Consider the following 144179-nt stretch of genomic DNA (forward strand, 5'->3'; position numbering starts at 1 on the left):
CATCACTCAAAGTCCCAAATAAAAAGTTTCACACCAATGTATCAAAAGCTTTCTCTGCATTCAAGACAATGGCCACAGGCAACATGTCTATATGTAGTAGGTGGAGAATCGAGAAGACAATATGGAGATTGAGAGATGTAGATTTCCTGGGGATAATCCATGTCTGACTGAGAGGCACAACCTTGCTTATCCCCTTGTGTATCCCGGATCAATCTGCTGGCTATATTTGTTGCTAAAATTTAATTTTTAGTATTGATAAATGAGAATGGTTTATATGACATCTCAGGTTTTAATAAAGTAACAATGATCGCTTCACGAAATGTATGAAGCAGATAGCTGTTTGTGTTTGATTTCTCATACCTCACCAGTTGTTGAAGTACCCAGTAGCTCACCATATTCTTACAATAAAAGCACCAGAGAGGCTGTCACTCAGGAATCCATGACCCTTTCAGATCTTTAATAACAGATTTAGGCCCTCGTTACAACCCTGGTGGTAAATGCCGCCTACCGCCGTGCTGATGGCCACCAACATACCGTGATCGCGGTGGTATACCGCTACGGGTATTATGACCTACACAGAGAAATCCACCACTATACAGACACCCACACAAGTCTGCCAGCCCAAAGGTCAGTGATAAACTGGCGGTACCAAAACCCACACTGTTAAGCCAACAGAAATATGCCCAGAGCATCATGACCCAGGAATCACCGCGGCGGACATTCAACTGTGGTAAACCGTTGGCGGTACAGAGCGCTGCGCTCAAAATACACACACACTAACAAAACAGCACCACATTGGACAATTCAAACTACACACATGTGACACACATACACACACCACACCCACACACCCAATCCAATATAGAAACACCCACCCACAATGCCCACAACCCCTTACAATGAAAATAAATATTGCCAACTGAGAGAGAGAGACAAGCCAGGACACCCACTGAATCTGAGCCACATAACACCATCACTCATACAGCATCCATGTACCTCACAGCACACACCCCAACACATCACCCCACACACCCTCACACACACCACACACACTACACCCATGGCACCACAAAGACACCCCAGGTTCTCAGATGAGGAGCTAAGGGCCATGGTGGAGGAAATCATCCGGGTAGAGCCACAGCTATTCGGATCACAGGTGCAGTAGACGTCTATTGCTAGGAAGATGGAGCTATGGTGGAGAGTCGTGGACAGGGTCAACACCGTGGGACAGCACCCCAGAACAAGGGATGACATCAGGAAGAGGTGGAATGACCTACGGGGGAAGGTGCGTTCCGTGGTCGCAAGACACCAGGTAGCTGTACAGAGGACTGGCGGTGGACCCCCACCTCCTCCCCCACAACTAACAACATGGGAGAAGCAAGTCTTGGCGATCATGCATCCTGAGGGCCTCGCAGGAGTAGCAGGAGGACTGGACTCTGGTAAGTCAAATCTTTACTACTTTATCCCCCACCCTACATGCATGCCATCACAAGCTCCTGCCCCTACCCTCACCCCATCACTCCACCACCTCCCATATACCCTACTATCACAACCCACCCATCCCAATACCAAGCCCTGCATGCAACACCAATGCATGGACACCCATCACAGACCTGCATGGGCACCCACCACCATGCATGCACAGTAGTGACAATCACTTAGCCAAACCAAGCACAACTCACACAAGCCAAAGCTGCCTTGCTAATACCAACCATAGAGGGAAACATATCCATGCACAAGATGGCACACGCAGACACAATAACAATGCATTTACATCCCTACAGGACCCCCACTCAATGTCACCGGAGAGGAGGTGCCACCAACATCCAGTCCCCCTCCCCAGAAGAGGCCCACAGTGATGACAGCAGCTCTGCACGCCTGGATCATGATGACCAACCTGGCGCAGCAGAGACCTCTGGACAGTCGGTTACCCTGCCATAGTCCCAACCCACCACAGAGCCTCTCCCCTCAGGAAACACCACCACAGCACCCACCCAGCGGGCCCATTCCTCTGTCCCCAGGACACATCAATCAGCAGTATGTCCACCACTACAGGGACCCCAGGCAACCCCACAAACCCAAGACAATCAGAGACCTGGGGTCAGTGGCAGTGGGCACACGGTTCAGGGGACAGAGGCACAGGACAACAGGGAAGCTGGGAGGACTGCTGTGTGACGGGGAGGACAGACCCAGGGAACCCACTCTCCACGAGGCACTTGCAGGGATCCTGGGAGCATACCACCATTCCCAGGAGACCATGGGCCAGATACTGTACAAGTTGCAGGAGACCCAGCGGCTGCAAGAGGGACAGTACCTGGGGATCAGGCAGGACCTCAAAGACATCCACACCACCCTGGTCACCATTGCAGGGGTGCTGGCAGACATGGCAAACACCATGAGGGAGACAGTGGCACAGCAACGGGCCCCGGACACTAGCCACAGCAAAGAACAGCCCTCCACCTCCACCTGCGCTAGTGGACAGGAGGCCCCACCACAGGAACAAAAGGCCACCAGCAACCCACCCCCTGTAGAAGGAGAACCACCCTGCAAAAGGTCCCTGCGATCCAGGCAGAAGCCAGAGAACATTGCCAAGACACCGCCAGGAAATAGGACTCTTCTGATTGTCGCCCTTCTGTCCCACTTTGTCACCCTGTCCACCTTGAACTGCCATTGCTCCCCTTCCTATGCACCCTTGGACAATGCACCTGTGATACAAATAGACCGGTCTCTACCCTGTACCCTTCCTCCATCAGCAACCCAGCCCATTGCAATACCCCCTCCACTTATTAGCGCCTAAATAAACACCCTTGGAACAAATACAGGTATGGAGTCTGTCAATTGATTGAAATATGTATTCGTTTAGAAGCTGGAAACATTCCATTTCTAATCTACTGTAATATTAACATAGGTATAACCTGTAGTAGGCAGCAGTAAACACACCAGGAGCCAGAGTGGGGCACAGAGATCTGAAAATAGAGATGTCAAAGGGTACAGTAAGTGGCCATAGACATAGGGCAATCAGGCTGCCATGTCCAATGTCAAACACAAAACTGTAATGGAAGGTGAAGTTACTGTGTCTTACCTGTGTGTCACTGGAAGTACTGTTTAATGAGTGTACTTCTGTTGTCCACATCTTCTTCCTCCGCCTCCTCTTCATCACTGTCCACAGGCTCCACCCCTGCCACAAGACCATCTCCAGGCTTATCCTCCTGCAGAAAAGGCACCTGGCGTCTCAAGGCCAGGTTGTGCAACATGCAACGATGATCTGGCACACTTTCTTGGGTGAGTAGTACAGGGATCCACCTGTCAGATGGAGGCACCGGAATCTGGCCTTCAGGAGGCCAAAGGTTCTCTCAATTATCCTCCTTGTTCACCCATGTGCCTCATTGTAACGTTCCTCTACCCTTGTACTGGCATTCCGCACTGGGGTCAGTAGCAATGAGAGGTTGGGGTAACCAGAGTCACCTGTAAATATTGAGGGCTACCTGTTAGCCACACACTCACCCTTAGGGCCAAACCCATACCCAAATACCTACGTCAACCAGGTAGGGACCATGGGCTCACCTATTAGCCACACCCGGTGCCTCTGGAGTTGAGACATCACATATGGGATGCTGTGATTCCTCAAGATAAATGCATCAAACACAGAGCCAGGACACTTGGCTTTCACATGGGAGATGTACTGGTCCACCAAACACACCATCTGCACATTCAGAGAGTGAAAGCTTTTTCTATTCCTAAACACATGTTCATTTCTCTGAGGGGGGACAAATGCTATATGTGTTCCATCAATGGCACCAGTGATGTTGGGGATATGTCCCAGGGCATAAAAGTCAGCCTTCACTGTGGTGAAATCCTCCGCCTGGGGGAATACGATGTAGCTATGCATGTGTTTCAGCAGGACAGACAACACTATGGTCAGCATGTTGGAGAAAATTGGCTGAGACATCCCTGATGCCATGGCCACTGTCGCTTGGAAGGAACCACTTGCCAGGAAATGGAGCACTGACAGGACCTGCACTACAGGGGGGATACCTGTGAGCTGGCGGATAGCTGCAATCAAGTCTGGCTCCAATTGGGCACATAGCTCTTCGATTGTGGCCCTATCAAGTCTGTAGGTCAGGATAATGTGCCTGTCCTCCATTGTCGCCAGGTCCACCAGGGGTCCGTACACAAGGGGGGGGATATCTCCATCTCCTATTCATCCTCATCGGTTGAACTCTAGGTTGAAAAACGGTGAGCAGAGGGTCATATTCACACATATGTGAAAATAAAATGCATTTCTTCTTTTACAGAAACAGTATGTGAATTCGAGAGTCAGTTGATGTGCCAATGTCTGCTGTGATGTAGTTAGGTGCCATGGCCTGTGCCCCCCTGAAATGGCGGGTGCCTGACCTGTGAGGAGAGACAAGTGGAAATTAGGTAATTCCACTGGCTTTGTGTGCCGTTGCAGTCGGCGGTCGATGACCACCGGTCAACTTCGCATTAGTTATCACTGGGCCCTACGGGTTCCAGGAGCCAATGGCACTGTACGCTGGCAGTCACGGTATGCACCGCCGCAGACATGACCGCCATTTTCTATCAGTTCACTCACTTGCTACCTGCCCTTCAACAGGAGAGGACCTACACTGCAAGTGCTGCTGTGACTTGTGTCTGGAAGCGACTGCTTTCACTTCGGAGGAGTTGGAGAGACTGGTGGATGGGGTCCTACCCCAGTACTCTTTACTCTATGGTCCTCCAGACAAACAGGTGAGTACACTGTGAGCATGATGCGTGGGCCATGAATGTAGGGATTGCTGTGTGTGTAAGCCTCATGTAGGGGAGGCTGAGGGGTCCTGGGCAGAGTGCTGCATGTCTGGTGGTCAATGTCTGTGCGTAAGGGGATGGGAGGGATATGGTGGGCCATGTGTGTAACAGTCCGGAAGGTATAACTAATCCCTTTTCTGCTGTATTTTTTCTGCAGGTCAGGACCCATCAGAAAAAGGGTATTTGGCGTGCCATCGCCAAGGAGGTGCGGACCCTGGGGGTCTTTGACAGGCGGAGCACCCACTGCCGCAAACGGTGGGAGGACCTGCGCCGCTGGGCAAGGAAGACGGCGGAGGCCCAGCTGGGGCTGGCCTCCCAACAAGGAAGGGGTGCCCGTCGTACCCTGACCCCCCTGATGTTCCGCATCCTGGGGGTGGCCTATCCGGAGTTGGATTGGCGCTTGAAGGCATCACAGCAGCCACCAGGGGGTGAGTACAGATTCAGAATCGTGACTTTGCACACATTAAGGTTTTACCGGGGTGGGTGATGTGGGCTGTGGGTGGCCCTAGGCCAGGGAGAACTGGCAGGGTAGGTCCCTTGTTGGGCAGGCTCTGAAGCACTCCAACCCCAATAGTGTAAGTGGGCATCTACTACTGGGCAGGGTCCTGTTGGTTTCAGGTGTGCAGCTAATGGCGTTAGGCAATGTACCCCATGGGCTGGTGACTAGCATTGTAACTGGTAGTGCATGGCCTAGTGCATAGGGATGATCCCTGTGTGTTGTGTATGCCAACAGTAGTGTTGTTGCTGGCATTGACCAAGTGTTTCCTCTGTCTCCCCCACCCTTTTTGTTTTGTCACCCTGTCCTTGTGTGCATTAGCATCATCTAGCAGAGGCACCAGCGATGGAGGGAGCTGCAGCTCACATGGGCCTGGTGGCTGAATCCACTGACGGTGAGGCCACCAGTGGGACGGAGGGCGAGGGGAGCACCATGATGGAGGCAGGAGGGGACACTACCAACAGCACCTCCACCTCCGATGGAAGCTCTCTAGCGGTGGCAGACACCTCTGTGCCCACCCCAACAGGTACAGCCGCCACCCCCCGTACCAGCACCGCCCTCCCAGCAGCCCCTCAGCGTGTTTCCTGTGCCCACTCACCTGGGAGGGTGGGCATCTCCTTCCCCCCAGGCACCTCAGGCCCTGCCCCAGTCAGCTCTGCTGCCCTCAGTGAGGAGGCTATTGACCTCCTGAAATCTCTCACTGTTGGGCAGTCACCCATACTGAATGCCATTCAGGGTGTCGAAAGGCATTTGCAACAAACAAATGCATACCTGGAGGGCATTCACTCTGGCGTGGCAGCCCAACAGAGAGCATTCCAGGCTCTGGCCTCCGCACTGATGGAAGCCATTGTCCCTGTCTCCAGCCTCCCCCCTCCAACTTCCTCTACCCAGTCCCAATCCCCTCAACCCCAACCTACCCCAAGCACACCTTCAGACCAGCAATCTCCCAAATCAACACATAGAAGTGGCTCCTCAGGCAAACACAAGCACCACACTTCAGCTCACAGGCCAGGCACTCACACAAGCACCATCCTCATGCAGACATACCAACATCCACTGCCACCACTGTGTCCCCCTCCTCCTCGTCCACCTTCCTCCCAGTAGCGTCTCCACTCACACCTGCATGCACTACATCCTCATCCACTACCTCCATCACCAGCACGCCTATCACTACACGCCCCTCACTGGCAGTCACCACCCCCACATCCATGCACACGTCCCCTATGTCCTCTCCCACTGTGTCTGTGACCCCTCCTCCCAAAGTACACAAATGCAAACACACCCACCCAACAGCCATCCACCTCACAACAGCAGCCAGCCCATGCACCTGCACCCAAACACAGAAGACTGACACCTCCTACAAGCACTCCCTCTTCCTCCACTCCCAAACCTTCACCCTCTTCCTGCACCAATGTCCCTAAGAAGCTTTTCCTCGCCACCATTGACCTCTTCCCTACCCCTTCCCCCCCCCGTCCTTCACCTCGGGCCAGAGTGGCCAGAACCCAGCCCAGCACCTCAGCCACCAAGTCCACGTCCGCTGTGGTTTCTGCAGCTGTGAGAGGCTCCAAGGAGGCACCCGTCAGCCCAGCCAGTGTGCCACCAACACCTGCCAAGGCCAAGAAGTTTCCGCCACCTGGCAAGGGCAAGAAGGGGACAGCATCCAGCAAGGAAAAGGGGGCACAACCAGCCAGCAAGGGCAAGTCAAAGACTCCAGCTGGCAAAAGCAAGGAGGCACCACCATCTGCCAAGGGCAGGAAGTGGCACAGAACACCAGCCAGGGCACTTCAGCCGTCCGAGGCTTCAGGTGAAGGCCCAGAGGCTACCACCACAACCGACAGCACCGCCACCTGCACCGTGGCCAGCACCGCCACCTGCACTGCCGCAAGCACCGCCACCTGAACCGCCGCAAGCAGCACCACTGCCAGCAGCAGCAGCCCCAGTATGCAGCCATCTGAGGCTGCAGGTGAAGGCTACCACCACAACCGCCAGCACCGCCACCTGCACCGCGGCCAGCACCTCCGCAAGCACCACCACCTGCACCGCTGCAAGCAGCACCTCTGCCAGCAGCAGCAGCCCCAGTGGGCAGCCGTCCGAGGTTGCAGGTGAAGGCCTGGAGGCTACCACCACTGCCAGCACCACCCCCTGCAGCGCAACTGCGATTCGATGAGCAGCTGTCACCGCCAGAGAGCAGTGTGTAGTGGTGACTACATGGGCTGCAGTGTGTCCTGGCTCCTGCAAAAGCTGTCATTGTGACACCCAAGTGAGAGACTGTGACCTTGCACTCCAAAACATCTGCATCACAGGGCACAAAACCCCCTCCAGAACCAATGGAAGAAGGCATCCACTCACCCCATCCTTTCCAGAATGAAGCACACTGGGCACAAAGCCCCCCTCCAGAAACAGTGTAAGAAGGCATCCGCTCACCCCCTCCTTGCCAGGATGAAGCACAGTTGGCACAAAGCCCCCCCAGAACCAGTGGAAGAAGGCATCCACTCACTCCATCCTTGCCAGAATGAAGCACAGTGTGCACAAAGCCCCCTCCAGAACCAGTGGAAGAAGGCATCCAGTCACCCCATCCTTGCCAGGATGAAGCACAGTGGGCACAAAGCCCCCTCCAGAACGAGTGGAAGAAGGCATCCACTCACCCCCTCCTTGCCAGGATGAAGCACACTGGGCACAAAGCCCCCTCAAGAACCAGTGGAGAGGCCATCCACTATAGAGACTGTGACCTTGCACTCTCCAGGACCAAGCAGTGGGCAAACCACCCACTTGAGAGACTGTGGCCTTGCAATCCCCAGGACCAAGCAGTGGGCATGGAGCCCCCTCCAGGAGCAGTGGCATTGTACCCTCTTCCGGCTGAGGAGCCCCCCCATTCCCCGTCCCCCTGAGGTGCCTGTGTGTTTTCGACCTGATGCCCCTGCAGTGTTCTCTCCGCATTGAAGCAGGAGTCAAGTGTGGGCTTGGCCTATGTGTTTTGGCCCAGTGGGCCACTGACATTTTTGATTGGGCATTGTCCCGCCTTTTGTATATATTGTATATATTGTAAATACTGTTTTTGATTTATGAACACATTTTTAAGTATTTCTAATATTACACTCATTTGACTCCATTCCTTTTGTCCTTGCGTTATTCTTGAGGGTTACAGGGTGTATATGTAATGTTGCATGTGTTTGTGTGTATTGTGTTGGGGGTGAGGGTGGGGGTGGGCGTGTTGCGTGTGTGTCACCCTCTTTTCCTCCTCCCTCCCTTGTGTGTTAGGTGCAGTACTCACTGTGGTCGTCGTCGCCGGTGTTGGTGCTCCTGGTGTATGAGAAGATACACCAGCATGGGATAAAACCTGCAGCTCGGGCTCCATGGCGTCCTGGTTCTTCCTTGAGTTTCGAGAGGTGAGCAGTTTCCCTTCAGAACACTGTTTCCTCCGTGCTTTTGATGTCGTTGGTACTGACCCGGAAAACCTGGAGGATGGGCGGGTTGTCATGCTGTGAGAGGTACATTGTCTTCCGCCTGACTGTTGGCGGTTACCGCCGTGGTGTTTGTTGCTACCAACATGGCGGTCGGAGTGTTAAAGTGGCCGTATGTGTTGGCGGTTTCCGCCGTGGTCATGATTCCATTTTTTTTACCGCTGGCCTGTTGGCAGCGTTACCGCCTCTTTAACATCGACCACCAGGGTTGTAATGAGGGCCTTAATGTCCACCATGGTGGGTGAGATAGACAAGTCTTCAATATCAACATTGCCCAGTTAGACCTCAGTATTGTTGTCTAGGTGTGTCACCCTCTAATTGCCAGTTCTTTCTTTTGAACACAACTCAAGAAATGTGTTCAGGAGCACTCTCAGTGTTATTAACTAAGGGCCATATGTACAAACACATTTTCCCATTGACACAGAATGGGAAAAACCCTTTGCTACATCTGTCCCTAAGTCCCTACCCTCACTCCCTCCCTCCATGGTCATAACTTCCCCCAGTGCACCAGGTGTGCATAGCAGGCCTACCTAGATGCTAGCCCTCTCCATAAATCTTATCTGCAGCATACTTTCCCATTAACTTATTCTCTTGGTCTGCCCGATACTTAAATTCCATGTATGTACAGTAAGTAGCCTCAAGAGTTTTCACACCGACATCTCAGAACTAAATGCAGCTTTTTCACAGTGGGGAAAGGAAGATGGCTGCTGTTTGACATGGCTGTGAGTGAGCTCTCCCCCCATCCTCCACCATCAGCCACTAACAGCTGTCTGCCCATGAACTTTTTGCATGAACTAACTTACGGGTCACTAACCAATGAGGCTGATCTTCTTGCTTATGTCTATTGGGTGCCTCATCTCTCCCTGGAGGATTTGTTTGTAGCAGTTTGCCTGCAAGGCTGTTATGGGACCTATGGAGCCTATGAGCTCCTTCCAAAGGGACTGTGGGGGGTGGTCTGCAAGTGCGGCAGCAGAGCAATCTAGATACTCTGGCTCATAGCAGGAAGCAGAATAATGGAGCCGTCCATTACCCAACTCCTGGCATCCAAGGGTGGAGATGGTATGCTCTCCCAGAACCTCCTGGAGTTGGGTATACTTCCCTCAGAGACTTTGCCTTATGCTAAAAGGCTACTGGAAGCGCTCAGAGGAGATGAGAAGACTTTGCTCACTCAGCTAGCTTGTGGAAAGACTTTTGACCACTATGCAACTTTTCGCAACTGATGTTGATGCTATCGAGCAAAGTAGCTTTGTTTCTTCAATTGACCGCTCTCTCCCTATGGTATATCCTGGTTACCCTGATACTGTTACAAGTACTATGGTAATGGAGACTCTCATTTCTGATAGAGCTGCAGGAGCAGGGCTTAGTACTTTGGTCTTACATACTTCATTGGACATTAATTTTAAAGCTTTGTGTATGGTATATCGAGCTCTTGATGATAGGGGACCTTCTTTTATCAAGTGCATGATCACACCCTACACCCCCCAGAGATCCCTTAGATCCTCATCTGCTGCTCTAATTAACACCTGTGTAATAAGAAGTAAATCCTGATGGTACTGGAAGCAGGTTCTTTTAATAGGAGTATCTTAGCCACAGCCAGGAGAGGGTTCAACAACAGTCAGCTCACCAACAGCTCCCTCGGAATCTCACTCTCCAACAACCTACTCTGATGTCGAACATGCCATCAGTGCCAGAGATGAGGTCCCTCACATTCTATTGTTACATTCTACCACAACCTGCTGTGTTAAAAAACAAGATGGGGAGGTAGGTCCTTCACATTCAAAGCAGCAAATCTATGGAATTCCATCCCCCTGTCACTTCGAATGGACAATTCTGAACTCTCTTTTCGGGGTAAATTGAAGACTCTACTCTATCCAGCATAAATTCTCACTGTGATGCCTTCATCCTCTTTCAGCGCTTGGAGGCCTTCGGGTAGCCATGCGCTTTATAAATCTATTAAACTAAACTAAACTAAACTAGCCAACCTGTGTCCCCTGATCTATCTAATATAATCAATGTCAACACCAGTGAAAAGGAGCCACAGGTTGCTACTCATCGCGGTTTGGAGGGAAGTAATCATACTACTTTAGTTGATAAATCTGCCCAAGTTGTCTCCCTGGAAAGTACATCTTCTGATAAAAGTACTGGTTCCTCTTCCAGACCCACAATCACTCAGCACCAATCTCAGTTGACCCACTGACTCTCTTTGTATGGTTGTACCTTTGCAAACTAACAATGGACTGCCGGCGGAAGCTCAGACAAAGGAGCAATCCATTAAGAGTGGTGGTGGCTCAGGTTTCCCTACAGAAGCCCTCCAGGTTGAAGATTATAGGAGATGGTGAAATGCTCTTTTGTAATTTTGAAGCCAATACTGTCTGGGTTCTTAGAAAGTGCCAAGGAGAGCAGCTAACTAATAATTTCCTGATGGTTAATTTTATTTTGTTTAAACATTTGCATGCTTATGTGAATGCTCGTTGTGTTTATGTACTCATGGTTTTCCACATATATCACTGCTCATGGCACAAACCGCAATTTTCTTCATAAGCTTTCTATCTCTGCTATGGTTGACAGTGGGTGGGGTATGGGCGGAGGGGTTTGCGCACACTAATGGCTGTCATGGTAATCTGACAGGCGAATGCAGCTACTTCCTGACACTGTGGAACACCTTTTAAAATTCTGACATTGTGAAGTCATGAAAGTTGATAATCTTGGATGCAAAGTAGAATAGTTTTGTCTTTTCTTTAGCGAAATGTAGAGCAGTTCCCCTTTGTGTAGTTCAGAAAGTGTGCAAATATTGGCCTGGTGGCATGCCAAGGATAGGTTTTGGTGCAAGGGAGTCTTGCACCCATTTCATGATGAACATGGGGGAGAAGTCTGGCCAGTGCAAGTGAACTGATAAAAGAGATTCAACCAAGTCTTCCATTCTTCTTGTTTTTGTCGACTCAGGCATCCTAACAATTTGAAGAATATTGCTACAAGATCTGTTATCCAAATCCTCATTCTTTGCCTTAATCACCTGCAGGACATCTTCAATCCCTAGTTGCATTTTATTTCTTTTAGTGGCATAACCCCCAATGTCTAACACCAGAAATCCATTAAGAAGCAGTAGTTTAAAACTGATTTCACCTGCTGTTGCCAGGCTCTCGGATCCTCCTTCATACTGTGCTGTCACACTCTTTTCACTATTCTTGTTCCTTTAGGATTGAAAGACATTATGGACTGATTCTACTATTCCCCATGTGGATGGGCTTAGGTGACCCTGTCCCAAAGTGTCTTGCAATTCACATTGCATAGCGTGAGGCCTATATAAACATGATCTGTGTCCTGTATTTCTCAGTGGCTACAGTCAGGCAGAGCAGATGTGCAAAATTGTGAAGTAGTTGGTGACAGTCACTTTGGTGAGAAGTGACACCACTCTAACCCAACACTACTCCAGCTGATTAACAAAGTGTGCACCTACATCAACCCCTAGAAGACACCAGACTACACACCCATAAGGATTCATGGAGTTACGAAATGCCAGCAGTATCAAGTATTTTCATGAATGTGTCAGCATTCTGTGTTTCAGCAAGAATTAGGCCCTCTGGGACTAACAGAGGGCTAAAAAAGGTGAAAAGGTGAAAGACATCCATCCAACTCCTCCATTAGTGCCTAGTGTTCACCAGAGATGAAAGACCACATCACTTCCCATAATGAAAACCACCCCAGCTCGTCAGGTCAGAACCGGGAACAACTTGGCTCATACATCCCTACAGAGCCACCACAAGCAAGATTGTGTGGTGTGTCGAAAGGCTGAATAAACAATATACAAAGTTTGGCGGACAGCACCACAAAGCTTTCACCTCAGTGACTATTTCCTTGTGGAACACACAGTTATACAGTTATGAGGTTTCTCTCAATTCTATCCCTCTGTTATCCTCAAATCTCAGTCGACAAAGCCAAGAGGGCACCAGCAGTACAGAATGAAGTGCTCTGTCTGATCCACTGCTTTCACTCCATTGCAGGGCCGTGGGGCAGCTGGGCAGGATTACTGAACCCCAGAGAGTGTCCGCATCCTTGCAGGTGGTTTCTCATGCTCAACACACCACATTTCCACCTTGCTGTGGTTGATAAGACTATGCTGGTAGCATGACTCTCACGGCCACAAGCCATTAGTCCTCTGCCGAAAACAGCTGCAGGAAGTAACTGTAGAGCACAGAGCCACCAGGTCTCTTTCACAGTCCCACACATTGGGTTGGGTGGGACCAGGGTCCTTCCACCCACCACAGTGTGAGCTTCCAGTGCCACTGCAGCAGCAGAAAAAGGTTTCCATTAGTGCCCTCCACTGCCGATAGTAGGAAACACACCCTGTGTGTAAGGGAAAGGCCAAACAACAGAGAACAATAAAGGGCTGTTGTCCCAGCCTAGAGTGTTTCTTTATAGAGTGGCTATCATGGTCAATGGCTTTCTATCGCACCCACCCCAAATATTTCCCATGACCCCAATACCCAAGTTATCTGAACCACCAATATACACTTGTGCCCCTCAAGAAGAATTAAAAAGCACACTTCCCACACAAAGTCCTAATATAATCAACAAACTCCAAGAAATTAGCTAGACCACAAATATGTATCTGAAATTTAAAACACTTACCCCAACCCCAGATACACACTTGAAATCCCTCAAACTCCCTAAAAAGCATGCTACATATTGAAAGGCCTAAAATAAATCACAACCACTCAAAACTTATCTCCACACAAAAATACACTTGAAAATCTGAAAGATAGCAATAAAGCACACAATGGACCCAAAGCCCTAACAAAACCCACAACCACTAAAAAAAAACAAATCCTAGCTGAACAAAAAAATACACTTCAAACCCCAAAACCAAACTAAAACTACTCTATGCACCTAAATCCCTAATGTAATCCTCAGACCCCAATGATAAACTGAACCTAAATATACTCTTGAACCCTAATAGTAGCCACAACCCCCCAAAATTACCTGAGCTCCAAAAAACCCTGATGCCCCCTCAAAAAACCTAAGAAACACAATGCTCATCAAAAGCTTGCAAATAATCTCCAAATCCCAAATATAAGCTGAATCCTATATAAACATTCAATCCAACAAAAATACCTGAAAAACACACTACCAACCCAGAGCCCTAATAAAGCAGCTGATATAACCTTACACCCAAACACCCCCAAAAATACCTAAAATGCATACTATCCAATCAAAGCCCTACTGTAACCACACTACTCAAAAAGTAACTGAACCCCAAATGTGTACCTTACATTGCAAAAAAAATAACTGATTGAAAAATATACACTTGAACCCTTAATAAAACTAAAGCAACACTGCCCTCCATACTCCCTCTTATAACCCACAGACCCCAACACATTAACTCAGCCTAAAACATACACCTGAAACCACAAAAAACACATGACCCACCCAGAGCCGTAATATAACTCACATCCCACCAAAACCTGTTTGGACCCCAAACACACTCACCTGTCCTAAAAAAATGGCCTGAACACTAAATATGCACCTGAAATGTCAAATCATACCCGAAAACCTTCACACCTAAAGCCCTAATTGTACCTACAATCCAGCAAAATGTGCCTGGATTCAGATTATAAAACAGGGCCCCTGAACATTTAACTACATCCCAATGTACACTTGAACCCACCTCCAAAAAATAAAGCTAACACAATATCCATACCAAGCTATAGATAAACCACATTCCCTGTCATAAAACACTTGGATGCTAAATTGAAAACCTGACCCCACAAACAACCCCTTTGTATTACCTGAACCCCAAAAATGCAACTAAAACTCTTCAAAAACTCATAGAGACATATTACCCGCTGACATTTCTAAATACTCTTTATTACCCAAAAACATACCTGGCCCAAAATGTAACCAGAAACCCTTCAAAAATATCTAAAAACAGACTACATGCTCAAAGTAATATTATATCCCTACAAACGAACACCAAATATCTATTTGATTAACCACAAAAACTGCCTTCATATGAAGTATCCACCAAAGGATTATAATAGCCAACAACACTTTTATATTGTCTCAATCCTAAACAGATAAATGAGACATAAAACTGAAAATGTATACCTGATGCCCAATAGTAACGGAAACCAAAAAGCTATCTGTGCTCCCTAAAACCCATTTCCCAACTAAATCCCTATAATACCCCACAACCACCAAAAATATTCTACAAAAATTTTTGAAAAACACCAAATCTCCCAAAAAAATAACTAAACCACAAATATATACAAAAACCCTCAAATAATTACTTTACCCTGAACACACACTTGAACCACCAAAAAAGAAAAAGCACAAAACCCACTCAAGAAACACCTGAATCTCCGAAATATTCCTGAACTCCCCAAAACAACTTCTAGACTACAGACCTTAAACCGCCTCAGTGTAACCCATAATCCCTAAAAACTGCAGTATTGATGACACACAACCTCCCTTCTAAAGCCCCAAGTACTCAACAACCTCCACAAATTATATGAATATACAACTGAGCCTCCTGAAAATACACCCACAACCTACCCAAAAACTTTAGGTAATCCACAACTCCTCAAACTTACCTCTATCACCAGTTACTCACTTGAACACTCAAAAAAAAAACTAACAACACCATAACAATCAAAACCCTTAATATTATCTACAACCACTCAAAAAACCCGAACACATGTGTATACCTGAACCTCACAAAACAATTACTTGAACCCCAAAAATACACCTGAACTCCCAATAAGTATCTACCAAACACACTACTCACCCAAAGCAGTAATGTAACCCGCAAGCCTAAAATAATTGTATAGCCCCAGTACCTGAACCCAGCTCTGTACAAGAACTGCAAAAATCAACCTGCTCCAGATACCTAAAAATCAGACTGCTCATGAAAACACCCTAATAAAACTCAGAAACCCCCCAAAATTACCTGAACTAAAATAAAATAACTGAACTTCCAAATAATTACAGGAGCCCTATACTTCCAGCCAAATTCCTAGGAAAACACCAAAAACATACTATCCACCCAAGTATTACCTGAATTTAATGAATAATGCTAGACTACCAACAATACTAAACATATACATGTGAACACCTCAAAAAATACCTAACAAAACTACCCACTCAAATCCCTAATATAACCCACAAATCCCCCCAATATTACCTGAACCCCAAAGATAGCTCATCAAATATTTTTGAAATGCACTACCCAGTGTGAGACATGGGATTAAAGTTGCTTGGTTCCCGAAGTGATATTAAGAGAAAAGAGGTCTATGGTTGTTGTTTGCTTCATTAGGTTCTCTTTTTGATAAAACATGGTAGTCCATTCCAATGCATAATAGTTGTTTCAAGCTTTAACACACAAACGTTCACTTGAGAATATGTTTCTTCTTTTATGTAATCCTGTTTCTTTCTGTTCTTTTCCCAGGTATCAAGTTTCTTGGCTGCAGAAGGAGCCTCCCCCCCCACTCTGAGAGAACAAAGGATAAGTATCAGTGTGAGTGAAAAGTAAAGAAACAAAATCCAAAATCCCGGCTCTTGTTGTTTCTTCTCCTGTATACTTGTTTTGTCTAGTCTTCTCCATCATACCTTCTTGCTCTTATTCCTTCTTTTCTCAGTATATGTGTTTTGACTGTGTCCGTAACAGTTTCTGCATTATCTTCTTACGTTTTCTTTCCTAAATTTTACCTTGCCCCTCTTTCTTTTTAGGCTTTCTTACAGGGAGTTTAGTTAGTGGTCTGCTGGATGGGAGTGGTTAAGATTTAGAGCAGTCGCTTTTAGTCACAACTTCTTATGCATAGATTCTCCCCCGAGTGTCGCTCACTGGGTTTTTCCCTATCTTGATCCTTTTTCTGCCCCTCCCTTGTATGTTCCCCTCCTCTGAAGAAACCCTTTTGTGGGAAAAAAAAGAGAAATATCCCTGGAGTCCTTTGCCTTTTGTTTTCTAGCTATTTGCGCTCTATTCTCATCTTCTGGTTCCTGCTTCTGGTTCCTGTATTTTAATATCTCTTCCTTTTCTAATGTTTTCCTTTTGTTTTCTCTTTAAGGTTCTGGAGGCACTGCTGATGATGGACTCCTCCATCAGAGCTCTGAGACCCTAAAAAGTACATGTTTTCTACACCACACAAAGTGCTAACACAACCTACAACCAAACAAATATTACCCAATCGCAAAAATACACACAACTCTCCCTATAACTACCTAAAGAACACATTGCCTATCCACAGCACTATTATAAATCACTACGCCTGAAAAAACACTTGTACTATGAAAATAAACCTTAACCCCCAAAAATTCTTTAAAAACACTGTTGGACTTTTTTGCCTATGCAGGGTCATCCCCAACTTTTTTGCCTCCGTCATCCTAATTTTTCTGACCTGTTGCTGTTGCTTTTTGAACTGATAGCACTTTACCACTGCTAACCAGTGCTAAAGTGCATATGCTCTTTGTGTAAATTGTATTGTTGATTGGTTAATTCATGACTGGCGTATTTGTTTTACTAGTAAGTCACTAGTAAAGTGTGCTAGAGGTGCCCAGGGCCTGTAAATCAAATGCTACTAGTGGGCCTGCAGCAATGGTTGTGCCACCCACATAAGTAGCTCTGTAATCATGTCTCAGACCTGCTACTGCAGTGTCTGTGTGTGCAGTTTTAACTGTAAATTCGACTTGGCAAGTGTACCCACTTGCCAGGCCTAAACCTTCCCTTTTCTTACATGTCAGACACCCCTAAGGTAGGCCCTAGGTAGCCCCAAGGGCAGGGTGCAGTGTATGGTTAAGGTAGGACATATAGTAATGTGTTTTATATGTCCTAACAGTGAAATATTGCTACATTCGTTTTTCACTGTTGCATGGTCTGTCTCTCTCATAGGTTAACATAGGGGCTACCTTTAAATCTGATTAAAGTGTAGATTCCCTTTGGGAGAGGATGGACATGTTGTGTTTGGGGTCTCTGAACTCACAATTTAAAAATACATATTTTAGTAAAGTTGATTTTGAGATTGTGTGTTTGAAAATGCCACTTTTAGAAAGTAGGCATTTTCTTGTCCATACCATTTCTGTGACTCTGCCTGTTTGTGGATTCCCTGTCTGGGTCAGTTTGACAGTTGGGCTGGTTGCACCTCACACTGGACAGTGACACAAAGGGAGCTGGGGTGCAGTCTGCATTTCCTGATGAGCCATCTGTGCTAGGAAGGAGGGGAGGAGTGGCCACTTACACCTGAAAGGGCTGTGCCTGCCCTCACACAATGCAGTCTCCAACCCCCTGGTGAGTGTCTAGGGCTTGGCCTGGGCAAGGCAGGATTTCACATTCAAAAGAGACTTTGCTTTGAAGTAGGCCTACTTCAAAGGAGGAATTGGGTATAAGAAGGGCACCCAAAACCACAGATTTTAGAACACTTCTGGAAACAAGAGGAACCTCTGCCTGGAGAAGAGCTAAAGAGCTGAGGAAGAAGAGCTACCCTGCCTGTGACTGTACTTTGTGGAGCTATCCTGCAGTTGCTGCTTCTGCCAGAGTAAGAGGGCAAAGACTGGACTTTGTGTGCCTTCCATCTTGTGAAGAAATCTCCAAGGGCTTGATTTAGAGCTTGCCTCCTGTTGTTTGAAGTCTCAGGGACAGCAAATGCCTCTCTCTGCCAGCACCTGAAGTCTCTGAAGAGACTCCTACTCTGACCTGTGGTGCCCATTCAGTTCCTGGGACCCTGAAAGGAGAAGCTGGCAGCCCAAGAGTGCGAAATCCCGGCAAAGAACGCCATGCGGGGAAAAGATCAACGTGACTCCAATCTGCGGCTGAAGAAATGACGCGCTGCTGGCTCTGCGGCTGAAAATCGCCGCTGCCCGGAAACACGACCGAAGAATCGACGCACGGAGTTGGAGGAACGACGTGCAGCATCGCTGATGGAGACTCGGAGATTGAAACCTGCGCTGCGTGGTTTTTGAATCATTGTGCGGCTGGATTTCCGGCGCAAGTAACGCTGGGCATGTAAAAACAACACAAGGCCTGCCCTGACCGGAGAGTGCTGACCAGATTGATGCATCGCTCTCCTGCGGAGAGAAGAAACGACGCACCCCGACCCGGCGAAAGGAGAAACGACACAAGGTCCCGGTTGTGAGTGGAATCGACACATCGCAAGCCCTTTGCTCACACGCCCATGCGGGGTTATTTTTGACGCACCCAAGGTACATTTTCACGCTAACAGTGTTAGTGTGTGTTTTAAACTACATAAAGACTCTTTTTGCTTTTTAATTGATAACTTGACTTGTGTATTGTGGATTTTTGTCGTTCTGGTCTTGTTTTGTTTAGATAAATATTTCCTATTTTTCTACACCTAGCACTCTGAAGTTAAGCCTACTGCTCTGCAGGCTACCAAGGAGGTAAGCACAGGTTAGCTGAGGGTGATTCTCTTTTACCCTGACTAGAGTGAGGGTCCTTGCTTGGACAGAGGGTAACCTGCCTGCCAACCAAGGACCCTATTTCTAAGAAACACACTACACCAAAGAGATTTAAAATATTACACACACCACCAAAGTTGCATGAATTCAAATCCATACCTGACCCCTGAAAGTAGCAGGAAGATAAATTTACACCTGAGCCCCCAAACTACTTGATCACTAAATACATTAAGTAATCACCAAGCAGTCCCACAAAGCTAAACAACACTACCACCTCAAAAACATTACATGAAAGGGGTGGCTAAGCCAAACATAGAATAGGGAGCAACCGCTTCAATCTCCTCTCTGATGTGGCACTCTGCAGCACAATAGCACCACACTTGGAATGCCAAACATCATCCAAAGTCTCCAGTACATGGGGTGGTTCCAGCAAAATAGCAGCTCACCTCTCGGGATGAACAAGACCAAAACAGAGCTGCCATGGTCCCATCCTAGGTGAAAACCAGGGACAGCCGCTATCATGGGAGACCTGTGAGGACTGAGGCTTCCGATACTTGCAAGTGCACTATCGATGGCTCCCAACCTCCCATCTCCAAAAGCATGGTCCTGAGGTGGTAACCCTTTCCCACTGCAGGGCGGGTCCAGCTGTGGTAAATAGAAATAGACCGTTGGTATCCTGCAGTGGGGACCAGGAAGAGCACCCTTACTGGAAAGGACATGTCATCACTAGCACTGCCCAGCCCCCTGCACCCAAGTAGCTCTAATGACTCCTCACAACCGCCCACATTAGTGGGACTTTGAATCCAGGGAGGTTGATTCAGACATGGGCAGAGATAGCCGCCAACGAGGAGCCTGCACTTCAGGCTAGCAGTGATTGAGTTCTAAGCTGCTGGGAGGGCCGCACTTGCGCATTAAGAGTCACTGGGAGTAGGGCCCCCTGTGACCCCCTGGAGCAGAGCAGAGCTTGGTTGGGGACCACATGCAGGTGCTGGGGCTCAACTGGATTGGTGAGTCTACAACATGACTCGTGAGGCCAGGGACATACAGTCACCCCTGCAGTGATTCTCAGGAGATATCTGTGAAGAAGCAGACTGAATTGAGTGAGTAGCTAGGGGCTTTGCACATCCATGTTCTCTTCTGGGGTTCCGCACCTTTGTTAGGTCACACAGGAAATCTGGCATCAGTTGAGTACCCGCCACTGGAACCACACAAACAATACTTAACTGACATGGCTGTCTCAAAGCACCCCAAAAGCCACCTCTGTACTTGGACACAATCACTTCCAGGCTGCACATTGCTTATCACAGTTCATGTAAATTTTCCAGTTTACTCAGCCATACCCTTGAAAAAGAGGTCTCAAATTACAATTTAGGATGAAGGACCCACCAGTGACTGGTGGGAGAACATATGGAGAGAGGTGAATTCTGCGTGAGCATTGCTGGGAACTTTGCCACAGCTCTCTGGTGGCGGAAAGCTCACTCTATGGCAAATCGGCAACCACTCATAGACCGAGCTTCAAGGTTATTCTCTCCCAATTAAAAGCATTGTTGAAGGCCAATCACAGAAGGAGAGCTCAGCGACTGCTGTGTGAAACCAATTGGCTCTGGGTCAGGCAGCATTACACAGGAAGATTCTCCTTCTGACAGTAACAGGAACAATGACTCAGCAGTTACCCAAGAATATGTGAAGCGATTTCTGCTACGATTTGAAATAAGCTTGCTCAAAACAGACTTTAAAGCATACCTGCAGGAAGAACGCAGAGAGGCCAGTGACCTGTGGTATAGTGTAGATGACCTTCAATGAACAGCAAATGTGAGGACAGAAGACCAGGAAATGTTATGGAAAAAAGTCCAGGCTCTGGATGACCACAACGTTGAACTACTACTGAAACAAGAAGATTTGGAAAATAGAAGCAGGCCTAACAACATACACATCCGAGGATCGCCCTGAGGAGCAGAAAATGAAGATATTGTGGGCTTCTCTACCTACTACTCCAGAAGAGTAGAGGGGACTCAGAATTTTTTCCTCCCCCCCCCACCCCATCTTAACCAAGCTCACAGAGTCTTCTCTAGTGCAAACTGATCTGAAACTGCCCCAGACATCCTAACGCAAGTTCATTACTTTGGAGAAAAAGATGGGACCCTCCCGTCTAACCAGACCTCTTCCTCGAAGTTCCACCTTCTTTACCTTTTCCACAGAGGATCACACCGCTAATGGATACTAGTAATATTACCCACTTTACCACTGGACATGGTGCTTTGGTTTTGCCATGTTGACCAGGTTGTATCCTTTCATATGTTGCACTCTTTCTTTGCTCTCTTCATTTTATTCAGGTCAGTCTTTTACAAGGTGAGATGAGAAATGACTATGGACTGCTGCAGCCGCAATCCCAACTCCTTCCAGATCTGTGCAGCATGTTCATAAATGGTTGACACCCTCGATGACACCCGCAATGATCCCTCCATTGAACGTACAAGGTCTAAACTCCCCAAATAAACAAGGTCAGTTCTGGAGATACCGTCTTCAGCAAGTGGCAGATATTATCTTCCTCCAAGAAATACATCTGTTGAAAAAAGACCATCACTGTATGTGACATCCAAAATATCACCATCAGTATTGGGCACCTATCCCCAATAAAACAGAAGGTGTCGCAATTCTGTGTAAAACACACATTGACCAGAAGCCCCACTCTACTATCAGAGACCCCGCTGATCACTATCAGAAATTAACAATCCAAAGGGGGAGTGCCCGCCTCACAATGTCAAACCTCTAAGCACCTACCAATGCACACAACACCTTTATTCCATCACTTCCAAAAAACAACTGGAAAATTCACAGGGCATTATTCTTGGGGGTAACTGTAATCTAGCATGGGACCTGAACAAAGAGAAGAACATGAACACATATCAGGAGACATGAATGATGGGAGCTATAACCACCCTACTCAAGGAAGAAATCACTGAAATTGACTTTTGGGCGTGTGGCGCCATTTACACCATAAGTCTAGGGACTACTTTGTTTTCTCGCATGTCCACCCCATTGATTTGTCCTTAGACAACGCCCTGTTCACTTCACTCCCTCACTGTTCCCTACTCTGATGTCAGGCTCATTGTCCAATATATGTACCGCAGATCATTTGCTTGTAGAGGACATCTGGTCAGACAGATTCTATTCCATGCGGGGCCACTGGCATTTGGATCCAACCGACAAGTATTGAGAGACCCAGTGAACAGGTCTACTATTCTGGGCGCCATCACAGAGTATTTCATAATCAATGTCACCCCGAGATTTCCCCTCACACTCTTTGGCGTGTCTTTTAGGCCACCGTTATGGGCACTATCCTTACCATAGAGAGGGATAGGGAAGCACACCTCTTAGAATAACAACTTACCCCTGAGTTTAAGGTGCTTGAGAATACAGACAAGTAAATCTCAACTAAACGCACACAGAGACAGTAAGCCTCTGTGAAAGGAGAACTGAAGGTGCATAGAACAAACTGCATGGATGCTAATTGCTTACCCTTGGGCAGAGGGTTTACGACAAAGAGGGCAAAGTAGGCACTCTACTCACATGCAACCCCAGAGCTCAAAGGAGTACATCATACATTCTCCAAGGTAAAACACAGTCAGGTGCCTGGAGAATGGGGGGAGGGGGTGGGTGAGTGGGCAAAACACAGTTTGATATTTTTTATCAATCTCTCTACAAATTAGATAACTCAGTAGAAAGCCAGGCCTAGCTGAGTAATTGTGGGTGGCCACGTATCTCTCCTCAGCAAAACGACCAACTTAAAGCCTGTTCAGACCCTGCCTGAACTTAGACAAGCACTGAAATCAATGCCTACAGAAAACTCCCCGTAGCCAGATTGCCTTCCCATGGAATTTTAGAAAACACCCTTTACCTCTCTGAAGGCAACGTAACATCACTTTTCAACTTCTTCCCACAGAGTACTAGTCTCATCCCCACAATGTGTGAAGCAGAGATAACCCAGATACCCAGACTGGGTAACAACTCAGCTGGCAAACTCTTATTGCCTGATCACTCTTCTAAATACTTATGGAAAATTATATATGAAAATCTTAGCAATGTGTTTGGTTGCCCTCCTCCCGGGGTTGATAGACCTCGATCAAGTGGGTTTAATCTGTAATCGATAGGTAGCTGACAACATCAGATGTCTCGCCCACTTGGTGGAAAAGGCAGGAAGGCACAATTTTCCGGCTTTTCTGCTCTCTTTAATGGTAAGAAAGCATTTGACAGGGTGAGCTGGATTTTTCAGCTGGGGCCCCTTAAGCTGGATAGAATCATGGCGGCCTACACCTCCCCAACTGCGACTATCCAAGTAAGTTAATAGGCATTGTTTGAATATAATTAAATTGACCAGAGGCACAAGACAGGGATGTCACATCTTCTGTATTCTCTTTACCCTGGTGGTGCAGCCCTTAGCTATAAAGATCAGGTAAACACAAACAATATCAGGTATAGCATTTGGCAGCCACATGCATAAAATCTGTTTATTCACCCATGATATCCTCCTCACCCTAATTAACCAACTGAAGTCCTTACTCTCCTTGGTAAGGGTATTGGACAGGTCTGAACTAGTATGATGCTTCAGAATTAATAAAGGGAAATCATACATACTATATCAAACTCTACCCCTTTGGATGATTTTCCAAGACTTCAAACACTGGTCCCTTTCTAGTGAGTGGTGAATTCAATTTGATACTTGGGATTCAACATCACCAATCAGCTGGAGGGTTGGACTAAGGCCAGTTGGAGAAAATACAGTAGCAATACCCAAGAGCATCTTAGAAGGTGGCACTCTCTTTAATATCTTGGTTGGGGTGTATTTATCTCACACTCAAAAGAGCAACTGGGCAGGAAGGGAATGAAACAAGTGGGTGAAAAAAAACACTTGAAGGCATAACTTGGACATCCGAGGAAATTGGAGTAGGCGCCTCACCAACTAAATAGTGGCATGCTTCATCATCGGTGCCTGTCCACACCTTGGAAGGATGATACCACCAGAGCAGGCTCAACCAATTTGAGTGTTCTTGTACAGAGTATTTATCTGGCTAAAGCAGAGATCCAGGAAAGAAGACTGCTAAAAATATCTTATGGTATGCCAGAAGGGGATTTCTTTCTATTTCAGGGTAACGTGGGTATGAAAAAAATACAAATGTGGGATTTTATTTAGAATTAGCGTCTCGGTTGCCCTGGTTTACCACCTAGTTTTGGCTCTCATCAAGAGCCCGTCCAGGTCTGGGGCCTTTCTCAGGGATGTCTATAAATTCCTGCCTACTTACATATGCACTCCATGCATAGCTGTGAGGCCTAATCGTCTCACCTGAGTTAGAAGAGACTTCTCATTTAGAAATACTTGTAAGAACATAAAATGAAAGAGAATTGGAAAAAATCAATCAAAAGTGATTTACTTTTATTTAATTTTGAAGTTCTCAATCCTGTGTTGTTCATGAGAGGACGCTTGGTCCCCCATCGAAAACCTACATGTGTCCAGGCTTTTTCAAAGAAAGTCTAAGTGCGCCCGTTAGAAACTACGTCCTTCCCTGAAGTATGAGCAGTGGCGGCCTGTCCTTTAGGGCGGAGGGGCCACGCCCCCCCACCTTTTGCCCCTCATGAAGAGTGTCTGTCAGGCTGAACAAAGGTCAGCCTGACAGACACTCTCCATGTTCAGCTCAGGCAGCCAGGAGCAGACTTGCGCGATTTGCGCACACTCCTGGCTGCCTGAGCTGAAATTTGCTGGGCTGAGGAGGTCACAGCTCCTATGGGCGTGACCTCCTTGGCTCAGCAAAGGTGCCTCGAGGCCCTTCCCAGGGCGACGAGGAAAGCGTCACCAATTGACACTCTCCCCTGAAGTGCCCAGGGCGAGTGTCAATCAGTGACACTTCGTCACAGAGTGGGAAGGGGTCAGCAGTCTCACTGACCCCATCCCACTCTGTGACGAGGCTGGGACTGCTGCCTTCCCTCATTGGCTGACCTAGGGTCAGCCAATGAGGGAAGGCAGCAGTCCCAACCCTCCTGGGACCTGGAAGCTGAAGGTAAGTGTGTGTGTGATGTTTTAAATTGAATGTTTGGTGCGCGCGTGCATGTTTGACTGTTATGAGTGTTGTTAATGGATGTGTGTGCGTGCGTGTGTGTGTGAAAGAATGAGTGTGTGCGATCTTTCAAAATGAATGTTTGGTGCGTGCGTGCATGTTTGAATGGTATGAGTGTTGTTAATGGATGTGCGTCGTGCGTGTCTGTGTGTGAAAGAATGAGGGTGTGTGTGTCCCGCCCGCCCCCCTCCCTCCTAAAGCTGCCGGCCGCCACTGAGTACGAGCATCTACTCGTCTAGGTAATTGGGAATTCAATTAAGGTGTACTGAGATTCTAGTTTTTACAGTGGCAACAACAGTCCAGTGAGCACAACCATCAAAAAGTATATTTTTATGCCATACAGTCTAACTCAGCAAACTAGCTCTAAAGTGGCTAGACATGCGTGTGCATGCATAACTCATTCATGAAACATGCTTCCATACACTTGCACACCTTACCCTATTATTGGCCGGTTCTCGAATCATGCATGTCTGGAAGGAGGTGCCAAAGTGTAGTCAAACAATTGGAAAAACATATTAGAATAGTTTAAACAACCATATTTTAGTTATTTCCGTCATTTAAGATGAAACCATGCTCTAATCTGTATAATGGGTTATAATTCTAGCTCAAGGAGAATTATTTCAAACCCATTTGATGTTCACTGATGTTGTCAGTGGAAATCTCTCATGGGGTGGTTGGTTTCAAATGTTTCATTCACACAACTATCTTTTTGTGGGTTTCCCTCGTAGTCTTCCTATATTTATCAAGACGCCAGTAATAATAACACTCTTGGCATTTTTATATCCGATACCCTCATCCAAAGACAAATATTGGGTGCAGCGTGATTCAAGACCAGGGTCTGGCGCTGATAGAGTACATTAGATTGTTGCTACTCACTGTGTCCAGGGCCGGCTTTAGGGTGGTGCGAGTGGTGCAGCCACTACAGGTGCTGACCTGGACAGGGGGGTGCTGACCACAGGGGGGTGCTGTGTTTTATCAATGACTTATGAAACTTGCAATTTACCTGCTGAAAAGCTCCTGCGCGCCCAACCTTCAGGAAACAATTAAAGGTACCGCTTGTGATTAATGTTCCTGGAGAGAGATGGGAGTTATGTCTAGTGGCAGCTTTGACTCACCATAAAGTAGCGTAGAGGGTTAATATGCCTTTTGCAAAGAACAGAACCATATTTTCCTTGGTGGATTAGTAAAGGTAGCCTTAACAAGGGATTAAAAACAAATTAATGTATGTATGTGAAAAGGGGGGCTATGGAGAGATGAGGGGCAGATTTGCCGGGTGGTAGTGAGTAAATCCGATGAGGTGGTCATAGGGTGGAGGCGCCAAAAAAGACTGTTCCACAGGGTGCCACCAGTGCTAAAGCCGGCCCTGACTGTGTCTTTTGGCTAATGTCATCGATATTGGCATATTGAAGATTGAAATTCAAAGCTCCTGCCAAGGGTTAAGCCTATGGCGTGGGCACAGGAAAATGTATTGAGATAAATGCCTCCACTCTCAATTTTGAGTGCAGTGTTGTTCGAGGTCTAGGTATAATGCTGGTGGAGTTCATTCGTTTATCACTAGTTGCAGAGTCTATTGGCTTAATGTTATCGATATTCAGTGTTTAGTACGCTGAAAAATGTAGTTCAAACCCCCCACCAAGGGTTTATTCTGAAAAATGCTGTGGGCTGGGAAAAACGTGTGAAGATAATAGCTTCTACTCTTATAGTGGGATCATGAGCTCATTAGGATGGGAGCGCTGTCAGCAGTTACTTTTGAGGATTTTCCACATGTTTTAAAGCTCCCGCCAAGGGCCAAGTCAGAAATACTAAACTCATGAAAGTATGCTTAAAGGAACATATGAGATTGCCCGGCACTCTGGGGTTATCAGCAAGAGGATCCGTTTAAAACTTAGGGCCAGATTTAAGGGAGAATGATAGTGTGCGTCTCTGTGCCAAAATTGGGAGCGTTGCCCACCTTCATTTTCACAACACAGGGATGCACTGTATTTAATCGAATATGGCGCACCCCTGTGATTCCTCCTGCGACTGCGCTGAATTTGCTGCTGTGCGCCAATGCAGCAACCCTTGCACCATGGTGCAAGGATGGCTGCGTTGAGCGAGAGATTGATTTTGTGCAGGAAGAAACACCTTCCTGCACAAAAACAATCTTAAATGGTGATTTTCTCTTTCTATGTGTGCTACACAATGCAGGACACATAGAAAGAGCAAAAAACGAGGAGAAATTAAACCATTTCTCCCTGTTGCGCCCCCGCTAAAGCCATCCCTGGGGTGGAGTTAGATTTGGGTGCTGCCTCAGGTTTAGGAACACCCATAAATCTGAGGCAGCGTCAAAATGCAGTGGGTGTTGCTGTGGGTGTTGCTGTGGCATGCCCACAGCAACACCCATTGCATGCCCCTTCCACGCAAAGTGCTGCATGTGAAGGGGCCATGTTTACAAGGTGGCATTGACCACTTTGTAAATATGGTGCGGTGCTTAGCCCCACCAGAGCATCACTAAAAGTGATGCTCTGGTGGCGCTAGGGGCTCTTAAATATGCCCCTTAGTTTGTCAAAGATCGGTCACGTCGCTCTCATCTAAAGGCTCTGCTCAGACAAAAGCCGAACAAATCCGGTATGCCTCTAAGCGGTCTAAAAGGCAGTAGGTAGCTAGATAGAGCATGGGCTTGCAATGATGCTTTTCTATCTGCGATCACTGGGCTTTTGAGTAGCCTATTTTCGATTTTGTTGAGTTCCTTCTGGGCATGCTCATGTGGTGACATTACTTGGTTGGTGATCACCGGGCTTCTGGAATGTTAGAAATGTATTCATTCCAAAATGTGCTTACAGCGATATGAAAACACAGGGCTTCTAAAAAAATTATGGGGGTCATTACAACCCTAGAGGTCTTTGACCGCCAGGGCTGTTTTGACGGAAGCACCGGCAACAGACTGGCGGTTCTTCCTGGGGCATTACGACCGCGGCGGAAGAACTGCGGTCGCTCCGCCGGGACCGGTGGTTTCCCGCCACTTTAGTCCCGGTGGTTTAAATCCCCCAGGGCAGCGCTGCTTGCAGCGATGGCCAGGGGATTACGAGTCCCCCTCCCGCCAGCCTTTTCATGGCTGTTTGAACCGCCATGAAAATGCTGGAGGAAAGGGGAGTTGCGCGGCCCCTGGGGGCCCCTGCACTGCCCATGCCACTGGAATGGGCAGTGCAGGGGCCCCCTGCCATGGCCCCATGCAGATTTTCACTGTCTGCATAGCAGACAGTGAAAAGCGCGACGGGTGTAACTTACCCGTCGCACAGCCGCAACACCGCCAGCTCCATTTAGAGCCGGCTCCCGTGTTGCGGCCCAGCGGGGATCTCAAAATAAACCCCGCGGGAGTGCGGCCACATTGGCGGCCTCCCGGCTGTTCAACCTTGGCAGGCGGCCCCTGCCGCCCGCCAAAGTTGTAATGAGGGCCTATGTTCGCTGTGGCCGCCATAAATGTTGTGAAGAGTGCACTTGTTTGAGGAAAAAGTTTAATGTGTTCTTCACATGTCAAAAGAGGCAGAAAAGTTTTAAAAACATTTACACAAAACATGTGTGGGAAATCATATGTATAAGACACCAGTTCCTTTGAAAATGGGCAGGGTCAAATATTAATGAATGCAGTGTATATTGAAGCTGTGAAGGTGGCCCACAAAAAGGTAAAAACAAGGTCCTACTGAGTGGCTATGGCTGATTAATCCGTAGTGTTAATTGGTTCACAAAAGCTGCCAAAACATTAGTATATCAGACTTATTTCATTGCAGCACAGGTGTGAAAATCTCCTGTGTCCTAGTATGTAAAGTTTGTAGAATACTCCCAGTTTTTATCGAAAAGATGGTGTGGGCAGAGGGGACATACCTTAGTTTGGTGGTATCAATTCAGAAACGCCATCTCCCAGTCATTTGGGTCAGGGGAATTTCAACTTTTAGACCAAGATTTGTGGTTGATAGTCTCTAGATCCATCTTTGTTCATGTCTGAAAAGTTGTTGTTCTGTTGTTGATGCAGGTAACTTCTCTATAATAAACCAAGTGAAATTATTCTCAGAGTGACCCATGGACACAAAAGGGTGCATGAGTTTTGTGATTGTCTTTTTGCACCTCAAGGTACTTCTGGGCTCGTTGGTAGGTACTCTGATTTTTCTCATAGTCATGCCCACGCACTTAAGGCCACACGAACAAATCAAGATGTACACATCATAAGTACTGTTGAGAGAGCGTAGCTTATATAATCTATTTTAACATGAAATGTTTATGAATCAATGTGTGATAATGCTGCATAGAAACTATAATGATAGTACTTTTGCTTAGACGTGCACTTGAATTGTGACCACGGGGAGTGGCCACCAATGTATACGTAGACTAATAATAATGACCAAAATGTTTATATTATGTTTAAATAAGTTCATACTAATGATTGCGTTATTAAATCTGTACTGAAATCCTCATAGGCCTTAAGTTAGCATGAGCCGAAGCTTAGCTGCCTGGGCTCTCATATTAAAGGCATTTTTCTATTTTTCAGTATGCTGACTCACAAGGGGTCATGACCCTACGTGTTCTTTTTCTTCAAATTAGAAGACGAATGTAACCATGTTAGATCCGTTCTCACAGTTTTCTCTCATTTGCAGAACAAATGTGAAAAGTAAATTGAAACAGTGTAGATTAATGTTATGTACAAGGTCATTCAAACCGGTGAAGACAATGGAACTGTTGACCAAAAGATGTGCAAAAAATTACAGAAGGATGAAATCATACCGGACATGCCACCTCTGAAGACGTCAATTATGAAGACCAATCAAAGACTTGTAAAATAATATGGGGTGAAGAGTTGGGTTACCTAATGTGTATTCTGATAGGGTAAAGATAGTGGGGTATAACAGATGACCAATAGAATTTTGGGGGAATGTACAATAGAAAAGGGATAAAAACCCATGTCACTGGGTGTCATTTAGAATTAGGTAGGGAATGCTATTGATTTTTATCCAGAAACTCTGTCAATCTGTTTGGTGACTTGATACTTTACTAAAACCATCCTTGCCCTTAGATTGTCCACTTTTTACACTTGACCTCCTTATGAGGGAAGTGCCCTTTTTGCCCCGGAGCTGCATCCTGACTGATGGCGAATTGACTGATGTCCTTAGGACGAAGACTGAACCTGTGGGCTGACCTAAACTTTGGAGGGTAATTATGACAATGAAATTGTGATTTGTCTGTTTGCTTTTCCTTTTTAGGAACCAACTGCTTACTTTTGACAGAGACCTTAGTTAGATGTGTTCCAAATTGGTGTTCCAAATTGTTTTGTATGAAGTCCAACATGCTAATGCTAATCAGTGGTTAGGACAGGTGTTCACCGAAACTGACGCAAATAGACAAACTACCGAAAACTATGCTTTGTTGAACTGACGTGTTATTGACACTCTGCTAATCTTGATCTATCTTCACGCCGTGTTATGTTCTGATGTTTGTGATTTTTGCTTTAATGAAATCTTATCAAAGTTGCCATATCGTGACTATGCTATTATGTTTCTTGGTTTTGAGATTGACATATCTGATATTAGAATTGTAAGCAATAGGGAATAAAACTCATAAAAGTCTACTAAACTGTGTGGTTATTCATGGCTGCAAGGTCATGGTAGCGTTTTGAATTGATTAATGACTTTGACTAAAGTGAAATGCATTGTCATGATAAATATTGATGATATTATTGATGTATTGATTGACATATTGATTAGCTATCTCGTCCTAAGGTGTCTCTCAACTGGGTCAAAAGATTAATTGGCCTAAAAACGAGTCCTCATGTGTAATAAAATATCATAAAGGGACGCGTTATCAGTTCTGGTAGCAGAGCGACGGTTTGGCCCTTTGGGGCCCTAGGACGGAGAATCATTGTTCAAATTGTTTTTCTGAGATAATGCAAATTGGAGGTATGATGTGTTTCTCAATCAATCAATCAATCACAGACATTTATAGAGCGCGCTACTTACCCGTTAGGGTTCCAAGGCGCTGAGGGGGGGGAGGGGTGGAGACTGCTACTGCTCAAAAAGCCAAGTCTTGAGGAGTCTTCTGAAGGCGAGTAGGTCTTGAGTCTGTCGGAGGTAGGTAGGGAGCGTGTTCCAGGTCTTGGCAGCGAGGTAGGAGAAGGATCTGCCGCCGGAGGTGGTCCGTTGGATGCGGGGGACGGGTGCGAGGGCGAGGCTCGCGGATCGCTGTTGGCGGGTCGGCGTGTAGAAATTGAGTCTCTCATTGAGGTAGGTGGGGCCGGCGTTGTGGAGTGCTTTGTGTGCGTGGGTGAGGAGCTTGAAGGTGACCCTTTTGTCGACGGGAAGCCAGTGGAGCTCTTTGAGGTGAGGGGTGATGTGGCTGTGGCGGGGTGCGTTGGTGATGAGTCGTGCTGAGGCGTTTTGGATGCGTTGGAGCCTTTGGAGGTGTTTTGCTGGGATTCCTGCATAGAGTGCGTTGCCGTAGTCCAATCTGCTGCTGACGAGGGCATGGGTCACCGTCTTCCTGGTGTCGGTCGGGATCCACTTGTAGATCCTGCGGAGGGTGCGCAGGGTGTTGTAGCAGGAGGAGGTGATGGTGCTGACTTGTCTGTCCATGGAGAGTGCGGAGTCGAGGATGAATCCCAAGTTGCGGGCGTGGTCGGTGGGCATCGGAGCCGTTCCAAGGGTGGTGGGCCACAACGAGTCGTTCCAGGCGGAGGGGGAGTCCCGAGGATGAGGATTTATGTCTTGTCGGTGTTGAGTGTCAGGCGGCTATTTCTCATCCAGTCGGCGACTGCTTTCATTCCTTCGTGGAGGTTGGCTTTGGCGGTGGCGGGGTCGTTGGTGAGGGAGAGGATGAGCTGGGTGTCGTCGGCGTAGGTGATGATGTTGAGGTTGTGGCGGCGGGCCACTTGTGCGAGGGGGGCCATGTAAATGTTGAACAGCGTTGGGCTCAGGAAGGAGCCCTGGGGGACGCTGCAGATGATGTTGTTGGCTTCTGAGCGGTAGGGTGGGAGGCGGACGGTCTGTGTTCTGCCGGAGAGGAAGGATGAGGTCCAGGCTAGGGCTTTTTCCTGGATGCCGGCTTCTTGGAGGTGTGATAGTAGGGTGCGGTGGCAGACTGTGTCGAAGGCCGCTGAGAGGTCTAGGAGGATGAGGGCGGAGGGCTCGCCGTGGTCGAGTTGGCTTCTGATGTCATCTGTGGCGGCGATGAGGGCGGTCTCGGTGCTGTGGTTAAGTCTAAATCCGGTTTGTGTGGGGTCGAGGATGTTGTTGTCTTCGATGTGGCGTGTCAGTTGAAGGTTGACGATCTTTTCTGCATCTTTTGCTGGGTAGGGGAGGAGGGAGATGGGGTGGAAGTTCTTGAGGTCCTTGGGGTCGGCTATGGGTTTCTTGAGGAGGGCGTTGATGTCTACGTGCTTCCAGCTTTCCGGGAAGGTGCCTGTTTCGAAGGAGGCGTTGATGATCTTGCGGAGTTGGGGCGGGATGATAGAGTAGGCTTTGTTGAAGATGTGGTGGGGGCAGGGGGCAGTCGGTGATCCGGAGTGGATGGAGTTCATGATTTTGCGTGTGGCGTCGTCGTCGACGTTGGACCAGGTGGTGATGGGGTTGGCGATGCTTGGGTTCGAGGTGGTGACGGAGGTGGGTGTGGTCGGGGTGTTGAAGCTGCTGTGGATGTCGGCGATCTTGCTGTGGAAAAAAGCGGCGAGGGAGTCGCAAAGTTCCTGAGAGGGCGGGATGTCGTTGACGTTGGCGCTGGGGGTGGACAGTTCCTTTACGATGCGGAAGAGTTCTTTGCTGTCGTGTGCGTTGTTGTCTAGGCGGTCTTTAAAGGAGGACCTCTTGGTGGTCCTGATGAGGTGGTGGTGTTGGCGGGTGGCGTCTTTTAGGGTTAGGTGGTTGTCCGGTGTGCGTTCCTGGAGCCATTTCATCTCCAGTTTCCTGCAGGCGCGTTTGGAGGCCAGGAGTTCGTCGGTGAACCAGGAGGCTTTCTTGCTGGCAAGCAAATTTCTAAATTCACCATGACTTTCCCGGGATCTTGGAGCCTGCCTAAGTGAGTTGGGAATGTTCTCGGCGTCATAGTATGTGTGGTATAGGGTTTGCGCTTGCTCAGCTTATGCATTTTTGCAGGTGATTTGTGAAGTTTGTGTGTATTTAGGCCAGGTAAATGTTGTTTTAGTAGGAGTGGGCGTACACGCCAGTATGAGAGTAGGGAAGTCGGCGTGCTTCATATGAGTGTGGCGCTTTGTGCTCAAAATTATCCACGTGGTTGGTTGTTTATGTACGGACCCATCGTGGTCTAAGACTCCGGAGTATATTGACAAGTGTAGGAGACACTTGGATTTATGTTGTAATTTGTGCAGTTTAAGTAGGTCAATCGGGCGTGGTTGACAAGTCGAGTTTGAGTCAAATTGTATGCATGAAACCTTCAATGGAGATTTGGCAAGTTCTAAAGTGCACTAGGACGAACCATTGACAAGTCGAGAGTAGAATTTGCGGTCGAATTCTGCTTGCGGGTGCGGGAACCGAGAAGGAGACAGTAGCGGCCGAGGCTTCAAGTGAAATCTCTGTAAAGTTCTGAAGCGAATGTGTTACCCTTCCTGTAGTGAACCGGCAAATTTGTGTTGTTGTTAAAGGTGCTCGCAGTAATTTTGCATTAGTTTGGTGTGAATCCAGTGAGGGGCGGACGAGCCGCAAGACTTTGTCAGCTGCAGTGTGTGAGTGTAACATCAGTGGTGCCGCGCTGAGATAGGTCAGTTATCGAGAGGGGTCGCGCACGGATTGGCTGCCGTCTTGAGAGGCAATAGGCTGAGAAAGGTGGGTGAAGAGTGTCCTGGGAATTAAAGTAACTTTTTGATTAAATAAAACAAAAGAATAGACGCAAAAGATGAATTTTGTCGAAGCTTTTAAGAGTGCTCTGAAAGGAGATGCATACATTATGGCGAGTGAAAGGGAGCCTACACCGCCTGAGGGAACTCAAGCTTACATAGTCATGGAGGAAAAAGGTGTCGCGCCTTGTTTGTGGATGAAACAGTGGCGCAAATTGACAGAAAAAGAGGGATGTTTGGTGTTCCCAGAACACAGGACGTTCAATACGAGAGTTCTAGAGAATATAAGGTGGATATTAAGTGTACAGAACCCACCTCCGAGACCAGCCCAGAATGAGGCTTTAGCGATTTGGGATTTAATGGCTCTTCAACAGAGACAAGAAAAATTCCAAAGAAGAATAAAAAGGGCAGAAAAGACATATGCAGAAGCTAGGTGGGATAATGTTGTGGAGACGGGGAATAGTTGATGGATTAAAATTGTTCCCAGCAATAACACAGGGAGATGAGACACAGGGAGAGAAAGCCACTTGTAAATCAGACAAAAACTCTAGTAAGCCTAAAGAAGCTAAGAGATCTTGGAAAGAAGAAGATTATTCAGACGATGAAGAGTTCCTGAATCAGATATTACATGATCGCCCGCCACCTTACGCGGTAAGCGTCAATGTCCCGAGCACTAGTGCAGGTCTTGGGAACCAGACGCAGGAGAAGGGAGTTACTGATACAGTACAGACTAGTGATACGGGTTTGATACAGAATGGTGTCAGTGTACCCACTGCGCCAGACATGCAGATACAGTTGCAACCTCCACCACAGATACAGAGAATCTACCCAGACGTCCCGGTACTAGAGACTACTACAAACCTGATAGTACCGCCAGACCCAATATATACAAAATCAAGGTTAATGCAGATTGAATCAACTCCGCAATTGCTGCCTCAGCCGCAGCCACAACTGATACCAGGGTATAATCCAGCAGCAGGTCCTCCATTAATACCTGCCCCGGCTTCAAAAAATCTGACCTTTGGAGTTGCTGCTCCACGAGGTTTGAGACCAGGTCAGACACCTGCTGCAATATCATTGGCAATTACTGTTGGTCCACCGGTGCCATTGTATGCACAAGGTAAGCCTGGTGTATGTGATCAGGGAGTAATGACCCAAGATGTAATAAGAGGAGGGTCCATAGGAACCCCTCAGTTAATGGCCCAAGGAGAGCAAGCGGTTGAAAAACCAAGGTCTTTGATAGACCTTAGCCCAGTTGAAACCCCGTTGGAAGCAATGAGACAGGCAGGGCTAGGAGTGTTAACCCCACAGACAATAAGTACGAATGCTTCACAGTCGCCGATGATGCATGCAGGAAACATTTCCTTACAAGGTTTTACGGTACAAGAGTTGAATGAGTGGTTAGAGAAGACCTTTACTACGCAAAAGACTACAGTAACTGCAGTGGAACCGGAAAGGTTGGGGAAAGATGAGTACCTGAACTTTGTGAGACTGGGCGTGGAAGCTGCTGAATTAGTGGATGGAACAATGGGGGTAAACAGATTAGAGTCATACACAGAAGCAGAATTGGGATACCTGTGCCCTAAGATTACTATAGAAGTAGGCAAGGTACATCAGAAATTAGCTAACCTGGCAGACAAATACAATATCGACATTGAGAATACTAAAGATTTGAAAAGAAGTTACAGGTTAGACTTCGATTCAAAAGACTTTGACCACATGAGGTCTGCCAGAATGAAAGCGCATTTAAAAGAAATATTACAAAGTGCGCAAATCTGGGGAGCATTAGAAAAATCGGAAGGCAGATGGGCTAAGAAGAGAGACAAGGAGAAAGGTGACAGCCAAGGAACAAGTAAAGCTAAAACTGCACCAGATTCAGAATCAGTAAAAATGCTACCAATGAGAGAGACAGCTGGTGGGGTTTTAATTCATGTACCGTGGTCCAGAGGAGACATCTTATCTTTTACAAATGATTATCTCAGGTTGAGGGAGAAACCGATCGAGTGGTACCAACAAACAGATAGGTTTGTGAAGCTTGCGAAGTGTCTCTGGGAAGACCTGAATACCTTGTTTGAGATCATTGTTCAGCCCGACATATGGCTTGAGTGCAAGAGAGGGGTAGACTGGCCAACGCAGGAGCCGGCAAGGGATAAAGTGACCGGAGCACCCTCTGAGGAGGTGATGAAGTACTATCACAAAGTCATTGAATTTTTGAAGCAGAAAGTGTAGCCGAAAGTGACTGATTGGCAGAAAATAGACCGGACCTCTCAAGAGGTTAAAGAATCAATACATGCTTACGATGAGAGGTTGTTGAAGGCATTCAAACATTACAGTGGCACTGAGACAATTGAGCCGAAAGACATGAACCATCTCGTGTTCAGATTTGTTGAAGGGTTGAGACCAGAGGTTATCCAGATGATTAAGAATCATTTGATCTGTTGGCAAGCGAAGCCGATTGATGAGGTGTTGCAGTATGCGAAATACTATAGTGATGAGATCGAGCTGAAGCAGAAAAAGTTGAAGGAGAAAGTGATGGTGATGCAGATAAGGGCTGCGCAGGCAGGAATAAAGGGAAATGGAATTCAGCAGATGATACAGCAGCAACCGCAAGGGAATGGTGTGTTTCAGGCACAACCAAGAGGTCGAGGTCGAGGTTTTGTGAATCGCGGTCCAGGTTTGAATACTGTTGTGGTTCAAAATGATGCGCAAGGAATGAAAAATATGTCACCATGTCACGCGTGCGGGGGCGTGGGGCATTGGAAGCGGGAATGCCCAAATGTGGTGCAGGATGGTGTCGTTCAACAAAGCACTAATGTCGGTACATTGCAAAATATGAGAGGTCCAAAATTGAGAAATCCAAATCCAAACTTCCAAAATAATATGGTACAGATGCAGGGGTTACAACCCATGCAGCAAATGCAAATGCCGCGTGTTCAACCAGCGCAAATGCAGCAAGTACAACAGCAGGTTCCCATGGTACCTAGACAGCAAATGCAACTACCAATGCTCCAGTGGGACAGCAGCAGGTGATGCTTCCTCAGCAGGTCACAGGTCAAGTAATGAGCCAAAATAATACAGTACAGCAATTCCCATTTCGTGGTGAAGATGGAATGAATGAGGAATGGTCGGATGATAGTTAAGACAGTGAAGAGTGCAGGCTTGCAGCGTCCCCAGAAGTAGATCAGAGGAGACCCTATGTAGAGGGAAAAGTAATGGGTCACAAGGTCTCATTCCTGGTTGATACGAGAGCTACACGCTCCACAGTTAGAAGTGCAGAGGTTTCGAAATTGCCACTTTCGGGGCGTACCATAAGAGTGGTTGGAGTAGCTAATCAGTACTTGACAAATCCAATTACAGATCCAGTGCAAGTTGAGATTGGCAACTTCCAGAGACTGCATAAGTTTGTAGTCTGTGATTCAAGTCCGGTATCCCTACTGGGAAGAGACTTACTGTGCAAGACGGAATGCTCGATTACCTGTTCCAATAATGGAATTGAGGGACAGACAAACAGTGATGATGAAGGGGATGATGGTCAGTTCTCAGACTCGGAAGCAGAAACCGCGAATGAAGATTACCCTTTGATAACATTATTCCCGATGCTCACAGTGACTGATTTACCAGCCGAGTTGCAGGGAACGGTGACAGAGAAAGTGTGGGACTTGACAGGAAAGGAAGTGGGACTGTTAAAAGGAGTGGAACCAGTTAAAGATTAAGTGAAGCCAAATACAGTGTTTCCCCAGGTGCCGCAGTACCATATGGCCCAAGATGTTCTTATCCAGGTGGCACAAATAAATGCTGACTTTGTAAAACAGGGAGTCCTAAAGGAGGTATTGAGCAGTCCATGTAATTCACCGATAATGGGTCTGAAGAAGCCTTGTGGGAAGGTTTGAATTGTGCAGGACTTGAGTAAAATAAACAGGATTGTGGTGAAGTGTTGCCCCATAGTGCCCAATCCAGCAGTTATGTTTCAGGTCCTGTGTGATGCTGAATGGTTCACCGTTGTAGACCTGTCACAAGCTTTCTTTTCAATACCTCTTCATGAGGAAAGCCAGTTTTTATTCAGTTTCAAATTCCTGGACAAGGTGTACAGTTGGTGCAGAATTCCTCAAGGGTTTTCTGAATCACCGTCCATCTTCAATCAGATATTGAAATAGGACTTAGAATCTTTAGTACTGCCTTTCAATTCGACACTAGTACAGTACATTGACGACTTGCTGATTGCATCCAGGACAAAAGATGACTGTAAATATGACACAATTGCCTTACTGAATCATTTGGGCAAGAATGGACATAAAGTGTCGCCAAAGAAGCTGCAGTACTGTCAGAAAGAGGTGAAGTACTTAGGACACTTGATTGAGAGAGGGTCCAGGAGAATATCGAAAGAAAGGGTGACAGCCATTTTGCAAATTAACCCCCCGACAACAAAGAGAGATGTCGGGATTTTTTTGGGAATGGTGGGCTACTGTCGCCAGTGGATACCCAACTTCTCAATTATCTCAAAACCATTGATAAAGCTAACAGGTAAAGAGATTAAGGATGAACCGTACACTATATCCCTATCCAAAGAAGAGCTTGAGTCATTTATGGAATTGAGAGAGTGCATGTGCAGGGTACCAGCTTTGGGTATGCCTGATTACACGAAACCTTTTCTAATGTTGTGTCATGAACGTGATGCTTGCTCTTTGTCTGTCTTAACACAGGTCCATGGAGGTGCAAACCGCCCTGTAGCATATTTTTCAGCTACCCTGGACCCCGTCGCAGCAGCCTTACTGGGATACGGTTTGCGCGCAGTTGCAGCAGTTGGTCAAAGCCTCACACAGTGTGAAGGTATAGTGATGGGACATCCCTTGACAGTAATGGTTCCCCATTCAGTTGAAATTTTGTTGACTTGAACCAAAACTCAGCACATGACAAATGCCCGACTTACCAGATATGAGACAATTATATTGGGGTCACCTAATGTTTCACTGAAACGATGTACTGTATTAAACCCGGCAACTCTGCTTCCTGTTGAGAATACCGAGATTAATAATGAAGAGGAAGTGGAGCATGATTGTCTTGAGGTAACAGAACTATGTACCAAGCCCCGACCTGATATTCAAGATACACAGTTAAAAGAAAATGACTGCATTATGTTTGTTGATGGATCCTGTTTGAGAGACTCAGTCGGAATGCTGAGAGTCGGTTACGCTGTATGTACCATAGCTGGTATCATTGAAGCTTCCTGGCTCGAGAGAGTGTATTCCGCACAAGTGGCAGAACTAATTGCCCTTACTAAGGCATGCCACGCAGCTGAAAATCTGAGAGTCACTATCTATACTGACAGCAGATACGGATTAGGAATTGTATATGATTTTGGCCAATTGTGGTCACACAGAGGTTTCATGACCTCTTCTGGTTCTCCTGTGAAAAATGGTGAACAAATTAAGGATTTTTTACATGAGATTCAGTTGCCTCTTGAAATTGCCGTGGTGAAATGCAATGCTCACGTTAAGTCGCAAGACTTTGTATCCATGGGAAAGGGCTATGCAGATCAAGTCACAAGATTTTGTGCATTGAACTGTATATCGTTCAAGGACCAGTGGGAATTGTTATCGCAAACTGAGAATGACACATGTTTGAACTTTGCATTAAGGGTGGTTGCTACACTAGACGAGCTAAAGACGCTACAGGGTCGTGCTAGCAAAGAGGAAAAACGCTCCTGGCAGAGAATGCAATGTGTACAAAGAGCAGACGATTTATGGGTCTCAGAGGAGGGGAAACAGGTTTTGCCAAACAGTCTTCTGTCACAATTTGTGAGGCTCTATCATGGACAGGCACATCGTGGGAGAGATGCAATGATCAGGTCATTCAAGATTGATTGGTTTAACCCAAAATTCAGACATGCCGCAGAGGTTACCTGTCACAGGTGCATCATCTTTCAACAGATGAATGCCGGAAAAGGTACTGTGGTAACATTGAGCCACATAGGGAGAGCTGGTGGTCCATTTAGCAAGATGCAAATGGATTTCAATGAGAGGCCTGTTTATGGAGGACTGAAGTACGTGTTGGTGATTGTGTGTGTTTTCAGCCACTGGATTGAAGCTTACCCCACACGTAGAAATGACAGTCTCACAGTTGCAAAGCTGCTGCTTAGGGAACTAATACCCAGGTTCGGGTTTCCGGTATCTATAGAATCAGATAGGGGCAGACACTTCGACAATGAGGTGATTAAGCTCTTGTGTGCTGCATGAGACATTGAACAGAAACTGCATTATAGCTACTGTCCTGAAGCATCAGGACTATTAGAACAAATGAATGGTACCTTAAAATCGAGAATGGTGAAGATGTGCGCAGCTCCCAATATGAAATGGCCAGATGCATTGCCCTTAGTACTGATGTCGATGAGGAACACCCCTGATAAGAAGACAGAACTATCACCCCACGAGATCCTTATGGGTAGAGCTATGAGGCTGCCCGCAGTACCTGCAAATGCTCTTGTGAATATCACGGATGATATGGTGTTGGACTACTGCAAAGGTTTGGCTGATGTGGTTCGCTCTTTTTCTCACCAGGTGGAAGCTAACACATTGCCACCGATCAGTGATCCAGGTCACACCCTGCAAGCCGGTGACTGGGTGGTTGTCAAGAAGCATGTGAGAAAGTCGTGTTTGGAGCCGCGCTAGAAGGGGCCATATCAAGTAATATTGACAACAACCACTGCTGTGAAATGTGCAGGCGTTCCAAATTGGATACATGCCAGTCACACAAAGAAGGTAACGTGTCCAACTGATGAGGAACTTGAAGTTTCTGACTCAACAGTTCCAGAGAGGGAAGTCTCAGGGTCTGAAAATAGCCAAGAGAGAACTGAGACTGCAGGAGAGCCCACTGAGAAAAGCCTTGTCCCTCAAACAGTAAACGAGTTCGAGAGAGGTGACAGTGTGCCTATCTCAGTAGAGGCAGCAGGAGAACTAAATAAAGAAGAGGTTCTCCCAGAAGCAGACGGATACGGGTTAGAGCTTGAACCCGTTACAGATCCAGAAGAAGAAGGTGAAATAGTAGAAAGAGATCAAAGTACACCGGCATCCCCTGAGCCAGTTGCAGATCCATCAAGAGAAAACACCATAGCACAAGAGAAGGGTGCTGTTCAGCGTCCTGAAAGAACAAGCAGGAAAAAGACGCATAAGGGAGATAACTGGCCAGAGAAGCAGGCTGCGAAAGAAAAGGTCGTACAAGGTGAAACAATAACAGAAGAAACCAATACCACAAGAACAGAAGATCTGAGTGAAGGAGAATTTCAAGGCGAACGCCGATTGAAAAGAAAAAGAATCGCAAATAGAAGGTACGCAGGTCCTGAATGGGCATATGCAACCACATCTGAATGGCAACAAGAATTCTTAGCGTTCTGTTTTGATCGAGAAGTACCAGGCCAATACTACGGTACCTGAAATGAATCAGGAAAAGAGACTGTTTTAAAACTGAAATTGAAAAGAAATTGAACGTTGAAAAAGCTAAGAAAGAGACTTATAAATTACCGGATGCGACACTGATAACCTGAATTGACTTTGAAAACCTGATTATGACAAGCTGCTAACCTGATTTGACAAAAGGGTCCTGGAGTGAGTGAAACGCTATAAATATACGCAGAGAGAAAGAGACTTTTTGCATTAAGAATTTTTTTTAATAATAATAACCTTTATTGTCCTCAGTTGATTATTGTTCAACTATCTGATTCTTTACAGACATGGCTTATAATAGAGGTAGTGATAAAAAGGGTAAGGTGTGTGGTTGGTTAAGTCTTATATTAGGTGTTGTGTGTGCAATAATAATTGTAGGTGTGATTGTGGGAATGCCGTGGTTGGATAAGAAAGTGACTAACAATGCTTCAAAACCTGAGACTACAACGCTAACACCGTGGGAAAAGTTTGAGCAGGATGCAAAACACTTGCATGAGGGAACTAACTCAAAGGAGGAACTTTCCACTAATGTTTTCTATCGCTTGCTGAATGAGTATGTTGAGACAATGGATGCGAAAAACTGTTCTGTGTGTACAAAGATTCCTTCATCAGTGCAAGAGGGGGTCACTTACCATAGCTTGCCACTAACTTACGGGATAAGTTGTAGCTTGCTATTAACAAGATTCTATAATCAAGAGCATGTGCAATACTTCTATTCAAATTTGGATGTAGTGTTTTCTTTTGTACCTGTGATTGAGTTTCTGAACAAGCTAGCTAAAGAGCATAGTATAAAACTAGTTAGAGGTTTCTTTGAACCAACGCTTACATTTGGGACAGCTTATGCACACCGCAATAATCTGACTTGCTTATTGACACCTGTAGAGAAAAGCTTTGTAGATCACACTGATGATAGACGCAAGGCATTGAAAGAAAGGTTAGAAAAAGAGTTAGAGAAACGCACATATGCAAATGATTATGCTTACACTGCAATAAAGACGCAAGGGAAATTAGCTATAGATGCATTACATGTAGGAAGGCTTTGTATATATAGGCCAAAATATGAACATAACACTTTATTTGTGGGAACGGGTGAATGCAGGCATGTGTTTTTGTTTCAGAGTAAATGGACATTCATGTTAAATGGACAGGATCCAGCGATCCCTGGGATCTATTATATTTGTGGATTAAGGCTTTTTACCGTCTTCCTAAGGGATGGTATGGGACATGTTATTTGGGAATAGTTTTCCCAAATATTTACCAGATTGATGACTTAAAGCAAATACCTAAAACGTCTGAATTACAACATGCTAGACAAAAACGAGAGACAGCGGCTGTTGTCGTTGGAGAAATATTTGGAGCCATAATTCCTTCAGTAGGGGTTATCTTAAACTCTATAAAGATTCAAAAGTTGTCTATTATTGTGGATAACATGCTGACAAATTTTACAGGGGCTATACTCCTGATGGATACTGAACTTGCTGCGGAAAGAGCTATGACTCTTCAAAATCGGCTTGCTTTAGACATTCTTTTAGCAAAGAGTGGCGGAGTCTGCAAGATGCTCAACGAGCGTCATTGTTGCTCATATATTCCAGATAATAGTAAAAAGATTAGAGGTATGCTTACTAACCTAACTAAAGATAGTGCAGATTTGAAGGATTTGAAAGAACCTTGTGTGGGAGAAATTAGGAAAAGGAATTGCCAGAGTAGGGAGCTGGTTTAGCAACATTTGGAATGGGGTACTTGCAAAGATTTTAGGGGGTTTATTAATTGTTCTGGCCTGTCTATTAGGATTATTGGGAGCATGCAAAATTCATGATAAAATTAAAAGGAATTGGACAAAGAGAAACAAAAGAAATGAGGAAAATGAAAGGGAGAAAATGTTTAATGAAATTTGGGAACGTTCACACAAGGGACAAGATGTTGAAATGGGCATTATGCGTAAAGTGAAAAATTAAAGTGAAAGGTTAAAGTGAAAGATTTATGTGAGGACGAACGTCATCAGAGGAGGGACTGAGAGAGCGTAGCTTATATCATCTATATTAACATGAAATGTTTATGAATCAATGTGTGATAATGCTGCATAGAAACTATAATGATTGTAATTTTGCTTAGACGTGCACTTGAATTGTGACCACGGGGAGTGGCCACCAATGTATACGTAGACTAATAATAATGACCAAAATGTTTATATTATGTTTAAATAAGTTCATACTAATGATTGTGTTATTAAATCTGTACTGAAATCCCCATAGGCCTTAAGTTAGCATGAGCCGAAGCTTAGCTGCCTGGGCTCTCATATTAAATGCATTTTTCTATTTTTCAGTATGTTGACTCACAAGGGGACATGACCCTGCGTGTTCTTTTTCTTCAAATTAGAAGACAAATGTAACCATGTTAGATCCGTTCTCACAGTTTTCTCTCGTTTGCAGAACAAATGTTAAAAGTAATTTGAAACAGTGTAGATTAATGTTATGTACAAGGTCATTCAAACCGGTGAAGACAGTGGAACTGCTGACCAAAAGATGTGCAAAAAATTACAGAAGGATGAAATCATACCGGACCTGCCACCTCTGAAGACGTCAATTATGAAGACCAATCAAAGACTTGTAAAATAACATGGGGTGAAGAGTTGGGTTACCTAATGTGTATTCTGATAGGTTAAAGATAGTGGGGTATAACAGATGACCAATAGAATTTTGGGGGAATGTACAATAGAAAAGGGATAAAAACCCATGTCACGGGGAGTCATTTAGAATTAGGTAGGGAATGCTATTGATTTTTATCCAGAAACTCTGTCACTCTGTTTGGTGACTTGATACTTTACTAAAACCATCCTTGCCCTTAGATTGTCCAATTTTTACACTTTACCTCCTTATGAGGGAAGTGCCCTTTTTGTCCCGGAGCTGAATCCTGACTGATGACGAATTGACTGATGTCCTGAGGACGAAGACTGAACCTGTGCGCTGACCTAAACTTTGGAGGGTAATTATGACAATGAAATTGTGATTTGTCTGTTTGCTTTTCCTTTCTAGGTACCAACTGCTTACTTTTGACAGAGACCTTAGTTAGATGTGTTCCAAGTTGGTGTTCCAAATTGTTTTGCATGAAGCCCAACATGCTAATGCTAATCAGTGGTTAGGGCAGGTGTTCACCGAAACTGACGCAAATAGACAAACGACCGAAAACTATGCTTTGTTGAACTACTGTGTTATTGACACTCTGCTAATCTTGATCTATGTTCACGCCGTGTTATGTTCTGATGTTTGTGATTTTCGCTTTAATGAAATCTTATCAAAGTTGCCATATCGTGACTATGCTATTATGTTTCTTGGTTTTGAGATTGGCATATCTGATATTAGAATTGTAAGCAATAGGGAATAAAACTCATAAAATTCTACTAAACTGTGTGGTTATTCATGGCTGCAAGGTCATGGTAGAGTTTTAAATTGATTAATGACTTTGACTAAAGTGAAATGCATTGTCGTGATAAATATTGATGATATTATTGATGTATTGATTGACATATTGATTAGCTATCTCGTCCTAAGGTGTCTCTCAACTGGGTCAAAAGATTCATTGGCCTAAAACGAGTCCTGATGTGTAATAAAATATCATAAAGGGACGCGTTATCACTGTCACAGTTGGTAAACGCACAGTGTTGTTTTTACTGAGGTCCAATTTCTGGTTGGTTTTGTGCGGGGGTAGGTATTACATTGTCCTGCACGGGAACTGTCCCACTACTGGAGGAAGTTTTCACATTGTGTGAATGGTAGGGTTTGTGATGCCTTGCCTCTTCGGTCTAATGTGGACAAAAGATCTCTCAGTGATTTGCATTTCTTAAAGGCAAACAAAGGCTTTTTAAAATCTAGCAGCCCCAAAGTCAGAACTCTCCAATGTCTTAAAACTAGCTTTTTCATTTCATTTGAATGTGCACCAAATCTGGTGTCACATATCAAACGGTCATTTTTCTCAAAAGTCTGTGTTAATAGGTGTGTAGAGCTATTACATGCTCTCTTCATGACCGTATTGATCAGGTGATGGGAATACTGCTTGGCCTCAGGTTTCTTGGACAGTAAATCAGCATGTGGGATGTATTCATGTAATTTAAATGAACAGCCTCTCCAGGCTCTCATATATTTTTGTGACTGTGCCTACTTCCATACATTTGCGAGACATTGTCTAACTCTAATCTAAAATGCACTCCTCTATATGGGGCAGTAAAGAGAGTGAGTAGCCAAAAAGCTTTTCATTCTGCCCCATGACAGTGGTGATCTGGCATGTCCTAACCTCCTTGAATATTATTAGACGCCTCCCGTCTGATACATCTCTGAGTGGGAAGTGAGAGAGCGCCAGAAATTAGTTTCACGTGAACTGTACCATGTTCTGTCATCCACTTTGGGACGTGGACTGGCTCCCTCACCACAGTCGCCCAAAATGCTACACCAGCTAAAATGGTCCTTAAGATCTTGGGGCATGTGCCACCGGAAAAGGTCTCACCACCTTCCCCTCTCCACATATGCCTTCAGCATGAATCCGAATTCATGCCTGCCATGGAATAAAGGGGGGTGAAAGCTGGACCCTGTGAGATATTTTTTATGGGGAAACTATGAATTTCTTTGAACACTGCCAACTCGATTTCAACATATTGGTCTAATATTGCCAACTTTGATGCTGGGCCCTACATCCGCCAAACACAATAGAAGTCACAAGACCATCCACACACTTTGAAAAAACTGGTTTGTAAATAAACGGGCATGAATGGTTTCGTTTTTAAAACTTTGTATCCTCTAAGATTCCAAACGAGTTACCCTGCACCGTGACCAAGCCTGTTGGGAGGGGTACTTGGAGATGACTTTCCCAGCCCAGCAATGGAGGCTTTTATTGAAAGACATGCTCAGAACACTTAGAAGCATTACCCAAAAAGCATACAAAGTGATGATCAATGGTACCTCACCTCAGTGAGATTACACCATTGGTTCCCAACAGTCTTGACTCTCTGCTGGAGGAGATGTAGCATTGAACTGGACACTTTCATGCATATCTGGTGGCCATGCACTCTTATTAAAACTTTCTGGATAGAAATTCTAGGCCACATTAAAGGGACAGTAGGCTATCTGTTCCGGAAGATCCAAGCGTAATAATTTTGGGAATGACACCGTCTGATATGGATAGTATGACTGGCAGTGATTGGACACTTGTCCATCACATGACTGGAGCTGCCAAACAACTTGTTGCACTCTTATGGAAGAAAAAAGACCCACCCTCTTGCACACTCTGCTTTCATCAATTGTAGCACATATTGACCATGGAGCAAATCACACACAAACCTTCCCACACAAGGAGTTTTTGGCCAATGACAACTCCTCATAGAGTATATATCTCGATTGGCACACCAGTGCTTTACATTACAAAACATGCAGCACTACAACTCTTTGATTGAAATGGGCATTTCTTAACTCTAATCTCCCACTATCTTTCCTCTATTTATGTACTCCACTACCACCTCATGGACCACATCACGAAGTAAGAGACGATATCTCCATTCTCTCATAGGTACCCAACAACAGTGTGCCACACTCCCTTTATGCTGAACATGCTCCCTGTTACCGGATCTCAACAACTTCCAAGAGATTGATCAGCGACACCTGATCCTGTGGACAGTTGTATCTGCACCCTATCCTCTCCACCTTCTATCCAAATCCCAAATATGTAACTGAATCCAAAAATTCTTAGCCTTGGATATACACCTGTATCCCAGAAAAAGGCCCAAAAAACACAATCTCACAACTAGGCCCTGATGTAACTCATAATACAACATTTAAATTACCCTCAAATATGCACTTGAACCCCAAAACACATAGAAAACACTGTACCTGATCCAAAATCCTAACATAATCCACGAACACCAAATAATTTCCTGAGTCCCAAAAATACATTTGAACCCCCCCAAAATTTAAAAACACGCTAACCATCAAATATGCCATTATAAACCACAATCCCATAAACAATAACTGCATTCCCTAAAATACACCGGAACTCGCAAATATTCCTAAAAACATGCTACTCGCCTAATATTCTGAAATGCCCCAGTAACCCAAAAAATTACCCGAGCCCCATAGACATACCAAAACCTCCACCCATATTCAAATAAGAAATCTATACCACAACCTTAAAAATATATCTAACCAACACATTACCCACCGAAGGCCCTAAATGAATCCCAAATCCCCCCCAAATACCTGAAGCTCAAATATAAAATGGAATCAACCATAAATTCTTTGAAAATCGACTACCCATCCAAAGCCCTGGTATAACCGGAAACCACCCAAAAATTATCTCAGCCCCAAAAATATATTTGAACCTCCTACAAATTTAACAAAAAACCTTAACCATCTAAGGCCCTAAAAAAGCCAGAAAAGGACCTCAACAATATACCTAAAACCCCACAAAATTACCGGAACCTCATATATACACACCACAACCAAAGTATCTACAAACACACTATTCAACGAAAACTCTAAGATATCCCACATCCCTCAAAATGATTTGAACCACAAGACGAACCCAAATGCTGCACAAAAACTGAAAAACAGACCCCCAACTCAAAGCCCTACTATAACACAGAGACCCAAATATTGCCTGAACCCAAAATATATATCTAAACCACAAAATAATTACCTGACTCATAAATAGACACCTGAAACGACTAGAAAACTAAGAAGAGCACTATCCACCAAAAAATTATCTGAATTAAAAAATACTCCCCAATCTCCAAGAAATGCCTAAACAACACCCTACCCAGTGAAAACCCAAATAAAACCAAAAAACACCCCAAAATTGCCATGCACCCGAAATATAGACCTGAACTCCTTAAAAATTAGGGAAGCGCGTTGTTTGCCCCCTCTGATCAAAGGGGCAGGAGCCCTTTAAACTTTCCTCGCGCGCCCGCCGTCGCGGGAAGCGCGTTGTTTGCCGCACCTGATTAAAGGGGCAGGAGCCCTTTAAACTTTCCTCGCGCTCCCGCCGTCGCGGGAAGCGTGTTGTTTGCCGCACCTGATCAAAGGGGCAGGAGCCCTTTCAACCTTTGTCGCGCTCCCGCCGCGCGGGACGCGCGCGGGCAGCACCCGGGCAAAGCCCGGGCCAGTGGCGGGCCTGTCCTTGCCCGTCATTGTCAGGAAGAGGCAGGGCAGGGCCACCCCCTGACATCTTTCCAAAAAAGCATTCTGGACTTCGGGACGAGACTCCCTACAAGTGTTTGGCTGCCTGAAGGTACTGTGTTGGTGCTCTGCCTACTTTCCCTTGTTTTAAACATTTTAGCACTAAGGAAATCGTTTTTTTTATACCTAAATATAGCCCCCTGAGTTTCCGGCCATTAAATTAATCAAACAAATTACATTACAAGCATGGGTAAAAGGAAACATTCAAAACTAAACAACCCAAATTTAAAAGACAGTTCATCTATATTAAAATATATCTCTGGGGCGATGGGTATGATAGATAAGCAAATCGCTACTGTTGAAGGGAAACTGTCATCTTCTAAAGAGCGATCCCATGAATCACTAGGGTCCACTCCATCGCAACACAACTCCCCATCCAGCGAACATGGGGATGGACATTCAAGAGCAAGGCTTACAAATGGCTGCGTTAAAGACTCTTCGAATCTAATCTACTCCATGGATGAACTATCCCCTGTCGCCAAGCGACCAAGAAAACCAGAGGTAACCCTGGTGGATAAGAACGCAAAAATAATGCCAGTAACAGACCTAAGAACTACCCCAAGAACTACCCCAACAAAAAAATATTCAATAAAATCAACGCGGAAGAAACCCCCAACCTCAGCAGGAGACACTGTTCGGTCGCTCCTTACAAATCTCCACGAGACAGTGAACTCATTAAAATTATCTATCGGAGCCACTTTGGACTCTATGTCGGAGCGCCTAAAGGGGGTGGAGTCCAGGCTTGAGGCAGGTTTCGAAATAATAAAGTCCTTACAACAGGAACACATGCATTCTCAAACCAAGGACTCCAGAAGCACATCGCGGCCCCCAGAACGTGAGAACAACAGACACCCTATTCCATATAACAGGCCAACCGGTTCACACCGAAACATTAATACTCAGATTGAAATACAAACTCAATCAATACCTCCCTTGCCGTATCTTTCCACCCAACCCTCCTTTTCATCCACTTCACCACATAATCCTTCCCCAGATAACAAAATCCTAAAACCCATACTTCGTAAGATAGCAAGTAGTGCTACGCACAGGGCAGCAACTACCCACCACCATTCAAATCCAGGGAGAAATACAACTAGCAGGATCAAACCCCCGAATCCCATCTACCTCCCTAGTGACTTGCTACATCTCCCCCCGGTGGCCACACCATATGTTGTGGTCTTGGCTAATGTCCCACCGACAGATGATCAACAACTTGAAACATGGTCGGCCTTGAGAAACAAGGCCCTCAATTGGATCGGGACCCGAATGGGCCCTGGCTCAGTAAGGACCCTTTTTGAAGACATAAAAATGGTCAGAAGAATTAAATGGATCGGGAACAGCATGAAAGCGTTAACTGGTGATTGTGTGGTCCTTTCTTTTGGTTCACCGAACCTAGTGACTAGAATTATCCATGACTTAGGAGCCAGACAAGTTACCCTACAAGGAATCTCACTACTACCCCTGGGCTATTTCTATCAAAGACCAGCAGGGAATAACTCCATCCACCCACAGCGAACTGTAGCACCCTCATCTAGCCCAGACCTATCTATAACATGCAACAGATTTTTCCCCCTCTCAACGCTGGAAAGCATAGATTGACTGGATACGAAACAGCCAGCTCTCCCTGAAAGAGTAGTTAGTACAATTCACATACCAGGGATGGACTTGCATAAGGAAGTTACATCACACACTATGGTTCCTATAAGAAACGAGAGTCTACCTTATCTAAGCCAGGGCGATGATCCCAGACGTATATTAAACTTAACTAACAGCAATATCCCCCCTCCCTCCCCAAAGGAACAGCACTGCAACTTTAAGCAGTACCTTAATAAGAAACCGGAAATAGTCTTACTATTCTGGAATATTGCAGGCTCAGCCAATAAGCTAGACAATGAGATCTGGGCTAATTTTATAGTAGACTATTCATGTGTTTGCCTACAAGAGACATGGCTTTTAACTCCCGTCCATCTAAATGGCTATAAAACATTTCATACTCCTGCCGAACAGTCAAGGTATGGTAGACCCAAAGGGGGACTGTGCACATATATTTCCAACAAATTACCCTTACAGAACTTAGAGATGCAATTTACGAGTCCATATTACCAATTGATAGAGAGTAACCTGGATCACAAGACCCACTTAGTCATTAATTTCTATAATAATGCTGCTCCAGGAGAATTCTCCAATATCTTAGTGGGAATGGAAAATGATTTAAAAAAAATATTCGGTAAAAATAATCGAGAGATTCTATTGATATGGGGGGGTGATTTTAACATCCATCCATGTGAAGAAATTTCAGATAATATATGTGGTTGGGACTCGGAAGGTATAGGTGCAAGCCTCCACTTCTCTCATAACACTCAAGGAGAGGAAATGAATTTACTGACTCAAACCTACAACCTATCCTTTGTAAATGAATTAGTTTTGGCCGATCCACAGTTCAAACCAACATATAACGGAAGGGGCACAAATACAGTGATCGATTATGTCCTAATGTCCACTCACTTCACCCACTATCTTACAAACTATACCTTGCACGACATCGCAATTAGTGATCACTACCCCCAGAGCATGAATCTCCTACTATCTCCCCTTTCAGTAGCTAGGGAAGATAGTATTATACTGGTAGATGATATTGAACTGGCCCCGCGCAATGGATACACTATGAAGTGGGCCCAGACAGACCCCAACTCTTTATTGAAACAGGTAATACGCCAATGTAAACATGCTTTTGCAGACTGTCTAAGAGAGAACCCACATCCAGGGCAATGTCTAAGTGCATTTACAACGATTACACAAACTATAAAAGAAGCCCTAACTATTAAAAGCAGTAAGGTAGAGAATAAAAAGACGCACAGATGGTTTGACCATAACTGCACCCAAGCAAATAACAGGCTGAAAAAGGCTCTAAATGCCCCAAAAAGGTCCTCGAGTGACATACGCAAATGCAGACAGGAATACAAGACAGCAATAAAGGAAAGGAAATTGACTATAAAAACAAACTTGTGGGAAACACTCCATATAGCAAGTCGTAAGAAAGATAATATACTCTTCTGGCAGACAATAAACTCCCCCATGCTAGGGGACAGTGACATTCCTAGGATGGAACTTGCTATCTCCGAAGAAGACTGGGTAGCACACTTCTCTAATATATATTCACTGACGAGTAATACATTAGACCATACACATGACCATGACGCACAGGAAGGTCCGCGCCCAGTCATTACCCCCCAATTTAGGCTTCAGGAGGTAGAGGAAGCTATAATAGAAAGCAAATCAGGGAAAGCGCCAGGCCCTGATGGTGTTCCGATCGATATATTCAAGGCCAATATTGAGTTGTGGGGGCCTGTTTTGACGCAGACATTGAGGGCTATCTGCACATGCGGACCCCTACCATCTTGGAGAGATTCTAACATAATCCCAATATATAAAAAGGGTGACCGCCTTAATCCAGCCTGTTACAGGCCAATCTCCCTGCTGGACACAACAGCTAAACTAGCAGGGAGAATAATTCTGAATAGGCTGCAAACATGGGCAGAGGAAAAGAACGTTTTATCCCCGGTCCAGTATGGATTCCGGAAAGGAATCGGAACAGTGGAACAAAGTCTAAATTTAAGTCTCATTATTGCAAAGTATACCAAGATCAGATCAGGCAACCTGTACCTGGCCTTTATTGACTTATCATCAGCCTTCGACTGCGTAATTCATGATAAACTATGGGATATTTTAAACAGCATGGGGGTGGAACCGGCCTTAATTCAATTTATTCGCGAAATGTACACAGGGAGCAGAGCAAGAGTGAGGTACGGCCTAAAAGGGGAATGTACTCGCCCCTTTGGTCTACATAGAGGAGTGCGCCAAGGCTGCGTTCTTGCTCCGTTCCTGTTTTCTATGTACATAAACAATTTAGACAATGAATTGGCCTCTAGGTGTAACGATCTACCCCAAATAGATAAACGACCTGTTCCGGCATTACTTTATGCAGACGACGCAGTACTAATGGCCAGGACCCCAATAGCTCTCCAGAAACTCCTAACAACCTGCATTACATACATGACACAGCTGGGACTCACTGTCAACTGCTCCAAAACTTTTATCATGAACTGTGGGGGGAAGCGCGGCAAGTTTTACAACATCACTATTGCAGATAGCAAGGTCGAAATCTCGCAAACCTTTTCATACTTGGGCATAACACTTGATAAGCTGGGTTCTTGGGCCAACTGCAGGAAGACGAAGAGAGTGCACCTGATCAAAACAACAATGGCACTACGACTCTTCTCCAAAAGGCTTGGGGGGATCACACCACCTAATATGGTAAAGATCTATAAAGCCAAGTGTATTCCAGCTGTTACGTATGGGGCAGGAATTTGGGGCCATACAAACTGTGATCTAGTCCAGACTGTGGAAAATGATTTCCTACGACACTTGTTGAGGGTACCAAAAGGCACTTCATCGTACATCACACACTCGAAACTTGGGGTTCCCTATATTGCAGACTTGATAAAGATTCAGCCATTGTTATTATGGCATAAAGTCTGGACCTCGGAACACACTAGTTTTAATAAGGCCATCCTGTCCGACTGTACGAAGTCATTATACTCATCAAGGGTACCATGGCTAAAATACATCATGACCTTTTTTGGAAAATTGGGCAATAAAGACTATTATACAAACCCTGTCTCGTTGCAGAAGATATCTAGGAAGGACCTGAGTAAACTGGCATTAAAACATCTAGAAGACATACGTTGGGGTGTGGAATCCAAAAAAACGTCAGTCATTCACAACCAAATAATTTTGACGGCTGAGGGCATGCAGCCTTACTTGACAAATATGGTACTCCCTCGCCACCGTTATGTTCTTACTAGACTTAGACTAGATAAGTTTCACCGCCTAGTTTCATTCCCAACTATGAACGATTGGTCCACCTTGTTAAAACCATGCCCTTGTGATACAAAAACACCGCAATCCACAATCCATGTGGTTTTATTTTGTGATTTCTACGCCTACCAGAGGAAGCGCCTAGTTGTTCCACTTTTAAGGAAAATCAGTCTCCCCCAATGTCGCACAGCCTACGCCTGTCTCAAGTTACTATCTTCTTTAGAGACATGTGGGATCTTAGCTAATTTTTTATGTTCTGTATTAAAGATAAGGAAAACCATGGGGGACGCAACCGAAATATAATCTACTGTGATAGATCTCTTTTATTTCTGTGTGTTTTTATCACATTTTTTATTTGTTTTTTACCTACTTGACTTTTTATTGTATATTGAAATGTATGTACCATAACTGGAGATCTTTTTATGATTGTTATGTCTTTTATGACTTGGTGAAAGTCGAATAAAGATTTTGTACTACTACTACTTAAAAATTACTTGATCCCAAAATGTACACCTGAAGTCCAACAAACTTTTCAAAACATTCTTCACGCAGAATGCCATATTATAACCCACAATCTCTGGAAATAAACTGAATGTTAAATATATTCTTAAGCCTCCAAAAGTTACCAGAACCCAAGAAATGCCCTTGAATCCCCCAAAAATACCCCAAAACAACACCCACCTAAAGACCTAAATATATTCCTCGACATCCCCAAAAATTAGGTGAACTACAAATTTAAATCTGAACTGCCAACAAATTAACAGAATCGCAACTATACGCTTGTAAATATACAACGAAAAAGGGTAGTGGCGGTCAAGGTGCCGCACCTCCGTAACGTTACAGTTAGTATTGAACAACAAAGTCAAAGAAACAAGAAACTGGTGCCAAGTTGGTCGAGTGCCCCACTACCCAATGGGCACTGAAAGTTGTGTATCCAGATACACAATGATAATTGCTGCAGATTGACCAGGCACTCAGAGGAGTACAATCCGGTTAGATCAGTGGGAAAATGTATCCCTAGGTAATGTGGATCCAGAAGCGGAGAAGAAAACACTGATTCCAAGTTGGTGTTGATCAAAGTCTTTAATCCTTTAGACAGCGTTTGTCATAGATGAGTTTTTCATTTATGCAGAGAGACAGCCAACACGTGTTTCGTCACACAAGTGACTTTATCAAGGCTGTAAAACAATAATCAATACTAAGCGTCGTATACTACTTAGCGTATATACAAGTACGAGAAATAATTTGTGCTCGTGCTCCGCTAATAATAAAATATGTGAGCATGCACACGCTAGTGAGCAGACAGTGATTGGCATGGCAAACTATATGTTCAAAGTGTGTCTTCTAACAAAATCGAGGTGAGAGGGGAAAGAGGAGGAAGTGAATGGGACATCCAAAGTCACCCAGTGAAAAATAGAAAACATAAAAAGTACAAACAGTTACGTGTTAAGTTGTAGTACAAAATACCCCAGGCGATGTATAGTGAAAAAAACACACCGCGGGTGTTAAGACGGCAAGAGACGTGACATCTAAGTAACTAGAGCTGGTAGGAAAAGAAAATACCATGTAGGGCGGTGGTTGGTGAAACCCACTATGAGTCCCTGCACTCGGTAACATACCTGGGCCAGTACGGCCAGGGAAAGTACGAACGTGGTTGGTATGTAGATAAGTAGGTGAGAAAGAACTGGATCAGGTAAGTTGAGTGTAATATCTCCAGTCGTCGAAGAAGGGAGGCGAGGAAGCCCTGATAAGCCTCCAAACGAATCCCTAAAAAATGAAGCAGTCTGAGGTGGAGTATATACAGAAGGTATAAACAGTAACAATCATGCAGAGAACCTACAAGTCAGTATCACTAAAACACCAAAGGGGGGGGGGGGGAAGGGAAACGGGGCCTGGTAGAGGGATGTTGTAAGTAATAAGCACTTAACCATAGGTCAGAGGTGACGCAAGTTGAATGAGGAAAGGCGCAGGGCGGCATAAACCAAAATGCTCCAAGAAGGAGTAGGTCACTCAGTGGTAAGGAACAAGTGTGTGATTACGGATAGGAGGGGCGGAGAAATGTGGCGTGCATTAGTTGATAATCAGGATGTCCAGAGATAAATGAAAAAAGTATCGGAGAACCAATAGTGCGAACTATAGTGAGTTCTGCCAGTAGGGTTACCCAGCTTGGGACCCGTAGTCAGTTTAGAAATTGAGAAGGCATGAACACACCACATGTTACAAGTAACTGCACTGAGCTGTACACACTCAGGTGTAGGGTGCCGGGTGGTAAATATAGAGGAAAAAGACGGAGATGAGAGGATGTAAGGTTCGTGTAGGAGATCCAAAAAAGTGCCAGTAACGAGTAAACATTAAGCAACCGAGTTCGTAAACGCGCCGAAATGGTGAACGCGGATCAAGGGGGGCAAGTAGAAAGCCATTAGAGTCTGAGAAGCTAGTGAAAGAGCAAAAATACCTTATAGATAGTGCTCGGTTCGTCTGTTGTGCGAAGTGAATCGTCTGCCGTCTTGAGCGCCCCGCATATTTATGTGAGAGCGTGTCATTGACATAGAGGGAGGACTAAGCTGAATAGATGTCCCAAGTGAAAGCCGATGTTGTGGAAAATGGAAGCGGCCATCTAATAGTGATGGAAGTAAACTGAAAACAAAGTTTGTAACGCTAGTAAAAAAAGCGGTATATTGAGCGGAGTGCTTAGTTCGTATTCTGTTCGAAAAACATATGTCTGTGGTCTCCGTGCTCCGCACGTAGTGAATGTGAAAAGCGTGTCAGAAAAATGAAGGGAGGACTCAGCGGACATAGCGTCCCAAGTAGACGCCGGGTGTATGGAAGATAATGGCGGCCATTATGTAATGGTGGGGTCAAAAGCAGTCAAAGGAGTGCAGAAAGTTTGGCCGTGTCACAGGAGTGCTCAAGAGTTCACGGAATTTGATAGCCCTAAATCCCTATGTGAACAGAGAAATGAAACCCAGAAAGTGAAGAAAGGCTAACTCACCGATTATAAGTGAGTTGTGATACACCAGTCTATGTAAACTAAAGTATCCTGCTTCAAATAATGTAGCAAGAGCGTCACCGGAGTGAGGGTTGACAGCTATACTGAAAAAAAAAATATAAGCAGAACTTACGTAATAACATTTTGCATAATACAATGTAGGCGTAATTGAAAACCTCCTTGGACACACATAATCATATAAGGATAATAGGTAAATGTGGAAATGTGGTTACATGTACAAGGTACATACAGCAGTAGTTTGATACGCATTGATATGCATGTTCCATATGAACTGAGTAGTTACGCTCAAATACATTGAATAAGCGTGGAGCTAAAAGGCATGCGTCAAGAAGCTAGGTGAGGAAGAAATGCAGTTCATGGTCAGTGTTTAGTCCATGCTCTACTGCACGGAGTTTAAGAATCCAACCAGCCTCACATCTCCGTAAGTCCCTGGTTCTATCCCCCAGTCTGGGTGAACCAGTGACCTGGGCGATACCGTGAAACCTAATGTTAATCAAATCCCTCTCGCCATGCATAGTGTTAAAATGGACGGCCATTGGGTATGTGCTGTTGAAGTTCCTGATAGCTCTCACGTGTTCTTGTATCCGTTCCTTCAAAGGGCGTATCGTGCTGCCAACGTAAATCAGTCCACACACACAAATCAAACAGTAGACAGAAAATCTCGTGTTACAGTTAATAAAGCTCATGATTTTATGAGTAACGCTCGTATTGTATGTGAACGAAGTGATCTTGTTGAGAGCCAGTTGGCATGAAATGCAGTTTCCACATTTAAAGAAACCCTTTGGTTTACTAGGCATCCAAGTGGAGGAGTGTGTCTGTGTGAGGGGCATAAGAAAACTGGGGCACAGTATGTTTCTGAGTGTGCGTCCCCTGCTGTGAGTCATGGTTGGAGAGTTGTTGATATAGCTCTTAAGACAGGAGTCCAGTAGTAGTAGATGCCAATGTTTCCTAAGGACACGGAGTATGGTTTTACTGGCGGGACTATATTGAGTGATGAAGGAGATAGGACGTTTGTTGGGTATTCTGGGTGGTCTCTTGGAGCCCCTGATGAGAAGCGAGTGTTGGTCTTTGGAAGAAATGCGTTTAATTCCCGTGGAAATTAGTTCCTTGGTATACCCACGGGCTTGGAAGCGATGTGTCAGTATGTTGAGTTCTTGTTTGAAGATGTCGGGGTCAGTACAGTTGCGTCGAACTCTGATCATTTCCCCATAGGGAATGGCTCTGATTTGTGTCAGTGGTTGAGCGCTCTGCGCATGTAGGATAGAGTTACACGCAGTTGGTTTCCTGTATAGTCTAGAGGTGATCCTATGATTGGTGATATAGAGGAGAAGGTCTAGGAAATCGATTTGGGTGCGGTCCACCTTGTGTGTGAATTTTAAGTTGAAATCATTGGTGTTAAGATGTTGGATTAGTGTGTCGAGGTCAGAGGCGTTACCCGTCCAGATAACTAAAATGTCGTCAATGTATCTGCCCCAGTAGAGAATGTGCTGGGTGATGTGTTTTGGGCATTTGGACCACAGATGTGTTAATTCAAACTGTCCCATATACAGATTGGCATATGATGGAGAAAATTTTGCACCCATAGCTACACCCTGGCACTGGCGGTACCAGTTACCATTGTGTAGAAAGACGTTATTCTCAAGTACCAAGCGTGTCAGGTCAAGAAGCATACAGGTGTGTTCCCATAGGGTGGCATCCCGTAAGCTGAGAGTCTTGGAAAGCATCTCAAGCCCCTTTTCGAGTGGAATGGTTGTGTATAACGAGCTAACATCTAGGCAGACAAATGTACATTCTTCTGTCCATTCAATGTCCTCCAGTTTGCAAAGCAGATCCCTAGTGTCCTGGATGTAGGATGGAAGGTTACGCACCAAGGGTTGGAGAAACGAATCAATGTATTCAGAGATGTGTTCAGTGGGAGACCCAAGTCCTGAGATAATGGGCCTGCCAGGTGGAAATCCGTCTGTTTTGTGTACCTTGGGTAGGATGTAAATACAGGGTGCTCGAGGTGCTGTAACTCGCAAGTACCTATATTCGAGGTCAGATAAGAGACACAGATTCTTCCAATGGGTAAGTTTGTTTTCTATTAAGTTTGAGATGTCAGGAAGGGGGTTAGACTGGACAGCAATGTAAGCCTGTGTGTCACTCAGTTGTCTGTCGATTTCTAAGATGTAGTCTGATCTATCCATGACTACTACATTGCCCCCTTTGTCCGCTTCTTTGATAACTAGATCTGTGCGTCTGGAAAGTTCCTGCAAAGCCATACATTCACTATGTGTCAGATTTTTCTTATGTCTATGTGGACGTGTCCCAAGTCTGTCCTCAATTTGGAAAAGTTCCGTGCTTACTGCTTTGTAAAAAACATCAATGCAGTTATCTGGAGATAAAGTTGGGACAAAGGAAGATTTAGGTTTAAGACCACTGTCCAGATCTAAGTTAAAAGGGATGTCAAGATGGACTAGTAGTTCCTCGAGGCGTAAGGGTGAGAGAGAGGGGTCGTCCAGTGAGAGTATTGTCTGTATGTCTTGCAGATCCTTAATGGATTTGTTGCTGGTAGGTGTATGTACGGGTGAATCTTTGATGGTGCCAATTTTATTGTGAAAGAATTTTTTCAGTTTAAGGTTACGTACAAATTTGAATAGGTCGATGTGAATGTTGGTGTAATTAGGCATTGAAGTAGGACAGAAGCCCAGACCTTTTAGTAGGACCTTTATTTCATTGGTGGACAAACAAGAACTTGAAAGGTTAATGACTTGCACTGAGTCATCAATTGCTTTTACAGTAGCACGGTCTGTTATGCTTGTTAGGACTGCTGATTCCTCGTGGTGGATCGTGTTGAAACGCCCCCCCTTGTGTAGTTTGTTGTGTTTGAGCCCTCCCCTCCGGGTGGGTTTCGGTTTATGCCTGGTTTGTTGAAACCCTGCCGTATCCCTCTTCTGTATCGTCCTAATTCCTCTAAAAAAGAATTCGTTTGGAGAGAGGCATTGGTGGGGGTTATGTTTTCAATGGGTCTATTCACGGAAGTGTCTGTGCCGTCACTGGAAAGATTGGAAATATCAGATAGGCTGTCTGAAATGGCACTCGTCGGAGTGGCATTAGAGTTGGGCTTATTGGTGTCTCTATTTATCTGATCGAATTTGCGTGCAAAGGTGTAAATTCTGCCGCTACTGTAGTCATTTTCGTCCCTGATGAGCTTTCTCATCTTCTTGTCTTTTACATAAAGTTGGTATCCATTTAGTATGTCCCTCATTATGGTGTAGTTTTTGTCGGTAGCTTCCGTTAGGTTTAGACTATTGATTTCTTCCTCTAGAGAAGCTATATCCAAAAGTAGTTTGTTACGTTTCCTATCGGCATGTTTGATGAGAATGTTAATCATGCCGAATGACGTAGAGGAGATAAGGTGTTCCCACTCCCCAAGTAGGTCCGGGTCAAGGTCTTCAAATGAGGGAAATATTATGACCCGTAACCCCCTAGGGATCTGTTTGAGTTCCAGATATCTTTTGAGGGTCGTGATGTCCCACCAACGAGCTAACTCCTGTTTTTTTAGGCGTTCTAGTTTAATAAATTTATGCTTAAGCCCTTCCTTGGGTGGTATGGAGTTCAGAGTATGTGCAGTCAGCGATTTCTTGGAGAATAATTCTGCAGCTAGGATATCCCTATTGTCATCAAAAGAAGCCATGCCTGGAAATCTGATAAGGAATAAACAAATAATGTACAAATAGAATATACAGTATGACAAATATCACAGTAAACGGAGTGCAGCCGACCACCTTTTGGACAAAACCAAGTAAATATACAACGAAAAAGGGTAGTGGCGGTCAAGGTGCCGCACCTCCGTAACGTTACAGTTAGTATTGAACAACAAAGTCAAAGAAACAAGAAACTGGTGCCAAGTTGGTCGAGTGCCCCACTACCCAATGGGCACTGAAAGTTGTGTATCCAGATACACAATGATAATTGCTGCAGATTGACCAGGCACTCAGAGGAGTACAATCCGGTTAGATCAGTGGGAAAATGTATCCCTAGGTAATGTGGATCCAGAAGCGGAGAAGAAAACACTGATTCCAAGTTGGTGTTGATCAAAGTCTTTAATCCTTTAGACAGCGTTTGTCATAGATGAGTTTTTCATTTATGCAGAGAGACAGCCAACACGTGTTTCGTCACACAAGTGACTTTATCAAGGCTGTAAAACAATAATCAATACTAAGCGTCGTATACTACTTAGCGTATATACAAGTACGAGAAATAAGTTGTGCTCGTGCTCCGCTAATAATAAAATATGTGAGCATGCACACGCTAGTGAGCAGACAGTGATTGGCATGGCAAACTATATGTTCAAAGTGTGTCTTCTAACAAAATCGAGGTGAGAGGGGAAAGAGGAGGAAGTGAATGGGACATCCAAAGTCACCCAGTGAAAAATAGAAAACATAAAAAGTACAAACAGTTGCGTGTTAAGTTGTAGTACAAAATACCCCAGGCGATGTATAGTGAAAAAAACACACCGCGGGTGTTAAGACGGCAAGAGACGTGACATCTAAGTAACTAGAGCTGGTAGGAAAAGAAAATACCGTGTAGGGCTGTGGTTGGTGAAACCCACTATGAGTCCCTGCACTCGGTAACATACCTGGGCCAGTACGGCCAGGGAAAGTACGAACGTGGTTGGTATGTAGATAAGTAGGTGAGAAAGAACTGGATCAGGTAAGTTGAGTGTAATATCTCCAGTCGTCGAAGAATTGAGGCGAGGAAGCCCTGATAAGCCTCCAAACGAATCCCTAAAAAATGAAGCAGTCTGAGGTGGAGTATATACAGAAGGTATAAACAGTAACAATCATGCAGAGAACCTACAAGTCAGTATCACTAAAACACCAAAGGGGGGGGGGGGGAAGGGAAACGGGGCATGGTAGAGGGATGTTGTAAGTAATAAGCACTTAACCATAGGTCAGAGGTGACGCAAGTTGAATGAGGAAAGGCGCAGGGCGGCATAAACCAAAATGCTCCAAGAAGGAGTAGGTCACTCAGTGGTAAGGAACAAGTGTGTGATTACGGATAGGAGGGGCGGAGAAATGTGGCGTGCGTTAGTTGATAATCAGGATGTCCGGAGATAAATGAAAAAAGTATCGGAGAACCAATAGTGCGAACTATAGTGAGTTCTGCCAGTAGGGTTACCCAGCTTGGGACCCGTAGTCAGTTTAGAAATTGAGAAGGCATGAACACACCACATGTTACAAGTAACTGCACTGAGCTGTACACACTCAGGTGTAGGGTGCCGGGTGGTAAATATAGAGGAAAAAGACGGAGATGAGAGGATCTAAGGTTCGTGTAGGAGATCCAAAGAAGTGCCAGTAACGAGTAAACATTAAGCAACCGAGTTCGTAAACGCGCCGAAATGGTGAACGCGGATCAAGGGGGGCAAGTAGAAAGCCATTAGAGTTTGAGAAGCTAGTGAAAGAGCGAAAATACCTTATAGATAGTGCTCGGTTCGTCTGTTGTGCGAAGTGAATCGTCTGCCGTCTTGAGCGCCCCGCATATTTATGTGAGAGCGTGTCATTGACATAGAGGGAGGACTAAGCTGAATAGATGTCCCAAGTGAAAGCCGATGTTGTGGAAAATGGAAGCGGCCATCTAATAGTGATGGAAGTAAACTGAAAACAAAGTTTGTAACGCTAGTAAAAAAAGCGGTATATTGAGCGGAGTGCTTAGTTCGTGTTCTGTTCGAAAAACATATGTCTGTGGTCTCCGTGCTCCGCACGTAGTGAATGTGAAAAGCGTGTCAGAAAAATGAAGGGAGGACTCAGCGGACATAGCGTCCCAAGTAGACGCCGGGTGTATGGAAGATAATGGCGGCCATTATGTAATGGTGGGGTCAAAAGCAGTCAAAGGAGTGCAGAAAGTTTGGCCGTGTCACAGGAGTGCTCAAGAGTTCACGGAATTTGATAGCCCTAAATCCCTATGTGAACAGAGAAAAGAAACCCAGAAAGTGAAGAAAGGCTAACTCACCGATTATAAGTGAGTTGTGATACACCAGTCTATGTAAACTAAAGTATCCTGCTTCAAATAATGTAGCAAGAGCGTCACCGGAGTGAGGGTTGACAGCTATACTGAAAAAAAAATTTTAGCAGAACTTACGTAATAACATTTTGCATAATACAATGTAGGCGTAATTGAAAACCTCCTTGGACACACATAATCATATAAGGATAATAGGTAAATGTGGAAATGTGGTTACATGTACAAGGTACATACAGCAGTAGTTTGATACGCATTGATATGCATGTTCCATATGAACTGAGTAGTTACGCTCAAATACATTGAATAAGCGTGGAGCTAAAAGGCATGCGTCAAGAAGCTAGGTGAGGAAGAAATGCAGTTCATGGTCAGTGTTTAGTCCATGCTCTACTGCACGGAGTTTAAGAATCCAACCAGCCTCACATCTCCGTAAGTCCCTGGTTCTATCCCCCAGTCTGGGTGAATCAGTGACCTGGGCGATACCGTGAAACCTAATGTTAATCAAATCCCTCTCGCCATGCATAGTGTTAAAATGGACGGCCATTGGGTATGTGCTGTTGAAGTTCCTGATAGCTCTCACGTGTTCTTGTATCCGTTCCTTCAAAGGGCGTATCGTGCTGCCAACGTAAATCAGTCCACACACACAAATCAAACAGTAGACAGAAAATCTCGTGTTACAGTTAATAAAGCTCATGATTTTATGAGTAACGCTCGTATTGTATGTGAACGAAGTGATCTTGTTGAGAGCCAGTTGGCACGAAATGCAGTTTCCACATTTAAAGAAACCCTTTGGTTTACTAGGCATCCAAGTGGAGGAGTGTGTCTGTGTGAGGGGCATAAGAAAACTGGGGCACAGTATGTTTCTGAGTGTGCGTCCCCTGCTGTGAGTCATGGTTGGAGAGTTGTTGATATAGCTCTTAAGATAGGAGTCCAGTAGTAGTAGATGCCAATGTTTCCTAAGGACACGGAGTATGGTTTTACTGGCGGGACTATATTGAGTGATGAAGGAGATAGGACGTTTGTTGGGTATTCTGGGTGGTCTCTTGGAGCCCCTGATGAGAAGCGAGTGTTGGTCTTTGGAAGAAATGCGTTTAATTCCCGTGGAAATTAGTTCCTTGGTATACCCAGGGGCTTGGAAGCGATGTGTCAGTATGTTGAGTTCTTGTTTGAAGATGTCGGGGTCAGTACAGTTGCGTCGAACTCTGATCATTTCCCCATAGGGAATGGCTCTGATTTGTGTCAGTGGGTGAGCGCTCTGCGCATGTAGGATAGAGTTACACGCAGTTGGTTTCCTGTATAGTCTAGAGGTGATCCTATGATTGGTGATATAGAGGAGAAGATCTAGGAAATCGATTTGGGTGCGGTCCACCTTGTGTGTGAATTTTAAGTTGAAATCATTGGTGTTAAGATGTTGGATTAGTGTGTCGAGGTCAGAGGCGTTACCCGTCCAGATAACTAAAATGTCGTCAATGTATCTGCCCCAGTAGAGAATGTGCTGGGTGATGTGTTTTGGGCATTTGGACCACAGATGTGTTAATTCAAACTGTCCCATATACAGATTGGCATATGATGGAGAAGATTTTTCACCCATAGCTACACCCTGGCACTGGCGGTACCAGTTACCATTGTGTAGAAAGACGTTATTCTCAAGTACCAAGCGTGTCAGGTCAAGAAGCATACAGGTGTGTTCCCATAGGGTGGCATCCCGTAAGCTGAGAGTCTTGGAAAGCATCTCAAGCCCCTTTTCGAGTGGAATGGTTGTGTATAACGAGCTAACATCTAGGCAGACAAATGTACATTCTTCTGTCCATTCAATGTCCTCCAGTTTGCAAAGCAGATCCCTAGTGTCCTGGATGTAGGATGGAAGGTTACGCACCAAGGGTTGGAGAAACGAATCAATGTATTCAGAGATGTGTTCAGTGGGAGACCCAAGTCCTGAGATAATGGGCCTGCCAGGTGGAAATCCGTCTGTTTTGTGTACCTTGGGTAGGATGTAAATACAGGAGGCTCGAGGTGCTGTAACTCGCAAGTACCTATATTCGAGGTCAGATAAGAGACACAGATTCTTCCAATGGGTAAGTTTGTTTTCTATTAAGTTTGAGATGTCAGGAAGGGGGTTAGACTGGACAGCAATGTAAGCCTGTGTGTCACTCAGTTGTCTGTCGATTTCTAAGATGTAGTCTGATCTATCCATGACTACTACATTGCCCCCTTTGTCCGCTTCTTTGATAACTAGATCTGTGCGTCTGGAAAGTTCCTGCAAAGCCATACATTCACTATGTGTCAGATTTTTCTTATGTCTATGTGGACGTGTCCCAAGTCTGTCCTCAATTTGGAAAAGTTCTGTGCTTACTGCTTTGTAAAAAACATAAATGCAGTTATCTGGAGATAAAGTTGGGACAAAGGAAGATTTAGGTTTAAGACCACTGTCCAGATCTAAGTTAGAAGGGATGTCAAGATGGACTAGTAGTTCCTCGAGGCGTAAGGGTGAGAGAGAGGGGTCGTCCAGTGAGAGTATTGTCTGTATGTCTTGCAGATCCTTAATGGATTTGTTGCTGGTAGGTGTATGTACGGGTGAATCTTTGATGGTGCCAATTTTATTGTGAAAGAATTTTTTCAGTTTAAGGTTACGTACAAATTTGAATAGGTCGATGTGAATGTTGGTGTAATTAGGCATTGAAGTAGGACAGAAGCCCAGACCTTTTTGTAGGACCTTTATTTCATTGGTGGACAAACAAGAACTTGAAAGGTTAATGACTTGCACTGAGTCATCAATTGCTTTTACAGTAGCACGGTCTGTTATGCTTGTTAGGACTGCTGATTCCTCGTGGTGGATCGTGTTGAAACGCCCCCCCTTGTGTAGTTTGTTGTGTTTGAGCCCTCCCCTCCGGGTGGGTTTCGGTTTATGCCTGGTTTGTTGAAACCCTGCCGTATCCCTCTTCTGTATCGTCCTAATTCCTCTAAAAAAGAATTCGTTTGGAGAGAGGCATTGGTGGGGGTTATGTTTTCAATGGGTCTATTCACGGAAGTGTCTGTGCCGTCACTGGAAAGATTGGAAATATCAGATAGGCTGTCTGAAATGGCACTCGTCGGAGTGGCATTAGAGTTGGGCTTATTGGTGTCTCTATTTATCTGATCGAATTTGCGTGCAAAGGTGTAAATTCTGCCGCTACTGTAGTCATTTTCGTCCCTGATGAGCTTTCTCATCTTCTTGTCTTTTACATAAAGTTGGTATCCATTTAGTATGTCCCTCATTATGGTGTAGTTTTTGTCGGTAGCTTCCGTTAGGTTTAGACTATTGATTTCTTCCTCTAGAGAAGCTATATCCAAAAGTAGTTTGTTACGTTTCCTATCGGCATGTTTGATGAGAATGTTAATCATGCCGAATGACGTAGAGGAGATAAGGTGTTCCCACTCCCCAAGTAGGTCCGGGTCAAGGTCTTCAAATGAGGGAAATATTATGACCCGTAACCCCCTAGGGATCTGTTTGAGTTCCAGATATCTTTTGAGGGTCGTGATGTCCCACCAACGAGCTAACTCCTGTTTTTTTAGGCGTTCTAGTTTAATAAATTTATGCTTAAGCCCTTCCTTGGGTGGTATGGAGTTCAGAGTATGTGCAGTCAGCGATTTCTTGGAGAATAATTCTGCAGCTAGGATATCCCTATTGTCATCAAAAGAAGCCATGCCTGGAAATCTGATAAGGAATAAACAAATAATGTACAAATAGAATATACAGTATGACAAATATCACAGTAAACGGAGTGCAGCCGACCACCTTTTGGACAAAACCAAGTAAATATACAACGAAAAAGGGTAGTGGCGGTCAAGGTGCCGCACCTCCGTAACGTTACAGTTAGTATTGAACAACAAAGTCAAAGAAACAAGAAACTGGTGCCAAGTTGGTCGAGTGCCCCACTACCCAATGGGCACTGAAAGTTGTGTATCCAGATACACAATGATAATTGCTGCAGATTGACCAGGCACTCAGAGGAGTACAATCCGGTTGGATCAGTGGGAAAATGTATCCCTAGGTAATGTGGATCCAGAAGCAGAGAAGAAAACACTGATTCCAAGTTGGTGTTGATCAAAGTCTTTAATCCTTTAGACAGCGTTTGTCATAGATGAGTTTTTCATTTATGCAGAGAGACAGCCAACACGTGTTTCGTCACACAAGTGACTTTATCAAGGCTGTAAAACAATAATCAATACTAAGCGTCGTATACTACTTAGCGTATATACAAGTACGAGAAATAAGTTGTGCTCGTGCTCCGCTAATAATAAAATATGTGAGCATGCACACGCTAGTGAGCAGACAGTGATTGGCATGGCAAACTATATGTTCAAAGTGTGTCTTCTAACAAAATCGAGGTGAGAGGGGAAAGAGGAGGAAGTGAATGGGACATCCAAAGTCACCTAGTGAAAAATAGAAAACATAAAAAGTACAAACAGTTGCGTGTTAAGTTGTAGTACAAAATACCCCAGGCGATGTATAGTGAAAAAAACACACCGCGGGTGTTAAGACGGCAAGAGACGTGACATCTAAGTAACTAGAGCTGGTAGGAAAAGAAAATACCGTGTAGGGCGGTGGTTGGTGAAACCCACTATGAGTCCCTGCACTCGTTAACATACCTGGGCCAGTACGGCCAGGGAAAGTACGAACGTGGTTGGTATGTAGATAAGTAGGTGAGAAAGAACTGGATCAGGTAAGTTGAGTGTAATATCTCCAGTCGTCGAAGAAGGGAGGCGAGGAAGCCCTGATAAGCCTCCAAACGAATCCCTAAAAAATGAAGCAGTCTGAGGTGGAGTATATACAGAAGGTATAAACAGTAACAATCATGCAGAGAACCTACAAGTCAGTATCACTAAAACACCAAAGGGGGGGGGGGAAGGGAAACGGGGCCTGGTAGAGGGATGTTGTAAGTAATAAGCACTTAACCATAGGTCAGAGGTGACGCAAGTTGAATGAGGAAAGGCGCAGGGTGGCATAAACCAAAATGCTCCAAGAAGGAGTAGGTCACTCAGTGGTAAGGAACAAGTGTGTGATTACGGATAGGAGGGGCGGAGAAATGTGGCGTGCGTTAGTTGATAATCAGGATGTCCGGAGATAAATGAAAAAAGTATTGGAGAACCAATAGTGCGAACTATAGTGAGTTCTGCCAGTAGGGTTACCCAGCTTGGGACCCGTAGTCAGTTTAGAAATTGAGAAGGCATGAACACACCACATGTTACAAGTAACTGCACTGAGCTGTACACACTCAGGTGTAGGGTGCCGGGTGGTAAATATAGAGGAAAAAGACGGAGATGAGAGGATCTAAGGTTCGTGTAGGAGATCCAAAGAAATGCCAGTAACGAGTAAACATTAAGCAACCGAGTTTGTAAACGCGCCGAAATGGTGAACGCGGATCAAGGGGGGAAAGTAGAAAGCCATTAGAGTCTGAGAAGCTAGTGAAAGAGCGAAAATACCTTATAGATAGTGCTCGGTTCGTCTGTTGTGCGAAGTGAATCGTCTGCCGTCTTGAGCGCCCCGCATATTTATGTAAGAGCGTGTCATTGACGCTTGTACTCGGGAAAAATACCCCAAAGCACACTGATTGAAAGCCTTAACATAAATCATAAGCACCCAAAATATGCCTGAATGTCAAAAACAATATCTGAAACACTGAACACCGAAAAATACCCAGAAACACACACTAGGCTCCCAAAGCCATAATATGCCCGCCACGACCTCTGCTCCACAAATATAACGAAACCCTAAAAAAATACCTAAAGAACACACCAATCATGCAGTGCCTTCCTATTTACTTACAACCCCACAAACATGCCCGAACTCCCCCCAGACTATTGAACGTCAATGATACATTTGAGTCCTCAAAAATATTTAAAGAAGACACCCACCCAAAGCTCTACTTTAACTCACACCCCTGAAAATTAATTGAACTAAAAATATATAAAAACTCCTAAAAAATACCTAAAACACACTAACCACACAGCCCTTTACAAGAATTTAGAACTCACATGACCACCCAAAAATCTTTGGTAAGCTCCCAACTAATCCAAAAACATTAATATAGCACGCCACCCATCAAAAATGGTCTGAACCATAAAAATGCATGCAAACCCCCAAAACACAATACTACTGTCCCCAAATACTACTCGAATCCCAAAAATACAACTGTCTGTCATTATATCAATTTCAATGTCCCTCTTTCTTTGTCCTAATGTCATTGTCCCATCGATCAGTCTGTCAGTGTCAACAATCAAATATCAATATTCCTCTGCCAGTGTTGATGCCTCCATATTTATGCTTGAGTACCTGAGTATATCTTGTGTTCTCTGTATCCTTAGATCAAAGCCCCAGTTAAATACTTGAGTACCTGTGTCAGTGACTTGATATCAGTGCCCGTCCATTACAGTTGTTTCTGTGTCAATGTTTTGAAATCAGTGTTGATTACCATAAATCAGTGCACTGCTGTTAGTGTCTCAGTGCTAGTGTTTGTCCCTTCTCAGTGCCCCGGTGTTCCTGAAGGAGGATGTCGCTTCGCCCTCATTTTCCCAAAGAGAATTAGGGAAACAGACTAGTATAAATTGAAATACAGCTCAGTGAATGGTGGAAAGATTATGGCCCTCATTATGACATTGGCGGTCTTTTCCGAAGACCGAGTTGGTAACAGCCAACAACAGACCGCCACGGGGGCGGAAATCCAGCCCCCCAGATTATGACACACAAACACAAAACCAATAGAAACCAATAGAAACCAGCCACAACAACAATACGGCTAGACCTAATGGAGGCGAAAAACTGTCAGACCCACAACCCTCCCCGCTACGCCAGCAGCACACCACCCTCCAAATTATGGACCTCGAATCACCACAGCTGACACTCAACAGCGGTCACCCATTGGCAGTGCAGCCCACCGATGTAGAATTGGGCACCCAACACCACAGAAGCCAACATTGGCCAAATCAAAAAACCCACACCTGACACATATACACACACTGTACACACCCACCAACAGCACTATATACACAATCCTTTGCAAACAGGAAAAAGAAACTGCACCTTGCCAGCAAAAGACAATACAAGAACTGCACACACAAACCACAACCACCTATTCAGTCCCCACAGAAGAATCCCCGTTTCACAGATGAGGAGTTGCAGATAATGGTGGAGGAAATCGTCAAAGTAGAGCCACAGCTGTTCGATGCACAGGTCCAGCAAATATCCATTGCCAGAAAGATGGAGCTATGGCGGATGATCATGGACAGGGTAAACTCAATGGGAACATATCCACGCACAAGGGACGACATTTGCAAGAGTTGGAACAACCTACGGGGAAAGGTGAATTCCATAGTATCCAGGCACCAAGTTGCCATCATGAGGACTGGTGGTGGACCTCTCCTCCTCCCCAAAAGTTGACAGCATGGGAGGAGCAAGTCTTGCCAATTCTGCATCCTGAGGGCCTCGCTGGAATAACTGGAGGGTTGGACACTGTTAAGTCACCATTACTAAACTATTACCACTGATAGCTGCATGGCATGTCACCCCCTCACCCTGACTCACTACACCCCACCCCACTCCATCCCATACAGTGCACTACCCCCATAACCACCCTCAATTGTGTACCCCTGCATGCCCTACCCACTGCAAGCACACCCCTCCCAGCTCTGAATGCACACACAACAGGAACGCATAGGTAGCTGTAGCACTACCAATCCCACAATCCATCACCATACACTAACCAAAGGTGGGAGGACAACACCCAACCAATGTTCCCTATAAGGTGCGTGCGCAGGCGTGCGTGCACCCTTCCTTCCCCCACCGTGCAGGCCTCTTTACCAAGTGCACGTTCCTGCAACATCACGTTGTTGCCTGCATCACGTGAGAGAGTGAAATCGTACGTCGGCGCTGCGTTTAAAAAAGAAAGCGCGAAAACACGGTCACTCTCTTTGCAGCACAGCAGGACAAGAAACAGCAGTGCAGCAACCCGAGGAAAAATCCTTGCACAAGGAGAGCATCAAATGAAAGCAGGTATGTGTGCTTGTAATGTAGCATAGTGGGTCATGTATCTCCTAGGTAGCAATCCCTGGGTGCCTACAAGTCATAGATGTTGGAGGAATTCAGGGTGACTGGCACAGTTAGCTGGCAAATTGATGTTTCCCGGCATGTTGAGCAGTGAGGAAGTCAGAGGCAATGCTGGGGCTGCATTTTCCTTGCAGCGAAGGTTGAGGGTCAGTGAGTGCTGGCGGTGGCTAAGGCTGCTTGGAGCTGTGTGGAGGCCGGCAGTGAAGAGGCATTGTTGGAACAGATGTTTTCACGCTCCTTGGCCCAGGAACTGGACGTACTTGATTCTGCAAGCAACCCGAAGCTAGACACAGTCTTGATCCAGAGAGCGAAGTGATAACCATGAATTCTCAGCAGTTGATAGTCAAAGGAACCTTCTCAACCCTACAATGTATATGGTTGTGGAAAAAATGTAAATCCATTTTGAAATAGGCATGTAAACACATTTGATTAAAAGGTTATGTTATTGCTTGATGCATTCTACATGAAATGTCAATTGTAGTTTGTTATCCAGCCCCTCCCCTTGTACGACTATGCAGGAATTCAGAATTTATTAATATTTGTATCACATTTATTCACATTTGTGTTTAATATTTGTGTTTATATATGTGTGTTTGTATTGTGCTTTCATACCAACATATCCGCTGATGTGTTCTTTAATGGCTACTTAATTTCCTGTTAAGGTTAAAAGTTAAGGCGTACATGCTTAATTTCACCATTTTTTATGGAATTGTCTTGTACATTTTTATCCCTCACAGATCGTGAGTCTAAAACAGATTTTCTATCACTCAGCAGTTCTCCTAATATGTGAGGGCCTATCTCCTCCTTGTCCCTCCACTAATTTTGGATTTGACAGGGTTGCCACCAGCCGGTATTTTACTGGCTTCACTAGTAAACTAACTGCTTGGGCCGATGCCGATAATTATGAAATATAGCCGTAGGAAGGGTCACTATTTTGTATGTGTCGGTGGGATTACTTTTTTGCATTGTTTTTAGCTAGCTAGCTGCTGAGACAGACGAAGAGCACTACTGTCTTTCCGAGATCCCTAATCTTGCGAAAGACTGCATGTCTGGCTGATTTCACACATGCGCAGCTTGAAGACAGGAATCAAGAGAAAGTAGCCTTTGTGGACTGCCTCAGAAAGTTAAAACTTAGCCTCTACACTGTTGAATTCATGCAAAAATAGGTGCCAGTGACCCAGTGCTTAATTTGTAAATAAAAACGTGTCTGTGCCCAAAGCCCTCCCTTTAAACACGCGGCTGCTGCAATTAAATGTGCAAACACGGAATACTGAGGCAGCATAATCTTGAAGCCATCTCGGGCCTCTTTAATCCGTTTAGAGCCCCTCCCTGCCCCTTCAGCTCACTCTTGCAGCTTTCTGCTTTCTCCCATTCAGACGCTTTTTCTCTTCCTCCATCTTTCCCATATGTGTCTTTTGCTCGCAGTAAATGGTTGAGGCAGACAAATAGGTGCCCGCCCTCAAAAGTAAGTGCCCGTGCTCCGCACCGGAAACAACAAGCACCAATTAAACACTGCAGGGACCAGTTTTTCTAAGAAGCCGCACAGCACAGCTGATGAATGCAAGGGTTGCTGAATACCACGGCTATCAGTTCTTTATTTCACTTCATGCCTCTTTCATCCACCAGTATTCTGTGCCTCCCTAAGTTTCTTTTCATCCATGCGTTCCCACTTTGCCACTGTTTTCCTGACTTTCTCTTGCTCCTTCTTTCCCCCTTTTTGCTTTTTCATTTGTTTTATGATTAATAAAAATATGCCCCAGTCCCCAAAAAAGAGTGCCAGTAGACCACACCCACAACCACCTGCTCAAATTATTCACTGAGCCGAGATTGTCCTCTCAAAGCATGAGCATATGTAGAATGATTATGACATAGTCTGGGTCTCAAAATCCTATTCCATTTGCAAAAAAAGTCAGTGTACAATGTGGGACCACTTTTTTGTCCCCTAATTGCTTTGTCCAAGACAGTGCCTTGACACAAATATGGAACTCTAATATTATACTTTTCCACCTCTCTGCCAGTCGTGGAATACTTGACTCTATCCTTCATCCTGTAAAGAGTGCAATGGTAACTAGTTTAGTACTCCTGGATGAATTAATGGCACAGCAGTATGTTGCATATTAGTGACTTTTAGTGTTAATCAGGTCTGCGTTACTCTAAGTTGTACAGTACTATTTACTGAATGGGCTTGTTATTTGTATTTTTATAAAGCAATGTACGCCCTCTTTGGTGATTGCAATACTTTAACATAGGTTAAAAATGTTAATTTAATGAAAATGTTTCACTTCTTTTCTGTGGGCAATAATTTCCTCCAAAAAGCATGACTCATTCAAGTATGTCAAACGGAGCTGAAAGCAATGACACCAGAGGAACCAGAGTTCATCTCAACTGAAACCCCGGGTAACGAATATGTGATGGAACAACTAGGTCCTAAACAACTACTTGCCTAAACCACTACTGTTAATGAACTAAAATGTCTCTACAACAAAGCACTGAACAACTACTGTCCAAACAATGATTTTGCCTGAATAACGATTTCCTGAACAACTAATTTTAAGGTAAGTTTTTCTTTTTTTTATGGTTTATAAGTTGTTTAGAATTTATTTTTATATATATATATATATATATATATATATATATATATATATATATATATATATATATATATATATATATACACATATATATATATATACATATATATATATATGTATGTATATCTATATATATATGTGTGTATATATATATATATATATTCTAAACAACTTATATATACATGTATATATATATTTATATATATATATATATATATATATATATATATATATATATATATACATTCTAAACAACTAATAAACCATAAAAAAAGAAAAACTTACCTTAAAATTAATTGTTCAGACGATCGTTATTCAGGCAAAATAGTTGTTTAGACAGTAGTTGTTCAGTACCTTTTTGTAGAGACTTTTTAGTTCTTTAGCAGTAGTGGTTTAGGCAAGTAGTTGTTTAGGACCTAGTTGTTCAGGATGTTTTCCACCTGGCACATTATAATATGACAACATGCTGTAACAAACTGTTAACCATCTTTTCTTTTGTTGCAGGCATCTCAGACCCTATTGGTCATAGATGAGGATGGGGAGACCGGAGTAGCAGCAGAGAGAACAGGTTATTATTTGGTAGTTGTTCCTTCTGGTGCATCTGAGACATTAAAACGATCTCTTTTACAGGCATCTAAGACCCTGCTACACATAGATTTGAACAGGCACACATGAGTACAAGCAGGAAAACAAGGTAATAATTTAGCAGATTTTCATTGTGGTGCACCTAGTACAGTAGAATATGACAACCTCCTTTAATCACCTTTTCTAATGTTGCAGGCATCTCTGACAGCACTACTCATAGATTACAAAAGGCACACGTGAGTAGAAGCAGAAAGACGAGGTAACAATTTAGCAGATTTTAATTGTGGTGCACCTAGTACAGTGGACTATGACAACCTCCTTTAATCACTGTTTCTTCTATTGCAGGCATCTCCAATAGCACTACTCATAGATTACAAAAGGCACATGTGAGTAGAAGCAGAAAGACAAGGTAATTATTTGGTAGATTTCACTTGTGATGCACCTAATACATTATAATATAATGACATTCTTCAACCCTTTTTTTTTTGTTTTTTGCAGGCTTCTTAGAAAGTGCTAATCATAGGTTAGAAAAGGCAGAGGTGACTACAAGCAGAAAGACCAGGTAATTTTTTAGTAGTAGTTTTTCCTTGTAGTGCATCTGAAACGTTGGAACATAACCATGTGCTGTAACCTTTTTTTTTCTTCAATTGCAGACATCTTAGACAGTGTTACACCTACAGGCAGGTGTAAGAACAAACAGAAAGGCCCAGGTAATTACTTGCTACATTTTCCAAGAAATAGCTCAGACTTGTCTCGTAGATTTTATTCAATAGCATAAGAACCATCTTTAAATAATGTTCCTCATTTTAAATAATGTTCCTCTGTTTTTTTCAGGCTTTGCGACATAGTAGGCTCAGACTGATTGCCACCAAAATGTTCAAGTGCAAAGCTGTGACTTCTGCAGAGAGCAGTGCTTCACCACAAAGGAAGAAATGCTGTCTTGTGTTCAAAGAAGAATGGCTGAAAGAAATTGTGGAGACTGAGACACAGAAGTCACTGAGCAAGGTTAGCGTACAACTGGTAGAGCTATTTCTATACAATCCAGAAGTAGGCCTGATTTGCAAAGTATGTGCAGAAGCAAAGATCACAGGGGACTTTTCAACTGGTAAGAAATAGAGTGATGGCTGGAAGCTGGTCTACTAGAAACGCCATCTATGTAGCAAAGTTCATGAATCTGCTTTGGTGACCCTAAGACATAAAAGTGCTGCTGCCAGGCTGGGTTTCGGAGTGCACACCATGCTGACGGAAACCGCCAGTGACAGAGCAAACCAACTAGAAGTGGCTGAACAGCGAAGATCCCTGCCTGAGGAGATAAAGATTATCATCAACAATGTGTTGCTAGCAGTCAAAATTAACACTTCAATGTTATCTGTTCTAGACAGCCATGGCCACGTTGCATTGTATGTGAAGATACCAGACAGCTGGAGGAGCAAGAACTATGCCTTTGAGCTTTTGGAGGCCATCAACAACATGATACACTCTGACTTCTTGGCAGAACTTTGCAGTGCTCTGTATCACACATTGATAATTGATGACACCACGGATATTTCAGTTACAAAAATGCTCATCCTCTACTTCAAATTCCGATCTGTAACATCAACAGAACACAAAGCAGTATTTGGGGGAATTGTAACTCCTAGAACATGCAATGCGGAGGCTATCACTATAGCTGTAAAAGACTTCTACACTGCCAATAATCTTGACTTTATGAAAATGGTCATGTTTACATCAGGTGGTGCATCAGTGATGCTAGCTATGAAAGAACAGTGGTGTTGCTACCCGCCTCAAGCAATCCATTCCCCATCTAGTTAAGCAGCACTGTGTTGCGCACAGAGAAGATTTGGGAGTTGATGATGCCTGGAAAAAAGTGCTGATGATCAGGGAAATGGAAACATTACTGAGGACTGTCTACACTGTGTTCTCCAGCTCACCTGTAAGGAAGTCCAAGCTAAACGAAATTGCTTTGGTCACTGAATGTGAAGCTGTCTCCTTTCGGCCACTCAATGAAATGTGGTGGCTTTCAAGGCATTTTGTTATTGGTGCACTCTTGCGTAATTATGAGGTTGCTCTCAAATACTTTAATCATGAAAGGGTTGAGGAGAATGACCCAATTGCTAAATATTGCTACAAAAAACTATCTGACTCAAACTACCATATTTCCTATGCAGCACTGAATGACATTTTGGGTGAACTTGCATCTTTGTGGAAGTTGTTTCAGAAAAGCTCTTTGACCACTGTTGAAGCTGTACAGTATGCAAGAGCAAAAATTGGCCAAAAAGAGGAACAGTACTTGGGTGACACTGTCTTTTGGAGCAACACAGTAAGAGATCTGATGGCTTTGTACAGAGAAGACCAAGAGTATGATAGTGAACTGATGGTATCTTTCATTAAACTTCTTTGTGAGCACATGGAAAGAAGGTTCCCAGAAGATGAATTGAAGGAATGGACAAGCTTTGATTTCCATGCAGTAACAACACAATCACAGTTTGATTTTGGGTCTGATAATGTACAAAGACTTGTTGAAAAGTATAAGAAGGTCTTGGTCCTGAGTGATTGTGACACCCCTGATGATGTTGTTCAGCAATAGAGAGATTATAAAAATGTGGTGGCAGAACATATAAAAAGCGGATTGTTTAGGACCTTTCAAGACATGGTGAATTTCACTATGCGGAATGCTGCACAGTATAATGTTGTATCTCAGCTTGTTGATGTCTGTGCAACTTTCCAGGCTTCAAGTGCAGACTGCGAACGAGGATTCAGCCTCATGAACTCAATCAAGTACAAATTAAGAAACAGACTCGAGGAAAGTCACCTAGATATGCAGATGAGGACAAAGGCCAACCTCCCAAATGGGAAAGTTGACTTAGAACGAGTTTATCAGCACTGGAAGCAAGGCAAGGAATGGCGAGAACATCTAATTTCGGCATCTGACGTGTCTAAACTCGGATGCGGCTCCTCCTACGTCCATGTATGGGTTGGGTAGGAACATGTCTCATCCTTTCTCTTGGCAGGGGCATCATGGCATTTACCAGTAGTGCGCTCATCAAATTGTAAATGTTAACTAATTGTACAACTTGCTTTATTTTATGTGCGTGGCCCTCTGCAGCACTCTGAGAGTATTCATTAAAGTGTCAAATGGTTCAACCTCCTGATTTCTGTTTTCTCTAACTGGGGTGTAGGTGGCACTTAACCAGCCATGTCCTTGGGACGTGCCACCAGGTCACAAAACTGCCTTAATGCCCTATTACATGGAGCAATGTTTATACAAATATTCCTTTTTTGCTTTGGTGGTAAAACAAGATTTGGAGAGGCAAATGCCAAAGATCTTGGTAGTTATGCACTGCACTCGCATGAATGGTCAATTTCTTGGTGCATGTATCTTTGGCTGCAGCGCACAGAGATCTTACACTGCCACATACAGTGCAAAAAAATAGAGGGAACATCACACGCAACCCATAGGAAAAGCCAGAAATGCTGAATATGTGACAAACATTGACTATAACAAATCACTTACATGTCCACAGGTGCCCCAGCCAATGTCAGCGGCGAGTATGTGCCACGGCAACCCAGTCCTCCACCAGAAGATGCCCTCAGTGAAGACAGCAACTCTGGATGTCTCGATCTGGATGATCTCCCTGGCCCATCTGGGACCACTGGTCAGTCAGCTTCCACATCCCACACGCAGTCCACCACAGGGTGACCCCCATCCAACTATGACACCACAACAGCCACCCAATGTCCACAAATCTCTGTACCCAGGACACATTGATCAATAGTGTGCCCACTTGTACAGAGACCCGAGTCGACACCACACCGGCAAGATGATGAAGGTCCTGGTGTAAGTGGGAGTGCGCACACTGTTCAGGAGACAGAGGCACAGGGGTCGGGGCCAGTGGGAGGTTAGCTGTGTGCCAGGGGGAGGCTAGGATCTGGGAACCGACTGCTCAGGAGGCACTCACACATGTCCTGGGGGCCTAACAATAATCCTAGGACAGGATGGGCCAGGTGATTACCATCTTGCAGGAGAACCAGAAGCTGCAGGGTGTACACCACCAGGAGGTCATGCAGCAGTTGCAGGGCCTAAATGCCAACATGGCCTGCATTGCAGGGGTGCTGGGTGACATGGCCAACACGATGCCTGAGAACACAGCACACCAGCGGGCCCCATCCACTAGCCAGTCTACTCATCAGCCAGCAACATCTGCTGCAGCTAGTCGACAGGAAGACCTGCCACATCACTCACAGGCCACCAGCACCCCTCCCCCTGCAGAAGGTGAACCACCCTCAAACGTTTCTTGCGACCCATATATACATCAGAGACTATTGCCAAGACCAAAACCACTGCCAGAAAATGAGCCCCTCCAGAATGTCTCCCTTGTGTGCCACTGAGTCACCTTGTTCACTTTGGACTGCCATTGCTCCTTTTCCTATGGCCCCATGGATAATTACCTGTGCTCCAAACCAACTGGGCCACTACACAGAGGTTTTCATCCACCATCGCCCCACTCAATTGCACTATCCCATCCTTTTTCTCATGTCAATAAACATCCTTGAACACAACTGAAGTATCTGTGCTTCATCATACAACAATGTGCATTGTATTGAACTGCATTAACCTTTGCAAACGTCCTATAATGTGTGAATTCATCCAACAAATGTGTGTAAGCAGTCTGTAGCCATCACATCAGTACACAGTTGTGACCACACCAACATCTGCAAAAAGGGAAAGCATAAGTGACAGTCAATTGAAAAGTAACGGTACACAGCAGGCACACAGCACTTAACTGTAATGGAGAAATGAACAGAAGTAAAGTCTTACCTGAGTGTCAGTGGAAGTACTGCTGCATTATATGTGCCCTGTTCCACATCCTTCTCCTCCTCCTCACTGTCTACAGTGTCCTCTTCTGCCACAGGTGCAATGTCTCACCCCTCCACCTGCACATGGCATCTGAGGGCCAAATTGTGCAGAAAGCAGCAAGCTACCACTATCTGGCAGACCTTCTTAGGGGCATAGCATAGGGCTCCACCAGTTAAATGGAGGCACTGGAACCTGGCTTTCAGTAGACCAAATGTGCGTTCAATAACTCTCCTAGCACGCCCACGTGCTTCATTGTACCGATTTTCTGCCCCTGTCCTGGGATTCCTCTCTTGTGTCAACAGTCAGGACAGGTTTGGGTAGCCGGAGTCACCTGGAAGTAGTGAGGGACCCACATTACTCATGTACAATGGCACAGAATACAACTACAGTTGGTAGTTGAAAGCTGGCATACAGTAACATTAATTCGGTGAAGACTCAAGCTCACCTATGAGGCACACTCTCTTCCTCTGCAGTTATGCCATCACCTATGGGACACTGCTATTCCTCAACACATTGGCATCATGCACAGATTCAGGAAACTTGGCAGTGACGTGGGAGATGTATTGATCAGCAAGGCACACCATCTGGGCATTTAGAGAGTGGTAATTCTTCCTGTTCCTCTAGACCTGATCATTTGCCCTGGGAGGGACCAAGGCAATATGGGTTCCGTCAATGGCGCCAATCACATGTGGTATATGTTACATGGCATAGAATCCAGCCTTCACAATGGGCAAGTCTTCACTTTGTGGGAATGAGATGTAGCTCTTTGTGTGTTTTAGCAAGGCAGCCAACACTCTTTTAACCACTTCGCTGCCAGGCCTTTTCCCCCTCCTGTGCCAGGCCTTTTTTTGCCTATTTGGGGCAGTTTGCGCTTAGGCCCTCATAACTTTTTGTCCACATAAGCTAACCAAGCCAAATTTGCGTCCTTTTTTTCCAACATCCTAGCGATTCTAAAGGTACCCAGACTTTGTGGGTTCCCCTGAAGGAGGCCAAGAAATTGGCCAAAATACAGTGAAAATTTCGTTTTTTTCAAAAAAATTGGAAAAAGGGGCTGCAGAAGAAGGCTTGTGGTTTTTCCCCTGAAAATGGCATCAACAAAGGGTTTGCGGTGCTAAACTCAGCAGCTTCCCAGCTTTCAGGAACAGGCAGACTTGAATCCGAAAACCCAATTTTTCAACACAATTTTGGCATTGTACTGGGGCATACCCCATTTGTGCAATTTTTTGTGCTTTCAGCCTCCTTCCAGTCAGTGACCGGAATGGTCATGAAACCAATGCTGGATCCCAGAAACCTAAACATTTCTGAAAAGTAGACAAAATTCTGTATTCATCAAGGGGTCATTTGTGTAGATCCTACAAGGGTTTCCTACAGAAAATAACAGCTGAAAAAGAAAAATATTGAAATTGAGGTGAAAAAAACATCAATTTTTCTCTACTTTTTACTCTGTAACTTTTCCCTGCAATGTCAGATTATCGAAAGCAATATACCGTTACGTCTGCTGGACTCCTCTGGTTGCGGGGATATATAGGGTTTGTAGGTTCATCAAGAACCCGAGGAACCCAGAGCCAATAAATGAGCTGCACCCTGCAGTGCGTTTTCATTCTATACCGGGTATACAGCAATTCATTTGCTGAAATATAAGGAGTAAAAAATTGCTATCAAGAAAACCTTTGCATTTCCAAAAAGGGCACAAGATAAGGTGTTGAGGAGCAGTGGTTATTTGCACATCTCTGAATTCCGGGGTGACCATAGTAGCACGTGAATTACAGGGAATTTCTCAAATAGATGTCTTTTTTACACACACTCCTATATTTGGAAGGAAAAAATGTAGAGAAAGACAAGGGGCAATAGAACTTGTTTTGCTAATCTATGTTCCCCCAAGTCTCCCGATAAAAATGGTACCTCACTTGTGTGGGTAGGCCTAGCACCCGCGACAGGATATGCCCCAAAACACAACGTGGACACATCACAGAAAACAGAGCTGTTTTTAGCAAAGTGACTACCTGTAGATTTTGGCCTCTAGCTCAGCCGCCACCTAGGGAAACCTACCAAACCTGTGCATTTCTGAAAACTAGAGACCTAGGGGAATCCAAGGAGGGGTGACTTGTGTGGCTCGGACCAGGTTCGGTTACCCAGAATCCTTTGCAAACCTCAAAATTTGGCTAAAAAAACACATGTTCCTCACATTTCTGTGGCAGAAAGTTCTGGAATCTGAGAGGAGCCACAAATTTCCTTCCCCCTAGCGTTCCCCCACGTATCCCGATAAAAATGATACCTCACTTGTGTGGGTAGGCCTAGCGCCCGCGACAGGATATGCCCCAAAACACAACGTGGACAAATCACAGAAAACAGAGCTGTTTTTAGCAAAGTGACTACCTGTAGATTTTGGCCTCTAGCTCAGCCGCCACCTAGGGAAACCTACCAAACCTGTGCATTTCTGAAAACTAGAGACCTAGGGGGATCCAAGGAGGGGTGACTTGCGGGGCTCGGACCAGGTTCTGTTACCCAGAATCCTTTGCAAACCTCAAAAAAATTTGGCTAAAAAAACACATGTTCCTCACATTTCTGTGGCAGAAAGTTCTGGAATCTGAGAGGAGCCACAAATTTCCTTCCACCCAGCGTTCCCCCACGTCTCCCGATAAAAATGATACCTCACTTGTGTGGGTAGGCCTAGCGCCCGCGACAGGATATGCCCCAAAACACAACGTGGACATATCACAGAAAACAGAGCTGTTTTTAGCAAAGTGACTACCTGTAGATTTTGGCCTCTAGCTCAGCCGCCACCTAGGGAAACCTACCAAACCTATGCATTTCTGAAAACTAGAGACCTAGGGGAATCCAAGGAGGGGTGACTTGTGTGGCTCGGACGAGGTTCTGTTACCCAGAATCCTTTGCAAACCTCAAAATTTGGCTAAAAAACCACATGTTCCTCACATTTCTGTGGCAGAAAGTTCTGGAATCTGAGAGGAGCTACAAATTTCCTTCCACCCAGTGTTCCCCCAAGTCTCCCGATAAAAATGATACCTCACTTGCGTGGGTAAGCCTAGCGCCGGCGACAGGAAACACCCCAAAGCGCAACGTGGACACATCCTAAATTTTGGAAAAAAACAGAGGTGTTTTTTGCGAAGTGCCTACCTGTAGATTTTGGCCTCTAGCTCAGCCGGCACCTAGGGAAACCTACCAAACCTGTGCATTTCTGAAAACTAGAGACCTAGGGGAATCCAAGGAGGGGTGACTTGCGGGGCTCGGACCAGGTTCTGTTACCCAGAATCCTTTGCAAACCTCAAAATTTGGCTAAAAAACCACATGTTCCTCACATTTCTGTGGCAGAAAGTTCTGGAATCTGAGAGGAGCTACAAATTTCCTTCCACCCAGTGTTCCCCCAAGTCTCCCGATAAAAATGATACCTCACTTGCGTGGGTAAGCCTAGCGCCGGCGACAGGAAACACCCCAAAGCGCAACGTGGACACATCCTAAATTTTGGAAAAAAACAGAGGTGTTTTTTGCGAAGTGCCTACCTGTAGATTTTGGCCTCTAGCTCAGCCGGCACCTAGGGAAACCTACCAAACCTGTGCATTTCTGAAAACTAGAGACCTAGGGGAATCCAAGGAGGGGTGACTTGCGGGGCTCGGACCAGGTTCTGTTACCCAGAATCCTTTGCAAACCTCAAAATTTGGCTAAAAAAACACATGTTCCTCACATTTCTGTGGCAGAAAGTTCTGGAATCTGAGAGGAGCTACAAATTTCCTTCCACCCAGCGTTCCCCCACGTCTCCCGATAAAAATGATACCTCACTTGTGTGGGTAGGCCTAGCGCCCGCGACAGGATATGCCCCAAAACACAACGTGGACATATCACAGAAAACAGAGCTGTTTTTAGCAAAGTGACTACCTGTAGATTTTGGCCTCTAGCTCAGCCGCCACCTAGGGAAACCTACCAAACCTGTGCATTTCTGAAAACTAGAGACCTAGGGGGATCCAAGGAGGGGTGACTTGCGGGGCTCGGACCAGGTTCTGTTACCCAGAATCCTTTGCAAACCTCAAAATTTGGCTAAAAAAACACATGTTCCTCACATTTCTGTGGCAGAAAGTTCTGGAATCTGAGAGGAGCTACAAATTTCCTTCCACCCAGCGTTCCCCCACGTCTCCCGATAAAAATGATACCTCACTTGTGTGGGTAGGCCTAGCGCCCGCGACAGGATATGCCCCAAAACACAACGTGGACATATCACAGAAAACAGAGCTGTTTTTAGCAAAGTGACTACCTGTAGATTTTGGCCTCTAGCTCAGCCGCCACCTAGGGAAACCTACCAAACCTGTGCATTTCTGAAAACTAGAGACCTAGGGGGATCCAAGGAGGGGTGACTTGCGGGGCTCGGACCAGGTTCTATTACCCAGAATCCTTTGCAAACCTCAAAATTTGGCTAAAAAAACACATGTTCCTCACATTTCTGTGGCAGAAAGTTCTGGAATCTGAGAGGAGCCACAAATTTCCTTCCACCCAGCGTTCCCCCACGTCTCCCGATAAAAATGATACCTGACTTGTGTGGGTAGGCCTAGCGCCCGCGACAGGATATGCCCCAAAACACAACGTGGACATATCACAGAAAACAGAGCTGTTTTTAGCAAAGTGACTACCTGTAGATTTTGGCCTCTAGCTCAGCCGCCACCTAGGGAAACCTACCAAACCTGTGCATTTCTGAAAACTAGAGACCTAGGGGGATCCAAGGAGGGGTGACTTGCGGGGCTCGGACCAGGTTCTGTTACCCAGAATCCTTTGCAAACCTCAAAATTTGGCTAAAAAAACACATGTCCCTCACATTTCTGTGGCAGAAAGTTCTGGAATCTGAGAGGAGCTACAAATTTCCTTCCACCCAGCGTTCCCCCAAGTCTCCCGATAAAAATGATACCTCACTTGCGTGGGTAGGCCTAGCGCCGGCGACAGGAAACACCCCAAAGCGCAACGTGGACACATCCTAAATTTTGGAAAAAAACAGAGGTGTTTTTTGCGAAGTGCCTACCTATAGATTTTGGCCTCTAGCTCAGCCGCCACCTAGGGAAACCTACCAAACCTGTGCATTTCTGAAAACTAGAGACCTAGGGGAATCCAAGGAGGGGTGACTTGCGGGGCTCGGACCAGGTTCTGTTACCCAGAATCCTTTGCAAACCTCAAAATTTGGCTAAAATAACACATGTTCCTCACATTTCTGTGGCAGAAAGTTCTGGAATCTGAGAGGAGCTACAAATTTCCTTCCACCCAGCGTTCCCCCACGTCTCCCGATAAAAATGATACCTCACTTGTGTGGGTAGGCCTAGCGCCCGCGACAGGATATGCCCCAAAACACAACGTGGACATATCACAGAAAACAGAGCTGTTTTTAGCAAAGTGACTACCTGTAGATTTTGGCCTCTAGCTCAGCCGCCACCTAGGGAAACCTACCAAACCTGTGCATTTCTGAAAACTAGAGACCTAGGGGGATCCAAGGAGGGGTGACTTGCGGGGCTCGGACCAGGTTCTGTTACCCAGAATCCTTTGCAAACCTCAAAATTTGGCTAAAAAAACACATGTTCCTCACATTTCTGTGGCAGAAAGTTCTGGAATCTGAGAGGAGCCACAAATTTCCTTCCACCCAGCGTTCCCCCACGTCTCCCGATAAAAATGATACCTCACTTGTGTGGGTAGGCCTAGCGCCCGCGACAGGATATGCCCCAAAACACAACGTGGACATATCACAGAAAACAGAGCTGTTTTTAGCAAAGTGACTACCTGTAGATTTTGGCCTCTAGCTCAGCCGCCACCTAGGGAAACCTACCAAACCTGTGCATTTCTGAAAACTAGAGACCTAGGGGGATCCAAGGAGGGGTGACTTGCGGGGCTCGGACCAGGTTCTGTTACCCAGAATCCTTTGCAAACCTCAAAATTTGGCTAAAAAAACACATGTTCCTCACATTTCTGTGGCAGAAAGTTCTGGAATCTGAGAGGAGCCACAAATTTCCTTCCACCCAGCGTTCCCCCACGTCTCCCGATAAAAATGATACCTCACTTGTGTGGGTAGGCCTAGCGCCCGCGACAGGATATGCCCCAAAACACAACGTGGACATATCACAGAAAACAGAGCTGTTTTTAGCAAAGTGACTACCTGTAGATTTTGGCCTCTAGCTCAGCCGCCACCTAGGGAAACCTACCAAACCTGTGCATTTCTGAAAACTAGAGACCTAGGGGGATCCAAGGAGGGGTGACTTGCGGGGCTCGGACCAGGTTCTGTTACCCAGAATCCTTTGCAAACCTCAAAATTTGGCTAAAAAAACACATGTCCCTCACATTTCTGTGGCAGAAAGTTCTGGAATCTGAGAGGAGCTACAAATTTCCTTCCACCCAGCGTTCCCCCAAGTCTCCCGATAAAAATGATACCTCACTTGCGTGGGTAGGCCTAGCGCCGGCGACAGGAAACACCCCAAAGCGCAACGTGGACACATCCTAAATTTTGGAAAAAAACAGAGGTGTTTTTTGCGAAGTGCCTACCTGTAGATTTTGGCCTCTAGCTCAGCCGCCACCTAGGGAAACCTACCAAACCTGTGCATTTCTGAAAACTAGAGACCTAGGGGAATCCAAGGAGGGGTGACTTGCGGGGCTCGGACCAGGTTCTGTTACCCAGAATCCTTTGCAAACCTCAAAATTTGCCTAAAATAACACATGTTCCTCACATTTCTGTGGCAGAATGTTCTGGAATCTGAGAGGAGCTACAAATTTCCTTCCACCCAGCGTTCCCCCACGTCTCCCGATAAAAATGATACCTCACTTGTGTGGGTAGGCCTAGCGCCCGCGACAGGATATGCCCCAAAACACAAAGTGGACATATCACAGAAAACAGAGCTGTTTTTAGCAAAGTGACTACCTGTAGATTTTGGCCTCTAGCTCAGCCGCCACCTAGGGAAACCTATCAAACCTGTGCATTTCTGAAAACTAGAGACCTAGGGGGATCCAAGGAGGGGTGACTTGCGGGGCTCGGACCAGGTTCTGTTACCCAGAATCCTTTGCAAACCTCAAAATTTGGCTAAAAAAACACATGTTCCTCACATTTCTGTGGCAGAAAGTTCTGGAATCTGAGAGGAGCTACAAATTTCCTTCCACCCAGCGTTCCCCCAAGTCTCCCGATAAAAATGATACCTCACTTGCGTGGGTAGGCCTAGCGCCTGCGACAGGAAACACCCCAAAGCGCAACGTGGACACATCCACAATTTTGGGAGAAAACAGTGCCTACCTGCGGATTTTGGCCTGTAGCTCACCCGGCGCCTAGGGAAACCTACCAAACCAGTGCATTTCTGAAAACTAGAGACCTAGGGGAATCCAAGGAGGGGTGACTTGCGGGGCTCGGACCAGGTTCTGTTACCCAGAATCCTTTGCAAACCTCAAAATTTGGCTAAAAAAACACATGTTCCTCACATTTCTGTGGCAGAAAGTTCTGGAATCTGATAGGAGCCACAAATTTCCTTCCACCCAGCGTTCCCCCAAGTCTCCCGATAAAAATGATACCTCACTTGTGTGGGTGGCCCAGGTGCCTGCAACATAATAAGGCCCAAAACCTGAAGGGATAGAAGGGATAGCACAGCAAGTTTATAAGGGCATATTCTTTTATACATCTTTAGACGGACTCTGCTTTGGGGACCCACATAAGTGAGGTGTCATTTTACTTGGGAGACTGAGGGGAAAACTGGGGAGTAGGAATTTTGTGCTGGAGCGGTGATCCTACTAAGAAAAATCAGGAAAATATGCTTTTTTATGCAAATTGTGAGGTTTACAGAGGAGTCTGGGTAAGAAAATGTTGGGGGAGCCACACAAGCCACACCTCCCTAGACTCCTTGGGGTGCCTAGTTTTAAAAAGTTTCTGGGTTTTGTAGGTTTCCCTACATGACGGCCGCACCCAGGACCAAAAACATAGGTGGGCCCTCCCCCCCAAACACAGGTATTTTTGGAATATATCACTTTGATGTGTGCACATACGTCCGTGATGTGCCAAACACTAAAATTGTGAAAAGAAACACACTTAGGTTATGTGAAGAAGACCCCTCACCCACCAACCAAGTTGGTGGCATGCTTCATCATCGGGGTCCCACCTGAGGCACCTAGCGTGTCTCAAGTGTGCTGCGACGCCTGATTACAGCGGAGCAGGTTTTGTCATTTGTACCACACATATTGGTTGGATTTGGCACGAGGGTGAGTGATGGTTCAGTAGATAAAATTTTATTAACAAGAGATTTCACAAAAGTGAAATGCACTGGTAATAACTGAAAGGCCAAAAAACTGAACCAATGACTCACAGCTCGTGAGCTGTAAAGCCACGACAAGGCACCAACCGCTTTACAGTCCATTCACACACCTTTCATACATGACATGCACTAGACCATTCACGCCGCCAGCCACGGGCCCAGCACATTACAAGACTCGCATCCACAGACAGCGCCAGTCAAGGGCCCATCACTTTCATACGCCCACATGCCTGATACAGCAATCACACCAGCTGATGAGTGTGTGGACTGGCGTTTGGCCGGCACTGCCAGCCAAGCGCCACCCCACCCACACCACCAGCCAAGCGCCACCCCACACACACCGCCAGCCCAGCACCACCCCACACACACCGCCAGCCCAGCGCCACCCCACACACACCGCCAGCCAAGCGCCACCCCACACACACCGCCAGCCAAGCGCCACCCCACACACACCGCCAGCCAAGCGCCACCACACCCACGCCGCCAGCCAAGCGCCACTCTACACATGCCATCCCCTTTTTTTTGTTTTTAAACAACAAAGAAACCACTAATCATAAATTAGTACAAAACTACAAACACAAAAGCTCTAACTGAATTCATGACTAATGCCAACCGTGAAACCGAACATATAAAAATATAAAACACCAGTTTACGTTCACGGAATTTCCCAATAATTCTTCTGTGTGTGGTAGCTCCTGAAACAGCCACCCACACACAGCCCAGGCTTTGAAGGACAATCAGGGCAGTACATCCTAGTCTCCTTCCTGATACCTCTTCGAGCACAGACTCTACATCTCTTAGCAGGAAAGTTTTTTTTGGCCGTGGGAGGAATGTGCTCAGCAAAGTGACGATCTTTCAATCTAGCCACATCCTCCACCACTGCTTCTCTAGGAACTCTTGCCTGTTCCAGCCCAACAAGGCTAGCTATGATAGACTCCTGAAATTTCACAAATGTCATCCTTGACTCTGGAGAACTATCCTTAAACACAACAAAAGCATTAAAAGTTGCCAAGTGGAACAAGTGAAGCGCTAATTTCTTATACCACACATAAGACTTACGAGCAGCAGTGTAAGGTTCTAACCTCTGATCTACTCTATCAACACCACCCATGTGCTTATTATAGTCTAAGATGCACACAGGTTTGCGCACTTCGGCAACCTGACCCCAAACAGCCACAGGTGAAGTACTCTCATCATGGATGGTGCTTAGGATGTATACATCCCTCTTGTCTACAAATTTCAGAGCTAGCAGCTCATCATTCCGCAAGGCACTGCACTGTCCCTTCTCAAGTTTTTTACAGACAAGCTCTTTTGGATAGCCTTTCCGATTAGAGCGGATTGTGCCACAAGCAACAGTGTCCACTCTGAACAACTCCTTGAACAACCGAACTCCAGTGTAGAAGTTATCTACATATAAATGGTGACCTTTGTTAAACAGTCGTCTACCAAGTTCCCACACAATTTTCTCACTAACTCCAAAAGTGGGAGGACAACCAGGGGGGTCAATATTGGAATCCCTACCAGTGTAGACCCGGAAATTATAAACATATCCTGTACTACTTTCTGACAGCATATACAATTTAATTCCATACCGTGCCCTCTTGCTAGGAATGTACTGCCTAAAAACCAAACGACCCTTGAACAGGACCAAAGACTCATCTACAGATATTTCTTTCCCTGGAACATAGATCTCTGAAAACCGATCTACCAAATGATCAAGGACAGGTCTAATCTTAAAAAGACGGTCAGAATCAGGATGATCTCGTGGCAAGGCTAAAGCATTATCTACAAAATGCAACATCCGAAGAAGAAGCTCATACCGGTTACGACTCATGATGGCAGGAAATATAGCAGTTGCCATCAAGGGACTAGTAGACCAATATGAAGACAGCGACGGCTTCCTTATCAGCCCCATCAAAAAAGTTAAACCCAAGAACTTTTTCAACTCTTCCAGATTTGTGGGAATCCACCGGCTAGCTCTAGAGTGTGGCCTAAGTCTGGCAGCGTTGTCCCTCAAAAACTGCTCTGCATACAAATTAGTCTGCTCAACAATCTCTTCCAAAAATATATCGTCCATAAACAACTCAAAAAAGTTGACGGGCAAAAAGTTTTCCGTATTAACTCGACACCCTGGAAAACCAGTAAACACAGGCAACTGTGGCTGCTCCATGTTTGGTGCAACCCATGCGTCAGGTCTTCCAATGGGAAGCCTTTCAGCCGCTGGCTCCTGCACCATTGGCACATCACTGTCCTCCTCTAAAACAGGCCCTTCATCAGCACTGAGAGTGGCTTCATCATCAGATGATTCATCTCTGACAGAAAATTCACTTCCAGAATCCTGCACTTCCTCCTCTGCCTCAGATGCAGAGTCAGTCTCATATTCATGGTCAGAAGATGACTCAAAAAGCACACTAACAACCTGCTGAGCGGTCATCCTACGGCTGGCTATGATCCTTCCTACTAAAATTAACTGGACAAATACACCACCAACAACCAGCACTGTGTAAGATAAGTAACAAAGTATAGGTTTATCACTAAGAATTATAAACTCAAAAACTATACTGCTCACTTGCCTGAAAAAGCTTGACTCACCAGCAACTACTCTGCACAGCCACAGCAATCACCAACGATATCCCACTAAAAAGAGAAAAAAAAAAGCAAATTAGACATAAGACAACACAATAATCATTGTGCATAACTCTAAGGACAATTTCACACACAATCCTGCATTCAGTACACCACCTACAAACATGTCATTCATGCATTGCAACAATACTCACTTGGAGTAAATTTATTTACTTACCTAAAACATGCAACTACGCAAACCGCAGGACAACTACTGCCAAAACTGCAACAAGCCACAGCAAAGCCAGCAAAAGCTTTGAACTAAAACAAAAAGGAGAAAAACTGTTATTATCATAAAAGTAAATACTTCGCCAGTTGACAAACACTCCGCCACTAACCATTTTTTCATTTTCCCGTGTCTAGTCTTCTCTGCTTGGGGGAAGATGGGCCTAAAAAAAAAATAGGCCAATCTACCCCCAAGGGGAGGGGGCAGAAATCACCCAGATTACATTGCACCATTTGGGGGGGGGCGACCCTTGCCCAAGGTGCCACACCCCCACACAAAGCACACACACACATACATAGTATCCCTGGCGCTATGGGGATTCTGCCCCCCTTGGGGACAGAAAGGCCTAAAAAATAGGCATATCTGCCCCCTAGGGGGGCAGAACTGCCCAAAAATACATGTGGGCCCCTGGGGGCGACCCTTGCCCAAGGGGCCGCCCCCCAACACAAAAAATAAAAATCAACAATAAAATCCCTGGTGTCTAGTGGCTTTCTGCCCCCCTTGGGGGCAGATCGGCCTAAAAATAGGGCCAATCTGCCCCCAAGGGGGGCAGAAACGACAATAAATACATTGCGCCCCTGGGGGGAGCGACCCTTGCCCAAGGGGCCACCCCCCAACACAAAGCACACATACATACATACTATTTCTGGCGCTATTGGGATTCTGCCCCCCTTGGGGGCAGAAAGGCCTAAAAAAAATAGGCCTCTCTGCCCCCAAGGGGGGCAGAACTGCCCAAAAATACATGAGGGCCCCTGGGGGCGACCCTTGCCCAAGGGGCCGCCCCCCAACACAAAAAATACACATCAACAATAAAATCCCTGGTGTCTAGTGGCTTTCTGCCCCCCTTGGGGGCAGATCGGCCTAAAAATAGGGCCAATCTGCCCCCAGGGGGGGCAAAAACGACTTAAAATACATTTGCCCCCAAAGGGGAGCGACCCTTGCCCAAGGGGCCGCCCCCCAACACAAAAAATACAAATCAACAATAAAATCCCTGGTGTCTAGTGGCTTTCTGCCCCCCTTGGGGGCAGATCGGCCTAAAAATAGGGTCAATCTGCCCCCAGGGGGGGCAGAAACGACGTAAAATACATGTGCCCCCAAAGGGGAGCGACCCTTGCCCAAGGGGCCGCCCCCCAACACAAAAAATACACAGCAACAATAAAATCCCTGGTGTCTAGTGGCTTTCTGCCCCCCTTGGGGGCAGATCGGCCTAAAAATAGGGCCAATCTGCCCCCAGGGGGGGCAGAAACGACGTAAAAAGCATGTGCCCCCAAAGGGGAGCGACCCTTGCCCAAGGGGTCGCTCCCCTACACTAATATTCACTCACACACACACATACAGAAATCCCTGGTGTCTAGTGGGCATTCCTGCTGCCCGATCGCATCGCGATCGGGCAGCAGGAATGCTCAAAGAGACATCGAGGGAAAGGAAAACCCTTTCCTTTCCCTCGATGCCTCTCTGAGAGCACCCCCACCCCGCACGAAGGTGAAATACTCACCTTCTCCCTTGACGCGCTGGAAGCAAATGGCTTCCAGCGCGTCATTCCCCGTTTCCATGAAATCAGCGCGCGATCGCGCGCTGACGTCATGGGGGGGGCAGGGGGGGGTGGGCGTGAAAGGGGAAGGGATTCCCCTTTCAGCCCTGGCCTGGGGGTGTTGGGGGGCGGCCCTCGGGGGAAGCGCTACCAGTCCCTGGACGTAATGGTTACGTCCATGGCGCCACACGGGCGCTGCCATGGACGTAACCATTACGTCCGTGGCGGGGAAGGGGTTAAGCACATTCGAAAACATTGGCTGTGACATTCCTGCAGCCAAGCCAACAGTCACCTGGAAGGAACCACTTGCAAGGAAGTGGAGCACTGACAGTACCTGTACTGCAGGGGGTATTGCTGTAGTGCTATGGATAGCAGGAATCAGATCTGGCTCCAATTGTTGACACAGCTTAGTAATTGTGGCTCTGTCCAGACAATAGGTGATTATGATGTGCCATTCCTCCAGTGTAGCCAAGTCCACTAGGGATCTTTACACGGGTGCTTGCCTCCTCCTCCGCGGTGGTAGGTATCTAAGTAAACCAAACATGAGATGTGTGTGACTACAGGAAGTATGGACACACAATATCACAGTACACAGAGCATGTATGTATGTAGCAGACTAGAATTGTCTTAGTGTGTACCATCGATACCTATGACACACATTAAACTGACGCCATGAGTACCAGCATTAGGATTTGACTACCGCCTGTCCTGTATGCAGGGACAGGTGGAAGTGACCTCACTCCGCCGGCGTTTGGTGACATGGCAGAAGGTGGTCTGCACCGCCGTCCAACTCCTTATTGGTTAACATGGACGTCTATGGAGCACAGGAACCAATGATGATCAATGCTGACAGTGACGCTGTTCACCGCCACGGACGTGACTGCCATGTTCTCTGTTCCACTTCACTTGATTCCTGACTCTGTACAGATCAACACCTCCACTGCATGTGCTGCTGCGTCCTGTGTCTGAAACCTGCGATGGCCCGTGCTAAAGGGGAAAGGGCCCCAGCCTTCACATCGGAGGAGTTGGAGAAGCTTGTGTATGGGGTCCTACCCTTGTATGGGCAGCTGTATGGGCCTTCAGACCAACAGGTAAGTACCTTATGGGAACGTTGGATGCGACATGGCTACATGAAGATGTATGTGTGTGCTAGCAGTGTGTCATTTGTCGGGGTGTTTTGGCTGCATGCAATGTGTATGCAGAGGTACGGGTCATGTGTGGGCTTAATGTGGGATCTATGCAATATGTAAGCCATTTCTGTTACAGAAGGGAGTGTTGAGTTCATGGTGTCCATTCGTCTGTGTTCCCTATGCAATCAGCGGACATCAGAAGAAAGGGTTGTGGCGTGCTATCGCCAAGGACGTGCGGACCCTAGCGGTCCATAGCAGGTGGAGCACCAACTGCAGGAAATGGTGAGAGGACCTGAGATGCTGGGCCCGGAAGACCACGGGGACCCAGCTGGGGACGGCCTCCCAACGAGGGAGGGGTGCCGATCGGACCCTGACCCCCCCTAATGGCCCGCATACTGGCAGTGGCCAATCCTTGGATGGGCATTTGAGGGCAGCACAGCAGCCACAAGGGGGTGAGTACAGATTGTGTGGTATTTATTTTTGTTGCCTACCATGGGGTTTGGGTGCAAGATTCTAGTCATTGGATGCCCCAATATGCAGGTTTAGCTATTCTTGTGGAGTCCTGCTTAGCAATGTAGGGTGGTATGTACATATGTTATTGGTAAGTAGATAGCATACCATGGCAGACATGGCTTAGTGAGTCCCAGTAGGTGTGCAGATGGTAGTATTTGGGTTCTTTTCTGCTGTTGTTCCCAGGTAACCAGGTACCAGGTTTCTGGTTCATACTGCATGGTGTTAGTCCCAGTGAGTGATTGTGATGTGTATGCCATAAGTGCTGTTGTTGCTATGATTGACCCTGTGCTCCCTTTCTTTCTCCCCCACCCTCTCTCCTTTTCTCATCCTGTCATTGTGTGCATTAGCATCATCTGGTGAAGGAGCAGGGGCACCAGTGAGTGGGGGAGCTGCAGACCACATGACTCAGGAGGCAGAGTCCACCAATGCCGAGGGGACCAGTGGATCGGAGGACGAGGGGAGCACCACAGGGGAGACAGGAGCTATGACATCTGACTCCGATTCCTCCTCCGATGGAAGCTCCCTGATGGTGGCAGACCCCTCTGGGACCACCCCAGCTACTACATCTTCTGCCACCCCCATACCAGCACCGCCCTCCCAGCAGCCCCCCACCCAGTTGCCCGTGCCCACTCACCCAGGAGGGTGGGCGACTCCTTCGCCCCAGGCATCTCAGGTCCTGCCCCAGTCAGCCCTGCTGCCCTCACTGAGAAAGCTTTTGAACTCCTGAGATCCATATCTGTAGGGCAGTCAACCATAGTGAATGCCATCCAGGGGATGGCATCCCACATGCAGCAATGTAATGCCTACGTGGAGGGCATTCACTGTGGCTTGGCTTGCCCTACAGAGACCGTTTCAGGCTCTGGCCTTCTCTTTGATGCCAGCCAGTGTCCCTAATTCTTCCGTCCCCCCTTCAGCTGCCTGCTCCCAGTCCCAAAGCCCTCTCCCCCAACCCATCCCAGGCACACAATCAGACAAGCATGCATCCAAGACAACAGACAGGACTCGCTCAGACAAGCAAAGGTACCACACTTCACTCCCCAGGCACACACACAGCCAACATAGAGAAGCACATACAACAACAGCCACTGTCTCCACTGTCTCCCACTCCTCCTCCTCCCTCACAGTCACATCAACACACACAGGCCTGCAAGCACTGCATCATCACTCCCAGATCCTACCACCTGTACAGCCTTGCCCACAGTCACCACAACAGCAGACACGCAGACTAGCACCCCATTCACCACATGCGCAGTCACCACCACCACCATCACAACCTTATGCAGCACAACCACCTCACTTGCAGACAACACAACGACATACATACACATGTCATCCTCATCCTCTCCCTCACAAGGAACCCTGCAACCGCCAAGAACAACCTCCACACCAGACTCTTCGCTATTGCCAACTGGATAACAGCAAGCTACCTCGAGCTGAACTCAGAAAAAACCAAGATCATCATCCTCGGACCCAACAAGTCAGCTTGGGATGACTCCTGGTGGCCAGTCACCCTGAGGTCACCCCCAACACCAACCACCCATGCACGCGACCTCGGCTTCATTCTAGACTCTTCACTCTCCATGACCCGGCAAGTCAACCGCATCTCGTCCTCATGCTTCAACATCCTTTGAATGCTCTGCAGGACCTTCAGATGGATTCCCGTGGAAACCAGAAGAATGGTCACTCACGCCCTCGTTAGCAGCAGACTGGACTACGGCAATGCCCTCTACACGGGAACAATGGCCAAGCTCCAGAAAAAACTCCAGCGCATCCAGAACGCCTCAGCACATCTCATCCTCAATCTCCCTCACCACAAACACATCTCTGCCTACCTCAAGGACCTCCACTGGCTACCCATCGACAAAAGGATCGTCTTCAAAATCCTAATCCACGCTCACAAAGCTCTCCACGATACCGGACCGGCCTACCTCAACGATCGACTCAACTTCCACATCCTGACACGCCAGCTCCACTCCGCCAACCTCGCCCTCACAACAGTCCCTCGCATCCACCGTCCACAACCAGCAGCAGATCCTTCTCCCACCTCGCAGCCAAAATCTGGAACTCGCTTCCCGTCAACCTACGTAAGACCCAGGACCTCCTGGCCTTCAGGAAGCACCTTAAGACCTGGCTCTTTGAGCAGTAGCACCCCCCCTCCCACCGCTGTGGTCAGTGGATGGACCGCACAAGCAGTTCGGGTGGTACATTGGCTGTCTATGGGAGGGATCACCGCCATGGTCATAATTTGGCGGTCTTCACCGCCAGCCTGATGATGGACCTACCGCCATCACCGGCGTGGCGGTCAGATGACCGCCAATGTCATAATGAGGGCCTATATATGGTTTTATTGATATGTGCTGAGGAAGGTGGTGTGAACCATATTTTAACTCACCATAATTACGCACCTACCGGAGTTTTTGAGGATTTATGTGTAATATGAATATGCAATAGGGATTGATAGAAATATCAGATTTATGTAATTTTTTATGACTGTGTAATATGTTTTTATAATATATATAATGATATATTTTTATTATGATGAACAATAAATAGCTTTGTTTTTTATTATAGTAAGACAGAGAGTGGTTTTGCGCTGATATAGGTGTTAAACCAGTACCCAGAGAAAGAGAGTTCTATCTATAGGGAAATAGTCCAATACAAAAGTAGCAAAAGAGAGCAATAATTTCTGTTTTACTATCTTACAACCCTGTCCCTTTTGGCACGCAAGGGTGACTCTCCCTTTTTGTTGTTCATAAGAATCACTCCTGCACACAAAGCAGTAGGGGCTACTATGTAAATGTGTGCTTCTTGAGCTCTAAGATAGATTTTTGGCTTTGGAAAATTACTTTTATAATGGCACTAGCCCAGCTGGTCCCCAACAATAAAGGTTTGCACAAGCCAAGACAAAAGTAAGCTGCGATATTTGGCAAGTGGCAAGATTAAGTAATAGTGTTTCTTTTTGTCTCAGTGTATTTGGAGAACCTGCAGCTGCAGTGAAAAAGATAAGTATTTTTTTCATTTACTGTTGCACATATCTCACAGACACAAGCACCCACTGACTGATTTAGAACCATACGTATGCCTTCTCCATGGGATAGTGTTTAAGAAGGAAGGTTTTAGCTAGACAGCAGAGATGGCATCTCTGTGGATGACTACTGCCCAGACCCTAATTCATTGTTTCAATGGCAGCTATTTGGCAGGATCTGCTACTGAAGCACCATCTGAAGTAGAGGAAAATGGAGCAGAATCTGGAAGTAATTTTTCAGCCAGTGGATTTCCATCCAACAACTGGTCTTCCAGTGATTCTGAGGAACATGATCATGGCAGTTGTGATGTCTCTTCGCAAGCACAATCAGTGCAGTGGAGGGATTGCAGCAGGGTAGACCAATCCAGAGTGCAGTCAAGTGTGGCGGCAAGCACAGATGGCGTGCTCTCTTGGCAGCCGCCCAATTTAGTGGCGCTCTAAATTCCCCTGTTCACTAGAGACCCTGGGAGTAAAGCTAATACAGCAAATCCTTTGCCAAATGACTACCTCTATCTCTTTTTGGATGTTGAATTCCCTAAGGATAGTGTACAAAAAAATGTTTGCATGCAGAACAATTTCTGAGGGAGCATGGAGGCACTCTTGGACTCCATTCTGTGGCACACCTGTGGACTCCCACTTCTCTTGAAGAGTTGAAGACGAATTTGGGCCTTCTGCTCAAATGGGATTAGTACACAAACTAGGCTTGCAGTCTCACTAGTCTGTTCTTATGGTTTAGGTAAAATCCATCTTCACACCATACATGAGCAGAGATTTTTTTTCTATTGCAGCTTATGCTGAATTTAAAGGATAATTATGTTGCTTTGTGCCGGGGCCAACCAGGCCATGACAGGCTTTTCAAAATTTTGGCTTGTGTAATATTTGTCTGCCACCTTACAAGAGATTCATACTCGGGAAAGAACATAGCTATTGATGAGTTCTTTACTCTGTACAAAGGGCAGCTGCTTTTCAGGCAGTACATTGCGAGCAAAAGAGCTTCTTATAGCATGCGATGGAACATGCTGTGTGCAAGCACCATTAAATATGTATCCAGCTTGAGAGTGCATACAGAGAAGGACTCCGTTATAAAACCTGTAGGTTGTCCCTCCATGCTATGCGTCACTGTAAAGATTGTATGGGAGCTTGTCCAGTCACTCCTTCATAAAAGTTATAACCTTTATATGGACAACTTCTATACGGGAGTAGAGCAGTTCCATGAGCTGTGCAAAGCTAGCAATGTGGCATGCTGTACAGTTGAAATGCAGCCTCAAAGGAATCCTGCAAGAGCTTGTTTGTAAGAAGATTCTAAAAACCCATAGAACTGCAGTGCTTTTTCAACAATCTGTTTGAAGTCCAGATATCTGATAGGCGTGATGTGTATGTGCTCACTGAAATCTAGCATGAGAACACTTCCCCTGTCATGGTTAGAGGTCAGTTTGCCGAAGTTTAAAAGCCCACCTTTATACTTGATTGCAAAAAGTACATGGGTGGAGTGAATAAGAATGACAAGGCACTTCGGCAATACCACGAGCCTTAAAAATTCGCTCTTGGTATAAAAAAGCTGTTTACTCACCTGATCCAGATGGCAACATATAACACATATTATTTATATCATCAGACCCGCACGGAAAGGACCATGTCTTCCTTAACTTTCAGTTGACCGTCATTGAAAGTCTTAATGCTACAGAAGTAGCAGCCTCCTGTTAATATGCTTTGGAGAATGTGGCAAGGCTGCGTGTTGTTATTGCAGAGTCTGTTCTAAGCAAGGAAAGAGGCAGGAGACATGTTACTGTACCCTGTGCCCATCTCAGCCAGCCCTTATGTTTTCCTACTTGCTTTATGTTGTACCTGACAAAAAGTGAAGTACTGGCACATTGATTGGGATGGAGCTACCATAACATACAGTTTGAAGGCTGTGCATTGATACATACCTTCAATGGGCCGCTACTTCACTAGGCATGCAGGTGTACAAATTGTTTTTTTCTAATTGTGGAAATTTTGGACTTGCTAATGGCACATGCTTGACACCTTTATCTTCTGTCAGACCATGGTAGGCGTTCTGTTGGCCATATGACATGTGCATTACAGTCACCACATTGCACAAATCAATGGACAGGTAATAAGCCACATTGCCACGGAGTACCCTGTGTGGCCAAAACATAAACTCTTTGGTAGTTTTTGAATTGCTCTTTATGGAACTTAGGCAGTCTTCCCCAGCATGTTTGCCTTAGTTTATTTTTAAAGGTAGGTATATTCACTCAGTTTGAGTAATCTGGGCCTAGAAAGGTTGTCTTGGACACCCTCAACTTGCATCCAAAAACTGGAAGGAGTTGATTTTAGCATAGTGAGTGTACTCAAAGCCCATAAAAGACATGTTTTCTTGAGCTTCAGATAGTTAGCAACAGAAGGCATTATTAAAGGTTCACTTGGCAAGCATACAGGATTAGTAAGAACTTTGAAGGGGACAGAGACATGCAGAGGTAGAAAAAGCTTAGGCTAGATGTGCTTTCACATGGATATCGCCATAGGTAGAAGACAGATAGTCAAAGTAATAGAGATACACATACCGTCACTTCAACCTCACCAAAGACTCAACCCCCTTGGCATCGCACTCACCCAGATACTCAGTCCCACACTCAACTAAGCAGATGACTCCGAACCATAGGGAACACAGCTGCCAGCCACCCCCTCAACCTCCCTCCAAGCACACACCCTGCACCTCGGAGAACTTCACTGGCTCCCCACCTGAAGCTCTTGGTAAACTCTTGACACACACATTCAAAGCCTTACACAACACTGAGCCAGCATACCTAGAAACCACCTCAGATTTCAGGAACCTTCCAGGCACCCTTGCTCAGCCGGATTCATACTTGCACACATTCCATGTATACACAACACCAAAATATACAGTAGTGACTTCTCCACTCTTACTCCGAAAAACTGGAATTACCAGCCCACATGCATCTGTGCTGCATCTAAAATTATTGTATTCCCCACAAAGCTTAAGACTTGGCTTTTCCACTAGGTGAGTTAATGGATCATCCCTGACTGCTGCTGGTCGGTGTCACAATATCCTTCTGGATTCTACTCTTTACACAAAATCATAATATTACTGAGAACGCTGCACCCACCATGCCACATATGGGTAATCCATTTGTCCTGCTTGCTATGTTCATCCTCCATCAGAACATAGTAGATGTTCAGTTTGTTTCAAGCCAAGTGCATTATAGTCACAGCACTTCACATAACGGTGGACAGGACACATGCCATGTTCTCATTGACTACCTTGTGTGTCAAAAACGAACACTCTTTGTAATTTAAGACATGCACTTTAGGAAATTTAGGATGGTCTTTCCCAAAATGTTTACCTTAGTTTCCAAGGCATTTATGCTCACTCAGTCCAAGGAATGTGGACAGTCTCAAACATCCTCCATCTTGCATCCACAAACTGGAAGGGGTTGGGTTTAGCACAGTGAGTGCACTAAAGGCGCACGAAAGACACATCTTGCTGAGCCTCATGTGGCTATCATGGGAGCCATGGCAAAGATTCACTAGGTATGCATTTGGTGATGCTCAGAATGATGATAGAGACGGATACTTGACAGGTAGTAAAAACATGGTCAAGTTCTGGCCATATGTGTGTAGAGGTTTGCTTTTGGTGTGTTGGTAGACAAGTTGGTTGATAACTGGATGAGAGATGGGTTGATTAGGGATTCCATCCTGTGGCATATGAATGTGATTGGCCCTGGAACAGCAATGGTGTGATGATGTGAGTACACTGATGTGTTGGATTGGGCCTGTGGCTGGCAGTATGAAAGTCTTGTGAATGGTGTATAGAATGGCTTGAAAACAGTTGATAATGTGGTTGGTGCCATGTTGTGGCTTTGTCTCTCACCTTCACTTTCAAGAGTCTTGGTGTTAATATACTGATACTGTGATTAGTAACGGTTGTTTGAAGCTAGCACTTCAAAACCAGACTGTGTGAGTAGTGGTGTTATTTTGAAAATTCACTAAGAACCCCTCAATTGTTTTAAAATGAACACCTGAAGGGGTACAGGGTGGTATAAATAGGATTTGTAGTTTGTCCAGGAACCCGATATACCAATAGCTAACAACTGAGCTTGAACTGTACAATGGTTTTTCATTGTGTAATGAGTATAGATCAAGCCATATGGTGAAATATGTAGGGTGAATAATGAGTATCAAGAAACTAAGTTATTTCTGAACTGGGCACCAGAAATAGAGTTTAGAAGCAGTGGTTATTTGTTCATCTCTCAATTTGAGGGTACCGATAATAACATGAAATTCAGAGGGAATCCACTGAACTCTGCTGGTTGTCTAATTTCCAGAAATGTGTAGGTTTGGTAGATTTTCTTGGGTGGCGGCACAGAGAAGCCCCCTAAATCCACAGCTACCCACATTGCAAAAGCAGGGTGATTTTAGTGGAAAAATGTGATGTGTCCATGTTACGTTCTTAACACTGTCTAATCGAGGGCACTGGTGTCACCTATAAATATTGGGATCCATTTAGATGTGGAAACGGTGCATGTGCAATTTGAGGATCACAACAGATTTCGGAAATAGCCAACACAAAGTGTAAATAAGACAGTGGCTGTAGCCATTCACTCAAACTTTCAAGTTTTGCAGGAGTTTGCTGGAAAGTGAGTGGGATCGATGCAAGTTATCCCCACAAACATAGGGGTGTAGCGAACATAATGGTATATTGTTTTTTGTAAGTCAGTCAAATAATAAAAAGTTACAGATTAAAATGTTATTGCTATTGGCTGTTTTTTCTTACTCATTTTCAATATTTGTTCATTTCAACAGTTAGTTTATGTGGGAAACCCTTGAGGGATCTATGCATATGACCCCTTTCAGAACTCAGAATTGTATCTACTTTTCAGAATTCTATAGCTCTTCAAGACCACCCTTGGGTATCACACCAGTATTCACCACAAACTGGATGTAGGTTGAAAGCACAAAAAATAGGAAAAATGGGATACCTTTTTGAAAAATGCCAAAAATATATTTTTTTGATTCACCTCTGTATGTTTCTGAAAGCTCAGAACATGGTGACTTTAGCACAGCAAACATTTCCTTAATGTAATTTTTAGGAAAAAATCAGACACTCATTTGTGGAGCATTTTTTTATATTTTACCCCCAAAAAACTCAAATGTATCTACATGTATCTATCAACTTTAGTGTCACTCTTGCTGTAACAGACTGCTTTCAAGAGGAGAAAGAGGGCAGAGTGAACACTTCAAAAGAAGCAGACCACCAAAATAGATTTCAAATACTCAAACTGTAAATCACATTTAGTGACTGGAAATGGACTATAAGAAGTAGAGTTTTAAACCCCCAAAAACTGGCATCTGCCTAGCATCCAGATGGGCTGTATGAGGTGGGGAAGCTCTGCAACTCTTCTGCCTGTGACCAGGGCTGTGGGTGAAAGCCTGCTAGCCTCTCTGCTGGATGAGGTGATATCACCCAGACAGTCCAAGACCACCTGCCTTGGAGCCTGGAGCACCACAGCCTGCTTGCTTGCCATGGCTAATGCGCCTTGTGAGGAAGAGGAGAGGGTTGAGAGGAGATAGGTCCAGTGGGGAGCCCTAGTGAGAGGGCTTCCTTTTCAGAGGTGTGAGAAGATGGCTGCTGCACCAACTGGGTTGTTGTCCATGTGCAGGATAAAGTCAGTCACCCTAGTATGCCAGAGGAATTCTCCAGTGAATTGAGAATTGCGCATCATGTGCTGATTGGGACGGAGCCGGTGAGTAGAAGGGAATGGTGACCTGTATGCCAGGATGGGCTGCTGTGAGAAGACTGCTGTGCTGTAAGGGCAGTAGCCTGTGTACAGTAGTGGGCCGTGACCTTGTATGTCAGGAAGAACTCCTTAGAGTACTTCACTGTGCGTACTGGACAGCAGTCTGTGTTCCATGAGTATATGGTTGCTCCTTATGCCAAAGGGGCCACCAAGTCCAGCAAGTTGTGTGACCTTGTTGGCAGAGCAAGGCTACTGGGGGACCCTGCACACTTGCCAGGATGAATGATTTGCACCAGGATCTTCGCACCACCCTCCCATCACAGGAGGAACTACAGACTTACCCTGCACAGAGGAGCCACCGAGAACCTTCAGTCACTGTAAAGGCACAACATTGTGTGAGGACTCTATGGCTGCTGAGTGCAATGTGCTTGGGTCGCAATCAGTGAACCCACCTGAATCAACTGCTACTGCTCCATCGTCCATGAAATGTGCAAGCTCAAGAACTCTGGTTGCTCTCATCCTGCGAGGTGTGGGTAAAACTAATTTTTGGCCAGATGACCCTGGGGGAATTTGCTGCTAGTTAGCGCTGCAGAGCTGGAACACAGTTGACTTCAAAATAGAGTTATAGTGGACTCTTGAGACTTCAATTACTAATGCAGCGTATACTGGATGTTGCCTAAAGGAAATGGGGAATAACCACTACTGCTAAAAGCAAGGAGAAAATGGGACCTGGGAAACTGCCTAACACATGGGTACTCACAAACATTTCCACGGGGCCACAAAGAACTCTCTGTGGCTTGTCCGAGGGCCACACCTAAACCAGCAAGGAAGGGTTCGGGTGATGAAAGGTGGGAGTAGGGGGATGCAAAGCAGATCCGGACAACAAACCAAGCCTTTGCGTGACTTCTGTCTGCCACCAATGCTCTATTCTCATGCACCAAGAATTAAAGTCAAAGCATAAACTTCTCATGTGAAACACAAGAGGAAAAGAACGACTCATCTGATGGCTGAATTGAAAAATGTGAAACCAGAAAACCTGTTATCTGTCCTGGCTTCCCACTTGACAAAATAGTGTGATCCTAGGCAATTGATTAATTCCACTTAGCCTCATTTTTCTTCATTATCACATGAGAGTCCTTGAAATACACGAATTTCAGATGTGCGCTGTACAATACCTTTTCTTGTGATTTATGTAATAAACTATAATGTTGTTCCAGTTATATAACAACCAGGACTATGCACAAGGTGCACCTGACAAATGTTTCTTCTTTTAATAATGCCATTGATTTCAGAATATGGGCAGTTTGATTGTTTCCAAGATCATGTTTGAAAAATATCACTGCTAATAAATGTCTCTCAATGCAGTGACATAACCTAATGTACTAAGGAAAAACGCTCATGCATGTTAATAAAGCACACTTTTTTAAGTTTTCAGAGACGTTTATCATGTCTCTACATTTTTAGTGCAAGATGCCTTTAAAGCTAAACGTGTTCCCAAAGATAAGTTGGCTAGGACACCATCTTTGCTTCTTTCCTATTACTTTAGTTAACGTGTAAATAAATGATGTGCATTTCACGGTTTTCTGAATGTTCCTTCTCTGTCATGTGTACAGCAGCCCAGTGCTGCCATTAACCAGGGGGCCACAATTAAAGGTCGAGAGGGCCGTACTTTGAGTATCCCTGGCCTAACGCAACACTAGAGCCCTTACTTCAGGGTGACTGTGTAGTTGTTTATGACTGACGTATTTTTGCTTTGTGTTGTTAGCGATAGAAATTAAATACTTCTCTTTTTCCATAAAAGCGTATTTGGCTGGACAATGACTTATTGCTTCCCCGCCAACCCGAGAGAGAGTCTTGGACTACTCAGACCATGATATTCCTGAGAGTCAAACGCTGAAGGGGTACTTGTACTCAGAATTCATAGTAGTTCTGACCAGTGGCGTAACAAAACTTGAGGGGACCTCCATGGGCGTAGGAAGTGTGGGGGACGCGGGGGACGTATCCCCCCCAGATTTTGGAGGGTGGGGGACACGGGGGACGAAGGTGGGGGGGACAAGGGGACAAAATAATTTCCCCTTTTACATCTATTATTCAGAGGGCCATTAGCACACAAAAGCGCTACTTATAATATCCCTGTAGGGACCATCCTCCAATCTGATGGTAACGGAATGAAGGTGAGTCCAGAGGCCCCCTGCGCCCTCTGCCCTTTTGTTTGTCCTGTTCACAGCTGTGGGCATTAAGGGTGCTCATAAGAACAAAGGGCACGAGGAGGAGAAGAGTTTTGGATGATTACTGTCTGCATCACCTGCTGCCGCCTTGAAGAGGAGCACTGCAGGAGGCCTTTAAGAGGAGCTGCAGGACAATGAGGAAGATCTAAAGAGGTAACAGAGTCCCACTCAGCCTGGAGCCTGCAGGCTAGAAAGGAGACTGTGAAACACAGTATTTGTATTTGCCTAAGATCACACCAGTTGGTGAAACAGTGAAGTCAAAATTGGGCCCAGATTTTACCCTTTCCCACAACAATTTAGGTTTTAGAAGGGTATATTTTTCTAAGATTTATGCTTAATGCTTTTTTATCTAGGTAATGAAGGGCTTGATTACAGCCTGGCTAACAGGGAGAAGCCATATTTCATTTTGGGCCGTTATGCCTAGCGTTATTATTTATGTTGTTGTTATCGTTACATACTTAAGCATATTGAAGTATATTATCTTTTCTTTATCTTTTCTTCACTCTACTCTGAAACAATCTACCCTATGCCACTGCACCCTACACCACTTTTCTCCACTCTGTGCTACTCTACGCCACTGCAATCTATGGTGTACCACTCCACTCTACATCACTCTACTCTGCAGCACTCTACACTACGCCACTGCATTCTATGCTATTCTACTCTAACCATTGTACACTACACCCCTGCACTCTGCCAGTGCACTCTTCACCACTTTACTCAAAACCAATGCACTCTATGCCACTGCACTCTATGCCAATCTACTCTTCACCACAGCACTCTATTCCACTGCTTTCAATGCCACTGCACTCTGAGCCACAGCACTCTAGGCAACTGCACTCTATGCCACTCTACAATACACCACTGTACTCTGCGACCCTCTAATCTGCAACATTACACTCTGCCACTGAACTCCACGCCACTCTACTCTGCACCACTGCATTCAATGCCGCTGTACTCTGTCCCAATGCACTCTTTTCTGCACCACGGCACTCTAATCTACTCTACTCTACTCTACACCACTCCACTGTAGGCACTTCACTCTACTTTGAAATCATCTCCTCTATGCCACTGCAATCTACGCAATTCCACTCTTTGCTATGCCAGTCTAATCTACCATGCACCACTCCAATGTACCCTGCCCCACTCCAATCTGCTCTGCACTGCTCTATGCTACTGCACTCTACATCACTATGCTCCACTCTGCAACAATCTACTCTTCACCACTATACTGTACTCTGCAGCAATCTACTCTATGCCACGGCACTCTATGCAACTATATTCTACTCTGCACCACTGTACTCTAAGCCACTCTTCTCTACTCTGCATTACTCTACATCACTGCACTCTACACCAATGCATTCTATGCCACTCTACTCTACACCACTGTCCTTTATGACACTCTGCTCTGCAACACTGCACTCTGCCACTGAACTATACTCCTCTCTACTCTGCACCACGGCACTCTACTCTGCACCGCTCAACTATATGCCACTCTACTGCACTCTACACCAATGTACTATATGCCACTACACTCTATGCTACTCTACTCTGCATCACTGCCCTCTGCACCAGTCTACTCTACCTTGCACCACTCCACTCTACCATGCACTGCATCACTCTATGACACATCACTCTGAACCACTGCAATCTATGCTGTGCCACTCCACTCTGCTCCCCTCTACTCTTCACCACTCTACGCTACTGCACTGTACGCTAAACCAGTGCAGTCTTCGTCAATGCACTCTACACCACTTTACTCAAAACCAACGCACTCTATACCACCACACTCTACACCAATCTACTTTGCACCACTGTACTCTATGCCACTTCACTCTAGACCACCCAACTCCACTCTATGACACTTCACTCTGACATTACACTCCATGATACTAGACTCTGACACTCTATTCCATTAAACTCTAACACTTTCTCCACTCTGTAACTCCCTACACAACTCCCTATACGCCACTCCATTCCACTTTACTCCACTCTATGCCACTCCACACCACTCTATGCCACTTCAATCTACAATACTCTACTCAACACCACTGCACAACCCTCTATGCCACTCCACTATACAACAATGTACTATGCTCAACAGCACTCTACCCAACTTTCTCTATGCAAGTTCACGTTACTTTACTTCACTCTACTCCAGTTCACTCATACTTATGCCTTTCCACTCTACGACACTCTTCCACTCCACTCTATGACACTCTATTACACTGTGACACTACTTCACTCTACTACTACTTTATGGCATTGGCGCTTGATTAGAGATTCAGATCTCCATTGGTTGCCTTGTCACTCATATGAGACGTGAGTCAGATTTATCTTGGCCGTTTTGGTTACAAGCACTCTGTAACCCTTTTAACTCAAGCTTAGCGAAGGCTTAGGATGATCCTGATACTTGTCTAGGGGATCTAAATATCGTCGGCCAAAGTACCTTGACTTGAATTTGTGATATTGTACATAAGTTGGCATAAGCATAGGTACTATGAGCTAATGACTTCTTGATTCACTATTTGAGTCATTCATGTAAAAGTGGGTGTATAAAAGCTTGTAAATCATTATTGTGGATGCTTACCTTGTAGGAAAGTAGCCTCTTTCTAGCTTGTTTACCCCCACATTTGGCCTGTTTGCCAGTGTGTTTGAGTGTGTCTAATGGGATCCTGCTAAACAGGACCCCAGCAGTTATGCTCTCTCCCTTAAATTATGGTTGTTGCATACTGGTAACTCAGTATTTCACCCAAGATTGGCATACTGGTGCCCCCTTATAAGTCCCTATTATATGGTACTTGGGTACCCAGAGCATTGGGGTTCCAGGAGATCCCTATGAGCTGCAGCATTTCTTTTGCCACCCATAGGGAGCCCATGCAAAGGCTTCTGCAGGACTGCCATTGCAGCCTGCGTGAAAAGGTGCATGCACCCTTTCACTGCCAGTTACACTGCACCAGGTCACTTATAAGTCACCCCTATAGCAGGCCTTCCAGCCCTGAGGGCAGGGTGCAGAGTACCTGTGTGTGAGGGCACCCCTGCACTAGCAGAGGTGCCCTGACGACCTCCAGGACCATTTTCCCAGACTTCAGGAGTGCGGGATGCCATTTTACACGTGTACTGGAACTAGGTCACTCCCTATTCCCAGCTACATAATGGTAACTCCGAACATAGGTAAGTTTGGTATCAAACATGTTGGAATCATACCCCAAGGCTTTTGCAAGCATTGGTTGTATGATTTCATGCACTCTGGGGGCTCCTTAGAGGACCCCCAGTATTGCCATTCCAGCCTTCTGAGGTTTTCCAGGCAGCCCCAGCTGCTGCCACCTCTCAGACAGGTTTCTGCCCTCCTGTTGCTTGAGAAGTTCAAGCCCAGGAAGGTAGAACAAAGGATTTCCTTTGGGGGAGGGGTGCTACACCCTCTCCCTTTGGAAATAGGTTTGGAAAGGGTAGCTTCCTTCCCCAGGCCACTGGAAATGCTTTGAAGGGCACATTTGGTGCCCTCCTTACATAATCCAGTCTACACCAGTTCAGGTACCCCCAGTCCCTGCTCTGGCACAAAACTGGACAAAGGAAAGGGGAGTGACCACTCCCCTGTCCATCACCACCCAGGTGTGGTGCTCAGAGCTCCTCCAGAGGGTCCCTGTGTTTTGCCATCTTGGATTCCAAGTTGGCAGCGAACTCTGGGAGCATCTGAGTGGCCAGTGCCAGCAGGTGGTGTCAGAGCCGTCCCCTGATAGGCGCTTACCTGGTTAGGTGACCAATCCCCCTTTCAGGGCTATTTAGGGGCTCTCCTTTGGGAGGATCTTCAAATTCAGATTGCAAGACTCCAGCAGGAATCCTCTGCATCCTTTACTTCACCTTCTCACCGAAGAAACTGCATCTGGACCCTCCAGGAACTAAACTGCAACAACGAAGCAAAGACGACTTCTGCAACATTGTAACTTCAGCTCCTGCCAGCAACTGCAGCTGTTTCACGGTCGTGCATCCTCAGAGGACAGCCTGTCTTCAGTCTGCACCAGAAGAATGAACGAATCTCCCTGAAGCAGGCACCTCTCTGCAATGCCTCTCTGCAATGATGACCATCTGCATGGGTCCCCTCTCCTGACGAGTTGCATGGATCCTGCATCACGGGTGTTAGACTGATGTGGTCCCGATGGTCCTGACGTCCTACTGTCCAACTTTGGTGGAGGTAAGAGCTTGCCTTCTCACGCAAGACAGTACCCCGTGCACCACGTGTTTTTCAGTTGCCAAGGCGTGTGGCATCCTTCTATGAAATTCTTTGTGCACAATGTAGCTCCAGCCCCCAGCACTCCTTCCTGAGATGCACAGCTTCCTGAGTGGTTCTCTGGCGGCGTGGGATCCTTTGTTTTTGTGTTGCGTGGGCCTCTTTTTGCAACTCTTTTGTCCCCGTGCTGGGGGACTCCTGTGTGTGCTGGCTGGTATTCTGTGGGCTCTCTGAGTTGCTGTAAGCCCCCTGTGACTCCTCCTCCTGGGTAGAGTCCACCAGGTCCCTCCTGGTCCCGGGCAGTGCCATTTTCCACTAACCATGAGCTTTGCCTGTGCCAAGGCTTGTTGGTGGAATCCAGCGATGCAAACCAGACTGAAATCATCCATCCGGTGTGGGATATCATCTGCACCAACCCGCATCCATCTTCTTGGGTGCAGTACTGACTGTTGTTCTTCACCAGTGGTTCTTCTTTTGCACCTTGATTCGGGTTAGCGGGGGCTCCTATCCTCCCTGGACTCTTCTGTGCTTCTTGGACTTAGTCCCATTCTTCCACAGGTCTTTAGGTCCAGGAATCCACCCTTTGTGTCTTGAAGTATCTTCTGCTTCTTGCATTATCTTCTTTCTCGTGTTCTTGTGTGTTCTGGGAAAGTTACTGTGATTTACTCCTGCTTTCCTGGGCTCTGAAGTGGGTTTTATTACTTACCTTTGGTATTTTCTAATACTCCCGGCGCCCCTCTACACACCACACTTGCCTATGTGGGAAACGACATCCGCATTCCAGTTTCTTAGTACATCGTTTGTGTTTCCCCTATGCCCATTTCTAACCATTGTGATTTTCACTAATTGCACTGTTTTCTGTTTTTATTGCTATTGCTGCATACTAGTGTATATAATTGGTGGATTACTTACCTCCTAAGGGAGTATAGTCTCTATGGTATTTTTGGCATTTGTGTCACTAAAATAAAGTACCTTTATTTTTGTAACACTGAGTATTTTCTTGCATGTGTGTGAGTAGTGTGTGACTACAGTGGTATTGCATGAGCTTTGCATGTCTCCTAGATGAGCCTTGGCTACAGCCACCCCTAGAGAGCCTGGCGTCTAGGCACTGCCTACATTTCACTAATAAGGGATAACTGGATGTGGTATAAGGTGTAAGTACCATAGGTACCCACTACAAACCAGGCCAGCCTCCTCCAAACCACTGTACTAAATAGGTTACTTTTTAAATTTTTCTTGTAATTGGCGACATTGGGTCATCCAGATAACTTGTGTAATGCCCAAATACCAGTCTTTCTCGATTTCCCCTATTGATGTTTTCCCACTACATTTGGGGGCATATTTATACTCCGTTTGCGCCGAATTTGCGTTGTTTTTTTCGACGCAAATTCGACGCAAAACTAACTCCATATTTATACTTTGGCGTTAGACGCGTCTAGCGCCAAAGTTCATGGAGTTAGCGTCATTTTTTTGCGTGAACACGTTCCTTGCGTTAATGATATGCAAGGTAGGCGTTCCCGTCTTAAAAAATGACTGCGATGCATATGCGTCGTATTTATACTCCCGGGCAAAAATGACGCCCGGGAGTGGGCGGGACTAAAAAACCCACATTTGCGCCGGATTTTAGCGCCTGGGTCAGGGCAGGCGTTAAGGGACCTGTGGGCTCAGAATAAGCCCAGAGGTGCCCTCCCAAGCCCCCAGGGACACCCCCTGCCACCCTTGCCCACCCCAGGAGGACACCCAAGGATGGAGGGACCCATCCCAGGGAAGACAAGGTAAGTTGTGGTAAGTATTTTTTTTTAAAAAAAATTGTGGCATGGGGGGCCTGATTTGTGCCCCCCTACATGCCACTGTGCCCAATGACCATGCCCAGGGGACATAAGTCCCCTGGGCATGGCCACTGGGCAAGGGGGAATGACTCCTGTCTTTGCTAAGACAGGAGTCATGTTAATGGCGTCTGGGCGCCAACAAAAAATGGCGCAAATCGGGTTAAGACGATTTTTTTGCCTCAGCCTGACTTGCCCCATTTTTGGACGCCCAAACGCCATTTTTCCCTACGCCGGCGCTGCCTGGTGTACGTGGTTTTTTTTTCACGCACACCTGGCAGCGCCGGTCGGCTAACGCCGGCTAACGCCATTCAATAAATACGGCGCCCGCATGGCGCTTCAGAATGGCGTTAGCCGGCGCTAATTTTTTGGGCGCAAAACTGCGTTAGCGCAGTTTTGCGTCAAAAAGTATAAATATGGCCCTTGATCTTTTATATTTTGATTGAATAAATGCATAAAACATTCCATTTGCATACTACTTTAATATCATTGTTTATGGGAGGGGTGTTGCATTTTTTTCCAGGGACCCCTGTTCCTTCAAAGTTAAGTTTACTGCTCCATTCTAGGACACTCTACTTACTCCGTGATACTATGCCACACCAGTCGATGACATATCATTCTCCTTTATGCCATTAACTTTGAGCCATGCTGAATAGTAGTCTCACTAGTGTACAGCATGGCTAAAACACATTGGCAAAGGCAATAGAACTTACATAGGTGAGACCTATTGACTTTGCCACTGCTTGTTTATAAGGTATGAACTTTAAGGTGACTTGCAATATCCTTATGTACACAGGGGGTATTTTACCCCATATAATACATGGTCACACCACCAACTTTCCCACAAACCACTTAAAACCTTAGTGCATAGGTTCTGTCATTTCAAGCTATTAAAGTAGAGCAGAAGAAAGAAAAGCAACATTCAATTTTTTGCTTTAAACAGCTTTATTAATTATGCTCCTTGACCTGATCTGCCTTTTACCTTGGCTGCTAGCTCTGGCAGAAGGCATTGTAATGTCAGAACTCGACTGTAATAACCCTATCATAGTCATTTTCTGATGTCTTTTCTTTATAATCAGTGAATGTCTTTTCTTTACACGCTGTGACTTGGTGCATCACAAACAGCCGTTTCTAAAGAAATTAGTGACTGCAGTTTATACAGAGATTAGAGAATCCATGTTTATATAGACTGTAACTCCAAGAGTTTCTTCAGTTGTAATGCTTCTAGTTATGACTGATGTGGAGCTGAGCTTCCCAAGATCACACACAGGAGTAGAAGTGTTATTAGAACTATGGTTTCCGAGCACAGTTTACAACTATTGTACATAATCGCTTTTGATCTCTCCAGTGCGGTTCCAATTGGCATGAGGCGAAGGGCATGATGGGTGTGGGGCGCAAAGGGTATGTTCTTCCTTTTTACCCTCCTACCTTGATTTGCTTGGTGCATGAAGATGCAAGGTTAATCAACATGTTATTTTCACATTTGAGCTAATTACTTTGTGAATATAAATAACAATAAAAGATACTTTCAGACTGTGTAAACATGCCTTCCTTTCTCCCTATTTCACTTCCAATATATATGATTGTGTATATTTATTGGAGCCTGCAGTTCGTAAACAACGAGCGATTTGTATAGGGTTGATTTAAAGTCCCCAAGGCTGTCCCTGTCCCCCCCAGAAATTTGTTGTCTCCTACACCCCTGGGGACCTCCACGCAAAGTACCTGGACGGGGACCCCTGCTCCAGGAACCCAGTCAGGGGCCTGTGCACAGTGTTCTGTGCTGATGGGACTTCCTGGGGTTTGGGCCTTCCCCTCCCCTCCCCCCCCCCCCCGCGCACCTCAGGTGCTGCAGGGTCCATGTTACGCCACTGGTTCGGACCCCAGGCCATCAGAATTAAAAGGTATAAACCTTCAGGGGTGGCCTCGGCAACCCCAGCTTGTAAACTCTGTAAGGAGTTCTGACACCACCGATTTTTTTAATTCCCACTTAAACCACAGCCTTACATAGATAGTATCTCTAGTGTTGTGGGCTAGCCGTGTATACAGAGTCTAACACACATATTATTTTGCAGCCGATGGCATGGGAAAGGAGCTAGTATGATAAACTGTTCAGTCACTTTTTGAGGCACACTCCGGAGCCACCCAATCGCTCCCTGCCACGTGGCTTTACTCCATCGCCTTCTAAGGTAAACGCAGCGCGCGCGATACTTCTCACTGTGCGACACGTTCGACACTTGAGGAGAGTGACTCATCTCCGACTCTTCGAGCGGTGGGGGGCTGTAGCGGCGGAGGGAGTGAAAGAGCTGCTTCAGGTGCCCGCGGAAGTAGCACTAATTGACAAAGAGGTTCCAAATTGTATAATCTATCATGTTTTCCATTTTTGATAGAGCTAATCTGGGTTCAGAAATATTCAAAAATAACAATGATGTTTGAGGTGACCGCAGATATGAAGAGAGGAACGGAATTTCCAGATCTTGCATGCAAATGGAAGGGTTGTGTAAAACGGTTTTGCGTGTGTAGGTAGAGACGTATAAATAGCATACTTTTTATTGTCCATAAATAGCTATTAACTCCTGCTCATTTTATGAGAATTACTCTTACCTTTCAGTTATTGCAGCCTTGAAATATATATATCCCTTCAGCCCCACTCCACGGCCTCGCTAAAATAGCGGGTGACCTTGCACAGTGGAAAGGCGGAACTCTGTCATGGGTGGCGATATCTGCTCCTGCTTGATGCCCTCCAGGCTTATGTACACAACAGCGCATGTTGAATTCCTAATTTTAGCGACCCCAGAAAAGACCCGCCAAGATTTATATCTTTGACCTTTAGGTCCAGGGCCGGCTTTAGGGCGGTGCGAGCGGTGCAACCTCACCGGGCACTGACCTCAGGGGGCGCTGTGTTTTGCAATAACTTCCGAAACTTGCGATTTAAAAGCACCTGCTGAAAAGTTCCTTGTGTTTAGCTTTCAAGAAACAATTAAAATGTCAAGATACCTCTTGTGATTAATGTTCCTGCTAAAGAGAGAGATGGGAGTTTTGCTTAGTGGCAGCATTGACTCAACATGAAGTAGCATAGAGGGTTAATATGCCTGCTGCAAAAAACAGAACTATGGGGCATATTTAAGAAAAGTGGCGCTGCACACAGTGCAGCGCCACTTTTCGTGCACCCCTTAGCGCCCCCTAACGCCACCATGTGTGCGTCATATTTAGAATATGGTGCACCATGGTAGTAGTTAGGGGACTAGCGTCAGAATTTTTTATGCTAGTCTGGCGCTTTGCAGGATTAGCGTAAAAAATGTTGACACTAATCATGCAAAGCACCCAGAGGCCTATTGTAACCAATGGAAGCCTCCTTTTAATGCCTGCTCTCAGCAGGCGTTAAAAGTGTCGGGAAAAAATGACGCAAAGAAATCTAACAGATTTCTTTGCGTAATTTTTTTGGCCCCCCTAACGGATGCCCCCTTCTCATACATTATGCCCGACGCAGGCATAATGTAGCCCAAAGGTTACAAAGTGGCACAATGCATGCATTGCGCCTCTTTGTAAATATGGCTCACCGTTTTTGGCCTTCTAACGCCACATTAGTGTAAAAAAAAGGACACTAATGTGGCGTTAGAATGGCACTAGGGGCTCTTTGAAAAAAGTGGCGCTGCACACAGTGCTGCACCACTTTTTTTGCACCCATTAACGCTCCCCTAAAACCAACATGTGTGCACTGTATTTAAAATACGGCGCTGCATGGCGGTAGTTAGGGGACTAGTGTCAGAATTTTTTACGCTAGTCTGGCGCTTTGCAGGATTAGTGTAAAAAATGTTGATTTTAATCTTACAAAGCACCCAGAGGCCCATTGTAACCAACAGACGCCTCTCTTTAACGCCTGCTCAGAGCAGGCGTTAAAAGTGCCGGAAAAAATGACGCACTGAAATCTGTCAGATTTCTTTGCAACATTGTTTTGGCCCTCCCTAACAAGAGAATGCCACCTTTGCATACATTCTGCCTGGCGCAGGCATAATGTAGCGCAAAGGAAAACAAAGTGGTGCAATGCATGCATTGTACCACTTTGTAAATATGGCAAGTGTTTTTGGCCTTCTAACGCCACATTAGCAGAATAAAAATTACGCTTATGTGCCATTAAAATGGCACCAGGGGTTCTTAAATATGCCCCTATATTTAATGTGGCTAGCTGAGTGGATTAGTAAAGCCAGTGCTTTAAAACACATGAATGTATGTGAAAGGGGAGCGATGGAGAGATGAGAGGCACATTTGCCAGGTGGTAGTGAGTGAAACCGAGGAGGAGGTCAGGGGGTGGGCAGGTGTCACAATAAACTGTCGCACAGGGCGACACCATTTATAAAGCCGGCCCTGATTAGGTCAAACACATATCTCTGCAGTGCATATATTATTCCACCAAGACACAAGACCCATGTGTAAATATGCCTCTCTCAGTGCATTTTGCATATTTTGGAGTGATCTGCAGACCCATGCTTGTGGTTCTTGTGCTTATATGTGTGCATGCTGGTTATGTGTTTTATAGAAAATCCTTGATAGTTTTGAGTATTTTTGTGTGCCAGTGTATTTCTGTGCGCATGCAAATTTGCTGGCCTCTGTTTGTGTGTTGTTCTATAACGAGGTATATACAAGCGAGGGCTTATACTCTGAAGGCATGTGCACCAACCAGCAGCGGCTCCTCCGCTATGGGGGAGACACGTCGCCCCCCTACCAGCAGCAGAAGCAAAACTTTAAAAATAAAACCGTAATAAACAATATTTATTATGGTTTTATTTTTCTAGGGGGTGGGGCAATGGGGGATGACAGGCAGGGAGAAGGAGTGATGGCACGCTGTCAGTGAGCATGTGTGCTTCCCCGGCCATCTCAGGACGGCCAAACCCTCATGTGCACTGAGCTCTCTCCAACTTCAGCTGTGTTGCCGGGTTGGAGACAGCAGGCACAGGCTCCCAGTCTGTCGGGCAGCACAAAGTGAGGGCACTCATGCCAATCCTGGCGCTGCTCCCATGCTGCCAGCAGCATGAGAGCAGCGTTAAGATTGGGCTCAGGGCAGTCTGGGAGCCCTTGTCTGGTGGAGCCAGTAGAGCGGCGATGGGATTCAGGTAAGTTTTTTTTCTGTTTTGTTCAGCCCCCCGCCACATTTTCCGCACTGGCAGACGCAACTGATAGGCACTGGAATTAGGGATGCTGGGGGTGCTGCAGCACCCCCAAAATAACCATGCTGAAGTTCGGAAGGTGTAAGGGCATTAAAGATAACTTTAAATTTAGTTTTAAAATTGTCACATCTGCTGTACATTCAAAGACACAGGCCAAATGTCAGTGTAGTGTTGCAGCTTATTATTTTAACATGGAAAATTGTGTTTGCTTTTCTTTCTCTTACTGCAAAGTGGGAGGATTTTGTAAAGTGAACTTGGTGACAATTTTTCTGATTTGAAAAGAGAGGCTGAAGGATCTCTTTTCTTCTAACACACAACAAAATTTAAATACCTATGAATGAACTGCACAAGCATTTCAAAACAAACAGTTAGGCAATCACAATGATGCATCTTTTTCTATTTCTGAAATTGTATTGATTTTCATAGGATCAAAACAAATTAAAACACTCTGCTTTGTGATGCACAAACAACCAATATTCTCTGAAACCCAAATTCCACATGTTATTGTTTGTGCACTATATAGTTTCATTAGTGAATAACAGTTCAAATTTAGTGATCATTTCAATGCAAAGTGTGTTGTCTGTAAATGACAGTGCGCTACCACTCCATCCTTTAGCAATATATGTGCGACAGAGTGATTCAAAACACAACACCAGATACATACTACATACACCCTTGGCACTTTTCATGCTAAATTGGCGTTGCTCTTTTGCTACGAGTTTTCTTTGTGTGACATTCTGACTTTTCACAATCCATACAGCTTCAGTGACATAACACTGATGCCAGCACCCCCACTCTGAAAACTGTTCCAGCACCACTGAGCAAGGGCTAGATTTACCGAGCCCTTGCATTACCCTTGCATCACGCAAGACAGTGCAAGGTGTCACAAGGGCTTAAGTGAGATTTACTGAGACATGCAAACCACTTGCGTAGCTCTGCATGACTTAGTACATCCAGAGAAACTCAAGGTAGTGCAAATCACTGCCATGTGTCAATCTGCATTGGAAAGGCATTCCAAAGATGAAGCTTGGGCCTTTCAATGCATTCACCCAGAGATTTTGATGCATTCTGCAGCACACATAGAAAGTTGAAAATGTCCCTAAGGATTGTTTTTGTGCAAGAAGTTATTCCTTACTGCATAAAAACAATATCTGTAATGCAGGCACTCTTACACCATGGCGCAAGGGTGCCTGTGTTGGCGCTATGCAGCACTGAGTGTGCCAGTGCTGGAAGACAGCAGGAATGTGTTCTGTATTAGAAGATATGGTGCATTTCTTTCCTCAAACTCACAAAAGGTATGTCTGGTGTCTAAAATGAAAAAGGGAATGAGACAACAAAGAAGGTGAGTGCTTCTTTACGGACGAGTCTCTCAGAGGTTCTTGTCCTTAAAGAAGTTCTCTTTTCTGGAGGCACTAGAATCCAGAGACATTTTTAAAAAAAACCAAGCACAGTCTCTGATGCTTGTTCAAATGTAGCCCCAGATGGGCTTGGTCCCAGAGGCATAAGGCCATATAATTAAAAAGGAAGGGTGGCGTACGGAGCCCCCCTCTTAAGGCTCTATTGAGCCCCGGGGACCACCACCTTCCTAGGGCTTTATAACAAAATTGAAGGGGAGCCAAACAAACCCCCTCCATGAGCTCTAGTGAGCCCTGGAGACCACCACCTCCCCGGGCTTGATTTATTAAATGGAGGGGCAGCGCAGACCCCTGCTCCTGATGCTCTTTGAAGCCCCTGGGACCACCACCTCCAAAGGGCTAAAATTAAATATTTAAAGTGGGGCTGTGTGGACCCCCCATACCCTGAGGACCACCACTTCCCTGGGGCCAGTTAAAAGTGAGAGGTGGTCCAGTGACCCCCTCCGAGGCCATATATGGCCACTGGGACCTCCATCTCTCCGGCCTGTGTCAATTAAAGGAGGGGGCCACATAACCCCCGTCCTGGAGCCATTAATGGCCCTGGTGACCACCACCTCCCAGAGCCGGCTCCTGCTATCTCTTGAGGTGCCCACTCTTGGATACAGCTGTTTGCTTTTGCATGGTGGGAGCTGTGACAGTTCCCGCAAAGCGAGAGCAAACCCTAATTCCACTTCCAGCAAGCGGGAGCTATCAAACTGCTCCCACTCACGGGAAGTGGAGCTTTAATCTATTTCCCTGTGCGCAGATTAACCAATTGCTCCTGCACATAGATTGCTGTATCTCTAGCAGCTCCCTGGGTGCAGGAGCAACATCGGCTCCCGCAGAAGGCAGGAAGCCTTATGGGACCACAGGGGCCTTCAGGCTTTCCCAACAATCCCCATCAAAGCACGCTGGGTGCCCTGGGTGGGGGAGCAACATCGGCTCCCGCATGAGGCAGGAAGCCTTATGGGACCGCAGGGGCCTTCAGGCTTTCCCAACAGTCCCCCTAGGGAGGTGGCGGTCCCTGGGACTCAAAAGAGCTCAATTGAGGGGAGTCTGTGTGGCCACCCCTTCGATATTTTTATAAAACCCCAGGGAATTGATAGTACCCAGGGCGGAAAAAGTACTATGAGGGGGGCTTTTATTCAAAATACACCTATGCCCTTGGGACCTGGCCTACCCGGGGGCTAAAATGAAAACAATTTGTGGTGCAGATTTGCGAATCCTGGCTGCAGGCCATGCGTGGTATTGGCCGGTTGTAGGGGTAGGCCACAGGGCCTGGTGGCAGACTATCTCCCTCTGCGCACTGCCAAAGGCTATGCATGGTGCTGGGCTGGGTGCTTATAGAGGTTAGGCCGAAGGGCCTGGCCACAGGTCAGGCCCTCTGTTCAAGTCGTTGCATGCACAGCCGAAGACCGTGCTTGGCGCGGGGTTGGATGCTTATAGGCAGTTGGCCACAGGGCCTGGCCAAATGCCAGCACCTCTAATTATCCCACATATTACATCACTCATGACATCTTTGATAACATCTAAAGTTGTCCTAAGTGGGAAAGGTGCTACCAGACATGTGTCCCTTGCTCACTGTGCCACTAGATTTAAGCTAGCCTGGCTGATGAAGGATGATACTCTGAATCCGGTTCCAGGAGGACCAGGCCTGTCAGTTCGGGCTGGACTGTTCCCCACGGGGAACAGGGTCAAGACTGATTTGCATATGGCTGGGTCCAAACTAGTGTAGCATTGTGAGCAAAAGAACAATGGATTAAACCCAGATTTGTGACTGGGATGAGTGTTTGAAAAGTTTCAGAACTCCATCCATCATTCTTTTGTGGTGCTAAAGTTGCCCTAAGTGGGAAGAATATGCCCAGATGTGGGTCCTGTGCTCACTACACCACTGGATTTTAACTAGCCTTGCTGATGGAGGGTGATAGGGTGATGGAGGTAGTCCCAGTTAGCTTTGGGGAGCAGACAAAAGTGACCCTAGTCTCCCTGGCTGATAAGGAGATGGTGCCTAAAGCCCATATGCCTGCAAATACTTCAAAGTATAGGCAGTGGGTTACCATTAATGGGCAACAGGTGGAGGCTCTGTGAGATACAGGAGCCAATATAACTGCTGTTATGAGTCAGCTGGTGTCTGCATAGCAGGCCTTACAGAAGATATTTCGCCAAGTCATACTGATAATCGATATCCATCTACCGGTGGCTCTGGTTCCCTTTGAGTGGGAGGGGGAATCCCAGGTTCTCTGAAAGTAGCTGTGAGCCCTGCCATTCCTGTAAATTGTTTGCTAGGCAATGACCAGGAACACACTGCCTGGAGGGAGGTAGAGCTTAGGTCTCACTTAGAAATGTTGGGATTGCTTGAGTGGGTCTTTATGACCACGCGGTCCATGCCTGCCTGGGAAGGGAGTCAAGAGCATCTGGAATCCGGAACAACGGCCCTGACAACTGCCAAGGAGAGGGGTAAAGGGCATGGGAAACCAGCCCCTAAAGTTCCCACTGTGGAAGTTGAAGGGGTCCATGAGGAGGAGGCCCCCAAGCTAACTGGGAAGGACATTACCACCCTACTACCAAATGCCAGCACCTCTAATTATCCCACATATTACATCACTCATGACATCTTTGATAACATCATTGATAATATTAATGTAACATGAGGAAACAGGAGAAAACTGTGCATAGTGGGGGTGTGAGTTATAGTTGCCTTAGGGCACGAGTTATAGTTACTTGAAATAACTCTAACTGAATTTCTATGGGTTTGCATGTTTAGTATGTGAGCCTCACTATAACGTCTCTATAACCTTTGTTTCTTTCAGTGACATCATCCTTTTGTGTTGCTAAAGTTGCCCTAAGTGGGAAAGGTGCTACCAGACATGTGTCCCTTGCTCACTGTGCCACTAGATTTAAGCTAGCCTGGCTGATGAAGGATGATACTCTGAATCCGGTTCCAGGAGGACCAGGCCTGTCAGTTCGGGCTGGACTGTTCCCCACGGGGAACAGGGTCAAGACTGATTTGCATATGGCTGGGTCCAAACTAGTGTAGCATTGTGAGCAAAAGAACAATGGATTAAACCCAGATTTGTGACTGGGATGAGTGTTTGAAAAGTTTCAGAACTCCATCCATCATTCTTTTGTGGTGCTAAAGTTGCCCTAAGTGGGAAGAATATGCCCAGATGTGGGTCCTGTGCTCACTACACCACTGGATTTTAACTAGCCTTGCTGATGGAGGGTGATACTCCGAAACTGGTCCCGGGATGCTTGTTTCCGGTCCAGGGAGGACCTGGCCTCGCAGTTCGGCTAGACTGTTCCCATGGGGAACAGGATCAAGACTGATTTGCATATGGCTGGCTCCAATCTGGGGTAGCATTGTGAGCAAAGGAACAATAGATTAAACCCAGATCTGTGACTGGGGGTGAGTATTTGAAAGGTTTCAGCACTCCGTCCATCATCCTTTTGTGTTGCTAAAGTAATCTGAATGACCCCAGGAATATTGCTGAGGAGGTGGACTTCTGGGCCATTACAAGGGTCTCCAAGAAGGTATCTCGGAAGGACTCCCACAAAGGTGGTTAGGATTCCAACTAGAAGAAAGAGGGGGGAGAAAAATCTAAAGTTTAGAAGTTCTCAAAAGGCCCCCAAAATAATTATCAGGGGAGTAGTGGTAACCGTCACAGTCTGATCCTAAGAAGAAAGGGTTCTATGATCATAAGACCGGGAGGTTTGTACCCCAATGTATGGAGTGCCTCAGGTATGGCCACTCCAAGGGCTACTCCTAAAGTCCCAAGAGGGCACAGCCCCCCACCGGTAAGCAGACACCTGGGTTGATGGGTGTGGTGTTCAGAGAGGAGGTAGTCCCAGTTAGCTTTGGGGAGCAGACAAAAGTGACCCTAGTCTCCCTGGCTGATAAGGAGATGGTGCCTAAAGCCCATATGCCTGCAAATACTTCAAAGTATAGGCAGTGGGTTACCATTAATGGGCAACAGGTGGAGGCTCTGTGAGATACAGGAGCCAATATAACTGCTGTTATGAGTCAGCTGGTGTCTGCATAGCAGGCCTTACAGAAGATATTTCGCCAAGTCATACTGATAATCGATATCCATCTACCGGTGGCTCTGGTTCCCTTTGAGTGGGAGGGGGAATCCCAGGTTCTCTGAAAGTAGCTGTGAGCCCTGCCATTCCTGTAAATTGTTTGCTAGGCAATGACCAGGAACACACTGCCTGGAGGGAGGTAGAGCTTAGGTCTCACTTAGAAATGTTGGGATTGCTTGAGTGGGTCTTTATGACCACGCGGTCCATGCCTGCCTGGGAAGGGAGTCAAGAGCATCTGGAATCCTGAACAACGGCCCTGACAACTGCCAAGGAGAGGGGTAAAGGGCATGGGAAACCAGCCCCTAAAGTTCCCACTGTGGAAGTTGAAGGGGTCCATGAGGAGGAGGCCCCCAAGCTAACTGGGAAGGACATTACCACCCTAAGTGACCCACCTGAGCTTGCTGGCTGGCAAGTTGAAGGTGGATCCACCAGGGAGGAATTGTGCAAAGTGCAGAAGGACTGTCCAACTTTTAAGGACCTGAGGTGGCAGGACTCAGCCTATGCATCAGGTTCAGCCTTTAGGGACCACCTAATCTACTGGGAGAATGATTTTCTTAATAGCAAGCCTAGGGCTCCGGGCACTGGGGCAGCCCACATGCTGGTGGTATCCCAGTGTTACAAGGCCTTCCTATAGGGTTCAGCTCACAATATACCCCTGACAGGACATTTATGGTAAGAAAATATCTTTGCCAGGCGTGTCTCTCACTTCTACTGGCCCCAAATAAAGACAGCTTTAGATGCATACTGTAGGTCCTGTCCCACCTACTAGGCCAGTGGGAAATCAGGGAAAAACTAAAATCTCCCCTGGTCCCATTACCATTTGTTGACACCCCCTCTGAAATGGGGTGCATCAACATCATTGGACCTTGGACCCCAAGACAGCCTCAGGCAACAGGTACATCCTGGTCTCGGTGGACCATGCAATGCGCTAACCAGAAGACCTCCCTCTGAGGTCAGTGACTGCACCTATGGTAGCTAGAGCCCTGATAGGGATCTTTAGTCATGTTGGGTTCCCCAAGGATGCAGGATCTGACAGAGACACTTAATTTACTTAACTTAATTTACGCATACATGAAGTCCATGTGGGATCAGTGTGGTGTAACTTACAAGTTCACCACACCTTATCACCCCAAATCAATGGTCTTGTGGAGGGATTTCACAAGACCTTGAAGGGCATGGTTATTGGCCTGCCGGAGCCCATGAGACGAAAGTGGAATGTCCTCTTGCCATGCCTTCTCTTTGCCTACAGAGAGGTGCCACAGAAAGGAGTAGGGTTCAGCCTATTTGAGCTCCTCTATGGCTAGCCTGTTAGAAGACCTCTGGGCCTTGTCAAGGAAGGGTGGGAGCAAGTTTCCAAGACACCCCGCAGGATGTGGTCAGCTACATTCTGTCTTTCTGCAACCAGATGCATTGCTTCTAGAAGTATGCAAAAAGTTACCTAGAGTTTCAGCCTGGCCAGAATATAGGGGTCATGGAGCCAGTACAGCCCAGAGCGCTCCAGGACTGCTGAACTGGCCCATATGAAGTGAAGGAGTGGAAGGGGGAGTCCGCCTACATGGTGGATCTCCAGACCCCTAGGAACTCTTAAGGGTGCATCATGCTAACAGATACAAGCTTCACTTTTAGAGGTCCGAAGTGAGCATGCTCCTTGTGACAGATGAGGGAGTGGAAGAGGAGAGTGAACTTTTCTCTGACCTCCTCTCCACACAGGAACACAATGAGTCAGTGGAAGGTGTCAACCTCTCTTCCTCCCTCAGCTCAGAGCAGCAGAGCAACTGTTACCAGTTCCTGGGACAGTTTGCCTCTCTGTTCTGTGTCACCCCTGGACTCACACACCTGTGCATCCATGACATTGACACGGGAGGCAGGTCCCCTGTAAAGAACAAAATTTACAGGTTGCCAGATAAGGTGATGGCCAGTATCAAAAAGGAGGTCTCCAAGATACTGGTGTTAGGGGTGATAGAACCCTCCGTAAGCCCCTTGGTTGAGCCCTGTTGTGCTGGTACCAAAGGCTTCCCCTGCAGGTGCCACTCTAGTACTCGCGTTCTGCGTGGACTATGAGGGACCCAGTTCCATAACCAAGGCAGATGCAAACCCTATCCCTCAAGCTGAAGAGTTCATCAACAGGCTGGGTGCTGGCAAATTCCTCAGCACTTGAAATTTGACATCCGGGTACTGCCAGATTGCTCTGACTGAGGAGGCTAAAGAAAAGTCAGCATGTTCAACCCCAGAGGGCCACTTCCAGTTGTGGGTGATGTCCTTTGTATTGAAGAATGCCCCTGCCACCTTCCAGAGGTTGGTGATCAGGGTCATGGCTGGGAAGGAGGTCTTTTGTGCAACCTACTTAGAGGACATTGCTATCTACAGTTCCAGATGGGAGGAACACCTGCAACCCCTCAGTGAGGTGCTTCAGGCCCTGCAACAGGAAGGCCTGACCAAAAAGGCCAGAAAGTGGCAGATTGGGCAGGTCTCTGTGCGGTATACCTGGGTCACCTGCTGGGTGGGGGCAAGATGCAGCTCCTTTAGGCCAAGAATGAGAGTATCTTAGCCTGGAAACCCCCTAAAGCTCAGAGACGAGGGCCACCCTGGGCTTCACAGGGTACTATAGTATATTTGTTAAGTGATAAGGCACCATTGTGCTTCTCTAAACAGAGCTGACTTTGAAGAAGCAGTCCAGATTGTTGATCTGACCAGAGGCTTACCAGAAAGCCTTTGATACATTAAAGGAGGCCATGTGTACAGCTCCTGTACTCAAGGCTCCTGACTATTTCAAGGAATTCACCATGCAGAGCATGGCAAAGGGGCGGTTTTAGCATAGATAAATGAAGAGGGCTTAGACCAACCAGTAGCCTTCATTAGCAGGAGGCTACTATGAAGAGAAAAGAGGTGGAGTGAGACTGAAAGAAAAGCTTTTGCTGTGGCCTGGACACTGAAGAGGGTAAGGCTATACCTGATAGGTACTCACTTCGGGGTTCAGACAGTTTGCAGGCCCCTCAGATGGCTCATGCATATGAGGGGTGAAAATCCTGAACTGTTGAGGTAGTCCATCTCCCCAAAGAGAAGATGGCCTTTAAGGTGGAACACCACCCGGGGTCAGACCATGCCAAATGGTGATGGTCTCTCCAAGTTCTTCTGCCTTAGTGAAGAAAACTACCAAGGGAATAGGTAGCTCTCCCCAATTTCAGCTAGGGGGACATTTGTTAGACCTGGCAGTCTTAGGGTGGTCTTCCCCTCAACTTTTTGCCTACCTCGTCCCCTTTCTGACCAGCTTTTGCTGACTTTAGGACTCTATGCACTTTACTACTGCTAACACATGCTTAAGTGCTTGTCCTCTCTCCTCTAAACATGGCAATATTGGCTTATACCTAATTAGCATATTTAATGTATTCATAAGTCCCTAGTAAAGTGTGCTACATGTGCTCCGGGCCTGTAAACTAAATGCTACATGTAGGCCTGCAGCACTGATTGTTCCACCCAATTAAGTAGCCCTTTGACCATGTTTCAGGCATGCCTTTGCAGAGCCTGTGTGTGCAGTTTTAGACTGCATGTCAACTTGGAAAAATAACCCTTGTGCCATGCCCAAAGCTTCCCTTTTTATACATATATGTCAACTCTAAGGTAGGCCCTGAACAACCCAGAGAGCAGGGTGCAATGTAGGTAAAATGCAGGGCATATATATTTAAGTTTTACATGCCCTGGTAGTGAAAAACTCCCAAATAAGTTTTCACTACTGCAAGGCCTCCCATAGAATAACATTGGGTTTACCCTATTACATCTTATAGGTGTAATTCACAATCTGGAATAGATAAAATCTTCAAGTCTGGTGTCTCAGAAATCACAATTTAAATCCACAACTTAGGGTGAAGTCAGATTTTAAATTGCAATTCTGAAAATACCACTTTTGGAAAGTTGACGTTTTCTTACTTTAGCCATTTGGTGCCTTCTGCCTGTCTCTGATAACTTGAATGGGGTGGTTGACAGCTGGGCTTTGTGCCTTCCCTCTATACAGCCACACACAATGGGAGCTTTGGCGTGGCTTGATGGGCCATCCTGACAGGATGGGAGGTATGACCTGGCCAAAGCTTCACTTACACCTGAATAGGATGTGTCCTGTCTTTATACAGAGAACTGCATAACCCTTTGTAGTGAGTCTGGAGCCAGGGCAGGAAGGGCAGGACCTCTGTGCACTTCAAAGGCCTGTCTTTGAATTCTCCACTGCTTCAAAAGCCCAACTGGGTATTAGTACTGGACGTCTGCCACCAAGAATTCAGTACACTTCTAGACCTTTGGATACTCCTCCAGGAAGACGAACTGCTGTGCTGCTGAAGGATTGCCACACTGCTGCTTTGCTGGGCTCCTGCCTTTGTTTCCCTGCTGCCTGCTGGTCTCTGTCTGGGTGAGATGGACTGGGCCTGCATCCCTTGACTCCAGAGTGATTCAAAGGACTAGTCAGTCTGCCCCCTGATCTGAAGTCTCAGGGACATACCAGATTTCGAACCACCCTGCTCCTGCACCTGAAGTCTGCCATTTGTGAGTCGTCTTGAAAAGTGTTTTCACTCCAGTCCTGGACACTTGAAGTGGGCCTAAGGTTCTTGCTCCAGCAGAACCGCTGCATCCTCTGCTGCTGGAGCAGAAACTATGCTTTGCCGCCGGGGTGTGGAGAAAATTAACAGGTCACCGTTACTGCGTGGGTCAAAACGGCACAACCAGGACCACATCACTACTGTACCCTGCATCGCAAAACCAGCAAATCGCCCTCTGAACCGACACTGAGGCATTTTTCTCAGTGCAAGGTCCTTGCATCCTTGTCGATTGCAGCCTCGATGGTGACGATGAAGCTCTGAATCAGAGCCTCTGTGCTCATCAGAACCGACGCATCGCCTCGACTGCACATAAGAACCTCAACATTGATGCAGTAAGAACTCACACTGTAGCCACACTACATCTCAGAAACGACCCATCAGTGCTGCTGCATAGGGAAAAGCAATGTATTCCCTCTACTGTGTGGTTCAGAACCAAGGCATCACTTCACAATTCGGACTTAATGTAGTTTTGTTCAGCGAGCCCAACTGGGTCCCTGTAGCCAGCCCATGCTCTATTGTGGTCAGCCTGAACTTTTGGCTTTGTCACGGTCTGGTGCAACCAGATATTCCCACTTGGCGCTTGTTGCTTCTAAGTGCTATTTTACAGTTTAATCTTTAAAAATTCATAACTCAAGCTCTACTTATTGGATTTTTCTTGTTTTGGTCTTGTTTTATTTAAATTTCATATCTATAGTTGAACATGGTGTGGATTTTTTTTGTCTGGTGTTTTCACTATTTTCCCTTTTTGATGTTTTGCACAAGTACTTTACACATTGCCTCTAAATTAAGCCTGACTGCTCTGCGCCAACCTACCAGAAGGTGAGCACAGGTTAATTTAGGATTGGCCTAACACTTACCCTGACTAAAGTTGTGGTTGCTGCTTGACCAAGGATCATATCCCAGTCAACCAGTAACCAAATTTTTAACAATTCTGGAGCCTGGAAGATGTGGTCAACTTGAGGAATGGCTGTACTGAGACAACTGTATAACCCAAGGATAGCTCTGCCGTCTGAGTCTCGAGCCGTTGAGATCTCTGCAACCTGAAGAATACGTCTGCTATTTGAGGCTGGGCCCACAAAATCTGTGCAATTCTGCTGCTTGAAGCCTTAGTCTGTGGAAAGTTGTCTTGTTCTAGTCTTGACCCTATAAAACCTGTGTAATCCAGGACAGTTTAAGGCCTGAACCTGTACATTATGTACAGCCTGAGAGATACCTGGCGCCTGAGCTCAGAGCCTCTCCTGTTAGTGTAACCCGTCTGATAGCACTTCTATCAGTGAAAGGTATCTATTAAGCCCTTCAAAATCTGTCCAAGTCTTTCAAACCCTTCACACCTCCTAAAGCTTGCTTCGCAGTCATTGCGCCTGAGATTTCAAGGTTCCTTGTCTTCAAGATTTCCAAATCTTGGTCATATAAGGTATTCAATTCTTGTCCCCCCTTTTACCCTACCCTTTCACCGCCCCCTGAAACCCTCCCATTCATTCACTCGCCTCTCGCTGAGCCATTACCAGCCCTGCGAGCAAAAACTACGTAGAAAGGTAGAAAAAAAAGGAAAAAATATCGGTCGCTAGGCGACCAGGCTCCCGTTGCTAAGGCCGCGTGGGCGGACAGACGCGTTGGTAACCGTGATGAAAGAATCTCGTTCAGAAAAAAAATCATAAAGAAAAGAAAGGATGTGATGGGGGCGATGGCAGATAGGTGATATAAAAAAAACAAGAAATCCGCATTAAACATCACATCGAGAGAGCAACTTTCAACCACCTGTGTTGGAAATTCTTCGTCACCCGTTCGGCACCCTCCCTCCCCTCCGCATACTGCGGCAAAAGCACGCGCCAAAGACAGTGAGTCCGCAATCTGGTCCGAACGCTTCCCTCAAAAAAGTGGCTGGTGGCGATCAGACCTCCTTCTTCAAGTCACTTCTTGGCACGATCTAGTCTAACAACTAGGTGTTTTGACCGACATAGAAGTTTGAGGTCGCCCAGTTCGGCCATTCCTCTAACTATTCTTACCCTACTAACTGCAACCAGTCTCCAGCTTTGTCTGCACCTATGTATGCATGTGTTTTCGTAGAGTGCTACAGAGGCCACTTCATGCTCCTGGCCTCCGAATCATTGGGGAGTGTTCGTTTTTTTGATTGAAGACATTTTTGGAAGTCGTAAATTCAGACACCATATAATAACAAGTCAGGTGTTTGTGAGGCAAGAACGATGATCATCTGTGGCTTTTTGTACATATATTCTGTGGTTTACCAAGGGTGACATGGGACATAATGCAAGGAAGGGGGGCACGCCTATCCCCAGGTTGGGTAATACAATGCAGCCATATTTGGGGTGTAGTAGGCACCTGACACCCCAGTGCCCTGCTGAGGCTGCAGTGCTGCACCAATGATATCTACATCTTTACATATCCTAAGTATGTGAGAAACGCCACAAAACTTTCCCTGATCCAGGATGCTAATATTTCTACAATTCAACAAGATCATCTTCACATGGTTTTAGGCTTTAATCCCAGGCCAGGTAAATGCCCAATCTCCTTCTAGATCACAACAGCTATAGTGTCAAGCAAAGGGTCTGTCTACACACACATATTCCTTTTCCCAAATGTGTTCTAGTCTTGAAGATGTCCATACTAAGCCTTACATTTTAACCTCATGTGATTTTGTCTCATATCCTTACCTCCATTCCACTGGATGCCTTAAATCTCTTCTGGTCACAGGATTGCCCTTGCTCACTTAGTCCTGGTCTTTGCCTATCTACCCTAGTTTAAGAGGATGCCATGCGTTAGCAATCATTAGGAAAACCAAATGTTTTGGAGTTAACTGCCAGTCTTGAGACTTTTTGGATGCATGTTTTGACAATTTCTTTTAAAAAACGTTGTTATTGAGGGAGGGGCTAAGCCCTCACCAGTATAAAAAATTAAAAGCAAATATTTTTTGTCTTCAAAAAGCATCAGATTGTACTGAAGGGAACTGCTTTGTGTGTAAATGTGCTCCTAGAGACATAGCAGAGTAACACCACTCACAGAGAAGGTAGCCAGTGGCTGGTGAGCTGACCCTTTGCCCCATGCTGTAGTGGGTAAAAGAAATATGTGTATGACACAACAGACCAATGGACGAAGAAGGCGGGTTGAAAGCCCCCATATGTGTATAATTTATATTTATAATTTTCATAAGATCAAAAATTCCTTGGCTAATGCTGACAGAAAAATGATTCCCCATATGAGGCCATCTATCTGAAAAGTGGAAGATGTTTTGTGAGTCGACAAATCTCTATCATTTTGCTAACACGTGTGATACTGGGAGTTTATGTTCAGCCTACTGGACCTCATTACTACCTTGTTAGCCTTCCTCATCACAATCCTTATTCAATGAAGGCTAGTCCTCACCCTCTGCCCTTATGCCCAGATTAGGTTCTTTCTTTGAATCTTTTCCTGGGGAACTTTACTCTTTACCTACGAGGGTAATGGCAGTCACACCTTTCAAACAATTCCAAAGATTGCTTGATAGGAGGGTAACCTTAAAGAGGGCCAAGAAGGCAGGACAAAACACCACGAAGTGGAAGCCTTGGAGAAATGAGCATGATTAGTAATTAGACCTTCCTCTTTGGATCATCACATCCCACCCCTAAGCTAACAGTACACATTTATCGCCCTGTGCTTCAATTTCTGCATCATAGTAGGAAGGGTCAGAGGAGGGAGAAGGGTGGTCTTTCATGCAAATGTCATCGCCTTTCATGGAAAATTCGGACCACAAGATTCATTAATAAATCTCTGGTTCCCTGCCTCCAGTATGGATTGCTTTGTTCCCTCAACAGGTCATGAGCATGTTTTAAGGCATTGCATGAGGATATCACTGCAGGTGACATCAACAGCAATTTAAAATGGATATCCCTGTTTAGGCCCGACCCACAAATAATTGCGTTCACCTACACAGAGATTATTGGTCCAGCATGGTCATAGCTTAACATCTTTCGTGGATTCACAAAACATTCCCGTATTATGCCTAAAATGCTGCTCCAGTTGCAGATTTTGACGAGTATTCCAGAGAAAGGCATGTAGTTTCCTGCTTTTGTTTCACATTGGTGTTTCCCAATCTTGGACTATACCCATGGTACACGTTTTTCCTTCTCTTTTTTCATTTGAAGAATACCCCTTGCATGCCTCTACAAAGTTTGCAGGTGCTTCTTCACCTTCCCACCCTGGATAATGACTTACTTCTTCCCTTGAAAGGAGTATGTTAACATTTGAACACAGTGGGAAAGAGTCAGAGGCGATTTTGTGAATTGCCACCTACTCACATCTTTGTGAGTATACACAAACTTTCAATGGCTTTTTAAAGCGCATTCTTCAAACCATGCCTGGGATTTTCTCATCTTAATATTTTGCTATCTTGGAGTAATAATATGTGGGAATACAATGAGTTATAACTGTAAGATCATCTCATGTGAATTCCTTGTAGTGATAAACCCAGCTTTTTGAGTTTTTAAATCTGATTCATGACGTTTGTGAACTGGACCCAATATATTTCTTGTATGTTCTAAAAATAAAAGAAAATCAATCAGAATTCAGGAACACAATAGCCAGAGAGCTTTGACTCATAAAATGTAGGAGTAAATGCCATTCCTTCACATCCTCCTTATATGTTTTTAAATCTTATTGTGGGCATAATGAAATATTCCTTAGTCGAACCACTAGTTAATTTTATCTTCCTTTTTCTGGATCCTCTGGATTATATATCACCAATATATGAGACCTTCCAAACTTGGTTGAGTAACTTCAGGTAAGAATTTGCCTCAGATATGGACAGTACCCGATGATGAAGCATGCCATGATTTACAGGTTAGGGATCTTTAGGAAAACTTTTGATGCTCTTCTCAGGGAGCTTGTCACACTTGTAATTTTGTTCTTCTCGTTCTCAATACCTTTTTGAGTTGAGCATATAATTATGGCAGATGTATTAGGGAATCCTGAATCCTCCCTCTCCGCTTCTTATGAAGGCAGGGAGCACTGACATAGTCAGAGGCAGCTCTAACATTGCTTATTCATGTACAAGCAGTATGAGATCGCACCTTTGCACACTGAGTCCCATCACTGCTGGTGCATATTAACATTCAGAACATGTCTCACTCCAAGACATCACTCGCAACACCTAGTAGTGGATAACCAGTGTGAGGTTACATCTTATCTGCAGGACCATGCTGAGATGGCATCTCTAGCATGCACCAAGACAAGCTTCACTGCAAATTAGTTGACATCTCATATGAAAGAATGAGAGAAACAATTCGCAGCAGCTACTAAAGCAGGACTGTCGTAAGTCTGTCATGTTTGAGAGTCGTGGATGGGAGAGAGTGAACCGCACAGCTGTCCTTCTCTGCCTGTGCGGTTCGTGGAGGTCAAGGGGCAGAGGCGTGAGGACTTGAGGTTGCGTCGGTGTCATACTCGAGCACGGCTCACTCATGGAAGGAAATTCAGAGATCCCTTCTGCAAAACGACGAGATGAATGGCGCGAGGAGAGCTCCGTTCGAGACTGACAGGTACATGCGGGTCCTTCGAGTGGCCCAGAGAAGACAACAGAGGCCACGAGGCACCCGCAGGCGGAAGAAGGGCCAAGAGCACGGCGTCTGCGTGGTGCCCGCACCGGTACTGGCCTGTATTCCTGCCCACCGGGGAGGCACGGAGAGTTCAGAGACTGTGGTGCTGAGTGGACCCATTATAACTGCGAGGATGAAGAGAGTTTATCCCGTCCAGTTTCTGTATCTGCGACAACTTATTTAAGAGCGGTAAGGCATGTGCATGCAGGCCCCAGCCTAGTGATTAAGGGGCCTTCGCGAGTTGTAAGAGTAGCTTGGAAAGGTATGTAAAGCAAGCAGTGCTGCGAACTTTCCTAATGAGGGTGGCACAGCGGGACCTACAGCTGGGGCCTACATCAGGTAGCATAAGAAAAAGCTGGTGTTCGTAGTGGGGACTGCAGGGAACTGGGCCAGTGACCTTACCTGACTACAGCCTGTGGAAGTGAGCACGAATGACATAGGTAGAAGCGCCTTAGGAGCAGATCTGGTAGGGCTTACAATGGTGCACACTCCAAATGCAGAGGGACAAGACCCGCGGCTGGGAGAAAAGAAGGATGAGGTGTAAAGGGCACACTCTGACTCATGTCCTGCAAGCAAAGTCAAAGACAGTGCAGAAGGACAAAGGGGCAACTGATCAAGACCTCTGTGCTGGCGGCAATATATGGGGTGGCTACTGTGCCATGTACTGGAGCACAGGCCTTTTGCACAGAGTAAGTTCAGCTGACAGCAATTAGACTGAGAGGCAGATATTGACAATGACATTGATGACGTGGTAAGAGAAGAGGGTGAGCAGGAATTCTCAAGAATTGGAGACAGATGAATAGAGGGGAGGCCTGGATAGCTATAATGGTGAGAGGACAGTGATCCACATAAATTGATGCAGGGGAGGTCAATGGTGGTGTTGCAGGGAAGCAGTTTGAGAAGTGTGAGACAACAACGTTGTTGATAGAAGGCTCAAACGAAACAGTTCACAGATAAGAGGTCTGTGGATGTTCAGGGCAAGTGAGAGCGGAATCAGGCCTGACCCCTAGTATAGTGGGGATCGGTAGGAGGCTTGGGAAAAGAAAAGACTGGGGAGCAAACCCAGGGGTGCACATGAAGAATTGGAGGGCAGAGAGGGTTAAGCTGGGAGATACGTGGAAATTTTTGATAATTTTCAGAAAGCATGGGGGAATACTAGGTTAGATTTCTGAACAAGTGAGAATGGGCTGGCCCAGTAAGGGCACCCACAATGGTAATGCAGGATACATAGGAGCAAGTGGTAGTGCAAAGTGCTGAGCTGAAAGTGACCATGTTGGGCACTGGCCATGCTGGTGTATGTGCAGAAGTAGCTCGAAGACTAAGGAGCAGGGGACAGACACGATAGCCAATGTCAAAGTAATGAGTATCAGGTGAAATGGAGATAGCAGGAAGGGAAACAACACTAAGGGCCTCATTATGAGTCTGGCGGTCCAGTTCCCTTATGAGGGCACCAGCATGGAGAGATGGGCTGAAAAATGTAATTTGATCAAGGGCAAGGAGACAATAGCTAGGGCCAAGTTGCAGAAAGAAGTGAAAGAGGGGTGGCTGGCACGATTAAATACATCCTGAGCTGATCATTTAATCTTTTGGGCATAGTTCCCAAAAAGATCAAGAGGGGTTTAGACTGCTAGGCCATCCTTCTTGAATGGGAAGCAATTTGGTTAACAGTCTTATAGATCAAAAAATGTGTGTGGTAATCTTCTGCAAAAGTGGTAAGTACTGTACAAAAATGCACAGCAGGGGGCATGGCTCGCTGCCGATGGAGATGGCCGCTCACTAACGCTGCTCGTCACCCCATAAATCCCCTGCCATCCATTTGAATATCCACTACCACAGCGAAAGCGAGTGAGTGACTGTCACCCCGACTATTGGGAGGTGTGAGGTGCAACAGGAGCACAGCGGGGCTGGAGGCTGATCAACTTTGAGAGTGCAGCCTGTGAGACGTGCAACTGCCATGGCTTCGAGTAAACTTGTGCCTGGTGACTGCAAGGAGGGTGTGAACCAGCTGTGAAAGAGGCAACTGAGTATTGCAAGCCAGACCAGCCCGCCGCAATGAAACCTTTTGCACCGTGACCCGAGGCAGCAAATAAACACTGGCACCAGCTCGCTACATGCTCCAGGCAGGTGTTAGCGCAGGTGTTTTAATAAAAATTAATAGGTGTTCATGTATTATGAGTAATGGACTTGTGTAGACAATATAATTTCATAGAAAAATAATGCACACATTTGAAAATGTGATCACGGTGAGTGGCACCCAGTGTTCGCGAAGTGTACTTACCAATAGTTTATTAATATGAAATGTTGAGCATATTTTTGACTAATGTAGTAATATGTCATATTGAGGGTTGTGCATTATGTATTAGCTTTATTAATTGTAGGCCTTAACTTAGCAAAGGTCTTGGCCTAGTTGCCCAGCCTCATGTCAAGCTGTATTTCTTAACGTTTAATAAATGGTTGTCCTAGAGAGTTAAACTGTGATTTTCCATTGTATTATTTAAATGCGCTCAGAGCTAAAAGCTTTTTTCGCATGAGAACCAATTTCTAGAAGAAGCTGTTCTTGCTAAATGTAACAATGTGTGTAAGATTGACTTTCTCAGGAGGAGAACAATGGAGATTCTGACTGGAGTAGAAGCTGCAACAATATTGTTACCTGAGAAGCCGGATGACAATGACATTGCAGGAAAAAACAATCAGCGACATGTGAACGGAGTAGTGGTAGAATTCATAGATTTGAAGTTTTAGTATTATTGGACAAAGTGTGAACATGTGATCTCTTAACCAATAGGGACTTGGGAAGTAGTTTTAGGAAATTTAACTTAACGGGAAGGCACTGAGAAGAAACCAGCATTCTGCATTTGCCCATTCCTGCCTATTTTCCGTCTTGACAAGAGAGATGCTTAATTTTAATGCTTAAAGACTTTGCGTTTACTGAATTTTGATGCTGAATCCTGATGCCTTGCTGTAGGAAGTTGGCTCTGTATATACTATCTCAAAGTAAGAGATAGTGTGCACAGAGTTCAAGGGTTCCCCTTTAGAGGTAAGATAGTGGCAAAATTAGATAATTCTAACGCTCTATTTTGTGGTAGTGTGGTCGAACAGTAGGCTTATCAGAGGTTAGTGTTAAGCATTTGCTGTACACACACAGGCAATAAATGAGGAACACACACTCAAAGACTTAACTCCAGGCCAATAGTTTTTATATAGAAAAATATATTTTCTTAATTTATTTTTAGAACCACAAGTTCAAGATTTGAAGTAAATACATTAAATGCAAGGCACCCCACACAGGTAAGTTAGGAACTTTGAATTAGAGCAATAACATATACAGTTTTTGTTAAAATGGCAATAAGCTATCTTAGAAGAATAGTTCCTGGGGGAGGTAAGTATTGGTTAGATTATGAGGTAAGTAAGACACTTACAAGTCTCAGTTCCCTGGCGTATGCAGCCCACCGTTGGGGGTTCAAGGCAACCCCAAAGTTACCACACCAGCAGCTCAGGGCCAGTCAGGTGCAGAGGTCAAAGAGGTGCCCAAAACACATAGGCGCCTATGGAGAACAGTGGTGCTCCGGTTCCAGTCTGCCAGCAGGTAAGTACCCACATCCTTGGGGGGCAAACCAGGGGGGTTTTGTAGAGCACTGGGGGGGGACACAGGTAGGAACACAAAACACACCCTCAGCGGCACTGGGAGGGCCGGCTGCAGTGTGCAAAGCAGGCATCAGGTTTTGTATAGGAAACAATGGAGAGACCCGGGGGTCACTCTAGCGGTGCAGGCAGGGCATGGGGGGCTTCTCAGGCCATCCACCACCTGGGCTAGGCAGAGGGTTGCCTGGGGGTCACTCCTGCACTGAGGTTCAGTTCCTTCTGGTCCTGGGGGCTGCGGTGCAGTGCTTGGTCCAGGCGTCGGGTCCCTTGTTACAGGCAGTCGCTGTCATGGGGAGCCTCTCGATTCTCTCTGCAGGTGTCGCTGTGGGGGTCCAGGGAGGCTGTCTCTGGCTACTCACGGGGTCGCAGTCACTTGGGAGTCCTCCCTGTGGTGTTAGTTCTCTGGATCTCGAGCCGGGGGCGTCGGGTGCAGAGGGTGAAGTCTCGCGCTTCCGGCAGGAAGAGTGAGGTCTTTGAAAGTTGCAGAAAAGTTGCAAGATTGTTGCTGTTTGTTGAGCAGAGCCATTCTTACAGGAGTTTCTTGGTCCTGGTGTTCAAGGCAGTCCTCTGAGGCTTCAGAGGTCGCTGGTCCCTGTCGGATGCGTCGCTGTTTTTCAAGTCACGAGACAGGCCGGTAGGGCTGGGGCGAAAGCAGTTGTCTTCCATCATCTCTGCAGGTTTTCAGGTCAGCAGTCCTTCTTCTTAGTTCAAGTTGCAGGAATCTGATTTCCTTGGTTCTTGGGTGCTACACCCTCTTTGCGCCTCCTCCCTGAGGGGAGGGGGGCACATCCCTAATCCTATTGGGGGAATACTCCAAATTTAAGATGGAGGACTTCTAAAGGCAGGGTCACCTCAGATCATGGCACCTTAGGGGCTGTCCTGACTGGTGGGTGACTCCTCCTTGTTTTTCTAATTATCTCCTCCAGCCTTGCCGCCAAAAAGTGGGGGCAGTGGCCGGAGGGGCGGGCGTCTCCACTAGCTGGGATGCCCTGTGGCGCTGTAACAAAGGGGGTGAGCCTTTGAGTCTCACCGCCAGGTGTTACAGTTCCTACAGGGGGAGGTGAGAAGCACCTCCACCCAGTACAGGCTTTGTTCCTGGCCACAGAGTGACAAAGGCACTCTCCCCATGTGGCCAGCAACTCGTCTGGTTGTGGTCAGCCTAACACTAGAAGTCGGATTAGTATTCAGGGGGCATCTCTAAGATGCCCTCTGGGTGCATTTTACAATAAATTGCACACTGGCGTCAGTGTGCATTTATTGTGCTGAAAAGTTTATACCAAACTTCCCAGATTTCAGTGTAGCCATTATGGAACTGTGGAGTTCGTGTTTGACTAACTCCCAGGACATATACTCTTATGACTACCCTGCACTTACAATGTCTAAGGTTTTGCTTAGACACTGTAGGGGCATAGTGCTCATGCACATATGCCCTCACCTGTGGTATAGTGCACCCTGCCTTAGGGCTGTAAGGCCTGCTAGAGGGGTGATTTACCTATGCCACAAGCAGTGTGAGGTTGGCATGGCACTCTGAGGTGAGTGCCATGTCGACTTAGCCATTTTCTACCCACCAGCACATACAAGCTGTGAGGCAGTGTGCATGTGCTGAGTGAGGGGTCCCCAGGGTAGCATAAGACATGCTGCATCTCTTAGAGACCTTCCCTGGCATCAGGGCCCTTGGTACCAGGGGTACCATTTACAAGGGACTTATCTGAGTGCCAAGGCTGTGCCAATTGTGGAAGCAAAGGTACTGGTTAGGGAAAGAACACTGGTGCTGGGGCCTGGTTAGCAGGGTCCCAGCACACTTTCAATCATAACTTGGCATCAGCAAAAGGCAAAACGTCAGGGGGTAACCATGCCAAGGAGGCATTTCCTTACACTTGCTGACTGAAATGAGGTCCCGATGACGAAGACTATCCTAACTTGCCGATCCAATTGAGGAGAGTTATTACTGTACCCATTTGTAAGTTATGAATATTTGTTTTTTTCTTTCTTGGTACCAACCGCACTGTCTTGCTAGAGCCTTAGTTAGATGTTTTCCAAATTTGTGTTTACTAAATTGTTTTGCGTGAAGCCCAACATGCTGATGCTAATCTGATGTTAGTTAAGGATTCTCACTAATGAAAATCTGCCCATACGGAATAATATTTGATTAATTTCTTTGCTGAATCTAATTGTATGTGATATAGTTTGTGCAATTGTCTTTGTTATTAATTTGCACTGTAACCTTAGAATGTATCGTAGTTCAAGCTTTGATTAGATTACGTTTCCTTCGTCGCTTTGGACAACCAGGGTTGTTTATATATGTGTATCATTTGATTTTGAGATTATTTTACGTGCCCTTACCATTGTTGTTATAGGGAAATAAATATTCTAACTTTTACTAAAAGGTGTGGTTATTCATAACTGAAAGGTCATGGTGTGTGACAATTACTGACTCCATCGATCATTCATTTAATTGATTACCATTGATTATTGATGTGATTGATTGATTATGGATTATTGATCTGCATGTACTGGAGTTATGGTGGGAACATCTTAATTGCGAGTCAAAATGTTCATCAACCTACTCGCGTCCCCTTGGAAGTTTACTTATTAAGGTCTGACAAGCTAACAGTGATGGTAGCAGAGTTGATGGTTTGTCTCTTTAAGAGCTCACCATAGACGTCCGGTACAGAGAAAATAGCAGAGACGGATGGTTCGTGTCCCTAGGAGCCCTTTGTAGTTGTTCCTAGAAATGGTGGTAGCTTGATGATTTGGTCCTTTGAGAGTTCATTATTACTGAGATTTGGAATTTATTTTTCAATGATGCTAATTGGAGAGAAAATGTTTCCCTAAGTCCAGAAACAACTTTCCCAGAATCTCAGATCTTGCTAATGGTTGTTTGAGGATGTTCTCTGCATTCTAGTGATAATGTGAATAAAGTAGGTTGCGCTTGCACAGCTTATGCAAATCGCAGGTGAATTGTGATGTTTTTGAGGGTTTAGGGGGTTTGCGTACTCCAAATTAGGTTATATGAGGAGTGTGCGTGCTCCGCAGTGTGAGAGTAGGGAAGTCATCAAACTTCACATGTGTGTGGCTCTTTGTTCTCAAAAATTGTCCACATGGTTGTTGATGTACGGACCCTGCGTGGTCTAAGACTCCGGAGTATATTGAAAAGTGTATGAGACACTTGGTTTTATGTTGTAATTTGTCTGGTTTAGTAGGTCGATAGGGCATGGTCGACAAGTTAAAGTGTGAGTCAAATTGAGTGAAAGAAAATTTAGACTGAGATTTGGCGAGTCCTATGTACACCAGGACAGACCCACTGATCAGTTGAGAGTAAAATTTGCGGGTCGAATTTTCCTTGCGATTCGGGGAAACTGAGAAAGAAGGAGTAGCTGTAAGTGCGGGAAAAGGCATCAGTGAAAAATCCGTAAAGTTTCGGAAGCAATTGTGTTACCTTTCCTGTATTAAACCAGAAGAATTTTTTTTTTGATTTTGGGTTTAGTGCTCACAATTTTTGCATTAGTTTTGTGTGAATCGAAGTTTGGGAGGAGAAGCCGCAAGGCTTTGTCAGCCGCAGTACGTGTGAGTGTGACGTCATTGGGGCCGTGCTGGAATAGGTAGGTTAGTGAGAAGGGTCGCACAGGGATTGGCAGCCGTCTGTGAGAGGCAATTGGTTGAGAAAGTAGGTGAAGGGAATTCTGGCATTAAAACTCACTTCCTGATTTGATTTTGAATAACAAAAGGTCGAAAAGATGATATTTTTCAAAGCTCTAAAGAGTGCTCTAAAGGGGGATACGTATATTACATTGAGTATAGGCGAGGCTACGCCGCCAGAAGGTACACCAACTTACATTTTAATGGAAGAGAAGGGTGTCGCGTCATGTCTTTCCGTCCGAAAGTAGGGAGGCTAGAAAATCTTCGACCATGGAGGAAGAGTCAGATGAAGATGATTTTCTTACACAGTTATTGAGAAATCGTTGTAGGAAAGTACCATCTTTCTTGGCATGTTACAGCCAATTACATGTATGTCAGTATGTTTTTACCTGTCTCACTGGGATCCTGCTAGACAGGACCCCAGTGCTCATAGTTTGTGGCCTAAATGTATATGCCTGTGTAGTGCCTAACTGTGTCACTGAGGCTCTGCTAATAAGAACCTCAGTGCTCAAGCTCTCTCTGCCTTTAAATTTGTCACTATAGGCTAGTGACTACAATTTCCAATTCTGATTGGCACATTGGAACCCCCTTCTAAGTCCCTAGTATATGGTACCTAGGTACCCAGGGCATTGGGGTTCTAAGAGACCCTTATGGGCTGCAGCATTACTTTTGCCACCCATCAGGAGCTCAGACAAAACCTTCACAGGACTGCCACTGCAGCCTGAGTAAAATAGTGTCCACACTATTTTACAGCCATTTTACGCTGCACTTATGTAACTTATAAGTCACCTGTATGTCCAACTCTGGATAGGTGCAAAGTTACGAAGTGTGAGGGCACCCTTGCACTAGCAGGGGTGCCCCCACATTGTTCAGGGCCTTTCCCTGAACTTTGTGAGTGCGGGGACACCATTTTACGCGTGCACGGCATATAGTTCACCATCTATATGTAGCTGCACAATGGTAACTCAATTTGTAACTCCGAATATGGCCATGTGAGTTGTCTCAGATCATGGAATTGTCCACCCATTCCAGATCTGGTATGGGGGGGGGCAAACCAAAAACTGCCAAACCAGCTCTCTGGGGTTTTCTCTGCAGATCCAGTTGCTGCCACCCCACTGACAGGGTTCTGCCCTCCTGGGGTCTGAGCAGCTCAGTCCGAGGAAGGCAGAACAATGCATTTCCTTTGGGAGGAGGGTGTTACACCCTCTCCCTTTGGAAATAGGTCTTACAGGCTTGGGAGGGGTAGCCTCCCAGAGCCTCTGGAAAAACTTTGAAGGGCACAGATGGTGCCCTCCTTGCATAAGCCAGTCTACACCGGTTTAGGGAACCCCAGTCCCTGCACTAGTGCGAAACTGGACAAAGGAAAGGGGAGTGAAAACTCCCCTGTCCATCACCACCCCAGGGATGGTGCCCAGCGCTCCTCCCGTGTGTTTCAGCCCTCTGCCATCTTGTTTTCAGAGGTGTGGGGACACTCTGGAGGGCTCTGAGTGGCCAGTGCCAGCAGGTGACGTCAGAGACCCCTCCTGATAGGTGCATACCTAGGTAGGTAGCCAATCCTCCTCTCAGGGCTATTTAGGGTCTCTCCTGTGGGCTTCTCTTCAGATTTCGATTTGCAAGAATCCACCAGGGCTCCTCTGCACTTCTCTCTTCGACTTCTGCCAAGGATCGACCGCTGACTGCTCCAGGACGCCTGCAAAACTGCAACAAAGTAGCCTGAAGACAACCAGCGACATTGTAGCGCCTAATCCTGCTGGCTTTCTCGACTGTTTCCTGTTGGTGCATGCTCTGAGGACTGTCTGCCTGTACCCTGCACTAGAAGCCAGGAAGAAATCTCCTGTGGGTTGACGAAGTCTTCCCCATGCTCCAAACTACAGCCTCACCGGTACTTTGGGTCCCCTCTCATCCGGACGAGTGTGACGAGCATGGTGCCTGGAACACAGGTGGTGGACCCAAGTGACCCTGACTGTCCAGAGGTCCAACCGTCCGAATTTGGAGGAGGTAAGTCCTTGCCTCCTATCCCTAGACAGTATCACTGTGCACCGTGTGATCTGCAGCTACAAGGGCTTTTGTGCACTTTTCCAAGAAATCCTGCATGCACAGCCGAGCCTAGGTCCCCATTACTCCATCCAGCGATGCTCAGCTCCCTGAATTGACCTCCGGCATCGTGGGACCTCTTTGTGCAGTGTTGAGACAACCGCCGTGTTCAGTCTTCTTGAACCCGTGTTCAAGGAGTCCTGCGGGTGCTTCACTCCTTCCAGTGGGCTCTCCACTTTGCTTTTTCTTCAACTTCAACTCTTGCGTGTAGCAAGGCTTGTTTGTGGTACTTTGCCAAGGAAACCAACCTGCATCTGCCAGCACGTCGTGGGACATCTTCTGCACAAAGCAGAACCTCCTACCTCACTCTGTTAGTGCAGAACCAGCAACTTATTCCAACAGAGGCAGACATTTTTCACATTCATCCGGGGTTTAGTAGGCTCCTGCCCTCCTGGACACTTTAGCGACTCTTGGACGTGGTCCCCTTACTTTACAGGTCTTCAGGTCCAGGAATCCATCTTCAGTGCTTTTCAGTCTTGTGTGGTCCTTGCAAAATCCTTTATCACCACTTTAGTGTGTTTTGGGGGAACTAGTAGTACTTTACTCCTACTTTCCTGAGTCCTGGGGTGGGGTCTCCTCTGTACCCTTGGTGTTTTCTGACACTCCCATAGACCCTCGTGGTTCGTATTCCACTACACACTACACTTGCCTAGGGGTGCATTTGTGGTTCGTATTCCACTTACTTAGTATATGGTTGTTGCCCCTAGGCCTATAGCATTCCATTGTGTTCTGCAGTGTTTGCACTACTTTCTGACTGTTTTACTTACCTGATTTGTTTTTTTGTGTATATTTTGTGTATGTTACTTACCCCCCAAAGGAGTATATCCACTGAGATTTTTTGGGCACATTGTAACTAAAATAAAGTACCTTTATTTTTAGTAACTCTGAGTATTGTCTTTCTTATGGTATTGTACTTATATGATATAGTGGTATTGCAGGAGCTTTGCATGTCTCCTAGTTCAGCCTTGGCTGCTCTGCCATAGCTACCTCTATCAGCCTAAGCTGCTAGAACACTTCTACACTCTACTAATAAGGGATAACTGGAACTGGTATAAGGTGTAAGTACCATTGGAACCCACTACAAACCAGGCCAGCCTCCTACAATCGTCCACCACCATATGCAGCACATGAGGTTGGTCTGAGTACCAGTGCTGATCCTATAGTCTGACACAGGTTAATGGGATAGTGAGCCCGATGCAGGTTAATGCTAGCCTAACACAGAATACAATGCAGAGTGGTCTCAATGCACCTACTACTCCTGTAGTACAAAATCAGGTGCAACTGCCACAGGTTCAAAGAATTTACCCTGATATGCCCTTATGGAACGACTTCGAACTTAATGGTGCCTATAGAACAGGTTTACCAGAGACCGATGTTGGTTCAGACAGAACCAATTACACTTTTACTGACCCAAGTACAGCCACAAGTCATGCCGAGATTCAGTCCAGTAACAGGGACACAGTCAGCTATGTCTTCAATGATGAATCAGAACATGGGAGTTACTGTTCCACAGAGCGTGAGTGCCAGACCGACCCCAGATGATATATCTCTCTCTATTACTGTTAGTCCAGCCATACCCCTATTTGCACAGAAGAAACCTATTGTAGGTGAACAGGGTGCCTTGTCCCAGAATGTAATGAAGGGAGGACATAACGAAAATATTCCAGCAGTCTCTTCTGTGGGACAGACATTTGACGGCTCGAGATCATTGTTAGACTTTGGTCCATTTGGAACACTTCCAGACACTATGTGAGAGTCAAACATTAGCCAGAGTTTGAAATTGTTGACACTGCAGACCCCGAATGCAGTTGCACAGCAGGTGCCACCAGTCCAGGCCAGTAACATTTCGTTGCAAGGTTTGACAGCTCAGCAGTTGCCTGAATGGTTAGACAAGCTGAATACCCCACAAAGTACTCCCAAGGGAGAGGAGTGTTTGAATTATGCTAGGCTAAGCATGGAAGCGGGAGAACTCATTGAAGGGACTATGGGCGTGAACAGGTTAGAATCCTACACAGAAGCAGAGTTGAGATATTTGTGCCCGAAGATTACAAGGGAAGTGAGCATTGTGCATTAGAAACTAGCAGACCTGGCAGAGAAGTATAGCATAGAAATAGATAAAACAAAGCAATTTTGAGACTAAAGATTTTGAACACATGAGGTCAGCAGGAATGAAGGCACACCTTAGGGAATTGATCCAAAGTGCCCAGACTTGGAGAGCATTAGACAAACAGGAAGGCAGATGGGTGAAGAAAAGAGACAAAAAGAAAAGGGATTCTGTGGAGCTGACGACAAACGTGCAGCAGAGCCCAAATCTAGTGAAGATTGTACCAGTGAAAGAGATTCCAGGAGGGAATTTTGTTCATGTATCTTGGAGCAGAAGTGACATTCTATCATTTACAAATGATTATCCGAAATTGAGAGAGAAGCCAGTAGAGTGGTATCAGCAGACAGACAGGTTTGGGAAACTTGCAAAGTGCCTGTGGGAGGACTTGGACACATTACTAGAGATTGTGGTTCCAGCTGATCTGTGGATAGAGTGTAAGAGGAGTGTAGATTGGCCAACAAGCGAACCAGAGAGAGAGAGAGAGAGACAAGTATACAGGTGCACCGTCGCCCGAGGTAATGAAATATTACTATAAGGTGAGTGGGTTTTTGAAAACAAGAATTTTGCTTAAGAACATTGCTTGGCAAAGGATTGACAGGACAGCTCAGGAAGCAACGGAGTCGATACATGCGTATTAAGAGAGATTGTTACAGGCGTTCAAACATTACAGTGGTACAGAGACAATTGAAGTGAAAGACTTGATTCATTTTGTGTTCAGATTTGTGAAAGCGTTGAGACCTGAAATTAGCCAGATGATTAAGAGTCATTTGATTTGCTGGCAAGCAAAGCCGATTGATGAGGTGTTGCATTATGCAAAGTACTGTATTGATGAGATTGAGTTGAAACAGAGAAAGCTGAAAGAAAAGGCGATAGTGCTGCAGATTAAAGCTGCTCAGACAGGCATGCAAGGGAATTTTCTACAACAGTTACTGTGGCAGCAGCAGAAAAACATGGTGTTTCAGCCCCAGATGACAGTAAGAGTTTGCGGAGGTAATATGAATCGTGGTCCAGATTTAGGTACTGTAGGGGTTCAGAATGATGTGCAGGGAATGAAGTAATTATTGCCATGTCAAGTTTGCAGAGCCGTGGGACATTGGAAACGGGAGTGTCCGATGATGGTGCAGGAAGGTGTTGTTTAGCAAAGTAATGACATCAATTTGTTCCAGAATATGAGAGGACAGAGAGAGAGAGGTCCTAATCCAAATTTTCAAAATAATGTGAACCAAATGCAGAATTTTCCCCTCATGCAGCAGGTGCAAATGCCACGTGTACAAATGACACTGTTGCAGCTAATGCAGCAGTAGGTTCCCATGGTACCTAGACAGCAAATTCAAATACCTCAAGCCCCAATGGAACAGCAACAAATGATGCTTTCTCAGCAGGTCACAGGTCAGACGCTTAACCAAAGTAATAACACATTGCACCAATTCCCGTTACATAGTGAGTATGAAATAAATGATGATTGGATGAGCAAAAGTTTCGGAAGAGGAGCCATGTGTGCTTGCAACCTCCTTAGAAGTAGATCAGAGAGGTCCCTCTGTGAAGGTAAAGGTTATGGGTCACAGAGTTTCATTCTTGGTTGACACAGGAGCTACACGCTCTACAGTGAGAAGTGCAGAAGTTCCAGACTTGCCCCTTTCAGGTAAACAGTTCAGATTGTAGGAGTAGCAAATCAGTATTTGACCAACCCGATTACAGAACCAGTTCAAGTTAAAATTGGTAACTTTCAGGGATTGCACAAATTTGTAGTCTGCGATTCAAGTCCAGTATCCCTACTGGGAAGAGACTTGC

Source organism: Pleurodeles waltl, chromosome 9 (assembly GCF_031143425.1).
Source record: "Pleurodeles waltl isolate 20211129_DDA chromosome 9, aPleWal1.hap1.20221129, whole genome shotgun sequence".
In the NCBI taxonomy this organism is placed as follows: Eukaryota; Metazoa; Chordata; class Amphibia; order Caudata; family Salamandridae; genus Pleurodeles; species Pleurodeles waltl.